Source organism: Pollicipes pollicipes, unplaced genomic scaffold (genome assembly GCF_011947565.3).
Source record: "Pollicipes pollicipes isolate AB1234 unplaced genomic scaffold, Ppol_2.1 Scaffold_2555;HRSCAF=2994_pilon_pilon_pilon, whole genome shotgun sequence".
NCBI lineage: Eukaryota > Metazoa > Arthropoda > Thecostraca > Pollicipedomorpha > Pollicipedidae > Pollicipes > Pollicipes pollicipes.
The window spans coordinates 16,486,835-16,629,334 of record NW_023596136.1 but is presented as its reverse complement, the minus strand read 5'-3'; the positions used below and the strand labels follow the sequence as shown (position 1 = coordinate 16,629,334).

General features: G+C 51.0%; 4 protein-coding genes across 5 annotated transcripts; 2 read left to right on the top strand and 2 right to left on the bottom strand.

Annotated features, from left to right (window-relative positions):
* The first annotated feature begins 4,588 nt into the window (after nucleotides 1–4,588).
* Nucleotides 4,589–41,652, top strand: LOC119107863 (thymidine kinase 2, mitochondrial). Of its 2 annotated transcripts, XM_037231432.1 has the most exons (7): nucleotides 4,589–4,671; nucleotides 5,590–5,675; nucleotides 22,045–22,205; nucleotides 34,818–34,951; nucleotides 37,411–37,529; nucleotides 40,500–40,692; nucleotides 41,422–41,652. In XM_037231432.1, exons 2-7 carry the CDS (start codon nucleotides 5,669–5,671, stop codon nucleotides 41,471–41,473), a joined length of 666 nt encoding a protein of 221 aa, XP_037087327.1. In that variant the 5' UTR covers nucleotides 4,589–4,671; nucleotides 5,590–5,668; the 3' UTR covers nucleotides 41,474–41,652. The 2 variants fall into 2 exon arrangements, with proteins under 2 accessions (XP_037087327.1, XP_037087335.1); XM_037231440.1 differs by lacking the exon at nucleotides 5,590–5,675 and having other exon boundaries at nucleotides 4,605–4,671.
* An 11,697-nt stretch (nucleotides 41,653–53,349) lies between these two features.
* LOC119098573 (zinc transporter 6-A) lies at nucleotides 53,350–69,027 on the bottom strand. Its single transcript, XM_037221542.1, has 9 exons — nucleotides 68,747–69,027; nucleotides 66,578–66,742; nucleotides 66,042–66,267; nucleotides 63,576–63,719; nucleotides 62,815–63,037; nucleotides 62,271–62,387; nucleotides 61,469–61,573; nucleotides 60,847–61,130; nucleotides 53,350–53,524 (listed from the first exon to the last, which is right to left on the bottom strand). Exons 2-9 carry the CDS (start codon nucleotides 66,711–66,713, stop codon nucleotides 53,350–53,352), a joined length of 1,410 nt encoding a protein of 469 aa, XP_037077437.1. The 5' UTR covers nucleotides 66,714–66,742; nucleotides 68,747–69,027.
* Nucleotides 69,028–91,094: 22,067 nt separating this feature from the next.
* Nucleotides 91,095–91,797, bottom strand: LOC119098564 (uncharacterized; the record flags this gene model as incomplete). Its single annotated transcript, XM_037221530.1, has 3 exons — nucleotides 91,095–91,414; nucleotides 91,510–91,676; nucleotides 91,712–91,797. Coding segments are annotated over 3 exons (513 nt in total), but the record flags the coding sequence as incomplete, so codon positions are not given.
* Nucleotides 91,798–97,648: 5,851 nt separating this feature from the next.
* Nucleotides 97,649–139,109, top strand: LOC119098554 (serine/threonine-protein phosphatase 4 regulatory subunit 4). The gene is made up of 17 exons (XM_037221521.1): nucleotides 97,649–97,755; nucleotides 98,322–98,572; nucleotides 99,207–99,280; nucleotides 100,170–100,276; nucleotides 103,281–103,395; nucleotides 103,729–103,843; nucleotides 104,339–104,461; nucleotides 105,302–105,408; nucleotides 105,885–106,082; nucleotides 106,660–106,818; nucleotides 107,245–107,427; nucleotides 107,898–108,003; nucleotides 110,401–110,526; nucleotides 114,932–115,125; nucleotides 116,562–116,753; nucleotides 131,848–132,001; nucleotides 139,033–139,109. Exons 1-17 carry the CDS (start codon nucleotides 97,661–97,663, stop codon nucleotides 139,107–139,109), a joined length of 2,376 nt encoding a protein of 791 aa, XP_037077416.1. The 5' UTR covers nucleotides 97,649–97,660.
* The last annotated feature ends 3,391 nt before the right edge of the window (nucleotides 139,110–142,500 follow it).

Genomic DNA, 142,500 nt, shown 5'->3' with positions numbered 1-142,500 from the left:
GTATTCTAGCGGTAACGGTGGCTACTCTGGTGTAACGGTGGCCACGACGGCGGGTATGGCGGCTACGGCGGTGGATACGGAGGCTACGGCGGTGGATACGGAGGCTACGGCGGTGGACACGGAGGCTACGGCGGCGGATACGGCGGCGGCTGTGATGGTAACAGCAGCAGCTTCGGTGGTTACAGGCGCAGGTTCGGTGGTTACAACCGTGGTTATGGTGATTACAACCGCGGCTATGGCCAATAAAGATGTCCTCCAGTTGGCTACGTCAGATCGTACAACTCACGCAGCAAGGCATACGGATATGCACTACCGATGTAGCCATTACTCCAGCAGCAAGGGACACAATGAGCACGAATCCAGTCACGTTTAATCCCACGTCTGTATGGAGGCTTTTGCGTGATGTGTTTGTTTGTCCGTTAATAATCGAAGGAAATAAAGTATTCCTGGACATTTTTGCGCAACCGCACACATTTTGTGCATACCATTACCATACCAAGCGAAGACCAATAAGGTCTTCGCTTAAAACCCGGTAATCATTGTCCAAATTAGTGACTTAAGTATCCCTTCCTCTGGAAATAGCGACGACCGCACTGTTTCAACAGAGACAAAACTCCAACGACAAAAAGGCGTTTAGGATAGATAACCCTCATTGCCATATCACGCTGGAGGTATGGGATCGAGCCCGAGCCCGAGCCCGGCATGACAGTTTCTACACTGCCCAGGCTCTGCAGCCACAATCTGCAGTCCCTTGACGCTGGTGTCTCTCTGTCAGTGACCTCAACACGTCATACTGCTTTGGAAGACTGCGTGGTTTTCAATCCCGGCAAGAAGTGTACGCTATGAGGTTGCATAAAATGTTGGGCAAGCGTTCCAACGACAGGCCACGATTCAAAAATCGGTAAATGCATTCATGAAATGTAAGATATGGCCCTTATGCCGATACCTATGGCAGAAGGACGAGATTGCTCCTCTACAGGCCATCATGCTTCAACAGAAGGTGTAGGAGAACCCTGAGTAGAAAACAGAGGAAGCTATTGTTGTTGTTGTTATCGTCGGTTTAAGACGCACCCAGCTGCTGATGCTATATGATGTCGCCTGCCTCTGACCATGGCAGGGAGGGCGGGCACTGTGGGGAATCGAACCCCATACCTCTGATCACCCAGACGCGCAGTGGGTAATGTAGATGCATCAACCACTACTCTTCCGGCACCCCACAGAAGACGCTGACAATGCGTCGTCTGCCTCTCACTTAGGCCAAGTTACCACAGCTTTTCCGAACCCGCCGGCTTAGGTAAACAAAGCACAGGAGGGTAACTTTCATTCAAATACCTTTACCTGAATTCTGATCCCGTGGAGCAGAAAGGCTTCAGATGGTTAGATTGCTGACATCTTCATGAGATTCGTCCCGCTAGGGTGGTCTGTCGCAATATAGTCTAGTGTCTTGTAATTGGTTTTCATTTTCACAATCTTGTCACCAATGGCCTCGCAGGTTTTTTTGTCACCAATCATGTCAGGTAAATCACAAGCTGTTTTGCCTTTGGAGGAGCGGCTGAAGAGCCGTTGTCTAGTTAAACACACATGACGCTGTAATTTCTTGATCGTGTTCTGATTAAGCTGTCAACCTCAACGTTACGCACAGTCGTGCCTGCCTGATCCCGTCGCTAATTTGACTAAGCAAAACTTCGTCTAGATTTTCGTTTTCTGTGACACAAAGAACGGTTAACACTGATATTTGTTCCTACGTTTAAAGGTAATGTTTCATACTTGAAGATATTGAGGCGAGCATCAGATATGATGAGACAAGCTCACTTGAAACTTTTGGTATGCTTCTTCAAGGAGAACATACTTCTTCATCTTTTTCATTAGGTATGATGAGACAAGCTCACTTGAAACTATTGGTATATTTTTGAAGAGGAAAAGACTGCTCAAGACACCATAGCTTTCTTTTCAGTAAATACGCTACCCAAGACGTCATGGTTTGATTACGTCATCGTACCTTGCACAACATTGATTGCGAGTCAACTGACGGCCGTTATATCTGGAAATCATGCTCAGAAACGCCAGATATGAACGCCTCGACAACCACATTTTTGCTTGGCATTGATCGCCGGCTGGCTTATGGAATGACAAGATTTGAATGACGTTATTATGACGTCTTGAATGCGAAGGTAACTTTAAAATATACACTATACCCCGATATACCCCAATAGACACACTCCAATATACCTTTGCCCATTTTCGCGAGCGTGTAGCGAAGAATCTGGGGTGGTTTGGGTCCTCAAAAGGGCAGGATTGTGAACAACACTGAAAGGTCTTCGAGATGGCTATTTCAGTTTAAAATAAAAAATAAACAATTCCTTTAAAATTGGCAGATGAAAGAACCTAGTGAAAAGACGGTGAAACGGTGCTGATAAGAGGTTGGTACGCCACTGTTGAGAGAGTGGCACGCGGATGGCACGTGGGAGATTTACCCCTGGTAGGAGAAACTTAGCGGTGGTGCAGAAATAGCTTGTAAAACTATAGAGTGGTCCTGCGAGCTTGGCATTGGTGTGGCAACGGCAGCAGAAGTTTATCTGGAGACTCAGGAGAGACCAATCCCGTGCAGTATCTGGGTGGTAGATGTCTGGTTACATCTGGTAATATGATTGGACAAATCGACCAGCACCCTGTTACCAGCGTGCAGTGGTAATTGCTTTATTCTATTGTATTTCTTGTAGCATTGTTTGTAGTGTCTTCTTGTATCGTTTTCTTGTATTTCTCTTTTCTTATTTTAAGTTTCTTAAAATTAGTGGTAAAAATGTGGTAAAATTTCCTGGTATGTAAATGTGGAACCCGCCTTTCAAAGTGAGTGTTCCACATTTGTATGGGGTTTTGAAATGAAATCACCCTCTTGAAGGTCATTCAGTGCAGTTCACAGCTCTACCCTTCCAAGAACCTAAACTCCTCTAGTTTCTGAGCTACACGCCCGCGATGATCTGCAGCCTTCTTCGGGGAGACTATTTCAAGATAGCCTAAGCATGAATCACACCATCACGTCATTCAAATCCCGCTTTTCCATTCGTCACTGGGTGATTAAGGCCAAGAAAAATATAATTGTGGAATCTTTCATATCCGGCGTTCCGGCGAAATCAATGCACAATGCCTGACATTGGTCTCTCAATCATTGTTGTGCGAGGTAAGAAAGCGTAATGAAGCCACGGCGTATTGAGGGGCATATTTACTCAACAGATGCATTGTGCTGTCTGGAGAAGTTTGTTCCACTTAAAAGTAGACCGACAGTTGTAAATGAGCTTATTTCACCAATTCCGCTGCTGGCCTCAATAGCTTCAAACATTGTACATTCTCTTTAATGGTACTGCAACAGTTGTGCCAGCTGCTGCACTTCCAGATTTATATATTGGCATCATAGAGCGCCTCTCACGTTTTACTACTACGTACATTTCAACAATGAAACATTTCAACATTTCAATACGTGACAACGATCTTCGAAGTGAAAAAAATAACTGACAATCAGGGCTTTCTGTGAAAAATCAAGGCTTTCTGTGAGATATGGTGTCACTAACTTCCAGAGATCACCACAATGAAGCGTGGCCTCATCCCTTGGCAAAATTTTGAACTCGCCCCTATCAAATTTTCGGATCTTTCTACATTTTGCAACACATTGTATAAGCCGTTGCATTGAGACGTATAACCAGAAGTGTACAGTAATAACCTGTAGGTGGTATTGATTTCTATCAGAGTCAGAGTCTCCCGAATTTTGTTTTGGGGGAGAGAAGTGAGCCCGGATTTGATCGCCTTATGGTGCAATCAAATGCCAAATTATCTCCGTATTTGGGCCACTTCGCTTTGCCTCCTCAAAAAGTCATGTACATTTAGGTTCAAATGCCTCCGTATTTTCATTTAAGATCTGGGGGCTGTGCGATATAAAGAAGCCGCATATTGGGAGGCCGCCCCGAGATATAGCTGTTTTTTTCATGCTCCTTCAGCAAATCTGCGGGGATTTGCACGAGGATGGTGTTTTGCTTTGCCGGACCTGTCATCACGAGAGATGTTAGACACCAGAGGGGGAGCAGGGAAGGGGAGGGGCGCTATAAGCAGGTGAGCTCAGGTGCGGTATGATGGAGCCCTGAGAACCCCAGTGGAACACGATCTTATATCATTAGGCTACATACTGATCTTATCACCATCCTTTGTGTGATGTCGAGACTGCTTATCTCAACAAAAAAGCAAGGACAAGTCGACAAAAACGCACACATAATTCTTGGAATGGTTGCGGAAATTTCACCGCTTTATCCATTATTGGTTTGACATTGTATATTTTAGTGACCTCTTCTTTCTTGCGTTAGAACTTCCATGCTGCAAAGCACAGATCCTTGCTGAAAATTAGGTGAAGAGCCACATACAAATATAAATGTATCTGCAATACGAAATGCATCTATTTTTCTTCGCCAACATTTCATAAGAGATGTATTTTTGCCAGAACATTATTAGGTGAACGCTTCGATCGATCCAGACGACGCTATTCCAAACACTGTGGACGGCGGTTGCCAAGGGAACCATGAAAGAAGGCAGTGCGATACGTATCGTACCGTACGCGTCTGCTGGCGGGTAGGCGCAGGTGGTGGCGGCGTCATTGCCGCAGGGAGAAGTGACATCCGGTTTCCTCAGGTAATGACAGACAACAGCCATGTTTGCCTACGGACGTGTCTAGTTTGTTGGTAGGAAGGTGCTGCTGTGAAGCGATGGTGTTGGACAAGGCAAAGTCGCGCAGTTGACGTCTGTGTTCGGTTCCATGACCCATTTTCCTGACATGTTCTGTAATCTCTCATTTGCCTCCCCCTCAGAGCTTAGCGATAATGTTTGCCGGATAGAGCACAGAGAATTTGGAATCTTCCAGAGTTGGGTGTGGCAGGTGAAAAATAACCGGTGGAGAAAAATTAACTGCAACGACCATGCAGCCGGACACCGACGATGCCGTGACGTAATTGAGAGTTTGGCGGCCGGTCGGGTGCCACGTGGCACACAATCCAAACGAGGATGGTGTCATATTTAATAAACATCACCGTGATCTAGAGGACTGACATTTCAAAACTAATTTATGCCATTTTTCCATACATTAGATCCACCAGAACGTGGATGCATAGCTATTTGACGGTGCAGTGTGTATAGCGGTGGCTGCATGTCGACTGGTTTGGAGCGAAGCTATCAGCTTTTTCCGGATTTGGAATACCCACACCCATCCCACCACGAAATTAGAAAGCCCGCACCCGCCCCGCAAGGCAGTTGTCTCCCAAAAAGCTCGCATGGGCCCGCCAAACTTATTTTTTAATTCAAGTTCACATACGCAGCCTTCTGGTATCATTACTGCCAATACAGGAAGCCTTAAGAAACCTGTATACATATTCATTCCTTCTTTTATGACCTACTTCATGACTTACATTAAGGCACCAATTAGTTTCAGGTACGTATACTTAACATGATCGTAAGATGAGGATCACCGCTAGTCTTCAAATATAAAATAAATCATTGTTACACCCGTGTTTTATGAAATAACACTGAGTGATACCTAAATTTTATCCATTTCAGGAATGTTCTGTACAGGAAGGGAAGGAAGAAGATACGTCATTGAGCCCGGAGCCGAGGTCAAGGACCTAGTGCTAGTGATATGACAGGTGACTAGTGAAAACCAGGCCAGTGCAGTCATTGTGCAACCCAGGATGAATAATATGGGGAAGGGTGTGGTGTAGTGAGGAGGTGGTAAATTATCATAGAACCCTTTTGACCACGCTACAGCATGGCGAACGTCGGGAAATAGTAACGAGCATTTCCTCTAAGATCGGACCACCTCCTTAGTGAAGCTCAGTGGCGCTGGCGGTCAACACTAGGGAAGATAAACTTGCGAAGAGTTAGAACCAACGTTTGTAGACGGGTGGGACAGGTTTTTTGATTGTAGAAACCTGTATCAGGGGAATGGGCTCCATTTCTCTAAAAAGGCTGTTGAACCTTTACGAACGTATCCTGCACGGAAATTAGCTTCTGGGAATGGGAGGATTAATATGGGACACCTAGGTAATGAAAATTCAAAATTGCTGAGCAGTGCGCAACACAGTATCAAACTTGGGTGTTTCCATGCAAATACAAGAAGCATTAGAAACAAGTGTGGCGGGCTCCATGCTCACATGCTTAAAGAGAAATTAGACCAGGTAGTTATTGCTAAATGTCGGATCAGTCACCAGCTTTTTGGGGAAAGTTTACATGAATTTCAAGTATCTGGTTATAATGTGTTCGCTTTTCATAGAAAAGCGAAACGAGAGATGGGATATCAGTATATGCAAGGCAGAATATAAAAGGGCAATCGTAGACAACACGAATAATAGCAATAGTGTACAATTCCTCTGGATAGATTTGGTTGTGTTGAAGGGTGACAAAGTACGCATTGAAATTTTCTATACGCCTCCGAACAGTTAGCAGGATCTGGACACAGGAATATGTGAAGATATAGGCTGGTGTGTGAATGGAAATTGTGCACTGCTTTGAGATTTCACTATCTCAGGCCCGAGTGTTAATTTTGTCCACCTGTCGAATAGCCACAAAAATAGTTTTTCCTTTTCAAGAAAATCTTCTTTACCAGGAAGTGTGCAAGCACACTAGGGGAAATGAGGTATTGGACCTTGTTATGACTAATGAAGGGGGGTTGGTAGATGCTTTGAAATTAGTTACTGGTAAAAAGTGACCATAATATTGTAAGCTTTTCATTGTATCTACGTCATTCAGGTAAGGCTAATGACACACTTATCCAAGCTTTGCTAGGGGTAGATTTGAAGAGATTACAGCCTTTCTTGCTAGCATCCAGTGGGAAGATATTTTAATTGGTCTTACTGCACATAACATGCAGGAAGTATTCGAGGATAACTTAGGACAGAAAAGATGCATTCCCTATAAGAAAATACACGAAAATAGTTCTACGAAGCCTCCATCGCTAATACAGCCAGTGCACAATTTGATGGCGGTAAAGAAGGCATATGTTAGCCAAATGTGCATGACACAGAATAGAACAGGATGGTGCATAAAATTACAACAAAAAAGCTAAAGCAGGTCAGGACAGCCAAAACGTTATCAGGGATGCAGCTAGCAGATACTTGCTGTGGTGACGTTAATTTTCATTTTTTAGCTACTACGAATTCAAGTCTAGTGGATCCTCTTCGGCCCCCTTGAGGAATATGGAAAATATTGAGTGGAGTACAGGGACTTTGTAGGTGCTCTTAGTAGGCGGCTTTCCTCAGTCTTTACAAAGGAAACCATGTGTGATCTCCCAGAAAAAGGCAAAATCTGACTAAAGCCAGCCTTCTTGACTTGGTAGTGACTTAGGTTATATGGCAAGGGATAGCTTGAAGGAAATGAAGGCTAACAAGGTAGCCAGACCTGACCCCATATAAATAATATTGTTGAATAAATGCACTGATACTAAGGCTTATCCCCTCACGTAGTATTTTACACACGCCCGTGTGGCCGGTTGGATACCCTTCGCTCGGGTGGGGGTCAATTTGCCCCCCATCTGAGATCTCAGGAACTAAGAGAGGCAGAGGCACGAAATTTACAGGGTGAGTTGACCTGTACGTGAACTCACTTCCGTCAAAGTTTGAGGCTTCTAGGTCGTGCTCTTCGGGTCAAATAAGGTCAAACAAGGTCAAATTACACGTTGGTCTCCGACAAGCCCCTTGAACCCGATAACTGTTCTAAGCAAAATTTAACATACTCGGCTAATGTCGATAATCTTGCTTGACCTTTTGAAGGTCATGGTGACCAAAATTGTACAAGGCCGCTTTAAGTTTGCATTTGGGTACACGAAAAAAATCATGCTAAGCATCATGTTTCTAAAAATAAAATGTTGACCCGGGTCAGTCTAGGTCAGTGACCTATTCTAACCTTAAGAAGTCTATGGAAGGTGTATAATGCGGTTCCTGTTGTCGATAAATTCGAAATGAGAACCAGGAACTACCCCACACAGCAAGCGCTAGAGAAATAAAACAGGTCGTTTTTGACCTTGGCCTGACCTTTATACCTGACCTTAAATCAATGTAATTAATGCATTGAACTGTTGTGTTGCCTGAGAAAGCATCTCAAAGATGTATCGCTTCGTCTAACACTCCGTTCTTGAATCAGATCGAACAATCCCCTAGAAATTACCTTCCCTGAAACCATGGCCCGAATTTGACCTGCCATAGGTCAGCGACCTTACAAGGTATATATTAATTTTTGATGCCAGACGGTCTGCTATTTAATTGTCTACAGTATACAAAGTTTGGACGCGGCTACGCCGCGTCATTTGGAAACCATTTCGGAAAAACCTTCTGGGCGGGTCAAGTTGGCCCCGCCCAAGCGCGTGTCAACAAATCATTGAGTTGCGTTGGTGCTTAGGTTTTTCCTCTTCTAACAAGTACCTAAAGATCACTGACTTTTTCGAAAGAATCCGAGGGCTGGCACAATGCCAATGTAGTACCAGATTTTTGTAAAGAATCGGACCAAAAAAATGCCAGTAACTATAGATCTGTCAGTCTTTCCACACGAGTATATAAAACTTTGAAAAAATCATTTAGGCTAGCATTCAGTCATACTTAGACGGCCATCAGTTGATAAATAGAAGACGGCGTGGTTTTCTTTCTGTTAGGCTCTATTTGACAAGTCTCCTAGAGGTCATGAACCACGTTACTTGTCAGATAAAGACAAAAGTTGCGATGTAAGCTAACTAGATTTAAGCAAGGTATTTGATAAAGTGCCGCACCAACGTCTGCTATATCAGGCCAAATTACATGGCATTGAGGGAACAACTATTTGCTGGGTAAAGACTTGACTGCTAGACAGGAAACTCAGTGGCACAAGATCTTAATGGGAACTATCAGATAGCGGGGTTCTACAGGCATGGGTGTTGGGCCTTTTGCTCTCTGTTATTTTGCTGAATAATATTGAAAAAATTTACGGAGTAAGGTGCTAAAATTTGTTAACGATATTACATTGGCAGGGGTGCCGGATAATACCAATCAGGTGAAGCAAATTCAACTCGATTTAAATGAAGTGGTGAAGTGGGCTTATCTGCGGCAGATGTCATTCAGTTCCGCTAAGTATAAGGTGATACATTTTGGGTAGTTTTGGCAGCAGAGGCACTAGCTGGCATTAGCATGGGAGGCTGAGAGTTAAACAAGACCGAGGAAAAAAGGGCTTAGGGGTTATGATTTCTAGGGATTTGGTGGGTGAAGAACAATGTGCGGCTGCTAGGAACAAGACACTTCGGATGCTGAGACTTATAACAAGAATGTCCATTACAAGAATTGGAATGCTGTCAGAACCTGTACTTAGCTTGTCAGACCACACTTAAAGCATTGTGTACAGACCTGGTCCTCATGCTTCCAAAAATATGTAGATAGACTGGAAAGAGTACAGCGAAAAGCAATGAGAAACTTAGAACATAAGGATAGGCTCAAGGCCTTGGATTTCTATGCAATGAAATATCGTGGGCTTAGAGGGGATCTAGTAGAGGTATTCAAGATCATGAAAGGGCAAGACGAGAGAAATCGACATGGAGCGGTGGAAATTAGACAGACATATGTCTTAAGTAAATTTTGGCAACTCAAGGCCCAAAAATTGTTGGTACTTAAAAGAAACCAAGTTGCTAAATTCACAAAGGAGCACCAACATATACAAAAGAAAATGGATAGCGTCACATCCAATGGCATTTCATTGGAAAAACATCCAAATATCGTTCATGACCACCAGGAACCACAACACCATTTCCAGTTTCATAGCCAGCAATGGGTACCTGGATCTTGGCCAATTTTGCTGACCTGCATCCAGTATCGACGATTAGAGTTGAACCTAAACCTGTTATTTTAATGCTGGAACTATACTCCGAATGCTTTCAATGCTGGTGTAAGCCTAATTCCTTATGTCAACTTGCTCCGGCATCGTCACGCCACGTGGGAAGTAACAGAAAGCATTTGGTGAAAAAGTGCGCCGTAAATGACCCCGATCCAATGCCTTGCTCCTGGACAGCTGATGATCCATTCAAATGTGACCAGCAATTAATGCGAGATCACCTGTGTTGGAAGCCCGTACGCCACGTAAAAGCCATCTGATGCATCCGAGCTCCTTGAGTTGTTGATGACCAGCCTTGCACTCCGATGTCGTCCTGCGATGAGTTTATTTTGAAGCTATGCTATGCTCGTTGGGACGGATTGGTAATCGGTGTTTTTCTGCGGTTTTCTTCGCGCATAAATACAAAATCAGTGGATAAATATAGCCGAAAGCGCTGCTATAAACGGTTACATCATTTGTGGTAAGGTCTGAGCGGCAGATAATTCAGTTAGTTTACTGTTACGATTTTTGCAGGCATGCACTGGACTTTCAATACAGACCACGCTTTCAATTTAATGCAGGCAATTGTTGATATTTGCTGCTGAACGTATACTGAACGCAGTTCAAAAGGGTGTCCCACGTCCCTAGCACCGGTTTGCTCTGTACTACTATTTTGTCTCGAAATCCTTAAGACAAGCTCAGAAATTTGATTTCAGGTAGCCGCTTCGGCAGGGAAATCTCGTTGAGGCCCTCCCTACCAGCATAAAATCAATAATTTATATTTCTCTGGCCCGAAAAAAATTCGGTTGAAGCAGCACATTAATTTAAAGCTGGTTGTAAGATCACGAGTTTGGCTGAATGACTAGACAAACAGAAAGTATAGTGCTATCATGTACTAACTCTTTCTTTCATTTTCTGAGCCAGGAACATGTAATTCAAAAACCTGTGTCGTGCCTTCTACCAACGACACATGCTCCCGCCCAGTTTTTCAACTCTGAGATGAAATTCATCCAAAATTAGGATGAATGTTATGATAGTATCGGTTATTAGGTCAATTGACATTTTATGAGCCTGGAAAGGAGCGATGGCTTCTTCCATAGCAATCTTGATGAGTGCGAATTGTTCAAAATCAATTTGTCAACGTGGTCTGTTCTTTTTCAACTTTGTTTGCGGAATATTGGGTTGGGTGATGCACTGTGTTGGCTGTTTGTGCATTATGTGGAAGTGAGAATACTGACATATACTAGTTAAAAGGATCTTTTCTAAATTGAGACATTTATTGAACATTTCCATGATTAATTGAATTAATTAATTAAATGAATTATAATTTTCATTTGATTGCTTTTCAATCGGCTCATTCACTATGAGCGGACAAATGTGAAAACCCGGTCCGGTCTTAGGCCATCTATTGTGAAAATTTCTGATCCGGTCCAATCCAGCCTACGGATGGATCCAATCCGTGAAGTGCTCTACCACACAGGCCGTGGATCGCCGCGCGGTACTCCCAAAAATAACGCCGCCGCTCCAAAGCCAGAAATGTTGGCAACACGGCTGTGGTGTCAGTCCTGTGTCAAAACACGCGCAATATGTGCCATTTGTGTGCTAAAAATGTGGGCACGATCGCACGACAGACCGGAGAGGCATCCAAAAGAAACGTATGGGGGGGGGGGGGGGGAGGGGGTGTCGTATCGAACAACATAACAGGGCGAGGCTTAAGCTTTACCAATGTCCTTATAAAAATTAAATACAAAGACAACTTTAATCCTGCAAATATAAATTCTGTGCTTCACTAAATTGAGTAGGCAATGTGGGTGACATTCAAGGGCATATCTGAAAACGGAAGGAAAACGAAGCCGCGGCCGATGCAATGTAATGGACCAAGACATTTCGGGTGGAAATATCCGGCGCATCGCAACAAACCGAATTTTCACTGCCGAGGACATGTCCGTGTTTTGTAATGAAAAGTTTGTATCCACGGAGCCATCCAATGCCAAGTCAGCTGACGGTGGCCCACCTCTGACACCTGGACATGTCGGCTTCAACAAAGCTTGGTCTAGTGTTTTCTCTGGCTCGGAACGCCATTTTGAGGACATTCAACCAATCGTAGCAACCATTTTTTTTTTGTATTTTAGATGGTTCTTCAGTTTTCATTTGTAAAAAGTGGTACTTTTTGCATCTACTTTTTGCATGCATCTTTTACTGCATCTAGGAGTGTTGATCAAGGACACGCCATTTAACGAAGTGATCTGTTTTTAAGGGAATATTCCTCAGTTGAAGATATTGAAGCAAACTTCAGATACGACAAAATAAGCTCACTTATAACCGTTGTTGAAGTTTTGAGGGAAAAGGACTGCTCCAGAGAACACAATTTCTTTGTTTAGTAAACATAATCCTCAATACGGCAATGTTCGATTACGTCATCCTACCATCATCGTACCACGGACGCCAGACAGGAACGACTCGTCAACTGTATTTTTCTTAGCCTTGATCACCGCGTGGCTTAGGAAATGGCAGGATTTGAATGACGTTGTTATGGCGTCATGGACGCCTAGGTGACTTAAAATAATCTTCCCGAAATAGTCTGTATTTCATCATATCTGATGCTTGCTTTGTTATCTTCAAATGTGAAACATTCTCTTTCCCCTTTGATCCGACCCGATCCTTTCTTATATATAAGAAAGATTCGGGATGTCTTCGATGCCTCGTGTACAATAGGAGACATCGAATCCTCCTGGGAAGGAGCTCCCTCATCACACGCCATCTGTTCCGTCGGAACCTAGGCCATACATAGCATTCGTAATGTGATTTGATACTTCGTTTAAAAAGTCACCATCATCACCTTACCTGCCATCTGTCACATGAGATAGTCCTGGCATCGCGAGACAATCCCACGCTTTGTGACTGGGTTGGCCGACCATCGTAGGATGTACATTTTTGCGGGCGTGTAGCGAAGAAACCAGAGGGGCTTTGGTTTAAAGAATGGCTTGGCCGTGAACCGCACCAAATGAGGTTCAGTATGGCTATTTCAATTCAAATCGCGCACAAATGACTTTCCAAGCACAGACATCTGAAGTACTGAGATGTACAAAAATATACGATACACGTATATAAAGCAAAGCCCGAGTTGTAAAAAGCGTCACTACTTCGATTTAAAAATAAACGAGATGTCTTGTTCTCCATATGCTTGAACCTTACCAGTTTGGAAAAACGTGGGTGGGCATCTCCACGCCGAATTACCCAGCGAGCACCGAATCGGCCCTTCCACGCGCAGGAATTGGCCGCCGTTCCCTCAGCCTCCTACTTCCCCAGCGTCGGATGTTTGGTGCTGTCTGAAGCGGCACGCAACGGCGGGGGAGGGAAAATGCTGATTATCAGCCCGTGCGGGGTGTGACAAATAGCCGCTGGGTGCCCTTTTCAAAGTAATGTCTGAAGAAGCGTGCGACCATTCGAGTTCATTGTGCGTGGCAAAGACCATGATGCGATACTCGGTTATATACTCCATTGGAACCACTCGGTTAAGTGTAGCAGGTTTCTTACTGCTGACCTGATATTAATACTAGTGTAAACTTCGCTCGTGGCAGTCTTTCTCGCAGGGCAGCCAAAAATACATATTTTTCGATTACAAATTTCATTCTTCAGCAGCCCGCACCAAACAACTCACACCACATTGTCCACGTGCACAGGCAAAAGCAGCCTTGCGTCTTCGAGTCCAGTCCTCGGGTATGAGCCTACATGGTCACAAACGGTGCGCCTTATATAACGCGGGCATCGGAAACGAGTCACGGTCACATGTTACGGAAGTGATGTGATAATTAATCAACGAGAGATGAGCGCGACATCCTACGATGGTCGGCCAACCCAGTCACAAAGCGTGTGATTGCCTCGCGATGCCAGGACTATCTCATGTGACAGATGGCAGGTAAGGTGATGATGGTGACTTTTTAAACGAAGTATCAAATCACATTACGAATGCTATGTATGGCCTAGGTTCCGACGGAACAGATGGCGTGTGATGAGAGAGCTCCTTCCCAGGAGGATTCGATGTCTCCTATTGTGCACGAGGCATCGAAGACATCCCGAATCTTTCTCATATATAAGAAAGGATCGGGTCGGATCAAAGGGGAAAGAGAATGTTTCACATTTGAAGGTAACAAAGCAAGCATCAGATATGATGAAACAAGCTCACTTATAACTACCGGTATGCTTACAAGTGGAAAAGACTGATCCAGACAGCACGATTTTATGTTAAGTAAATATGCTCCTCAGCGCGTTATGGTTTGATTACGTTATCGTACCATGTGCAACATCGATTGAGAACCAGCTAACGGTCGCTATAGCTGGACCGCGTTAGCGAACGCCTGATATGAACGTCTCGACAATCATATTTCGTTGGCCTTGATTGCCGCATGGCTTATGAAATGGCAGGATTTGGGTGACGTTATTATGACGTCATGAATGTCGAGATGATTTTGAAATGCTCTCCCCGATATACCTCTCCCCATTTTCGCGGGCGCGTAGTTTAGAAACTAGAGGGGCTTAGGTCTTAAGGAAGGCCAATGTGACCAGCTCCGAAAGGTCTTCAAAATGTATTTTTTACGGCTCAAAACCCTTCATGAATATGAGACACTACCTTTAGTACATACTAAGTATCAATGCACAGCCTCAACCACAGAATTGTGTCCTGGCGCACGCGTTCTACTGACGACGGCCCAGCCGGCTTCACTCAGTGCGTGGCGGACCGGCGAGGAATGCGGGGGCGGTGCGGTGCAGTAGCCGGGTGCTGATTGGGCATCTGTGCTTGCAGTGGCGGCCGCTACGACCTCTCCATTCGGGTCAGTGGACGCGCACTTGAACAGCTGGCTGAAATTTCAACGTCTGGGCAGTTGAGATGATATTGAGAGCAGCACGCCCACTGGCTGCCTGGTACGGGTTACCTGAGACGGTCGGTGATAAAATCACGGCAGAGGCCCGTCTCCACTCGCTCGGGCCGACGGCAGCCAGAGTCGACTCTGTTACCGTGGCCGCAGCGTGTCAGTCTTCGACTCAGGTGGTGACTCGTTGATCCGCATGAAACTGCGTGATACATATGGTACTGCGTGCTCCTGTGATACTAATAGATCCGCCGGCCTGGGTGAGCCTTGTTCCAATCTCGCCGGATGTGTTGTTGATGATGAGGCCTGAGTTCGTTGGGGCTCGAACACGTAGGTCTGGCCTGTATCCTGGGTAGGGCCGACTCTGGCGAGCTGTACCTAGTAGCCCGATGACGTGAAAGGGCCTAGTGATGATGTGACCAAAGGTGAGCAGGCACTGCCTCAATCAAAGGACGACGTTCGAACCATGATACCAGAGCACGGTCAGCGGTCCCACAGCGGGTGAGCTGTCTTCGTGCGGTTCGCCATGAGCTGGCTCACTGGCTGATTTCGGAATTTCTGAGCGAGGTGGAGCGTTCGGGTTCCAATAGGATGTCGGCAGCATTTGGTTTATGCACCTCGGCCAGATGTTGGGGCGACGAGGAGCACTATCAAATGGTTGCTACGCTAGTGGGCACTGCAGGCAGCGTGTGAACAGGAACGGGTGGTGTGTTCGTGGGGTACTTCCACGGTCGTGGGGTTCGTTCACTGAACGTTTATTGTCCGGCAGTGACAGAAGTACTTGCGTCATCTGCCTTAGCGAGGTGCCGTGTCGTTTAAGTTACGTTAGTACATGAGGTGCCAGGGATCAATGGAAGCTAACTGGGCGGAAACCCGCGCCCGTACCCGTATTTAAACTCATACACATTCTTGCGCGAGACTTTGTCAAAGGCTTCGCAGGGAATTATGGAGACGTCAGCGCCCGTACCTTCAATATAACATGTTTTGCCATTGCAAAGGCATATCCAGGACATCAGTGTTTGTTTTTTTTTAAGGATTTGTGCAATTTTGATTAAGGAACCATTTTGACTTAGGCTCTCCTTCTGCTCCGCTCCAAGAACGGAGGACAGATTTAGTTTCCCCGGACGGGTATTTTGGAAGCTAAAGCATTGGAGGTTGTTTGGAGTACGACAATGTCGTTGAGTGTGGCCTATTTCTGTACAGATATCACATATGGGGCGACCATCGCTTGCCCATTGATAGCGTGAACGCGCATGATAAGGCTTATTTTCCAGCGAGTTTGGAGGATGACGCGGAGACTGAAACGAAGGTGGACCAACACTGGAAATATCGTTGTTGGAAGCTGCTATTGCCCGGCCGTTCAGACGGCTGAGACTGATGTGATAGTGCAGAAGGTTATGGATGTCTCTGCGACGGTTCATTTCGAGGCATATATCCTCGACTTTGTGGAAGACTTTGACCCTGTGGTAGGTAGCTGATACCTATTTCGAGACTCTGTGCAACCTTGATCCTGAGTGGCTCCGCTAAGTTTAAACTTTTCATAAGCAGATACGTTACGGACTATGTCATGGGTTTGTCAGTGAGGCCTATCGTTCCTCCACACATTTCAACAGCGTGGTCAGTTTGTTGTTCGCAAAAACAGCATTGGCAGATTCCTGAAGCGTATAAAGCTTGTTTATGGATGATGCCACGAGCCAACCTACCGTCAGTTACTCCTTTTTGGAACACTTCCACTAGAAAACGCTGAACTTCGGGGCTAGACACATCATCAAAAGCCTCGGATGCTATCGCCTAAAGCTTCTAACAAATTTTTGCACGTCTTCCTAAAAGCTCTTCGCGTTCCCAGTTCCCACGAGTTCTGTAAAATTATGGTTAACTTGACGCAACTTCATGTCAGCGCAATAAGGATCCCATACCTAACTATCGGTGACGAAGTCTGTTGCGGATATCTTTTCAGCAAATTTGGGGATTTTCATTAAAAACCCCACGTACATATTTTCCTACAGGTCCACGCAGAGTAAGAGTTGGCAAAAGTCGCAAGCCTTTAGTCTGTTGTGCAAAAGATGATGTCCGTATCCCATGCCCAAGAATGGGATTTTGACCAACGATCTCCTTTGAACGTTCTAAAGTGTTTTGTGAGCCTTTCAGTCCTAATTTTGTTTGACATTTCCTGCATGGTTTGTGCAATAAGCTGTCCCTCCGCAGGTGTATGTGTACGTGCAGTCATCTTTGTCAGGAAGTCGTAACGCACACAAATACGAGGAACACTGTCACACGTTTAGATACTGACCCAAGCGTTCAAGGATAGCTGAAGGATGAGTTGGTTCGCGATTTCGAAAAAGCTTGAAGACTGACGAGTTGGAAACGGGTGTTTGCAACTCCGAGTAACTTGATGTCAAGTTGTAGCAAATTTTTTACTACTTGCGGGATAGACAAGTGTAGACCTCCCTCGTGTCCGTCTTTCTGACAAGTCAGCCAAAGAACGTTGTGTCCGACCAAAGGTTCTATTGCCCTGTGACTCACACCCAACAACACTCACACTATACTGTCCACGTGTACGGCCAACAGCAGCCTTGCGCGTCCGAGTCCGGTCTTCGAGTATACGTCTACATGCTAGAAAATCATGTGCCTTATATACTGCGTCCATCGCGGACGAATCCTGGTCACATCTTATGGAAATTATGTGGTAATTAACCAATGAGAATCGAGTACGGATATCGTATGATGTTCGGGTAAGCTTATCACAGAGCATGGGATTGCTGTGGTAAGCCAGAACTGTTTCATGCAATAGATGGCTAGCCGGGCGCTGAGAGCGACTTTTTAAAGGAAGTATCAAATCACATTAGGGATGTTATATATAGTTAAGGTTCCGGCGGAATAGATGACATGCGATGGGTGACCTCCTGAAGGCTGACAGCGAGTGTTCCACATTTCTATGAGAGGTTGAATTGAAATAGCCATCTTGGAAACCTCTCGGGGTTGTTCACAGTCCTGCGCTTTTTAAGACCCAAGCCCCTTTTTTCTAAACCACGCGCCCACGAAAATGTGGAAAAGTATATCGGAGAACGTTTTAAAATCACCTTGGATTCATGACGTCATAATAACATCATTCTAATTTTGCTATTCTATAAACCATGCGGTGATCTACGCCAAACATATAATTGTCGAGGCGTTAACATCTGGTGATGGTGAGCGCGATTTCCAGACATAACGGTTGTTAATTGGCTCTCAATCAATTTCGTGCAAGGTACGGTGACGTAATCAAACCATGATGCATTGAGCAGCATATTTACTTAACAGCAAATTAAGCCATCTGGAGCAGTCTTTTCTACTTCACAAGCTTACCAATAATTATAAGTGAGCTTGTTTCCTCATCTCTGATGCTTGCTTCAATGTCTTCAAAGGTGAAGAAACATTCACTTTGAATGTCCTTGGTACTTTTTGTCCTAGAAACTGTTTAGGATTCCAGAGACTTGATGTATCTAGGTATCTGGAGGTTTTTAGAAATCTGGAGACCTTTAGTGTCGTGTGGTATAACTTTGTTACCTTTAGCAGCGCCAAGAAGCTTTGAATGAGTGGTCAGAGTTAGATGCTCCTTTGGCAACCCAGGCGATTAGCATAAAAGAAAATTCACACGTAAACTGTGCCAGAGCAGTTGAGAACCAGTGGCGTGCTGTCCTAGTACAAATATCAGTCGTCAGTGAAAGTTTGATGAAAGCGATATGCCCACATCACCAGCAAGACCAATTGGTGCAATATCAGGAAGAAAAAAATATTGCCATAGCTGTGAACACGCACGCCAATGTGCTAGTTAAACAGCATCAAAGAGAAAGCAACCACGTAACCGGCGACTACCAGCCGTGTTAATCCAGAAAGACAGTCTGCACGGCTTCTTGAAAGTTAACACGCGCCCGGGTGGCCGGCTAGATACCCTTCGCTCGGGTGGGGGAGGGGTCAATTTCCCCCTCCCCCCTGAGATCTCGGGAACTAAGAAAGCTAGAGACACAAAATTTGCAGGGTGTCTTGACCTGTACGTGAAATCATTTAGGTCAAATTTCGAGTTTCCTAGGTCATGACATTCAGGTCACATAGGGTCAAACAAGGTCAAATTCCAGGTTGGTCTCCAATGTGCCCCCAGAACTTAGGCAGCTTTTTCTAAGCAAAAGCTCACAAGCGCATTTGAGGTCAATGACCTTTTTTGACCATTTGAAGGTCGTGGTAACCAAAATGATACAAGACTGGTCGGAGTTTTGTATTTGAATAAACGACAAAGATTACGCTATGCAGTATGTTCCCAAAACAAAATGTAGAAATCTGGCGTCAATGACCTGTTCTGACATCTAAGAAATCAATCGAAGATGTATAATGCGGCTCCTGCTATCAATAAATTGGGAAGGAGCGCCAAAAGCTATCCAATATAGCAAGCCCTGGGTAATAAATCAGGTTGGTTTTGACCTTGGTCTCACCTTCATATTCGACCTGAGGTCAACGTAATTTGCTTTTTCAATATTTTTGGTGCCTGAGAAAACATCTTAGAGATGAATGACTTAGTCAAACACTCCGTTGTTGTATCAGATTGAACGATTCCCTAGAAATTGCCTTCGCTGAAACCATGGCCTGACTCTAACCTGCAATAGGTCAGCGACCTTACAAGGTACATCAAATTTTGTGTATGTCAAACGATCTGCTATTCCATTGTCTACAACTATACAAAATTTGGCGCGGCTACGCCGCGCTGTTCGGAAACCATTCCGGAAAAACCTTCGAGGGGTCAATTTGACCCCCCACCCGAGCGCGTGCTAAGGAAGCCCAATGCACGTATGGCAGGAAGTGAGCTAATGCGGAGTTTCCCCCATCAAAGTAGTCCGCAATGATGCCACCAAATTTTAACCAGCTGTGGACCCGGTCATACCAAGCAGCGCGCACTTGGCGAAAGGAGAGCATCGGAAGGCATTTTAGCGCCCTGGTGCTCACACCCGGCAGCACCAGCACCTTTTTACCATGCGCATGGTCATGTCTCCTCTCATTCGAAAAAAGCCCGGAGACGGCGATATCGGGAAGATGATCAGACTGAGCAGTTCGCTAACGTGGCACCTTTGAAGAGAAATCGGTGAATAAGCAAAAGTCAATCTTTTGGTGAGGACGGCCGGCGGTGTGGAAGAGTTGGTTTTATCACTTGTCCGACAAGGGTGAGATTTAAAGTAGTATAAATACCAAATTTCATTAAAATTAAACGACATATAGGTCTGGAAAGTTTTTAAAGACACCGTTCGCGTAAGTTTAGCGTTTCACTGACACAGTCGGAGAGGTGTGCCTCATCCCCAATCCAAATACTGAAGGACTACAAAATTAACATGGCCAAAAAATTAGAAAAATAATTCGAATGGAACCTCCGCCAGCCACCGGCGGCCTCCAACGGCCTCTTACTTCGGCATAAACCCTGAAATGAGAGATTGTAAACAGATTGACACGAACAAGGCTGAGTTCCGGCCGTAAAAACTATATCAGAGCTGATAAAAAACTAACCCAACAATTCCCTTCTGTAACAACCGCATACTTTGACCATATCACCATTTCACAAATAGGTAATAGAAAAGGAGCACAGGGTACAACACTTAAATGGCCTCCAGCACTTTCAGCACGAATCCAGGGCTCGACACTCCTTTACGAACGGCAAAAGAGGCCGAACAAATAAGCGGTGGAAAGGGTGTTTCCGCAAGTCGAAAGGGTGTTTATGAATAAGATCCCGCGTGCTATAAGGAAGGAAAAATAAGGGGATGCAAACAGCTTTTCCAGAAAGGTGATGCCAGCAGATGGACGCCTTATATGAAGGACTGTACCAACCTTCCCGATACAGGCCGCATAAGAAGGCGCACCAGGGACGCATACGTTTGGAAACCTGGTGATAAAGCACGTGTACAAGGGTGACATTGTCGGTCCCCTCGAATTAAAGGGGGTGTTTCACTCCCTTTAATTGAAGAGTAATGGAGAGAGCCCCACGTCTGTATGCGGTTTTGAACTGAATTGGACATCTTAAAGATAATTTGGTGCAGTTGACAGCCCAGCCCTTCTCAATCTCTCCTCTTGCAGTTTCTGAGCTTTAGGCCCGCGAGGACGTGCAGACGTTTTCGTGCACATGATGCCAAGGTCATCCAGGCATCGATGATGCCACAAGAACGTCATTTAAATCCCATCATCCCATTGGTCATGCTGTAACCGAGGCCAAGAAAAATATAGTTGTCGAGCCGTTCACATTTGGCGTTTGTGAGCACCATTTCTAGATACAACGGCCGTCAATTGGCTCTGAATGACTGTTGTGCAAGGTACGATGACGCCATCGAACAATGACGCATTCTAGATCATTTATCATAAACTGAACAATTTGTTGTCTGGAGCAGCCTGTTTCACTTTACAAGATGCCAATGCTTATAAGTAAGCTTATTTCATCATAAATGATTGCTTCAATATCTTAAACGTGAAACATCCCCTTTAAACGCTTCCTTGCTAGAAACACCAACACGACCGTGACCTGACATCAAACTGCCGTGACTCGCCCAAATTTAAACCTGAGCGATACAAACCCTGAATGGCATATATCACAATAAATTATATAAAATCTGGCGCAGTCTACCTAGCGATATCCTTCAGTTTGGAGATGTATCATTAGGTCTCGCTAGCACCGGCTACTGTGAATTTGGTTAAAAGTAAAACTGGTGTTTGCTTAACGAACGCCACCTGTTTTGTTTCCTTATTGAAAAGGATAGTGATAAAGCTGAGATCGAGACATAGACATTCAGGCAAAAATATTAATTTTGCTTACGAGCAGTCCATGACCTTTCTTTGAATTGAAGGTCACAACTTCACGTGACCAAATCTTCAATAGTGCGATTCCGAGATAGCCAACGTGTGTCTAGTTCATTGTGAATTTAATGATGAGAGTTTAACGTAATCAGAATGGCAATTGATTATGACAGACTGCCAAAGAAAAAAAACGGTGTCGCCTATTGAACCTGCCTGGGGCTTAACATACATACATACATACATATATATATATATATATATATATATATATATATATATATATATCCCTCTCTCTCCTCTCTCTCGAAAGTCATTTTTCGGATTTTTGTGTTCGTTGCCATAGCCAGGTTTCGTGGCCGTGACAACGTTATAGATGGATTTTAGGGCACTTATATCATGATTTTATTTACCAACTTTTTGGTTTTCTTATGGTCGAATGCCCCAACCGCTCCTGCTTCCCGTTAACCGTTGTCATATATGCGAACCCTAGTTCGGAGGTTTGTGATGATGTGACCGGCAGGGATGAGTCCGTCAGGCGACACCAGGATCACCATCTGTGTTGAGGGTAACCTCGCCAGCGGCAAGACCACACTTCTGGGACACATCAGGAGCCGCTCTGGTGTCGAAGTCATTGAAGAGCCGGTGGGCACGTGGAGAAACGTAGCCAATGCTAATCTGTATGTAAGTGCGTCAACTCAGTCGGAGTGGGTCCGAGACTAAGGTCTGCTTGTGCTGGTGATGTCTGCTCTATGTCATAGCGTCACTGCGCTTCGTTTCACGCAAATATTACCCGGACCACATCAAGTCAATGGATTCCTGCCTTGATCTCCGAGGCGGTGTCCTGCGAAATCTGGGCATCGTCCTGCAAGGATCCACTTTGCGCAAGACAGAAGCCCTGTTTGCATACGCATTTATGTTGTTGCCAAATAGAAACAAATGTTCCCAACATGGAAACCACCAAGACGTCAGAAAAGAACTGTCTGCAGGCCATCGTGCCAGAAATATCAGGTGATAACAATTAATGTGGGTTCAAAGGACCATCCTGGAACACACTTGAGTAGTTTTAGAAGCTTTCCACATTTTTTTTTAAAGGATTTTTTCACTCCTTTTCCCCATCTTTTATGTGACTTTTTCACTCCTGCGACAGCTATGGCTATGTCCTGCCTCACCAACATCTGAATCATGTGTGCGCCAAATGTACGGTTTTCACGCTTCCCCTATTTTTTTGGTCTCACCGCCACACCACGGAAGCAGAGCCTGGTGCAAACACCAACAAGGCCTGGTAGATAATTTTACTCCACGTACTTATTTGTTCCCGAGGAAACTTGACCACTAAATGCATCACTCCCGAAATGCATGAGTGAAAAGTTCAAGAAATGTCTTTTAAATTATGCTTACAAGATGAATATCACCATTTGAGCACTTATATTAACAGATTTGAAGTCAAATCAGCTGATCACAAAAATTGCGAGAAAAGCACCAGTCTTTATATTTATTTAACTACTTTTGTTTTTCTTCATGTCATACCGGTGTGATACCATTTTATTCTTCCCTCCTTTTCGATTGCATTTTGACGTACCATCTGCTGCTTAAAATGTTGACCAATTTCTCTGTAAAATGCTCCAACTGCAAGCTTGTACGTATTTCATATATAAATTGGATAAATTCGCCAGCCGCCCAAACATGTTTGATACGCACCGAAGCGTGAACAATTCACAGGGAATGAAGGAAACAATGTGAAGCACGGAACTTATTTTTACCGCCATTTTTGCCCTATTAAACCTTCGGTTAACTGTTTTTTTGTTTGTTCATGGTGGTGCTCAATAAGGATAAATCCAAGCTTTTCGAGTGTCTGACTTGCCAGGCTACCTGGCAAGGCTTAAAATAACATTGCCTCTGCCCCTGTGTGGCAGCCTTAAAACATACTGTCATATGGAGCCTTGGGACAGACCTGACGCAGCTAATACAGAAGTGTTTGAAGGCGAAATTCTGCCTTGTGAAGATGTTTGTCATGCGCACCTCTTACTTGTTTCGCACTTTTATCTCGAAGGTTGGTGGGCATGATTGATATCTATTTTTGGGGGTTACTCGGATGACTCTGTCTGCCTGCAGACCATGCACAAGGTACTGAATTTTTGTTTTTGGGGGGGCAGGAAGAAGCCGGTAAGTCTCATGTGGACCAAGTAATTGCTTACCTTACCTGCTTTCAACACATGATTGGTAACCAGAGTTAGCCATTTTCTGCTTTAATGCATCGAGTTTTACCATAAGACAAGTTATGATGCCACAAGCCATGCAATGGGCTTATTTTGTTCCATATTCTTGGTTATCTGCCCCAAATTTCTTGGAGTGGCCCCTCATGGCTGCCACCAGCCTCATAACCAGATGTTTTCTATAGTTGTCATGGTTTGCTGACTGGCAAATGGCTGTACTGTATATATGCACTATATTTTTTAACACAGGGATATTCTAAGCTGCATAGCAATTATAATATGAGTTAAATATTGCTATGTAACAAATAGTCAGACCACCCCATTTAAAAGATGAAGCCAACATCTCAAACTTTGTCATCAAATATGAATAAACAAGCCTAAAGGGATGCATTTGCTGCAGCTGAAAAGGCAAGCAGCAATACGGGCATGGTCATCTAAAAGCTGTTATTTTTGGAGAAGAGAGATTGTTTTGTGGAGCATACCCATCGTTGCCCTTGACATAGGCTAACCATGACAATCCAAATAATTTGTTCAAAGTGATTTAAAGTGCTTTGATTTGTGTGTAGTCGACTTTGTCTGATGTCAACAAGCATGCACAAATGAACTGAATAAAAATGCAAGTTGAAACCAGCAAAAAACTAGCTTTAAATATCATGTTTTTATCACAAGTGCTGCTGTCAACAGACAGGTGAGTTGATATGATGTTTATCATATGGGCTGCTCTAAGTTAGGTTAAGTTGGTCAAGTGCATGACAAGTGGCAATAGCAATTGTGCAAGAATCAGTAACTCACAACTGTTGCTGTAATACAAACAGGTTATACAGGATGAGATGATGTAAGGCCTCTTTAGGTTAGGCATAGGCTACTTTCATGGAAATAATCCTTGGTATTTTGTAAGAAGCAGTGACAAAATGTTTGTTTTCCCTGACCCCACCTTAACAGAAGCCAGAAGTATGTCTATTGTGTTTGACTTGGTGATGGGCTGATGTGTAGGAGTCCAATGTTTTTTTGGTTTGAGTGTTTTATGCTTGTTGAATTTTCTGTTGTTATATTGTTATCAACTTCCTTTGCTTTGTTTTGTTCGAAAAGTGCTGTGAAAGGGAATTGAAAAGTGCAGCATCAAATTATTGGTGTTAGCAATTTGTTATGCTCATAGTACTGTCATGAAATTACTATGCTTTAACACGCACCCGGTTGGCCGGCTAGATACCCTTCGCCCGGGTGTGGGGGGTCAATTTGAACCCCCTCTGAGATCCCGGGAACTAAGAAAGCTAGGGACACCAAATTTACAGGGTGTCTTGACCTGTACGTGAACTCACTTGGGTTACGGTTCAGCTCCCTAGGCCATGACCTTCAGGTCGAATAAGATCGAACAAGGTCAAATTCCAGGTCGGTCTCCAAAGCACCCCCAGAACCTAGGCAACTGTCTCTAAGCAAAAGGTCACAAGCCCATTTGAGGTCATTGGCCCTGTTTGACCCTTTGAAGGTCACGGTGACCAAAGTGATACGAGACTGCTCTGCGTTTTCATTTGAATAAGAGACAAAGATTACGCTAGGTAGTATGTTCCCAAAACAAAACGTTCGACCTGGGTCGTCTTAGGTCAGTGGCCTGTTCTGACCTCTAATAAGTCAATTGAAAATGTATTATGCGTTTCCTGCTGTCAATCAATTCTAAGTGAGCACCAGCCATTATCCCATACAGCAACCCTTAGAGTAAAAAATCAGATTGGTTTTGACCTTGGTCTAACCATCATACTTGACCTTAGATCAACGTAATTTGCGCATTCAATATTTGTGGTGCCTAAGAAAGCATCTCAGATATGTATGTCTTCGTCAAACACTCCGTTGTTGTGTCAGATTGAACGATTCCCTAGAAATTGCCTTCGCTGAAACCATGGGCTGACTTTGATCTGTCATAGGTCAGCGATCTTACAAGGTACATCTAAAATTTGTATGTCAAACGATCCGCTATGCAATCTTCTACAGCCACGCAAAAAATATGGTGCGGCTACGCCGCGCCGTTCAAAAACCATTCGGGAAAAGCCCTTGGGGGGGGGGGGCAGGGTCAGTTGCCCCCCCCCCCCCCACCCACCCGAGCGCGTGTCAATGTATTCTGTTTCACTTTAATGGCCTAAGATGTTAAAAAACGAAATGGTTTTGTCAGTTTTCTGATATTACGTCCATGCCAACTTGAAATGAATGTCCTTGTTTGCTGAAGCATCAGTAACGAGCTCATAAGTTCCGTCTTTTGTGAATTGATTTTTTCACTCCCGCACGGTCTTTCTGCGATTAAATTTTTCACTCCCACCCTAGTTCAAAAGCGATTCTAGCTCCCTGCATATTTTTCCCTGCTGGAGGGTTCCTTTTATAGGCACGTTCCGTTCCAGATATGGCTGCTTAGCCGTCCTGGCAAAGACGGCCAATCTACCATATGTGGGCATTCACTGGCGCTCCTGAACGTAGCCCGCCTCACGCTCTCATTGTGTAGCGTCTTTCACGCGTCTTTTCAAGTACTCTCGAAGTACCCAGGTGCGTGCGGGCGACCTTCGAACCTTCGACTGCGTCTGTCCTGATCGTTCGGTCTCTGTGGCCCTCTATCTCGCTTCATCACGGATCCTCGCGACACCCCGCTTGTCCGGGGCAGGCTGCATGCGCCAGCTACGAGTGGGCTGAGAGCCCCGTGGGAAGGGGGAACCCGAGCGGGTACCCAGCGCTCATGCGAGGGTTGAAGCCCGTTGGTTTGCCCCCCAGGCGCATGCAAGGCTGCCCCACAGTTAACCACTTTCCTTCATCCCATAGCCCTGAAATGGTCAGTTGCTGTCGAAAGGGCTCTAATAGAAAACCTTATCGTTGCACCCACACACAACGGGCAAGCGAGATACCGTTTTCTGCCGTCCAACGAGTTCGTGCTTTTGCTAAGCCCTCCAGATGCCGGTGAAGGAGGCCGGGAAGAGCGTCGCACTTGCCATTTGATGAGGCCATGAGAATCTTGAAGAGGCCCGTTTTCGCATCAATCTGGAAACATAAATTTAGCGTGAAAACAGGGCTAGTAACCACCGATCTTATCTTCAAGGGCGAGCAACTTTTCAGGGGCTCATCAAATGGCGTGAGCCCCTTCTGACTCAAGCGCACCCTACCACCAGCAAAACCGATACCAACGAGTGAGACCCAAAAACGAAAATATTGGGGGCAACAGTGAATGTTTGTGAGTGCGTGAGCGTGGACAGTCATGGCAAGGGGAGAGGCGCGCCGAAGTTGACGAAGGACCTCCAACAAAAAGCCCTCACCTACAACGCCTGCCAAAAAAAAGTTTGCCAAAATTGTTTCACCTTATTTCGAGCTTCTTTTTTCTTTGTTTTCTTACCTACCTTCATCCCGAAACAAAGGAGCTAGAGGCATCTAACCCAGGTGTCGATTTGTACTTTTCTGAGGGCCATGGCCCCCAACGTTGAAATGCCATTTCCTCAATGCTGAGCTGCTCCCCCTCCCAATAATTTTGACTGCATTTACTACAAAAGCAGAGGAAAAGGTTGGCTATCAAGAAGACTATCAGCCAAAGGCTATCCGCTATCCGTTTTGATCCTTCCTCCTAGCGTTCCTTAAATCGAGGGTAGCTTAGGCATCGGGGTAAACCATCTATTTTTTTTAATCGCTGAACTTAACACCAGTCGCTTTTCCCCGCAACCCATTTATGATCTGGATACGGATCCGCCGGTCTTGTAAAGGTCCAGCATATCATGCGGCATTTTGCCTACCACTCATGGCGTAGTAGGCAGCCATGCGTCTTCTGCTTGGCAGCCTGACTTCTTTTGTTCGAACTTGAGACCCCGAATTGTTATCTTGTAAGGTCTCTTCAGAACACCAAGTCGGGAGTATTTCCTTTTTTGGCGCGGCATTGTTAGTCGAGATTTTGGATGCAGTTCAGCTTTAAAATGACAAACAATACCGAAAGCGAAGAATTTAATGGGGCAGATTTTTAATTCCATTCCGTGCTGAGCATAATTAATTTCTAGCACTGTGAACCCACCATGCAATTATTGTAATGAATGTACAACGAATACATTTTGCCTGGGCCGTTATCCAAGTAGCACGAAAGCACCTTTATCGTGTTATGCGAGCACACGACTGCCGGCCGCCTGGCAACCAGGTTGACACCATCAAGCCACCGGCTTGCGAGCCATACACGAACATTTATTCTGAAAGGCGAGCCACCACCGCGCGTCTCGCCTGATCACGCATATAATCTGCCTAAATGCAAAAACATTCGGGTCAGCTTACGAAGTAATCCTCAAAGCAAGTCTTCCAAGAAAACAAGTCACCTGATCTATTGAAATCAGTTTGTATTTCGTGAGAACGGAAGTACTCACATGTCATTCCTTTTCTCCAAGACTTACTGTTTTTCAGTGAGGCTTTTGAAAACGAATGTGTGATAGGTTTGCGATTAAATTTGAAAAAGTATTTGATATTCTGAATGTAAACTTTCATCAACGTAATCGTCATGGATGTGGTGCTCGGCGAAAATCTCACGAACTCCTTTCTTATTTGTCTGGCATAACTCAAGGTGTCAAAATCAGGAATTTGTTATCATCATTCAAAAGCGGATCAATCATTGTTCTCAAGGATCAGCTCTGGGCATAATTCTTTTCATTATGCACATAAATGGCTTGCCTAAATAAAGCAGTAGCATGATTCACCTCTCTTATGCTGATTGCACCGCGATTATTTTCAAGAAAAAAGTATTGTGGGGCTCTAAAACAATGTCAGCGTACCTTTGCTCCCAACGACTTGCTGGTTTCGTGCCAACTCCTGTAACGCAACGTATCAAAAACGTTTACACAGCATTGTGCTACCTTTTCTTGTCATTTCCAGCTATATGTACTACTGAACAATCGACAATTTATAATCTACTCAACAATCTTATTGAAGAGAAATAATCAAACACTTAACTGTGCTCATTGACAAATCTCGTGGATTTAAGCCTTACCTTAATCACGTTGCAAGTATTTTAAGTAAAAATATTGGAATAAGTCGTAGGATTAGGTACTGCATTGATAAACCGTCACATTTGTTCCATAACACTCAGCCCTAAACAAGATGTGTAACGTCTTGCCTTGGCCCTGAGCTGTACAGCAATATTGTGGTTTTCTGTTTCCCGCGAATAATAGCTGATATCTTTTGATTAAAAACCACCGTTGAGCACATCAGCTGCATGCATTTCGTCAGTACATATTAGCGTAACCAACATGCTTGAACCTATTGCGATGATTGATTATTTGGACTTATAGGCATGTAACTGGCCCCATACTTAACCCCTCTTCATGTGCCATGATCGCGTTCTAATTTTCCGTGTTCATACACTTCTGGCCAAATTCATGGCGCTGGCTCCGGGAGCTCCCTCAGCAACAAGCTCCGGTCAGCTGGGTGAACTCCGCTGGAGATCCAGCCCAAGACTCTGTGTGAAAATGACCAGGTAATTGCCCAAAACTCGTGTAACTGATAACCTTTCCTTACTCCGTGAATGAGCGCTAGAAGCTTATTGAGTGGTTCTAATGGACTGTCATTGGCTGACTTGGGCTGTGACTACTTTAAGCCTTCTCTTAGCTAGGAGTGCCACGACTTGAGTTCATTGTCCTAGAAGGACCGACTTTGGGTGTAAAGCAACACCCTATGAGGGAAATTTTTCTCACTCCTTTTCCCCATCTTTCATGTGAATTTTGCACTCCTGCCTGACATCCAAATCCGAGCTCACCTGAAACCACCAGGCATAAACAAGGCTCTACAGAACTTGGACACCTATGGCTATGTCCTGCCTCACCTACATCTAAATCATGTCTATGTATGCAAAGAGCAAGGGCGCCAGGTACCTTCAAGCCCAAGAACCCCCAGCGACTCCAGCCGCTCGCACGCATCAAGTTTGGTTTGTTTACAGAAAGCATCACAATCGGCAGCTGTGTGCCAAAGACAAGATTTTCACGCATCCCCAATTTTTTTGGTCTCACCACCACACCACGAAAGCAGAGCTTGGTGCAAACACCAGCAAGGTCTGGTAAGGAATTTTGTTCTACGCATTTCCTTTACCCGAAGAAACTTAACCACTAAATCGCATCACTCCCGAAATGCAGGAGTGAAAAATTCAAGAAATGGCTTCTAAATAAAATTTACAGGGTGAATATCACAATTTGAGCACCCATTTTAACATATTTGAAGGTCAAGTCAGCTGATTTCAAAAAGTTTCCAAAAAGTAGCAGTCTTTATGTTTATTAGTCTTTATTATAAGTCTTTATATTTATCCAGCTACTTTTGTTTTTCGTGGTATCGTACGAGTGTGATACCACTTTATTCTTCCTTACTTTTCCATTACTTTTAGAGGTACCATCTGCTGTTTAAAATGTTGAACAATTTCTCTGCGAGATGCTTCAATTACAAACTTGCACGTATTTTATACATAAATTTTATTAATTCGCCAGCCGCCCAAACATGTTTGATATGCACCCAAGAGTAAACAATTCATAGGGAATGAACAAGACAATTTGAAGCACAAAACTTATTTTTACCGCCATTTGTGCCCTGTTAAACCCTCAGTTGGCCATTTTTTGGGTGCATGGCGGTGTTCGATAATTATAGATCTAAGCCTTTCGAGTGTCTAATGCACCAGGCTACCCGACAAGGCTATCCTTATGCTGCCATATAGAGCTTTGGGGCAGACCTGACGCAGCTAATACAGAAGTGTCTGTGGGCGAAAATCTGCCCTCCGGAAATGTTTATCATGCACACCTCTTACTTGTCTCGAATTTTGATCCCGTAGGTTGGTGGACGTGATTGCTATTTATATTTGGTGGGTGAGTAGGATGACTTTGTCAGCAAACTGTGTAACCTGTGGTACTGACTTTTTGTTTTGGGGGACCAGTAAGAAGTGTGCCCTGAAAAAGCCAGTAAGTCTGCTGTGGACCAAGTAATTGCTTACCTTACCTGCTTTCGACACATGATTTGTAACCAGAGTTGACCATTTTCTGTTTTAATCCATCGAGTTTTGCCTAAGATAAATTATGATGCCACAAGGAATGCAATGGGCCTATTTTGTTCCATTTTGTTTATTATTTGTCCCAGATTTCTTGAAGTGGTCCCTCATGGTTGCTTTAACCCGATGTTTTCCATAGTTGTCGTGGTTTGCCGACTGGCAGATGACTTTACTATATACATGTATATATATATATATATATATATATATATATATATATATATATATATATATATATATACCTCACATTTTTAGCAGTGGGATACTCCAAGCTGCATAGCAATTGTAATATGAGGCAAATATCAGCATTAAGTAAATAGTCAGACGATTTCATTTAAAATGTGAAACCAACATCTCAAACTATGTCATTAAACATGAATTAACAAGCCTAAGTAGATGCCTTTGCTGCAGCTGAAAAGACAAGCAGCAAAACTGGCATTGTCATCTAAAAGTTATGTTACTTTTGAAGAACAGCGATTGTTTTGTGGAGCATACCCATTATTGCTACTGACAGAGGTTAACCATGACAATCAGAATAAGTTGTTCGAAGTGATTTAAAATGTTTTCATTTGTGTGTTGTCAACTGTGTACGATGTCAACAAGCACACACAAATGAGCTGAATAAAAATGCAAGTTGAAACCAGCCAAAAAATGAGCTTTATCATGTTTTTATCATGAGTGCTGCTGTCAACAGATAGGTGAGTTGAGATGATGTCCAACATATGGGCTGCTCTAAGTTAGGATCAGTCGTTAAAGTGCATGGCAAGTGACAATAGGAAATGCGCAAGACTCAGTAACTCACAACTACTGCAGTGATATCAACAGTTCAGACAGGATGAGATGAAGTAAGGCCTCTTTAGGTTAGGCATAGTTAGGCTACTTCCATGGAAATAAGCATTGGTATTTTGTAAGAAACAGTGACAAAATGCTTGTTTTCCCTGACCATATCTTAACAGAAGCCAGGGGTATTCGTATTGTGCTTGACTTGGTTATGAGCGGATGCGTAGGAGTCCTGTTTTTTTAAGCGCTTTGTCCCTGTTGAATTTTCTGTTGTTATTTTGTTGTTGAATTCCTTTGCTTTTCTTTGTGTTAAAAATGCTGTGGAAGGGAAGTGCAAAGTGCAGCATCAAATTATTGGTTAAACTGAATTTGTATGTTCATCACACTGTCACGAAGCTGCTATGCTTTGATGCATTCTGTTTCTATTTAATGGCCTAAGATGTTAAGAAACAACACAGTTTTGTCAGGCTTATAATATTACGTCCATGCCACCTTGAAATAGATGCCTGTTTGCTGAAGCATCATTCTCTAGCTCATAAGTGCCATCTTTTGTAGATTGAATTTTTCACTCCCGGACGATCTTTTTGCGATGGAATTTTTCACTCCCACCCTAGTTCAAAAGCAATTGTAGCTCACTGCTTGAGTTTACGTTATCTGGTGCTACCGTACGGTTTATTGCGTCGCTAGGATAGAATGAGGGCACTTCTGGTTATCTGTTCTTCGGTTAAGGTATGGATAAGACCGACCGATAAGACTGAAGCCCGACTTCAGCTCCACTGGGGTCGGGCTTCCGCCACAATTGTTGTGTTTGCGCTACAACATGCGTTCGTTTTGTGGGGATTTTATGCATTGCAACTAACGAATTTGTAGAAAGGCGATGTCTGTAAACCGGAGCTATGACAGAAAGCCAAAAGTTAGAACTTCAAAAGGCAGAAGTCAGCTAGCAATAATTCAAAATGACAAAAGCAAAGCGCAAAACGTCAGTTCAAATTAAAAAACAATATGTGTCGAATGAATGAAGAAGGAAAGACGCAAAATTTACACCGACAACAAATCGGAGAGATTTCAGTCAGAAGTACACAAATCAACAGCAAAATGTAAAATACACAAACCAAAAAGAATAGCCAAAAAGATAACAGCAGAACAAGCTATAAAAAACTGCATGACCGTTCCTATCACTTATCACAAATGAAGGCTGCTTAAACAAGCAGCCTCCAAAATACAAGATACGGCAGCATGGCAGACTTTATTCTAGAACCCAAAACAAAGTGTTTCCGGATAGGGTAAGCACGTTTGGCATGGTCATTGCGTCCAACTCAAGCAAATCTGGTCACTCGAGATAATCTTGCAAATAGCAGTGCTTGTCAAATGCGACCAATCACTGCTACAGGTCATGCCAAAGATGGATCGATTACGAGCTTTTTTACGAATGAGGGCGCCTCACAATCCGACAAAGACCTCACCGATAAATGACATTCTGATCCGCACAATATCTTTCTGATGTGGAAGTGGGCTTCCTGTTTCGGAACAAGGAGCTGCTGATGTTCCGATAGATGTAATATAGAAAAGGGTCACATGATTTACGAATGGGGCGTACTGGGCCAGCAAAAGGGCCGTCTTAAGACAGTATAGTTTTTCTGATCTAAAGTCGAGACCATCCGATTCACGAGGGAACTAATGATAACCGAAAATGCATGCAGCAGTATAAGGGGAAATTAGGACCTGTTTGCTCAGTTATGGAAAGGGAGGATTCTAGGTCCACATGGGGATAGCATATGTATGACCATAAGCTTCCAGTTTGAATAAATGGGACGTCCCGAAAATGATATTATGAACAAGCTCTCGCCTTCTTGCCCGTCAGTAGGGTTGGGGCTGTGGTAGGGTTGTGTAACTGTTGTCTTGCTCCCTCCCTTTTGCGCTGTCCCTGACTCCATCTACAGTAGAAGGGCCCCCTGTAGATCTACAAAGGGGCGATGCCGACATATAAACGAGTTCCAGCGTAAAAGTAAGAATGACGCATGCGGCTTGGCTGTGCGGAGACCGCAGCGTGCCCCACGTTTGGCTGTGCGGAGGCCGCAGAGTGCCCCACGTTTGATCTGGAAATGCCACCACGCCGTGAACAAGGGGATTCCTGTTACAGGGCTCCAGGGACTTCTTCCACTTTGACTCGCATTTCTTTGACCGTCTCTTTCCATTTTGTCTTCATTGTGATTTTCGTTGTCATTCACTTGATCCTTATCCCTTTTTCCTTTTGCCCATTGACATTTTACAATCGACCCTTACCTTTTGACTTTTCACCACTTTGACCTTTGCTGCTTGGCCTGCTGTTCTTTTGACTTTTTGCCATTTAACTTGTTGTCATTTTAACTTGCTGCACTTAAAGTTTTATCTACTTGAGTTTTATCAATTCAGGTTCGTCGTCATTTGACTTTTCGTCCTTTGACTCCCTGGGGCTTCACTTTTTTGTCATGCGACGGAAGCCTGTTGACCTGTAGCATTGCATGCATACAACTATTATTCACATACCGCCGTTCAGCCGTTTTGACCCTAAGTAAAGATGTGGCCAGGCCTCCATTTTGCTATGCTGTAACTGGGGTCAGTCGCCGATTGGTTTGGTTTTCGCTCAAGTGTTGTGATCAGCCGTGATTGGTTAGGCGTTGTCAGGGTGAAGGGAAGTCCAAACTAAAGACGCATGAACATGGAATGGATATGATCGCAACGCGCGTTTGCATAGCGGGCTACATTGCCTAGATTCAAACACCCGATGAGCGCAAACAGAAAATTTAGGGGGAGGCACGGGGTAATCTGTCGCCACCCAGGGACGGGGGGGGGGGGGCGGTCGCCCCGCACCCCGCGAGAATGCTTGCCAAACAACGAGTCTATACGTAAGAGGTCCCCTCATGGTCAAAAGTAAGCAATTTTGCTGCTTGGCAACCCCGAGGTGCGGATCTGTCCCACCGTAAATATTTTTCCGACTTAGTTGCCGTGTGCTTTCTCAAGCCATCTGCAACAAATGCTAGGTAAACAGGGGTTTAATGAAGCTTACAGCAAACAGACTTCCGCATACTACGAAAACTACACGCTGGGAAATGGATCCACATTGTTAAATCCCGTTTACTCTTAACACTCAAGGCAGGCGTAAGCAGCAGGGGCTCAAACTCCAATCGTCGCCATTGTGCTAGAACTGGCTTGATTTGTGTTCGACTTTGTTGAGGTTGACATGCACTTTCTTTTGAGATGGACCTGTACAGCGACAAAAGCACGGTATGTTCCTGGCGGCAGGCTCTTCTCGTCGAGGACCGGGACCGCTGGGGCTTCATGTTCCAGAGTTACGCCCAGCTGACCATGGCTGACATCCACGCACGACCGTCCTCCGCTGCCGTCAAAGTCATGGAGCGGTCAATCTACAGCGGCCGGTACGCCTTGGCTGGCCATTTGGCAAACATTTTTCGGTATAGAGTTGTGTCGGCGAGCAGTAGCCCTTTCTAAAGTGTGATGAATATAACAGCGTGGTTACTCCACAGCAGGATTTGCCGGCTGACCGACCAGTTGGCAAAACGTTGTGGTTAGTAGTTACATCAAGAACATTATCCTTATCTGAGTGTGACCAATATAACAGGGCGGTCGTTCCACAACAGATCGGCCAACATAAATAGAAAGAACAAATTCATCTCAAATTTTTAGCTTAGCTATTCATTCTGGTTATCGGGTGTTCAGACTTTATTACATTTCGCATTGCGATAAAAAAATAAGCTTTTGAGATCAGGTCCCCACACCTCCCTTTAGTCGGAAAGTAGTTATTTTTAACGTCCCGTATGTTTCATAAACCGTGGCACCAATATTCCACTGTCACATTATTTAAAGGCTCGTGATATGAAGCTTATGACGTATAAGTGGGGCTTAGGGGGCATTTGATTTCCATGCATGCGTTGATGGGAGAGTTGCGTATGTGGTTTCAAGTTGCGATTCAAGGTGAACCTAATCTCTTGGCTAATTGGCGCTGCTCGAAAACATGTTATTAACGAGTTGCTCGCGATTTTCAAGTTCGCAGTGCGTGTTGGACCAGCTGAAGAAACATGTTACGGCACGTCGCACACACGGGCCGATGACGGCTGTGCGGTGACTCACTGGGCATTTGCTAGGCACGCTGACATTGAACAGCTTTGGTAGGTTTGCTTAGGTCATAAAAGATCCGTATTTGCATCCACATCGGTGCTAAGAAATGATATACGGTTGTGGGCTCTCAGGTCAATTGTGAATCGTAACATCATTTCCCGCTGGAACGCAGCCTTCAGTCGGTGAAGGTAGGCCTTGTCTCTGACATCAACTAGTATGTCATCGGCGCATCAGTGATGGCTATGTGAGGCTCGTGTTGAACCTAAACCTGGACCCCAAACCACGCATTTATTGGCGATATATTGAGCAACCAATACAGGCTTTGAATTGAATTGCCGGCTTCACAATGGGACTTATATTGGAACGGTTACGACATCCCTACCACGACGCATGACAATGCACCTGCAGAAGGTGGCGACAGATCAGCATATGCGCAAATTCCAACATAAAAATTCTTGCTCTCTGACCTAACTGAAGACATACTGGTTGTACGATAAGTCCAAATTAACGCTATTTACAAGTTTTCGAAGCCAGCCTCATTCGAGAAAGAATGCCTGGCAAAAACAAGCAGCTGAGGTCGTACATTACTTTGGACCTATTCAGTCAGCCATTGGCAGCTGTGTAACTCAAATTATTGGACTTGCATTGGTGTCAAACTGGCTGTAAAAGTGTTTTGCATGTGTTTGTGTGTGCTTTGTAACTTGACCTGGTACTCGGATGTACAACCCGTTACCTGATCGTACATCTTTGATTATATGACGTGGAACATGTCTCGTGTTTAGCAATACGAAGTTTTTTCCTCCCCGACTGACCTACCTTCTTTTGAGAATGGGGAACAAATTTCCTTGCAACGCTAGCCAGCTTAAGAGGTGTCCCATATTTGGGACATATTTAAAAACCATACTTGACGAACGTACAAACATGCATAGGTGAAACCTAAGGACCATTTACGAAGAGTGATGGCACTGGGTAGTGCCACGGTAGCACCATCAATATATGATAAGGATATGAATTGCAATTATTTCCTAGTCCAAATTACGCTGTCAACGCTTTGTAACAGCGCTATACTTCTTCCGTTGTTGGTAGCCCCAGAGTGTATCGTAAGTTCGCGACAGCTGCACTTGTCGCGACCCCCATCGTCATAACGACGGCAGAATGTGCTGAGGGTAGTTGCCAGCTGTTACGGGTAAGAGGTACTTTTGAGCTTGTATGTGCCTGCGAGCTTCAAAGTGGTTCCTCTTCTGATATTGTTTCGCTGGTGCAAATGAACGTTTGTGATTGTCACAGCGAGCGACAAAGGCCAGTTAGCGAGAAGCGCGTTGGTTGAAGTTTGAACCAGTACTCCGGGATGAACCCGGAGGACCCAAGCAGTCGTTTTGGTCACGGACTCTGGCAGTGCTTCTCCCGGTGATTGTCTTCAGCGGACCACGCAATGGATGGAGAAACTATTCTCACACGGTTCTCACCAAGTTTTGAGAAGCATTTTAATACGGCTCCCCAGTCTGACATGACGCATTTTTCTTCTTTTGCCTATGCGGATTTTACGGTCAGTGAATTAATTCAAAGTGCTCAGGGAGATAATTTATTCTCTGTGCGTGAGATAAGACTGCTCCAAACCTAACAAAGCAGAATGAGTCGTGAGCGTATCTGAATGTATGTGAGTGTATGCCTTATCTCTTAACTCTGTCCAGACATCCAGGTACGTGAACATCTGAACCCCCTGTCTGTCTGTCTGACACTCCTCGCGGCTCTATGGCAGACACGTGTTTGTGGAGAATCTGTACCGGACGGGAAGGATGACCGACGTCGAGTACACCGTCCTGGACCAGTGGTACAGTTGGCTAACTACATGCCTGGACATCAACCCTCAACTGATCGGTGAGGCTGCTCCACGTCTCATCTCGTATTCGATAGCGCCAGCTAATCCCGGTGTGCATCCGAAGGTGGTCTGCGGTGGGCACTAGCTCACTTATCCGTTAATGCTTATTAGTGTGTCTCGTGCGCCTCGCTGACTGTGGTCACGGTACCGTCAGCAACCTGGCGGTCACTGCCATTGTGACAAAATCCATTTCAGTTCCGACTGTTCAGGGAGTGGACAACGCAACCTTCATCTCGGGGTCATTTAATCCTTATGTTCAAGATGCACGAATTTTCAGAAGCGGTATAAAGCGCCACAAGCATTAATTAACGAGCGGTGCAAAATTCCAGGGGCATCGCGATGGCCTGGTTTCCCACAGACGAAATACTGAATCAGCCCCTTTGGCGAATGGACACCAAAGCCTACATTTTGGGAGCCTATAATGCTAAGTTTTAAGAGGCTCCAAATTTCGAGGGGAAAATTTGTTTTTGTTTCCTTCAACATGACAGCCTGTGGTTCCTCACGAATGCTTTTGGCATTGCCATTTATTGGAGTAATCTGTTCTCCCTCCAGACAATAACAATGATGTACTCACGCTAATAAGTTGCGTTTGTTGACAGCGGAGATACATTACAAAACAAGAACAAACCAAAATATAGGAAAGATAGCGAGTGATGTTATCACTCAGGGCAGTACGACACCGGGTGCTCAAAAGTAATGCTCAGTAGGCATCAAACGCACTAAAAGTACACCAGAATTTGGAGAAAGACTAAAGTAATCCAATGCTTTGCCTAGCAGCCATCAAGTCATAATAAAAGTATAGCACAGTCTCAACTGCCTGCAGTTGAGAGCGCTATGGCGGTTGCGTGGAATCTGGCGCAAAATATTTGCTTGAGCTGGTTAATGCTGTCCGGAGCAAGACAAAGGAAAAAATTAAAGAAAACATGCGTTCACATAGTCGTGCACTCCTATGGTGCATAGGTAACCACAGCAGCGTTCGCAGCGCATGGACTGGGCTGCCAAGCAGTGTTCATCACCGCAACAGGGGATCCCTTAACAGAATCGAAACATGGGCCTCGGCTCAGCTGATCACTGGTGACCAGAAAAGACTGTCGAAGTTGTATTCAAACCAAAGGTGGAGACAAAACTCAAACATTTTAATTGAAATTCAACACTCCTTGCTGGTAAGCGTTTGTACCAGTTTTGAGCGTAGAGCTGAGTTTATATTAAAGCTTACAGGGCAGGACTTCGGCCCCCTAAAACATATAGCTAGTATATTACATCTGACCAGTAGCGGGCGCATTGCTGTCTGTGGATGGCCTGTTTTGATCCGCAGAACGGCATTTTTATTCGTATTAGGGCTGCTCTGAATTGAAGAAGGCCCATTATTTAATTGAAGGGCCCATTCTGATCTGTATAGGGCCCATTCTGCCTTGTAGGGGGCCCATTATTTGGTCTTGGGGGCCTCTTTGGTATTTTTTAGCTGCCCCCCCCCCTCCAACTTGAACATAGTTTCCGCGCGCCAGCGCCCGTCAGCTAGTCAGTTCGCTAAATCTAAGATGCAGCGAGCGGTGTGTGATGTCTATGCCAGTGACACACGGCCTCCTACTCTAAAGCTGTTGCTCGTCTCGAAAGCGGAAGCCCGTGGGCGAATCCTTGGCACGCATTCACCCAACATCCTACGTGATCCAATATCCTCCGTTGACCTCTGAAGCTACGGTTCGGGTGTCCACAAGCAATGAGCCTCATTGATCAACAAAGCTTTTTAGCGCTATTAACGGAGACGCCCTCCATGGAAGATGTTAAGGAAAGTCGAACAGCATCTTTAAAAAACTGACAATCAGCTAGGTCTCTACAGCCGGTGAGCTTTTCACGACACAAACATAACCGATGGCAGCCTACAGCCTTGCACTGAACTCGACTCACAGTCGCGTAGCGATCATTCGAAGCCAACGGTCCGAGAGGCACGATGATTTAAAACATTGTGTAGCAGACTAATCACGTTCGTCGCAAAGTGCTAAGGCCAGCCACAATTCTTACGACTGGTACTAAGCGAAGTTATTTGGCATTTTATGCTGCTTAGCATGTGAAGTGAGTTTTGGCTGAAAAGCTTTGAAAAGCACTAATCTGAGACTCATTGAGAAAAACAAGCACCGTGAACCACTGATCTTTGACGTCAGCACTGATAAAGTAAAGTTTTTGATGCATTTCTGTCACCAGCTAGAAATATCCCGATCAAAGCTGCTTTACTGGATAACATTTGGAAAACGTTTTACGGCTTCATACAGCGAAACGTTGATGTTTCGGCATGTGCTCCACAACGCTCACGCTGTAAGGGGTGGTGAATGCAGACTTATACCAAGCTTTGAGCTTCGCCGAACTGGGACAGCCTGTCGAATTTGTTTACATTTTCACAATTTTGTAACCAAATAGCTCGCAAAAGTTTCCATTTTTGTCACCAATCGTATCCTGTAAAACGGGGGCTTTTTCACTCCTGCCTGCGGGTCTGAAAAGCAGCATTTTAGCATGGAATTATATGGGCTAGTCTAAAATGTGCGCCGTAGCTGCCATATTTTGTCCGAGACTCTGAACCCCCGTTATTACCAGACGGCATTCCTCCTGCAGGTTTTCGTACTGCTCGTTGCTAAGGCCGTTGGATCATGCGGGTTTGGATGACCACGTCTGTGCTAAATATCTGTTAGAGGCGTATTATGCTACGCGTGAAAAATCCACTTGCCGACGTGATGCATTTGTGTCCACGAACGAATGTGATTTAACAAAAATTTCGTGCTGTCAAATTGTTTGGGACCAGCATGTTATTGCCGATCATCTCCCTTGTCGAATGTATTGTTTTGTTACCGTTACGCCTTTACATAGGCTCCCAAAGCGGAAACCGGGCTTGTCTCGTACGCGATTTCTCCACTTTGATCTCTGATGCTGTCTATTTGAGGAGTTTACTGATGACGACTGCGTGTTCTTTTTCGCTGCAGTGTACCTGCGAAGCTCACCGGAAGTGGTATTCGAGCGCATGCGGCAGCGGTGCCGTGATGAAGAAAGCACCATGTCGCTGTCCCATGTGAGGGACATCCACGCCCTACACGAGGAGTGGCTGCTGGGGGCCACCCGCCACACACCCTCCTGTCCTGTCCTCGTGCTGGACGCCGACAAGGACACAGCTCAGGTGTAAGTTGGCCTGGTGTTAGCCATTTAAGGACTGTGTCCTGCTGATGGCAAGTTGCCGTAAAGGAAGTTGATCATAAGTGGGGATATCACGCTAGTTTTCCATGTGAAGAACACCCAGGGGCAGGGTAATAGACACAGGGTAGAAAGAAGCTCAGCAGAAAAAGCTGCAGTGTTAAGCTAAACAGACATGTGATGTGCGATGTGGGCTGAATTTCTAATTGTTGCTAAACGTTTGGCAGCCGGTAACTGAAGTTGGCATGGCGCATGTCCCGCAATAGTGGTTATATTTAACACATACCTGAATGATATGCCCAGAAATTTTGCAAGAAGTTCTCAAAAAGTTCTACACTTCATTACACTTAGAACATGCATGCACGAAAACTTTAACCCAGTACGCCGTGATAATTTGGCTTCTCTAGACAAGAATGGTGAAGAGATTGGCTCAAGACGATGAAATAATCTTTCTTTTGGTGCCAGGTTCATCGAAATTTGTCTGATCGAATTTGTTCATAGCTCTGCGGAATGCAGGATGTAGGAATGGATCTGCCTGACACTTCAACTCTGTAGGCTGGATGGAAGAGTGCGCTGTAGAACGGTTGTGCTACCAACACAGTTCGGTGAGGGCTGCTCAGACGGACCAAGAAAGACAGGAATAACATGCGAGTTAAGACTTTCGTTCTTTAAAAATGCCTCTGCGACGTATACATCCATGCTTTCCCTTTGTTTTAGAAGACGGGAATTGGACAGCAAGATAGGAACATATCTCCACGACTCCGAATGAAAACGTTCGAGGACGGCCGACGGCAACCTCCAATGTAGTCAGCAACGAAGTGTCTCTGTGATAAGCTTATAACACTCACTGACTCTGTCACTCACACCCCCTCCTTCCGTACGTTTCGACATATTGCATCCTGCGGTCTGACAGCATCGAATTATATTACATCCTAGAATATCTAGGCGAAAGTGTCGTCTACTATATACATATACACATATATATATATATATATATATATATATATATATATATATATCAAAATCCCCTAAACACGGACATAGTTACCTGGAATTAGGAGTGAGCCTCTTGCCGTAGTCGCCATTGTATGACAGATGCGTTAAGCGCCCCAAAAAGTCACCCCATCGTTATCGTTCTCGTTCGCAGCTATAAAATTATATCCTGATATTTTCTGGTAACTTCAGCGCAGTGACTAGTAGTTATGCTCATCCGTTTTTGCGTTTCGTAACCTGCAACCCACGTTGCTAGGACCATCGGAAAAGTTGCCTTCCTCGCGCTTTTAACAGTCACTTCGCCTCAGTTGGTCCAAAAATGACGGCCGAACTGGCGTCGTGCAGCTATGGCGTCCCGCCTCTCCCTTCGAGATCACTCTGCGTAACCATAGCGAGGCTAGGTTTATACCCTGTGATCGTGCCCGAAAACCAAGGCTGTGAGTGACTTCTTTTCATCAAGAGCTGTTGAAATTGATGATGTGCCGCTGCGTGCGCTAACAAATCTTTCGCTGTCATCAGGCCCCACTTGCTTCACCTAGTCAGTACGTCTACCGTCACCCGCGTTCTCCCTGTGCATGGAAGACAGCTTAAGTTTTCCCCTTCACAGGTTTGATATACGGGAGCTGCTAGCAATTTTAGGCCAACATAAATTTTGTCTGTGTCGTTTAAAATATGCAAAAATGTTGTCTGTCAGCAGTTGTCGGCTATCTCGATGTCCAAAGTCTTTTGGCCTGTCCACAATACGCGTGGAGGCCGTGCAACTCAACGGAGAACGCCGTGGTCGACGCGATGGAGTGGGTAGCGCTCACGAACGATCCTGGACTTGTCGCCGTCACCTCCTCAGGCTTAAGTCGAGCTTTCCACAGCGTTGACCACGGCGTCCTCCTTACCAAGCTGAAGTGACAAGGCATTGATCCTCGACGGTTTCAACTTTACCTAAGTGGACGGCGGCAGGTGGGGAGAGGTGGTTCATTATCCCTCCCCACGTCACACGGTGTCCCTCAGGGGTCCCTGGTGGGTCTAATCCCTTTCAGCGTCCTCATGAACGACCTTCCATCTCACTTGCCTCAAGGGCGTCTGGTTTCTTATGCCGGCGAAACCCAACTTCTCGACTCCACCCACCGCGACCTTTTCTCCACCATATAATCCCGACAGCAGAAAACCACCCTTGCCTTCCAATCTGACGTCACTGCCAATTCCCTGAAGATGGACTCCATCAAGACCACCTTCCTCTCGTCGGCTTGCCCCGGGCCACAACTCATTTTTCCATGGCAACATCTCCAGCTTGATATTAATCCCCTCGCCGTCAGTGAAGATAATGACTGAGGCCATCAACCGTACCCTTGTTTGGGGGAGCACATTTCCTGTAAGCGAAAAAGTGCGATCATATCCTGTTTTGTCTATACGAGTTTCGCATCATCTCGCACCCAAAGCCCGCAAGCCCCTTTTCAAGGCTCATGTTTTCCCCCTACCCTGTACTGTCTCTGAGTCTCGGGCGGGGCTGCTGCATGCTAGCGGCTGGATGCGAAAGTCGTGAATTTGGCGGCCAGGATCGTCTCGGGGGCCCGGGATCGGGGTCACACCTAAGAGGTCGTAAGGTCGCTGGGCTGGCGTGGCATGAGTGACCTCGTCACGCGCCCCGACGGTATCGGCGTCTTCAGGGTCCTAAATGACCCCCTGTCCCGATGGTGGTCCGGTCGCTGTTCATCCCTCGGACCTCTGTGAGTGAGCGCATCACGAGGTCGGTGGTGGCTGGCGCTCCGGAGCAGCCCTCTTTACGGGCATGTGCGTCGCGCAGGGCGTTCCATATAGTAGGGCCTCTCCCGGAACCACCTGCCGCCGGCTGATCACCCAGAGCCGTGCTCCACTCATATTTAAACTCGGGCAGTGTGAAAAAGAGGCTTTTGTTTGACGCCGTGAGCCTTTCTCAAGTTTTTGACGTGTTTTCACCATCGCTGCATCTTCGTATTGATCGTGTAACTTGTAACCGATTGACGCGAATCGAACATTAAGCCATACATATGGAACGATTCATAGTAAATACACGGCATGCATATACCGCCTGGGTGTTCAAAGAGACCCCTTCATAGTTTGGTCAATCACTGCCAAACAGCGCCAACTGTGTCTACATATTTTTCAGCACTTAACAGCAGCCGATTTCACATGCTCTGAAGGAAGATGCTTGTTGGCGAGAGGTTGGGTTACTGAGTTGTGGAATCATAAGTGGATGCTTGGATATTTTGTCGCTGTGCGTGTTGTGCTGTGGCGCACAGCCCGGGTGCCGGGTGACCAGGCTCGCCCGCTGCCCGGCTGCTGTGGCGCACAGCCCAGGTGCCGGGTGACCAGGCTCGCCCGCTGCCCGGCTGCTGTACACACGACCGGGGAGCTTATAGCCTTGGAATACCGTGTCAACGTCCGGTGACCACTCGACCAAATACACTGTCTGGTGTACCGGAGCGCTGCGTCCATGACGTTGGTGACGAGGATTCGAGCCACGTATGGTTCCGCGGTGCGTTGGCATGCGTTAGGAAGGTGCCGGAGTTCGGCGCCAACGTACAGCCGGTTGGAACTTAGGCCATGAGGTTGGCACAGTCTTTTGCCGCCTACGTCATCATTGGAGACGATGAACAGGTCAAGAGAAGAGCTGTTTTTTCTCAGTATTGTGGGAGCCAGGACCCTTGGTCTGCTGAACTATTTAGTGGCAGCGGCAGCGGCTGCGGTAAGTGAGTGCCGTTACAGATACCTGGTAGACGTGCTTGGGGTACATTTTGAACCCCCAGATGTCTGTAATCATAGCGAAATTCCGCTTCCATTCGTGCTGCCGAGGTTAGCATGATGTGGTGAGCGTATTTCTGGCGAGATTAAGGAAGAAGGTCAAACCCTATCAGTCAGTCTGCGCCAAGTGTCCTCGATGAAATGCTGCGTGACCGGCTAGTATGCGGCACCAGCGCCGCGGAGCTCAGCAGCCGTGAAGTTGATGTCCACTCCCACCCGGCCGCGCATAATGTGGGTCGGACGGATCGCAACGGCAGTGTATCCGTCGCGTGGATAGGCCGGCTGCGGCCGGCTGCTAATTTTTCACGTCGGTCCCACGGTAAAAAAAATCCGAGTTCGAGAAGGTTGTCCAGTGGAGTGTTCTTGATGTCTAAGGGATCACCATCCAGTATCCTGTCTCTTCCGTACCAAACAGCTTTTTGGTTGTGACAAACGCGACCACATCAGGGAAACTAGTGAGTGGTAGAATCATCAGCACATACGCCAGTTTTCAGGCGATGACTCGCCGCCGCCGGCGGTGACGGCGGCGGTGGAGGCTGGCGCGACTACTGCGGCGTCGAGCCACCGCGCAGGAAAGTGGGATATCCCAAGAGATGAAGTGCATGGCGAGGCGCATGCCATGCTCCATGTGCAGCAAGATGTGTCCGCGTGGGACCGAGGCCGCACTTTCGGTATGGTCTGACGCGGTTTTCCGACCGTTCTGGCCGAGTGGCGGGCCTGACTCGGAGCCGTGCTCTGTGAGACTAAAAACCTACAGTGGTGAGCAGTTATCCGTGTGTGGACAAGCAACGGTGCGTGCCAAATGCGCATTGAAACATCGAAGTTCATAGCGTCCTATGATCAAAACGTCCAGAATCGCAGCATCCAGCGTTCATATCATCCTAGGATCGTTCAATGTCCCTAATGCCAAAGCAGAGTTGCAACATCCAAGCTCGCAGCATCCAAAACTGCAACATCCCAAGTCCATAACATCCATCGTTCATGATATCCGAAGATTGAGATACTGTGCCCTTTTCTGGCAAACACCAAGGTATTGGTTTGGAGATTATCCAAAAGAGAGGTACCGTACCCAGATTCGCCTCCATATCGGCGAGTGATACCATGAGGCGCAGTGCTACCCAACTAGACCACTGTGCAGGAACAGGGACAGCACGCACAGTGTTTAGCAGATAGGCTTAAATATTCATGGAGCTTATTATGCAAAGGGCAATCTTGGCATGCTGATTGAGTTTCTGGCAATGTACGTGTGTTGATGGCGAAATGTCACTCTGTTGTACTAGCTGAATTTTCATGATCTGATATGCGTAGTTTTACGCCAACATACGTCAAATGAAAAAAAGGATGGAAGCCATCAAGTTTAACCCTTACCCTGATTTGCCGATTTTCGTACCAAGGACTGATAAAGGTGGGAGGAGGGAAGCACGTCCTGGCCCGATAGGTATAACGAATACGTAGTGTGGGAATGCCCAAGCCGTAGCCGACAGAGAGCAACCTCCTGAAATATTCCATTTCTATCAGGCAATTCTCACTCGCCAATCAGGGGTTTAATGGTGTTGTATGCGTGATTTATGTCGTCAGGCTCATTTTACCGCCTGTCACGGATATCCCCGGTATGTACCGACTTCAGGTCATCCAGCGGCAGGTTGATGGGATGATCTCGACATGCGGCTGACCTCGCCGCGGCGTCCTCCCTTTCGTTCCCTACAATTTCCACGTGGCTAGGAAACCACATGAAGCATACTTTAACGTTTGGTGGTGTGATTTTAAGGACGCCACTGAGCGGGCCAGTTTGAATCAGAAAGTCACGTTCCGTACAGCGTGGAATGTATTGCATTTGGTCGGTATATCGCATATTGCTCACCACCGTCACGTCCATTCTCAAACAAACCCTCCAGGATGTCCTCCTCACAGACATCATGGAAATCGTGACAGGTGATAACACTATTTGAGTAGTTCTTAATAGGGTGTGGACGCAACGAAACAGGCGTCTTCACCACACCCTGCCCACACACTGTAGGTTATCTCAATCATGTTGAGCACGCGTTTTATGCGGTAATGGCCTGTAAAATGTAGCTCAGTGGCTCCGTCCGGATATGATAATGTATCTTTGGCCTTCCCTATCTTCGAGAAAGCTTGCTGCCGTTCGACTTGGTTTAGTGGGAGGGGGATCGTTTTTTGCCTCATCGTCCAACTTTTGGATTGTGTCACCAGAAACTGGGGCAATGACTCCGGTCCATTTCCATCGTTATCCGTTGAGGGAGGGACTCACCAAACTCCCTGGCTACGACGGTTGGGGTTTGGGGGGCTGGTTGGAGTGTTTGAATCCATATATGTCCGTTTTCGTTCCGTGCGCTGGCTCCCCGCCCAGCATGGAGCCAAGCGCGGCGACGGTCCACGGCCATGCGTGGAGCCGCCAGGGCTACCAGCGCACTATACGTGGGTCAGCCGTGTGCTAAAAGAGTAGCTGCGGGAGCCGTCGGGTATGAATCTGCATGCAGCCACGTCTGTGCTCGCAGGGGCTAACTAGGCGCCCCGAAGACAAGCAAAGGCACGGCCCCTACAAGGTGAACGCGGGCGGAGACCGCACCCTGCAGCTCTACCTTCAACGTCCATCACATGGCCCACCTGGCTCCCAACCAGTGCCACAGAAACGCGGCGCCTAACTGGCCGGCATCCTCACGCGGCGTCCTCACGAGGCATCCTCAAGCTCACAAAGCCCAACCAGAGACACGTGTTGGAAGGCTGCCTCGACTGACCCGCAGGGCAACCCCATCAATGGCCAGGACCTCAGCATCGCTGCGTGCGCATACAACGGGGTACGGCAAGACCCAGATAAAACTGGAAAGCTGGAGCCGAGGGATTGCTTGTCCCTACTCTGACCGAAACCAGAGCCCTTGTGGGAGGCAGGTTTGGTTTGGGTCCATAGATAGCAGCATGACCAGGTCAACTTCGGCTGGCAATGGAAGCCAACGAGCTCGCCGTCAGAGATCGCCTGCATGACAGGACGACTGATCAACTTAGCGGTGGCATTAGCTCGGCGCATCTGCAGCACGATGACGTGGAATCAAAGATTGACAACCCCCGCAGTCTCTCTGCCCTATGAATCATGTGCCTCCCCCACACGACACCGGCGCCATTCAGGCCACCAGCGCCGGTCCGCGCTCCGATCAGAGCTGCCACTTTTGAGCCCACAGGCCCACAAAGCACGGTTACAAATAGCCCGCGGAATTTGAGGTACATTGCATCCAATATGCATCCATTGCATCTTTTATAATAAAATTCGCGAATTATTTTTTTCGGTCCCGGTTTCGGTTTCGGAAGAGTATGGTTGTTCTTAAAGGTGCGAAAGAAATTTTGCCGAAATAAAGTAGCTCGTGTACATGAGTGAGCAAATGAGCATGGCAGCATAGCACGTTGTCTACATTTCAGCAACAACGAAGAAATAATTGCCACTTTTAGGATCTCTTCATGAAGTTCATGTCTTCCACGAGAACCATAGGGGAACAAAGGCAGTGAAAAAACCATCAGGGACAACAGACCAAAAATCATTGAGTAAATGATGAAACACATGATGCCTGAGCTTACAATGGAGACCAAACTATACGCATTTTCATTGAACATGCTGAGGCAGAGATTTTGATTTAAACAAAAGGCAAAGTTACCTGATTGTAGATAGACAAATGTTTTTTTAGGCAGAAAATGACAACTTTTACGATAATTCAGTCTGTGCCGACCCCCGACCCATGATGCATCTGTGCCTCACACAGATGCATCATGCACACTTTCCTGGCTTTCAGTTGCAACCTTCGAGCGCCGCTCTTCTTGCTATTTCTTCACCATACTTAAATCTTTTCTCTATCCAATTTTCACGATAAATTTGGACTGAATAGTTTGTTGACAGTCAAAGTCGCCTCTGGTATGCTTACTAATTGGCATCGACCTCACAGTCATTTCCAAAAGTCGATAAGAGACAAGGCACACAATGATTTATCTGATCTCGCAGCGACTCGTGCAAAGAGTAAGGTGCGTACTGGTTTTTGCTGATATGGTGCACCTGAACACTTGCAAAATAAAAACGAAACGCTGCAGGGGAGCGATAAGTTGCAGTTATTAGATGATATAGGTCGTAATCTCAGTCAGCAGCCCGCAGTCATTTTAGGCAGCAAAACTCACTCCTTGCCTAGGTCGGCACGTACATTATGTCACAGGGGTCCATGGTGACCCACACTCCGAGGTGTAATTTCGAATTTCGGCAATGATCGGCCTCCCTCATACATGTTTATGGTATGCATGTAAGTGTGACTGCGTCTCAGCGGAGATAGGCTTAACTTATCCAAAATATCATCACCGGCCTGAAAGTTAAGTTTGCGGGGCTTTCATATCAAAAAGTTGCAGCTCTAACGCTGACAGCCGGCGGCCGCTCCGTGACGCGGTCCACGGCCACTGACGCAGTCACCGAGGGACGCAGCGCCGTACCTGCATACTCGGAGTCCTCGGGCGACATGCGGCCGTCGCCAGCCACCCTCCGCCTGCTGCTGGCGCTGGCCGCGCTGCAGCCCGTCTCCACCAGCTCTGTGGCACCGCAGCCCGGCCGAGGACAGCATCCGGCAGCCGCGCGGCTGCCGGACGACCCGCTCTGCCTGCAGCACGGGCAGTTGTGCAAGGCGACGGTGGCGGCCACGTCGCTTGCGCTGGACCGGCTGCGGAGGCTGCTGGGGCCCCAACTGCAGCTGGACGAAAGTGAAATGCGTCGGGCCGGTCTGCGGCTGCTGGTGCGGCGGGGCCCAGGCCGGTCGCCGCCCCCCGCTGCTCGGCTTGCCGGCCAGCTGGTGACGCTCGTGGTGCCGGCGCTGCGGCCGCTCTCTGCCGCCGCCGCTGCCGCCGCCTCGGCCGGCAGGCTCGCCAGCATGGCCGCCGTCATCACGGCCGCCACCAACGACTGCTACAGCGTCAGCGGCGGCCAGCTGCAACCCGCCTGGCAAGCCTTCGTTAACGTGGTGGGCAGTGGCGACGTCCAGCACGTGGAGAGGATGCTGCAGGACTTCGAGGTGTGGCTGCAGAGGTTTGCGGTCATGGAGTCGTCACGCAGACCAACTTTCTCACTTATGCACTGGATAGCCATGCTGAAGGCCCTTCCTGAGCTGAAGAGCTTGCCTCAGTGTGGCATCCCGCTGGATGGTCATGGTAAGAATGGCAGTGGCGGCATCAGTTAATGAGGACAATAAGCAATGATAATAAATGAGAGGTGCACCCCGATGAGCATTTTAATACGGCATGCACGAGGAAAAAGCTGCTGGGTTCCTATACTGGAGTATTTTGGAAGCAGGTTTTCAGTGTTCCAAATTCCGTTCTTGATGGGGTGTGCGGTTTTTAAAAAGTTTTAAAAAGTGTCGATAGCTGATATCAGAACGGGAATAAAAACACCGACTTCACGTTTGAAATTATTGATGTAGACATAACACATGGAGACGTCCAGTAACGTCCCTTTTTTCGTTGAGCGTCTTGTAAAGATGCATATATTTCCATATTACCATCCGTCCAGGTAACGTCGCATGAGATTCTTCCGCTGACACTGACGGAATCCTGATCCTGAATCCTGACAATCCGTAAAGTAGTGTTTATGATGCACCATTTGCATAAATAATGTCCTGAAACCCTTGCCCTGTGTTTCTGCCAGGCGATAACGTTCCTCTCTCCCTACTCGCCAACGTCCTTTATAACCTGGGTTCTGGTGAAAAACCAGCAAGTAATTGATTAATGCTACGACTCAATTATCAGACACCAAAGCCCAAGATCACGTTTTAGTGCTTGACTTAAATCGGGGAGTGCTTGATAATCAGCATATGGCCAATATAGAGTCCTTTCTTCGAGGAAAAATGCCTTACGTAAATTGAAGACATGCTGAATAATGGATATTCCCTCCACATATTTTCTCCAAACGAGGATTTAAATGCACGTTAATGTCAAATCCCAACCCACAACTACATGATAAATACGCTACTGTCTTTTGTCATGTACATCGGCCACAGCCATGAATATCTTAAAATTTGGGCTGTGCCCTGTAGAAAAACCATTATAATTGGCTTTGCGCGACCGTTGAAGTTTCCTGCAATTTACCAAGTGGAGGCCGCCAGAACGAGTTACATCTGCTTTCTACTAGAGACCCCTTTGTCAGGTCAAAGCCACGCCACCGAAGGAAAAATAGCAATATATACCAATCTGACTATCCTATCGGACAAAACCCGTTGGTCTACCGCCGCCAGCAGCTGGCCCAAGAGGTCCAAGTTATAGCTTCTGAGATCGGACGGACGAGCTCAGAAAACAAACGTATGGATGAAAACTAGCAACAAAAAACACGTCCCACAGACAACACCCGTTTTTGCGCTGCACTTCTGCACTTTTCACATTTTTGCTAGGAGATGGATGGCGCTTCCACCACGGCAGTCGCTATTCGCGAATGTCTTAGTGTAACACATGTCGGGCAGATGCTTGGCGCTGTTCCTGGCAGACAGCCAGCCATCGGCGCTTGGCATAGTTCAGGCTCCAACAAGGGCGATGGCCTTGAATTTCTCAGCGCCCAGGGGCTACGAACGTTAAGCTAGCCCACTTAGTTGACGATTAACGAGAGCATTATTCAACAAACTTGCTGGAATTGTCCTGTGCCACTACACGTGGTTGAAATACACTAAATGGAATAAATCGAAACGCAAGGCGCTAGGGACATGCTCAAAATTTCACAGGTGAGAGGCAGGGGGAGGGGGCTTAACGTAAAAAAGCACTAAACCCGAGCGCAATGCGTTCCAGATGCACGCAAGCTCTTCCGTATTTTAAAGAAAAGCACTGCGTATCCCCTATCCTGCTAGTTTTGCCTATTAATATTTTTTACTGTTGACTGTTTTAACTGTTAAATGTTTTAATTGCTGTTTGTCTCGCTACTGTGGAGATAATACACAAAGTTTTGTTCTATTGCCATGCAGTTGCTCCTGAACATGAGTTAATAGGGTTTGCACAGTATTGTTTACTTCACTTTAAAGTACAGTAAGATACTGCGTGTTTGTTGTATGTTGTGACCTGCATCCAGCAAATTAACTAACCAGAAATACATTACATCTCCTTGGAGATAAACCCCTTGCAAAATTACTATATGACAACATGACAAATTCGCGTATCACGTTCAGCCTGGTCACCAATTGGAATGAGAGTTCGCTCACTACCAATTGGCTAATACCACCATTTACGAAGTTATAGGTTACCAAGTGTGACCTAAAAAAATAACGGAGCTATAAAAGGTCAAAATCCAATGCCGTTCAAGACTAATTCTCAGTGGACATTCGTGGCCTCCACACCTTTCGGCCAAATTTGGTTTGTTGATAGAACAAAGCATCCCAAATAAGAAAATCACACATTCTTGCTGTGACATTCGAAATTACGCCCGTAAAGAACCGCAGAGGATCAAGGTCACTCAAAATCGGACTCCCTTAATTGTGTTGAAATTGGACACGAACATCCGTCTTGTATGGCTCCACCTAGCCACCAAATATGACACTGACATTCAAACCTTCTTTTTCCTGACACATTCAAACATTGGAGATGACAACGTCGCACGTGTTAACATGTAGACATTGCATGCCAGGTAAAAAACAAAGAGACTCCTTCGGATATATAATCTAGCCATAATGCGGCACGTAGGGTCGTAATAAAGGCATACAGACATAAGGACATCTGGCCAACAACAAGCCACAAGAGCCCATCGAGGTTGAACTACCTCAGGTTTCGTACACTCCCTCGAAACTTATATTACCACCTGACCTGCGTAGCTTTAGCAATAAATGCGATCTTAAGACGGATAGCACTTGTCTAAACGGATTGTAACTGTTGCTCGAGAGGGACGCTGTGCAACTTCGTTTGTCAGCTCATTCCAGCGATTTGCTTTTTTGACGAAATGAAATCTGCCTGTTTTGACCATATGCAACCTGCCTTTTTGACCAGATCAAATCTGCCCCCAATTCTGCTCCTACCTCTCGTTAAATAAGGCTAGTTTCCTGTATGTCTCGGGTATAATTCCAGTGCTCCATGTAAATCTAGCTTGCCTGTTCCTTTCCAAATCTTGAATGTCTCTATCAGATTCCCTGTAAGTTGACGATATTTCATTAAAAAAGATCCAAGGACTATCCCTACACTCTATGTTACCAATCCCATCTATCATCGTAGTTGCTTTTCGCTGTACTCTTTCCAGTCTATCTACATCTTTTGGAGGCGTGAGGACCGAGCTTGTGCAATATATTCTAGGCGTAGCCTCACGTAAACTAAGCGCAACTTTTCGACAACATTCATACTGTTGTAATGAGCATTCTCCTTATAAGTTAAAGCATCCAAAGTGCCTTGCCCCTAGCAACCCCACATTGTTTTACACCCCATAAGTCCCTAGAATTATAACCCCTAAGTCTTTTACTCTCTCGATATGGTTCCACTCCCGGCTTCGCACCTTAAAATTAATGCCCGTATTGCCAAAACTATCCAAATGGATCATTCTACACTTATATATGTATATATATATATATATATATATATATATATATATATATATATATATGTGTGTGTGTGTGTGTGTGTGTGTGTGTGTGTGTGTGTGCGTGTGTGCGTGCGTGCGTGCGTGCGTGCGTGCGTGCGGCGTGCGTGCGTGCGTGCGTGCGTGCGTGCGTGTGTGTGTGTGTGGGCGCGCGCGAGTATGTGGGGGGGGGGGGTGCCCATTGTATAATAACGTTCGAGTCAATTTAGATCAACAGTAGCCGGTTATCTTACACATCAGTTCCCATGAAAGTTGTTCCGGGCGGCGTATCACGTTGCAGGCACGCAGACCATGCAGGGCGTGATACGCTAGGAGCTTTGCAGCATCGCATGGCTAACGTAGTTAAGACTGTAGTAGGTAAGCTGCGTGATCCGCACCTTGTGCACTGTAACACATAATTTGCGCGAGATCCGCTGGTGATACACCATGATCACCAGCTTTTCCTCTGGCTGTGGGCGCTTCCCCTTGAAGCCGCCCAGAATCCTGTTGATACGCTTTTCAGTTCATGCCGTTTGTGATACGCCGGAACCTTTGAGGCTTTAGAAAGATGACCATAGTTGAGCGTGTGACACTAAGTGCCGTAAGTCACTCGTGATGCATGGAGTCATACAGAGATCGAGATCATTCTGATACTTGTACCGTGGCATATGTTACACAGCAAGGCCGTGATAGTTATCCATTAGTGCATGATATGACATCCATGATAGTTATCCATGAGTGCAGGCGTAGAGACATGTGTTGCTGTTCCTCGGGTGATGTCACGTTTTAATTCTGGTTTCCATCACGTTTGTCGCGGTGCCACACTTCGAGGCCTCCCCGTTAACATTCTAGTACAATGCCCGCGTGGCGTTCATGTCAGCGAAGTCGATAGTGGCTGCGATACACCGGTACCGACCCCATCATCTTGTCTCAGGCTGACAAGTAAAATAATAATACCATGAGCCAGTAATATGGCATGTGCCGAAATAAGGTAGTAAAAATAACCTTATTTCCCGGAGAAAGCCAGGAGAATGGCGATATAGATGCGTTGATATTCCTGCATTAAGCCTTTATCGAAGCGTATAGCAGAAGGCGTACAAAAGAAATGCATCACTATTTGTAACTGGTGCTTGCATTTAGAATCACCTCGTCCTATGGAACGCCCAGCCACCGTTAATCTAAAAATCAGGGAAAGTGTGCGGGCAGACGAAATCCGTAGCATTGACTCCCCTGTTAATCGCTATGGAAAAATAAAACATCAGGTGAACCCTGTTATGTTATGAACCCTGCCAATTAATTTGAACCCTGTTCTTACATCACTGTATCTTCGAAACCAAAAATGCAATAAAAAAAGCCCCGATTCGAAATGAGCTTGTCAAGTCGAGCCGTTTGAGGTGCAACACGACCATATTCGATGAGACGCTACTTTGGGTGAGATATCTCACCTTAAGTTTTTGGATGAGAGCCTGGTTTACCCGGATTAATGTTCGTGGGAAGCGATGCGTCAGATTATTATTATTATTATTATTATTACTATTATTATTATTATCACGAACCCCGGCGAAACCCAGCGAGTGGTTATTCTAACGCCGGCCAGTACATACTAAATAGATAAACACAAAACACGCAACACATGCAAATGAGACGCAGCACCAGCGATACACATACGATGATATGAAACATGAGCGACTCATGATACAATCAGCACCTGCACGTCATGGCCAGTTAGTCAATTTAGGTAAATTCTCCGATGAAATGCATTGATGTCCGGCTTCAGTTAACCTGATCATCAAGAAAATGGTTAAGGCCGGCGCAGTTTGTCCCATTGATACCCATGCTGATCCCTAGGGAAAATAAAGGTTGAGATGGAAAACGGATTTTACATTACTGTTACTCAGCGACCAGAGATTCGCATCGAAGACAAAGCCAAGATCCGTCATCAGTTTGTCATGCCGAGTTGTTTGAGGTGCCTGTGTTAAATTATAACAAGAATTTCTGCCCGGCCCCGACCACCTCCGACGCCACGATGGACGACAGCAGACGCAAAAAACAGGGAGTTACACTGCGCGCCCGAGCAGCGTCTCACGGATGCCCTCTCATGACTCACACACGCAACACCAACCGCGGGCGACCGGCTGGCGCCACCCTGCGGCCTCTGCGTGCTCTGCGTGCCTACGTGCCCATCCCTGCGTGCTCTGCGTGCCTACGACGTGACGCATGGCCCCGGGCCATGAGTCTTCACCTCAGCCTGCATTGTGAAGCACCGCCTCAGGGCATGACCCATCACCACAGTGCCACACGACCATATTCGGTAAGACCTGATTTTAAGCGAGATATTTCACCTCCAGTTGATTGGTGAGAACCTGTTTCCCTCGCCTAACTTTCATCGGAACTGATGTGTAAGATGTCCGGATATCGAAATTGATTCGAACGTTATTATACACTGGGCACGCAGACGCACACACACACACACACACACACACACACACACACGCGCGCACGCGCACGCACACGCACACGCACACACACACACACACACACACACACACACACACACACACACACACACATTATATACACCATGGGAAACAGCATTAGGTGGCAGACTGAGTTTACACTACTTTAGCTCCAGAAAGAGAAATGCAAAGAAACAACAAAGCCCGGCTTTCAAATCAGCTTGTCATGCCGAGTTGGTTTAGGCGTCACACGACCATATGCGGTGAAGTGTTAGTTTTAGTGAGATATCTCGCCTCTAGTTTGTGGGCGAGAGCCTGTTTTCCCGGCCTAATTTTCAACGGAAGTGATGCGTCAAATGTACAGTTACAGTTAGCCTGAGAATCAGTAAAATCGAAGGGGCCAACGAAATGAGTCCCATGGACTCGCGTGTTGATATCTTTGGGAAATAATGCACTAGGTGAGAAATTGATTTTACATCACTGTAACTTAGAAACCAAAAATGCATATAGAAAACAAAGCAAATATTTGGGATGAGCTTGTCATGCCGAGTTGCTTGAGGTGCCAAACTACCATACTCGACACGATTTGATTTTTGGTGAGATATGCCAGGAAACATACGTGTGACATGGTCAGTGAAGATCTATCTGAAAATTACCTCCCCGTATTGGCTGACCGTAGGCTCAGCGTGGGTAGAGGTGTAACTGGGGTGAAAGCTAACTTTGCTTGAATTTTGCTGAAGTTCCGCCATTTAAAAAAATGTCGCACTGTTGACTAAATGGGACAGAGACACTCGTTTTAAATCTATGAGGCGCTTGATTTGGCGAGCATTGACTGATGGGCTGATTGGAAGTGAGTTGTGTAAAACTAGCTGTAGGAACTGAAATTCTGTGTTCCCCACGCATCGAAGCGTATCGATGTGTTCACCTCATACAGACCGTTAAATATCACATTTTGAACATTTTTGAAGGGGCCGCTTGAATGGGCCGACCGTGGGCCGACCGTGGGCTGTCCGTGGGCTGTCCGTAGGCTGTCTTGACACACATGCGTAGCAGGCCGTGCTAGCGAAGTTGGTCGACTTTTCAAGATTTCGGGCGCTGCGACTACATTGTCATATGACGACCCCTTAGTGTTGATCCACAATTCTGGTTTCAGCGCCGCTCATGGAAGAAAATCGCGGCTTTTCAAGCCGTATTCCTTAAGTCAGACATTTCCAACCATTTATGTGTGCCACTCACCAACAATGTTGCCCTGGAATCAATTCAGCAAAGAATCATACAAATGCAGCTTGCTGGGGCTTTCATAGCATGATGTGTCATAGTGTTTAGTGGGATGGCTGCTTGCTGGGGCTTTCATAACATCGCGTATCATAGTGTTTAGTGGGATGGCCATCCCTCTATGACGACCTTGCTGTATTCAGGGCCCTTCATCACTGGCGGGCTCTGGTGGCGATCCGGTCCCTGTTCACCCAAGGTACTGCCCTGTGTCAGCGTGCCACCCGGGCGGCAGCGGCGGGCGCCCTCGATCAGCCAGCTTCTCGCCCGTCACTTGCACACCGGGTTTTTTCGTATGGCGCGGCCTCACCCTGGAGCCGCTACCGCAGACCATGACCGCCTCTCGCACCCGCAAAGGGCTTCGCACCAGACCGGACGATATAGACGACCCCGTTGTGTAATCATTGCTTGCTTGCCGTTGTTTTACATGTGTCAACGATTTGACGATTTGAATTTTGATGAGACTTTGTTTTCGACGGGGCTGTAGAAACGGCGGGATGGTTGATAAGGAGCGAACGTGGTAGCGTGGTTGGCATGTTTTAATATGGCACTCATACTACTATTGTAATTGTATGGAATCAAACAATAAGACACTTGTTGGAATGATTCGTGAATAAGTCGGCCAAAATGAGTGACGCCTAGCCTCGCCCCAGCCACGCCGGCCGCCCGGCCCCTCAGGTGGGACGGGCCGGCAGTGATTCCCGCGGCCCGCGCCCGGCGTGGCTGGTCCCTTGTGTTTGTCGACGCTGGACGACACATATCGTATCCAGACAGCTGTGGATACCGCATATGATTTACCGAAGTGAACGACCCACGCTCAGTTCGAATCGCCTGCTCACCGCGCTGTTGTGGCCGGTCTTGACAGCGGAGCCGACCGATCCTAGCCCCACTGCATGCGCGTCATTATCCCCAACCACGGCCAGCGAGCTGTCAGGCTGCGTGACGCGCAGCCGTGCGGTCTGAGATCTGTCGTCCTCATACACGATATCACCTTCGCTAAGTTAAGCGAATGGCCTATGTCGATCACATTATTATCTTTACTATCTTTACATATATGCATTATCACTATTGATTATGATCACATCGACTCTTTATCATTACATCTTACGATTCTTGTGAAAATTGTGATTACATCGATTTATATTGATTTTTGCCGATTACATATATGCATAGTAATCAAGCCTGATTTCAACATGCTATTTGGAAGCCTCTTGTTTTTCCCTGCTTTTTTGCGTTTTGTTTCTTGTGGCGCTACTGATACCAAATAACTTGCCATATTGTCTCCTTTTTCCGTTACAGCGACCAGAACTTTCCAGACTGTATCACCTCTTATAAAGAGAATGTTGCTCATGCTGGATGCCGTGTTAAGCCTAAGGGGATATGCCAATTGTCCATAAGGACGATTCTATTCCGTACACGATTCTATAGACGACTCCGTGATCCTCTCCTGTCCGTGAACTCCAGGCACTGACCGCACAACGAAACAACACGCATATACAGTGAACGATAACCGCACGCCAGTTAAAAGACGAATGATGACTTCAAGACATGAGTGCGTTAAACTTCTGCCTGAGACAATACGCGCGTTCTAACCAAGATATTTAATATTTTTTGCCCTGCTTCTAGATGAACATGGGTCCGCGCGCACGCGTTGTTTTATTCCAAGCAACTTGCGCTGCCGCAAAAGGTAGTTTTCACTCCATCATACTGCACATCCTTGCCGTTGTCCAGAAGATCTGATCGACTGCGAAAGAAAGCGAAGGGACGATGCCGCGTCAATGCCCCACGTTTAATGGCAACGGAAGCAGGCGTTCTGATAAATGCGCAGATCCCTTCATCATATTATTACAAACCCATCAGTTCGGCACTCACATTTCAAACACCACACACAGACCGAGCCAGGAAAGTGAGGCAATCCAATGCCACGCGGCCGCCCTGACGACTTGATCACCACGCTTTGGACGGGCTGAGGCCGCTGACTGGCTCAGCAGTGCTTGAAGCGGACGGAGGCAGCTGCCCGGCTCACCAGCACTTGAAACGGAGAGGCCGCTGCCAGCCGTCAGCTCACCACGCGTCGCCCAGCTGCAGTCGTCCCCAGCCGCCGAGCCCACAGAGCGCGGAGATGGCAAGCGTGACGCAGCCCGTCCCCAGCCGTCCCGTCGCCATTCCCGCCACCACTACCGGCAGCTATCCGTTCACTGCACCGAAGAGACCCGTCTAAAGCAAACGAACAACCATCGAGCAGGCGACGGTCGACATCAACACGGTGTCGGTCTGACCAGATTTCGCACGGTGTTCCTGATGCAAATCAATGGAACCACCCTTCGCACGAAAAACAAGTTATTTTCCACAACAGACAGCGTTTAACAATGGATACCAAACCATGCTGACGGCTCATCACGTGCCCCGAGCCTTGACTAGCACCTTCACCAGTGCTTACCAGCACTTTCGCGCGTTGGGCGTTGGCTCCTGTCAATTCGGCGTCTAGGCATTTTGATTAACAATAACTATAACTATAAAGCCAAAGCTCGACGTCATTTTAAGCCCATGAAACGAGGCCATCACACTGAAACGACATCAGAGTTGTGACCCGCGGCGCGCTGCCACCAGCACACAGGACCCCTCTGTCGTCAGCTGCTGGCACAGGTAGCTGCGTGTATGACACCGCAGGCACGGCCGGTCTCACGACGCACACTGGCAGTACGTGGACACAGAGTGATCAAACAGGACCGGTCTTTCGACGCCCGCTGACAGTACATGGTTATGTAGTGATCAAAAATTGAGACGGGCCGCGGCCGCAGCAACCTCGGGGCCTCTTGGTGGTTAGCTAGGCTGAGTGTCACTTCATAATGGGAGCTGCCGAGCCGTCCTCACGAGGAGCACCGGAAGCACAGGCCGCGCGTGCAAACCGAGTGAAAAGTTATAGAGCGGTGGAAGCCAGTCGGCAAGTCGCGCAGGAAATCGCCCACGCATGCACCTCCCCTGCTGATGTTGTGCATCAGCCGTATCACCTTACCAGCATACGTGGGGAGTCGGCAAAATATCCTTGTATAGATAAAAACAGCACCATTCGCCGTATTCCTCATTGAAATTTGGAGAGAGATAAACGCACGGATAAGTCGGCGACAAACCTTTGTGGAAACAATAGTGAGCAGCAATAATTAGAGCTGGATTAGAACTATGGTCTACTACAAATGAGCTGCTCAAAAATGCTTCGATAAAGGCTTGCAGTCAAAAGACCAATACATTCCTTTCCCCCACTTATTTGTCGTCGAGGAATACGGCCAATAGTACTAGCTCTTATGCATACATGCATATGTAGGTGAACGCGTTTCTCGCATCTGCCCTGAACAGCCTACCCTTGTACAGATTTGCCGGAGCAAGGTGACCTACAGATAAGATCGAGGCGGTCAAAATATAATAATTTGGCTGGAAGACAATTTGCGACAGCTTCTGACAGATTCGGAGAAGGGCCCCACAAATGTAAGTAATAGCACAAACGGATAATAGGCAAGCTGGTATGGTTCGGCGACGGACTTCAACACTCTCGTGCATGACATGGAGATAAGCCATGCCCTTCGGCACCCACACGAAGACAACGCGTGTCTCCGACCCATAAATACATATGACCGTTGCAAACACAACACCGACAGCAATTCCACTAAATGAGCATGGGAGCTCGACAACACAGTTTAACAATTACCACTTCACTGGAAAGGCGTTCGTGTCTCATTCAGCATGCCCCTCACTGGCCCCCAAAATAACCGCGCCGGGCCTGAATCACAAACCAGATAGCCGCGCCGCTGCGGCACACTGTTTTGGTGGCTGGCTGGCGATGGGCTGCTGCGGGCGTCAGCAGAGAGCATGCTGCCACAAGTCCGCTGCGCCCGTCGGCGTGCACGCCCCGGGACGATCGGGCTGCTCTCAGGCGGAGAGAGTGAGAGGCCGGGCCTGGCCACCTGCCACCCTCACCGATAGCCGGCCGGCAGCGGGGGCCGCGCCGGCACCATCGGCGGCCACTGCGGGTCCGCCGCCGCCGACGGCCACTGCTGCCGGCCGGGCCCGCCAACGTGGTGCGCCAGACGTCCGACCGCCGGCGTCGGCGGCGGCGGCGGGTGCTCATCCAAGGCGCTGAGGTACACCCGCTGCGAGTCGCCGGCGCCGCGCGAGGTCCGCGCCGGCGCGCCGTTGGCGGCACCCACAACTGTGGCGCCCGGCTTGGGCGCCGCCTCCACAGGCGAAAAGCTCAAGTGGGAGAAATCGTTGTTGAGCCGTGGCGAGGCGTAACTGGGCGAGGCGTACTGGGCCTCGCCCAGCGTCAGCGCCGAGGACGTCAGCAGCTGCAGCGTCGCCTGGCTGCGCGTCCAGTCGTCCTTGAACACCTGCCGCCGACACTACAGTTGAAATGCATTGAATTTACGGCTCCAGCGCGGCTCCGGTCTACAAATGTATGTGTAGCACTTTAAGTACTTTGAACTGTATAGGAGCGTGGCAAACGAAACGCACGTTGGGGAACACTTGGGGCAAGGTGTGATCATTGCAGACGGAACATTTTCAGACCATCGCGCCCCTCTGATCTGCTGGTACGCACGCAATGATTCGCAAAACTAGCTCTCCAGCCTTCGTCGGATGTTAAGTCTGACATTGACAGGGCCACACGCTGCAAGTCTGACAAGTATGACGGCGTGTAGCTGCCGTGTGCTGACCGGGCTATACGTACCTGTACAGTCAGGATGTGCACGAGACTAGTGAACCTGGCGGACACCTGTGACAACACCTCCTGCTCGTTGGCGTCGCGCCGCACGCGTACGTGCAAAGACCCCGCCTGCAAATCAGGGAACCTGTCGTTCACGGACGTGCATTTCCAGCCTACAAGACTGAGCGGAAGCGTATCGCTGGTAGCAACCTTGCTTTTGTAATGTACAACACGTCACAAGCAGCAACATAAATGTGTGTACTTCAGGTGACCAGTAGAAGCCTTCCCTCACTCTTCAAATGTGTGTACTTCAGGTGACCAGTAAAAGCCTTCCCTCACTCTTCAAATGTGTGTACTTCAGGTGACCAGTAGAAGCCTTCCCTCACTCTTCAAATGTGTGTACTTCAGGTGACCAGTAAAAGCCTTCCCTCACTCTTCAAATGTGTGTACTTCAGGTGACCAGTAGAAGCCTTCCCTCACTCTTCAAATGTGTGTACTTCACGTGACCAGTAGAAGCCTTCCCTCACTCTTCAAATGTGTATACTTCAGGTGACCAGTAGAAGCCTTCCCTCACTCTTCAAATATGTGTACTTCAGGTGACCAGTAAAAGCCCTCCCTCACTCTTCAAATGCTTACACAGGGCACTTCCACGTTAAACAAAAAATGACAGCATCTATACTAAATACAAACATTGAAAAAATATCGCACGGGGACCACTGCTTTGAATAACCGTAGCAGCCGGGTTCAAGCCACACGGCGTGCAGTTGTAGGCAGGGACCGACATCGCACAGGCGACCCATGCGGCGGGCCCCCGACAGTGACTCACCAGCACCCCAGTGGAGAGCGTCCAGAAATGCTCGTGACGAAACTCCAGCACACCGTCCAGAGTCAGCGCCTCCCGCAAACACTTATCCAGCTGTGAGACCACGTGGGACGGCGTGGTCTGCCAGCACAAGCGCCAAATATGGACGAAAAACACAAGCGCAAGATACGTTATAGAGGCCGAACACAAAACCTGGGTTTATATCCAACAAAACAAGCAATTGCTCACAATCAGGAAGGACAGATCAAATATCTATCTGTATTTGCGATTGGTATGTTTCTTTCTCACATTTTCATAAAACAATGCGGACAATTTATCGTGGGAGAAAAAAAATAGAACTTTGACAACATCCTCATCAGCTGGGCGTTTCGACGTTTTAAGCTGTGATCATGGTCACGGGTCTCCATGAGGAAAAATCCCTAGAACTATCTATTGCAGTTACTAATGCGTAAGCTATAAAGCAGATCTGACGACTTTCAGCACAAGCCCGGCCGGAGCGGCGGCTGCCAGGCACACTGGCCGGGCGGCCTCGCTGACCGCGGCGCACCTGCAGCAGCGACTTGGCGACGTTGACGCAAAGTGGCAGCATGGTGCCGCACACGCAGGCCGAGAGGCAGAGGCCGGCCACCGGGTCCAGCAGGTGGTAGCGGCGCGTCTCGATGATCAGGTCAGTCAGGCAGACCAGCGCGCCGCCGGCGGTCGACAGCAGCAGCAGCGCGTGCACCCGTGGCACCATCAGCCGGCCCAGGCCGGGCACAAGCGAGCATAGGCTGTCAACGGCGAATCAGAGGAGAGGCATGTCACCAGGGCAACGGCTGGTCAGAGGCAGGACATGTCACCAGAGGCCGACGGCTGGTCAAAAACAGGACATGTCACCAGGGCAACGGCTGGTCAGAGGCGGGACATGTCACCAGGGCAACGACTGGTCAGAGGCGGGACATGTCACCAGAGGCCGACGGCTGGTCAAAGACAGGACATGTCACCAAAGCCCGACGGCTGGTCAAAGGCGGGACATGTCACCAGAGGCCGACGGCCGGTCAGAGGTAGGGCATGTCACCAGAGGCCGACGGCCGGTCAGAGGTAGGACATGTCACCAGAGGCCGACGGCTGGTCAAAGGCAGGACATGTCACCAGAGGCCGACGGCCGGTCAGAGGCAGGACATGTCACCAGAGGCCGACGGCCGGTCGGAGGCAGGACATGTCACCAGAGGCCGACGGCCGGTCAGAGGCAGGACACGTCACCAGATGCCAACGACCGGCCGGGGGGGGGGGGGGGGGGAGGGGGCAGTCTGGGAAGTCTCGACGCACCTGTGGCAGACATCGGCGAACTGCTCTTGCAGCCAGCTGGAGGGCGACACCTGGATCACGTGCTCCAGCGTGCGGTTCCGGCCGGCGTACACCAGCAGCACGTGTGAGAACAGGCCGGTGGCGGCGCCCAGCACCAGTCGGCCCCTGGCACATAGGACAGAGAGTGAGGTGAGGGCTGTACACCAGTCGGCCCCTGACACACGGGACAGAGAGTGAGGAGAGGGCTGTACACCAGTCGGCCCCTGGCACATAGGACAGAGAGTGAGGAGAGGGCTGTACACCAGTCAGCCCCTGACACACAGGACAGAGAATGAGGAGAGGGCTGTACACCAGTCGGCCCCTGGCACATAGGACAGAGAGTGAGGAGAGGGCTGTACACCAGTCAGCCCCTGACACACGGGACAGAGAGTGAGGAGAGGACTGTAAACCAGTCGGCCCCTGGCACATAGGACAGAGAGTGAGGAGAGGGCTGTGCACCAGTCAGCCCCTGACACATGGGACAGAGAGTGAGGAGAGGGCTGTACACCAGTCAGCCCCTGACACATGGGACAGAGAGTGAGGAGAGGGCTGTGCACCAGTCAGCCCCTGACACATGGGACAGAGAGTGAGGAGAGGGCTGTACACCAGTCGGCCCCTGACACACGGGACAGAGAGTGAGGAGAGGGCTGTACACCAGTCAGCCCCTGGCACATAGGACAGAGAGTGAGGAGAGGGCTGTACACCAGTCGGCCCCTGACACACGGGACAGAGAGTGAGGAGAGGGCTGTACACCAGTCAGCCCCTGGCACATAGGACAGAGAGTGAGGAGAGGGCTGTACACCAGTCAGCCCCTGACACATGGGACAGAGAGTGAGGAGAGGGCTGTACACCAGTCGGCCCCTGACACACGGGACAGAGAGTGAGGAGAGGGCTGTACACCAGTCGGCCCCTGACACACAGGGCAGAGAATGAGGGGAGGACTGTACACCAGTTGGCCCCTGACACATGGGACAGAGAGTGAGGAGAGGGCTGTACACCAGTCAGCCCCTGACACATGGGACAGAGAGTGAGGAGAGGGCTGTACACCAGTCGGCCCCTGACACACCTCACACAGTGTGAGGGTGAGGACTGTAGACCAGTCGGTCCTGACACACCGCGCGGAGTGTAAGGAGGGGGGGGGGGGGAAGCTGTACATCAGTCGGTCATGACACACCCCACAGAGCGTGTGTGGGGGGGGGGGAGGGGCGGGGGGGCTGCACAACAGTCGGTCCTGACACAATGGAAAACGACGCCGCACACTATGACAGAGTAAAAGTTCGTATCAAATTTGTTCACAACGAATGTACGTACTCAAGCCTTCATATCCTATTCATTCGAACAGCATTTCTCCACACAACAATTTCCCTGGATTTCTTCAAGCACATTTGTATGGGTCGTTCTTCGTGTTGCATTTCTTCGTTCGCCCAAGCGCCACGCCACCATGCTTTGTATGTGCAATTTCACATAATTCTTTTTTTGCGGTGCTTTCCCAGCATTTTTTTTTTTTTGGCATACGCGTCTCCTGTGAAGTGAATGGTATCGAACTGCGCCAGTTACCCAGAGCAGGAAATGCACATAACTGGCGAGTACCATCTCCCAGATGAAACCTATTAATCAATATAATTACGTAAATACATGACTTTGGCGTACAAAATGGTTTTGTCGCTTTCGACGTTAAGATTTGCTCACACGGGCGTTCTCTCGTGCGTCGGATGCGCGTCAAAAGCATGTTAGACCACGTGGAAAGGTGTGAAACCATGTGAAGTCGAAGAGGGTATGCGCAGACACCCGAGAATGTTTAAATTCAGACCCAAGATGGCTCGCTTGTGTAATTGTAGCACGTGACTGGGTTACCAAAGTGTGCGAAACCTACCATTTCCATCAGACATACAGGAAAGCTGTGACTGATAAAAAAAAAAATAATCGATAAATGTATAAACGTTATGTTGCGCGAAACATTTCAGCACGGAACCAAAACTCCTACAGCGATGATACCCGTCGAAAAAATACCACCGACTGACGTAACGGCACCGTTGGATGACGTTACGACACCATGGGATGACGTGGAGACACCATGGATATCATGGTGTCTCCATGGACTGACGTGACGACAGTGACGCATAAACATGGGAACTATCGCATTGCGTGGGAGGTCCTGAGGCTCCAGCCCCCCCCCCCCCCTTCCACACACACCAAAATTTGGTAGAATTTGGTGCCTAGCTTATTCTGCTCCATGAGGATTTGCACAACCGAATGGGGATGAAATTCAGGGGGATGGATTTTTAGAAAGCCCTTACATCCAATCCTGAATAAACTCTCCCGCCCACAGGACCAGGGACCCACGCAGCGACACCAGGGATTCGTGTGACAACAGTGGGGACTGATATGGTGGTGTCAGGGGCCCACATGACGACACCGGGGACTGCCGTGCTGGCGCCGGGGACTCACGTGACAACATCTGGCGGGTAGAAGAGCCGCTCGGCGCAGCTCATGGCGACGAAGAGGGCGGCCAGTTGCGTCAGCACGGTGCTGCTGAACACGGCCAGCGCCTCGCAGCGCTCGTAGCCGAACGACATACGCAGCTCCGGCCGCCGGCTGCCCACCCAGATGCTGAGCAGTGTGGTGAGCAGCGACAGCAGGTGGAAGTAGCTGAGCGACGTATAGGCCAGCAGCACTGTCGGCGGCCGTCTGGGGTCAGACCACGGCCGGAAACGGCACCGGTAATGGCTGCCGTCCCGGTCGCGGCCGTGGATCGCTGGGCGCGGGACCCACCGGCCGAAGCACACCCGATGGGCGGTGGCTTCGAACGACCAGGTCAGAGCCAGTGGGGCAACACAACATCTGCCATGACAGCGTGCTAGGACCTTGAAATAGCACTACAGACGAATCCTGCAGACCATTAAGTAATGCTGTTGTATCATTTCTTTAGTAACACTGTTGCCAATAACTGCAAGTCACAGACATATGTTCTCATGTCCACATACCCATGCTGTTAGAAGTACGACACCAGTGCAGAAGAAGTGTGAGGCAGACAGTGTTGCTGACAAGGAGCAGCATCACCGCAGGAAACCGGCGATCCCGCGTCACAGGCGAAGACAGCAGCTTCTTCATCACATCCATGCTGAGCCAGGTGGAATTTTCTGCAGGTGCTGCTGTGCAGAAATTATACAGGCTCACTGTTGATAGCTCTGATATCACTTCAAACATACCATCAGGGAGAGCTTACACGGCCATCTCATTCCACAGTCATAGTATGTATGCTTTGAACTGGAGGACGAACCAACTGCCTTCACAAATCTGTATAAATCTGATATTTACAAATTCATCCATAGCAGGTAGTGTTCCAAGGCTACCAGTTCCCAATTTTCCAAAGGCAACTGACTGGATGTAAGTAGGTATGCTATTACTTTTCTACATTGCCTACTATTGACTGGTATGCTATATTGAGGGAGGGACATAATTGGTTCATTTCACTTTACTTTAAGCTAAATCTGCAAACAAAGGCTATAAAATACTAAATCAAATAAAATACCAAATAAAAAAGGCAATAAAAGGCTATCAAATAAGGCTATAAAAAAGGCTTTAATATGACTCCGCATCCGACAGCGCCGAAGAGTGTCTCCAGATGCAGGTGCCACCTAACACCACAGATCCTGTTGACAGTTCCTTTGCCCCAACAGAATGGACATGAGCCTTTCATGCACTCTGGACTCCATTCTCATTCCAGTGTGGATGCCACCAATCCAAACACTCCATCACTGAAAGTATTCTGATTGCAGCCATGGTGATTAAGCAGTGTCCTCAAGTTGCTGACACTGGGTGCAGAATAACACCCTATGAGCAATAATTTTCACCCCTTTTCCACTATTTCATGTGAATTTTTTACTACCATTTGATCCTGATGATGACAATTTGGCCTTAGGGCACACCAACTACAATGGTCATGTACTCCCCATTACCACCTGATAATGTGCACTACACAGACCAAACAAATACTTTCCTTTCAGATTATCCTATGCCATCCAAATCCCACCTCACTTAAGCCACCAAACATAATCCACCAAACGTTACAAGTCAGATATATTAAGACAATAGTTTAGATGTTGTTTGTCTATATCTTAGTAAGGTGCTTGATAAGGCACCACACCAGAGCCTGCTATATCAATCAAAATTGCATGGCATTGAGGAAAAGCCCTTGGCTGGATAAAGGGTTGACTGCTAGACAGGAAACAAAGAGTACAGTTCAATGACACAAAATCTCATTGAAAGGTAGTAGATAGTGGGTTTTGACAGGGTTTGGTGCCAAGCCCTTTCCTTTCTGTTATTCCTATTGATAATATTGAGATAGGATTAGACTGAAAGGTGCCCAAATTTGTTAATGATATAAGAGGCCAGGATCTATGGCAGATCAAGTGAGAAAAGGACTTAGGGGTCATAATTTACAGGGATTTTAAAGGCTGAGAAGCAATGAATGGCTGCTATAAGCAAAGCACTTCAGATGCTGGGACTTATGAAGGTTGTCCATTACAAGAGCAGAAATGATGTCAAGAAGTTGCACCTAGCTTACATCAGACCACACCTAGGGTATTGCACACAGGCTTAATCCCAATTCTTCCAAAACATATCCCTATATAACATAATGATAACATAATGATAACATAACAGGAAGGGATTACATTCAAATTATCAGTGGTTAAGGCTGCTAAGAGCACATTTGCTACAACAAAAAAAAAAGAAGAAACTCTGGCACATACAGTTCTATTCAAGGCCACCTCAGGTTTGTATAGCATGGACAGAGCATGGTAAAAGGCAACTATGATTATAAATGAAATTGTGAACTTAGACTATAAGAGGCCTAGGGCCTGGGGCATGTACTCATTGAATGATAGTAGACTTAGAGGGGATCTGATGGAGACATTCAAGATGATGAACAGGATATATGAAGTGATCTAAAACTGTTTGGACTAGTTATATTGGTTCAAAGATCTCATTTAAAGCTAAATATGGGCTGGTTGGGTAGCAAGAATAGTTTTGAGGATGTGTGCAGAACCTGAGGTAGGACAACCTCAATGGGCCCTTGTGGCTCTTACTGGTCAGATGTCACCATGTCTTTCAGGCTCCACAGAACCTGGACGCCTACAGCTACATCCTACCTCACCTATTTCTGCATCATGTGTGAATCTTCATGGTTGAGTCACCAATTCAACATCCAGACTTTGAGCCTCTGTAACTTATCCGACCACAATCCAGATCTCAACAATCGCGTCAGCTAAATCCAGCAAGCAAACCATACAATAATGGTATCAGTACATGCACCAGACATTTCAAAAATTCTCTACCACCATCATAACGCTCTTGGTCCAATAAAATGTTAACAAGTGTCGTATTCACGACATCTGTCCCTCACCAAGCCTCCATTAACCCTGCGTATGAACAGGCGCCGCGGCTGTCAGCTGAGAACGCGGCCCATAGAAATGCCGTGCATCAGCTTTACTTCTTGTCAGGTTTTCCACCGCTCCGTATGAGGTAGGTACGTCACTGATGCCAAGACTTCGATGCGGCGCGTCCGCTAGCCGTGGAACGCAACGCTGTGGAGCAGCCGGAACATCGGACATTTTCGTGCGATGAATAAAATTTTACTGGCAGGTGCATACTGCCCATGATCCGATTACGTATAATAATATGACACAAATAATGGTGTGCTTTTCAAGCGTATACAGCAAACCATTTCAATGAAATATGTGTGGAAATAGGAAACGCTTGCGGGAGTACTGCCGCAGACGGCCAGGACATGGGACTACCATCGCATCGATGATGAAGAAATTGTTGAGATTAAGTGCATGTGAAGTATTATGATTTGTTAATCACAAGTTTATACGCAGATGGGTTGAAATGCAGTCGGTGTGAGGAGCGAGAGCGCGCAGGCGCGGACTGTTAGAGATAGGCGTTGGGCAACAACGTTGCCCCGGCCAAAAGAACGGAATCACATATACATATCACACTTTGCACCCACGCTTGGTTATCTATAATTCTATCCGCATGTCACTTTGGCGTTAAACATACCGACACACATAAACGTCCCCAGAATGCAGCATACGTTGTTCGACACTCACGGTAACTATGTAGACAGGTAGGGACCCAGTACTATCGGCCCACGCACAGGTACAGACTACGGACCGGGCATGGCCGGCCTCAAAGACAATTACAAACCGAGAACACCGTAATGTAGGCAGGTACGAACCGAGCACGGCCGGCGCCGTAAACAGGTACAGACCTAACACACTGGAGTGTAGAGAGGCGCGGACCGAGCGCGACGCATCTGACGCACCCAACGCAAGGAACGAACTGCAGCAGACAACAGACCCACCACGCTCGCCACTCATTGGCGCCACCAGTGGAGCCACGACCACGTGGTGCGTGGCGGTATAAGGTCGAAGTGCATTGTAATGGCTTACCGCTTCAGATTGTCACGCACCTCATCATAATCTTCATTAAGTCTCCGCAATCTGCTGGCTGGTCACATGCATCCGCACCGTACAGTCTGCTCGTGATGGGTATAAAGACAGCTCGACGTTCCTTCTATCGTACTGCGAATAAGTCTCCTGTGTATGTCTTCACTTTTCATGCATTTACATTGTATGGCTTGCCGCCTAGGCTTGCAAAGCAGATCATCATATTTGCCATAAAATTGCACCTGATCAGCCCGCTGGTCACATGCACTTTCTAGCAACAGTATTTAAACATATGGGCAGTCACGCCGATGTATATGCCGTAGGAACGTCCCAAAAAGCGTGTGGGGGGAGGCTCAGGGTATACTTCAGGATTTTTTTTTCTTCTGAGAACCATGCCCAGTGACCGGAGGAGGGAGGAAATTAGATATGGTGTTTATTGTCCGCTCTTAGTTCACCTAGCATATTTTGGAAATAACTACATGACACGGCTGCTTACACGCTACATGTACATATATAAACGTTTCTCATCGATGCACAATCTTGCCTATCAGTCTCATCTACACCATTCGCCAAAGAAGGCTATCCAGTTTCCCAAGGCTATTCGTCAACTTCAATATTTTTTCCCAGGGAAGGGCGAATTCCCACGAGTGAGCGGGAATTCGTCCTTAAAAAAAAAAAAACAGATGCCCCCGGTCAGTGAGGGGGCATCTACCTCCACAAGGTAGATGTCAGAATGTAACTTGGAAATGGGCTGGTGAGAATTTTGAATGCATATCGATGGCTCACAATACACCAAGGTTGTCATGCGCTTAGATTTCGGCGGCTGCATTTTAAGGGAAAAGATCTGTCGCGACCTTTTAGGCAGAAGCAGATTCGAATGCTTCATATACCGACTGCTAAAAGCATAAGGTGACAAAAACCAGCAAACTGGACTTTTTGTGGTAAAAATCAAGCCACAGAATGAGGGCCGTTTTGTAATATACCCCTTATCTGAGTCCTGCTCCCGTCTACCGTCGGCGCCCACTGCTCTGGCTCGGCTGTATCCCGCATGACTAACTGATCTGCCAAATGGTCGTATGGCTGCTTTGCTGCATAGTTACGGACTAGCGTTACTATTTGATGGCATGAATGACTTGTACTGGACTCCTGCAATAGCATCTTTTTCCGAATTATTTTCCATTACGTCACACCACAGAAGAAAATAGGCTTTTAAGATGCCCGCTTCAGAAACCAGTCCAACGAACATTCAGTTGCCTCTCATTCAACGTACCGACTTGATCTGCTTTTGTGGGGAGGAGAATAGTCAGAACCTTGCCAGAGGAAGGGGGCATAAGGTTGACAAAATTTCCCTGCTGGTGACCCCACCCAAAAATCGCCGGATACAGCTTACTTGTTAGGAAGGAACAGATTTTCTTCGTTTTAACCATACCCTTACCTTGCAACCAGAGCAGAAACAGAGGCCGGAAGCTACTGCCAGATCAATTCTGTTTGCATTTTGAAGTGAATAAACTGTAGAAATCGGCACTGAAGACCCGCCTTAAATGAATCACCTGCACTCTTATTTTTCAATGGTTCAACTGACTCATTCTAAACCGAAAAAAGGTCAGGGCTTGGCCAAATTTTGATCTGGGTTTGAAAGGCACATTAAGGACCACTTGAAGGCATATTGCAGATAGAAATGGGCCAACAATGTGTATTAACATGTCCAAGCCATGTTTTTCTGGAAATGTTCAACATTCAGTCTGAATCGACTAGTGATGCAAATAACGTAACGTAGTTTTGAACATATGCGCTGGCAAATCTTAGCAACAAATAACCTCGGTACCTGGCGTTGCAGTCTCCATAGGCCGTGCAGCGTTTGTGCAGTGGCTTACACCGAGCCGTGACCAACTGGTGTACGAAAATGGTGACGCTTCTGGATGAAGTATCTTTGAACGCTTGATAATATCATATCTTACACTTAGAAGGATGTTTGGACGCATATCACACCTGTGCGACTTCTAGATAGATTAGAGTGGATTGGGCCTGCCAGCACCGCAAAGCATGGACGTAGGAACAGGGGAAGGGACGGGGGGCAGGGGGCCATAGCCCCCACTTTTAAGGGTGGGGGGGGGGGGCAGCAATGTTAACTGTCCTCCAACCCACTTCTCACATTAAGGCTGCATTTGGCTTACTTTTGTATTGCATTTAACATGCATCCCGATTTACATAGTTCACTAGCCATCTCCCCTAAGATGCGTCATCTTTTTCGTTTGCTCATTGGCCATCACTTAGTGTTACAGCCGCAAGGCCGACGCCGCACGGCCTGGAGACTGCAACGTCGGGCGTTGAGGCTGTTATTGCTATGACTTGCGGGCACGCATGTTTGACACCATATTACGTGGTTTTCTTATCAGTAATCAGCTCTGGAAGGATCTTGAACATTATAAGATGAACATGGGCTAGCCATGTTAATACAAATTATGAACCCCATTTCATCTGCAAGTTACAGTCAGGGAGAACTCAATATATCTGAAGAACACAGAAAAGCACGGAACTGGAGTCTGTGTGAAAACTACCAGACTGCCTGCGGTGTTCAGGGATATTGTTGCGCCACTGAGGGTCCCTGTGCTGATCCGGGGCTAGCTGGGCGGATCACAAGGCCTCTCGTGTCAGGGATGGGAACAATATGATATGATGTATCCTTCTAATGACCTCCGGATCGACCAGGAGATCCCGCCCCGTGCCACCAGAATGATAGCCAGAAGACACTTCGCAATGGGACGGAATGGCCACTCAGCCCTTGACCGGAAACGGTAATGTACCCCTGGTGCTCTACTCAAGAGGCCCCTTGCCCGGAAGGGGGTAATGGGACTCATTATTGTTGAGTAGAATGGGGCTCTCATTATTGTTTAATAGCGCGGGTCGAAAATAATTAAAAAGCGAGCAAGGTCATGCCATGGTTGCCTGAGAACGCTCAATTATTTCAGAATGTATTATTGAAACAAATTATATCAAAAGACTTCAACATGCCTGCCCGAAACCTCGAGAGCAAAGACAAGGATGGTCTGGGTTACAACTTCCGTAGAACCGATAAGTTCCGGCCACTGCAAGTGCCACCAGACGGCGGGCGCCGTGTTAATCTGTCTTCTGGACAGATAGATAGCTGTGGAAACACGAAAAATAGTGGTTTTTCCTCCACTCTTCCAGCTCAACCACCAGATTCCAGCCCCACTTCGCGGTACTTTAGGGGTCAATCCGTTCTTTTCATCAATCTAAAAATTGCACACTTGAAATATGCCCTCAGACCGCCATTTAAATACAAGATTTGATGTCATGAAGCGTCCAAGGATACTTTCTAGGAAGCGTCTTCATTTTCGTTCACCCGTTGGCCACAACTTAATATTCGCTGCTAAACCGACGCTGCGCGGCCTACGGAGACTGCAACGCCTGGAGTCGAGGCTTGCGTTTCTAAAATTTTCGAGCGCGCATGCTCAAAATTAAGCCACATAACTTGTGTAACTAGCCGATTAGTGCGTTTAAAGGTAATCAGTTCGCAAGTGTCATCATTTTCGTTCACCGGTGAGCCACGGCTGAATGCTACTACTGGACTAACGCTCCGCGGACTACCAGTACTGCAACGCCTGGTGTCGAGGTTTTTGCTGCTAAAATTTGCGAGCGAGCATGTTGAAAACACGCTACATGAATTGCATCACTAATGGATTCTGAATGAATGGTAAACGTTTTCAGGCAAACATGGCTTGGCCATGTTAATGCACATTGTTGACCACTCTATACACAATCAAACTTTCGTCTTCAAATTTGGATCAAACATATCGATCTACGATCTACCTTCGCGATGTCCCCAATGTCTGCAGAACCCAGATAAGAAATTGACAAAGCTTCTGAATTCTATCGGTTTAGAAAGAGTCAGCTAACCATTGTAAATTAAGAGCACCGTTGATTTCTTCCATGCAGTCGTTCAACGCATGATTTCTGCAGCTTATTGACCTCAAAATGCAAACAGAATTGAGCTCACGGTAGCTCCTGTTTTTTTCTGGTTACAAGGCAAAAATAACAATAAAACGGAAAAAACAGTGTCACTTGTTAACAAGTAAGCCATATCAGGGGGTTTGGGGGGGGGGGTCACCAAAACATGGGATTTTGTCAACCCTGTGTTCCCCATTGGCAAGGCTCTGGCTACGCCCCCGCCTACACACAAAAGCAGATCGCGTCGCGTACGTTGCATGATGGGCAATGAAGTGTCCGTTGGGCCAATCCATACCTAGGGCAGGCAGCTTCCCGGATGCTATTTTCCTGCGATGGAGTGGTATAAGGGAAGATAGTTCGGGAAACATGCCGTTGCAGGCGTCCAACACATGTTTCATACTCCATGTAGAAGCAACGCTGGTCCAAAAGTATGCAACAAAATAGCCGCACGATCATCTGGCAGTCAGTCATGCGGGAGACATCCTGGCCAGGGCAGTGGCCACCGACGGCGAACAGGAGCAGGGCAGATAAGGAACCTGTGACAGATGGGCCTTATTATGTGGTTTGATTCTTGAACGAAAATCTCTGGTTTTATGGATTTTGTCACCGAGACTTGTAAAACTTCGGTGTGGCCGATGGGTCAATGTCCAGACTGACCGTTTGCGTGCAGGCGCCTCCGTCGTCCTGGAGCAGCGCACTGTATTGCTGCTGCAGGTCGGTCAGCGGCGATGCCATGCTGAAGATGCTTTCCCATGGTAGCCGCGGCTGTGCAAGCCAGTCCCGACCGAGGAGTGGAGCGCCTTCTGCGTAGACCACGAGCAGGGTCAGCGGGGTCTGCTGCACGCCACACTTCACGCGCGCTGTCAGCCGGCCGCGCACCAGCACCGCATCTCCCGTGTATGTGGTCAGTGACCCCTGGCCCGACTCCAGCGGAACACTCTCCAACTCCGTCCGCCACATGACCTCGCTGATGATCGTCCGACTTGCCCCTGGGTCGACTTCAAACACCAGCGGCTTCGGACTGGGACTGACCGCTGCTGGAGCCGCCGCATATCAGCAGCTGCTTCAACATCGTCCCGTTCCTCAGGCCGCTCACAAATCTGTCCCGAAACTGCTCCTCCAGGAGATCACCGTACGAACAGTCCCTTGCGATCCGCCGCAGTTCCGCCAAAAACACTGAGGCTGTCTGTCCAGCCTGCTGCACTGTCCGGTTAGACTTTTACCGCAAGACGATCACTGTCGGCCTCGGCGCAAAATGCCTCTGGGCTGCCTCCGCCAGCTCCCCGTAGGTTTTCGAGGCGGGTAGCTCCGGAGCAGAGATACTTCGCAGGACAGAGTACGCGCGTGAGCCTCAGACGCTCAGAGGTGCTGGCCGGTTCCTCGACGCAGACGTGATGGCGTTAGCAGCCAGAAACTGTTCAAATCGCTCCACACACACTCCAAAGTCCGAATCGCTGTCACTACTCACCTATATTCCCAATCGGTGATAAAACCATCGTGTGGCCACCACTTAAACAAAGTTCACAATCCCATCCTTGTCGCCAGTTGATCTACCCGTGGATGATCAATGAAACAATTCGCTCGGCGCAACAGCCGCCTGCGGCACTGTATTCCAGACTCCCGAACAACCCACAGATCCGAACTGAGTACCCGACCCCGGTTGTGATCAAGCACTCCGTCGCGTAAGTGGCGACACCTCTTGGTTGCGACTGCTAACAATCAACCTTTATACATATCAGATTCTGCAAAACATGAACGTTCTCAGGCAAGCACAGAATGGCCTTGTTCATTTTTGAACTCATTTCGACCCACCATATTCAACAATAATTGCACATCTTATTTCCTTCCGAGCCTTTTCCTTCTTTCCTTATTTCCTTCCTTTGAAAGGACACTAGAGGTACTTAGCTGTTCCCGGTCAAGGGCTGAACGGCCATTCCGTCCCATCCCGGGGTGTCCTCCAGCTGCTTTTCTGGCAACATGGGCGGGATCCTCTGGGCGGTCCAGAGGCCTGTGGTGGGATATATCAAATCAAATTGTTCCCTCCCATGGCGCGGGAAGCCTTCTGACCCGCGTAATGTTGGCCTCAGATCAACACAGGAATCCGCATCGGCACAACGACATCGTAGGCCGCCGCAGGTGGTTCAGCAATTGTCACATAGACTTCAGTTCCAGGCCTTTTTCTGTGTTCTCCAGATATATTGGGAACCCGCTGGAGTAGATTGTAGATCGAAATGGAGTCCCATATTTGCATCGACATGTCTAACCTATGAGCGCCCTGATATGTTCGACAACAAGTCATAATGAATGACTGAGAACAATTATCTAACATGATTTTGAGCTTGCGCGCCCGCAAATCTTAGCAACAGCAGCCCCGGCATCCCGCGCTGCAGTCTCCACAGGCCGTGCAGCGTTGGCCGCGTGGCTGTGGCACTAAGCGATGGCCAATTGGCAAAGGAAAAAAAATAACACATCTCGGTGAGGGTGGCTGGTGAACTACGTAAATTGGCATGCATGATTAAGGTAGCATAAAAGTAAGTTAAACGTAGCTTAAACCTGAAAAGTTGGGGCAGTTCTGCCCCCACCTTGAAACGTGTGGGGGGGGGGGGGGGGGGGAAATGGCCCACCTGGCGCACCCTATTCGTACACGGATGTGTCAATGTCCCGGTTGTCCCACAACATGGCCTCGTCTAGCGGTCCGCCACTCATTGAAGTCTTGGCTTCAGTGACGTCCGCGAACCGTAAGCGATGGTGAAACGAGAGAATCACCGGACGGCTTTTCCTCTCTTAAACGGCCTCGGACCATGACGTTTGTGGCTCTGAGCAGTGCGGGAGTGCAGCGGGTTGAGAGAGGTCGCGAGTAATGCAGTTGGCCTGGTTGATTGAAGACTATCGGTTGAAACCCGGGTTAGTACTCACTTTACTGTTTGATGTACACATGGTAGACCCAAACTGTAACAAAGCGCTGCAAATTGTGGAAAAGTTTGAACTGAGAGTTGGCATATCTGTTGTGTCTATAATGTCAAGTGTTTGTTAGACTGGACCTCTCAGTTGCATCATTGACCTGCTACTGCTGGTTTTGAATAACACCTCAACAAGTGAGTCAGATGCACTGGGGGTGCATATATGCAGACACATCATCTGAAAGTAGATATACTTATGCTGAACAGTCTACATTTGTATGCATGCATTTACACAGGCTTGAAATATGTACCAAAATATACATGGCTAACTATGCATATATCTTGGTTCAGCTGTGATGGGCTTACCATGATATGGGTTGGTGCAACCTGTTAATGACCACTATGGCTTTAAGCATGCATGCTGTATGTGTTCACATGAACATGAACAGCACCATGTTTACATGATAATACTTTGTGTTTGTAAAATAAATTTTCTGACCATTATCTTGAAAGACATTGGAAATTACTGAGTTTCTAAGAGAGAGTACAACATAGCTCAATTTGCTGTTGTACTCAACTGCAAACAAGGTGCCATCTTTCTGTTAGCATTTCTTGGTCTTGGCAACATGGAAAGGTTGGACCTGGGAAGCCCTGCTTTGGGACCTAGTCAAACAACTACTTGGGAACAGAATGGATATGCCTTTGTAGGTAGTAAAGGGCATTGATCAAATGATCAGATGATGATGGCTGCTAGCTGCTAGGTCACATAGCATTGTAATGTTCTATCAGATGATTAGCTTGAAATTAAGATCAAACTGTGGTGGTTTACCTAGTGATGATTTTACTGAAGGTAGGTAAGCATAACTTACATATCTGGCTGCATAGTTAATGTTTACAGCCATAGTTAATTGCTTGTGATTGAGACTATTGATGCTGGTTTTCAACATAATATATGCAGTTTTGAATGCTTAGATTTCCAGTGGTAGAAATGGATGGCCATATTGTGGCAAGTCTTCCTCTGATGTACTGATTGAAGGATGAAGTCTGTGAGCTCTTTATATTGCCATCTGCATGAAAATCAATTCTGAGTACTGAAACTTCATTCTTTTTGTACTGTTCATGTGACAGACTCTGAATTGTAATCAAAGCAGGATTAGTCTGAGCATGGCACCATTTTAATGTTAATCAAAGCTCCGATATTTGGGGAAACCTGCTCTTATGTAGCAAAGCTAGATGTCACATGGCTGTAGGATATGTGTGTTCTGTTCTCAAATCATTTAGAGGTGGCTGTCAGCTGCATATGAAGCACATCTTTATTTGACAGCTTTAAGAGATTGTGTATAATTTTGTTCAAGTGTTATGATCATTGTTGATGAAGGATTTTGAATTGATCTGCTCTTAGATCTGGAATATGAGGTGGATTGTATTTACCCCTAAACTTGCACATGCACTGTTTTTTGTTGTCTTGCATAACCCAGGTGTTGGATGAGATATAATCTGTTGTACATCTCAAGGGCAAGAAGTAGCCATCTGGGATACATTTTAGGTTGTAAGGGAGCTGTGCATGTGGACTGTTCTGTATCATTAGGTATGTGTACATGTCAGTAGTGCCACTAAGTTGCTGTCCATAGTGATAAATATGTAACCAACATTATTCATGAAATGGAGTTATTGGTAGTGTGAGATTTGTGTCAATGAGCTAACATGTTTTGACCAGATGATAGATGTGTCATATAATTGAAAAAGAATTAAAAGGATATAAGTTTGGTAGATCCATGTATCAGTGTTACCCGTAACATTTTCCAAAGACAGAAACCAGTGACTCATTTCATATCAGTGATAACAAGCTTGAAGTAATCATGGGCTTTGTCATCTCTGTACCAAAAGTACATATATATGAAGTGAAGTTCTGAAGCACATGAAGTTACATATTTTGCCATCAAAAATCATTAAAAATTGACCAGCTACATGTTTCTGTCATTGAAAAAATGTTCTGCCCACTCAATTTGTTTGCAAATCAACTTAAACATATGTAACTTCACAATGGATGTGCCACAGTCTCTCTGTATGTAGTCTCTGAAAAGAGCTTTGAAATAAGGGTTGCTTGTTGGTGATGTGCTGAATTTGAACTTTTTGAATGCACAAATTTCTGGAATTAGGGACCACACTAAGCAATGCCTGGTGTGCCAGATCTGACTTCTAGCGCCCCACCATCCAATCATGTAATTGCAGGTCATTGGCAGAATCTCACTGGAAGCTCAATGTGCCACAGTTCTCAGCCTGATCCATCATGCCCTTCCACGTCAACTTTTGTCGCAGGCGCTACCGTTCCAGTCAAGGGCAAATGGCAAATGCCCAAAGTGATTACATCTGGGCCGCTGCGAGTAAATGGATCACAAGGCAGATGCCGACCAGCCGAACTATCACGTTGGCACGCGCGAACGTTTTAAAAAGATATGCTGGTTCTTAGCGACCATTCACCCAATCACTGAAACCTACACTATGCTACTCAGCAGCTAAATTCAGACTGGAGTAGCAATATGGTGACTTAATCTAGATCCAAACGCCTTAAAAACGCAAAGAGAAAATTTCACGTGCAAGAGCAGACGACCTACATGAGAACCTACTGCTCTAGTTTGCGCCAAATCTTCACCATTCGATACAACATTTAGGGCCAAATATTAGAGCCAGGTCGGGTCAAAGATGGTCAGTTTTCACGGATTCACTTTTTGCGTGCGGACAGCTTGGTCTTTCTTCGGATCCCACTTCTTGGATTGGCGCCAAACTTTTCCATTTGATGCACCATGCCTGATTCCCTCTCATGGTTGCGAGTACCTGGACCAAAGACCAGGCAAAAGCTGTCATTTTGACAAATTTCAAATTTCTTGCTTGCAAACAACTCAGTTCTCATAACCTACTGCTTTTATCGAGGCGAAGCCCTCTCCATGTGATACACCATTTTGATGAGGCAGTATTGATGGCCGTATTCCTCGTAGAATAAACAGAATAATGGGGAATTGGGTGTGATGTTTCGGCTACATGGCTTCGTCAAATGGGTATCAGTAGTGCATTCAAAATCGTCTGCCGACCCCTCGATCTCTGTTTTTTTTTTAAACAGCGAGGCACAGTTTGTACCGGTCACCAACATTTAGAGGATTAAACAAGGAGCAATTGCTAGCCATTGCTAGTGGCCGGTAAAAATGGCGCGGTTTAAAAAAAGACAACTCTGAACAATTGAGTAGGATCGGCAGGCAATTCTGAAGTTAGTACTGTTATTTGTGTCGATAAATGCATGCATCCGAAATATCACATCTATCTTTCCATTCTCTTGTTTATTCTGCGAGGAATATGACTATTGATACTGCCATATTTATGCTATCAATACCAACATTGTCTCTCTGTCTGTCTGTCTTTCCGTCTCTGTCTGTCTGTCTCTCCGTCTGTCTGTCTCTCTGTCTCTCTGTCCCTCCGTCTCTCTGTCTCTGTGTCTCTCTGTCTGTCTCGCTGTGCCGCTAAGAGAAGGAGCATGATGCCGCTATTAGTCTCCGCTCTGCCCAGCCAGTCTGAAATGGGCGGAAACAGACGCAACACTTGGGAATAGGAAATAATTATTTCCAGGCGAATCGGCCTCGCGAAATCCGTCCGAGTGACTCATTGAAAAGGGCGAATTTCAGTGGAGGCTATGACCTCGCTGCTTTGCTCCAAAAGGGCATTGAGGTCTCGAGTTAACAGTGGCGGGCCCGGCCTCACCTGAAATAATATAAAGTGAAGCATCTCTGCCAAAGCTGTGTTACGTTGTTCCAAGTTGCTCCATTTGGGACATAATTAATTCATCTAAACATCACTCTCAGCTTTCAGCGGCAGTCTGCAGATTTGCGTCATGTTTTGGACAAGGTGAGATGGCATTCCTTTTTCCACAGGATTCCCAGCTACCCATCCTGGAGCATCCTTTCAGCGTTCGTTCTTCACACCAGCTCAAGTATCATTGGATGGATTTCCACCACAGCCTGTTGGACCTGGATGAATATGAATTCGAGAGAGCTCCTGGAAACATTGCTCGGGTGGTCAGTAGCTGATGATGGCCAACAACACATGCCGAAACAAGTGAAGCACATTTTTTTTAAAGTGTGATGCAAAGCGCCGTATTGTTGTTTTTTTGCTAGCTTGGAGTCAAACCGTATCTGCTACCATATTACAAACATCGCCGGTCCTGGGGTCACTGTAATGGTTTACCTTGTGTTTCAGCGCTCTTCTCACTATCCATCAATGTGGAGAGAGAAGTAGCCGTTACGTTGCCCTGGCGTTATATGCAAGAGTTATGCATCGATGTCTTGTTTTTACACCTAACCTCGTTATTCCGTTTTGATTCCCCACCACTTAAGGTCAGTAGGGTATGACTGTGACTATGCTAGATTCAACTTGGCCCTCGCTTGCCACCTTCCACAACGAAGGGCAGGCGACCACCTTGCCGGCTGTGTATCGATGTGCTAGGGGCAGACTTTTTGAGCAGTAAGCGCTTTGCCCGACTTGCCCGTGGCTTAGCACGACCCTTGCACTACGCTTAACACATCTAAGACATGTGCTGATTAAAATGAGGACAGTTCTCAGGGTAAAATTCACGCCATTTTAGATTTAGTCCGGATGGGGCATTTCACCACGATTTGGCTCGGTCTTAACACCCTCGCGCCTCAGATTTAGTTGTTATCTATTCTATGGGAGAATCCGGTGCTGTGAACCTGTCTAAGAAAGCTTAGGTCGATCCGACGCACGGTATGTAAGATATGAGGCTCGCAATTTTGCAATGCGTGCGATACAGGAGTATTTTTAGCGGTCTTATTCGTCAAAAAATGTGCGATTATGCGAATGCTAAACACCTTTCGAAGTTAAGAAAAATGATGTAGGAAAGATAGAAAAATGATAGGAAAATGAATGAGGTCTGTCTGTTGGGGTACAAAATATTGGGGTACACATAATTTTCAATGCGTTTTACATCTCTGCGTGTCATCCACGCAGCGCTCTTATTTTCTTGCGTTGCTAAAACTTCCTTCAAAGCGCGTGTTTTTGACGTGGATGACATCGAAGATCATTTCCCGTCTCCTGTTGTCCACATTTCCAAGCCCATGCATTTACTGATTACCTTCCTCTCAAAGTTGTAGACTGAAACATTGCACATTGGTTAGTTGACTCACACACACCTCCATATCAGAGTACGAGCAAAACGCTGGTACAATCAATTTCAGGCATTGAATGAACGAATTGTACGCATGGCCTCAGCCGAAGACACAACAAACAAGGCAGCAACAGTGAGATTGTTACCGGATGTGCCCGACGACGCTCTGGCCTATTCTTCCAAACAGTTTTGCGGCTTTCGTTGTCGTCACACTTCTGGAGGGAAGCACGTGCACACCGACAGTGCGCCGACGGCCGCCGCTTCGGAGGAGCTTCCTTTGAGACATTTAGTTCCGGCACCTGGCTCGTCTTCGCTGATGATCAAGAAATAAGTCGATGGCACGCGCAGCGCTCTGCCTGCCGGCTGCACAGTAGCAACGGTATTTGCACGCGCTTCTGGGGTCAGACCCGCGCTAACAAGCCTGTACAACATGAAATTGGCAGGACTGAATAGCCCGGCCGTGTGTTAATATTATTTTGATCCGGGACCATTAAGATCAGTCTGGAACGTAATGCGTGACATCCAAGTCCGCTATTGGGTCCCAGATGCAGCAGAAGCGTGGGTGGTCAGTTACCTTCGGTACCCCTTCGTGAGACAATGTGCCACAATGGACGGACACTAGCCCTTGTTTATCAGGAGCGTTTAGAAGGCATGAATTGACATTTTATAATTGCTTCTCCCGGATGCGTGCTCCTCTCTATGCTGTGTGTTATACATATGTTGTATATATACACATTAATATATATATATATATATATATAACATGTACATATATACACAAATACATATAATTATATATATATATATATATATATATAAAGTTTGTCCTTATGCATGTTTCCTGCAACTTAACCAAACTACCTTTCGGCGAAGCATGGCTTACACACATGGTACAACAACAAAAACTGAACGACATTTTTAGAGTGATGACAGATTTTATGCTGTCCTTACATCTTGATGGACCATAGATAACATTTGGAATTTTCACTGAGGGACTAATCGTCCGGACTATTATAGCCTTCGTTTGGTGTCCGAGTATGTATGAGCTGTATGTGGTATGTACGTTTCGACCAGGTAGTTCTCGGGGGCTCGTCAGGCTGAGTGCGGAGAGGGACCGGAGTCCTGGATGGTGTTTGACCTTCGACCATGCGTGCGTCACAACCGGAGTGGTCTCGGTGAAATTACTTGGGTTCTAAGCGGGGTTTTTTGCTTGTTTGTGAGGGACAGTTGGCAAGGGCATTTGGACGGTCAATAGTATATTACTGGACGAAAGCGCCGCACCGGTAGTCAGAAGACCCCAGTTTGAATCTCGACCAATCAAAAGAGACAATTTGAACTGCGGCGCTTACATACCTGGTAGCCAAACACCATCCGGTCCTTCACAGGACTCAACAGCACCTGACGACGGCCAGCGACTGAGCTGGTCTAAATCTGGTAGTGCATGCCAACGTGCCAAAGGAGGACTTCCGTCCTGAACTCTATTCTATCCGTGATACGCTTATGGCTCGTTTCAATAATTCCATACAGTTGTGTTAGTCAATTTCGGCGACCCGCACCACCAAACATATATTTCACCGCGGTCACAAGGCTGGTTACGGTATTTAGGGTCACGGGGTCACGAGGTCGATTTTTATTCAAAAGCTTAAAGAATAAAAAACATCACAATCTTCAAATCATGAGCTGCGAATCGCCTGTAGGATTTGTGCATCACACTTGTTTAATAAAACATACAGGCCGCCAAATATTACATACATCGTTGACTTTAAAAAGCGTTAGGACCATCTCAAAAACAGACTTGAAATCGAGTTTAAAATCTCAAAAATGATTTCAGGGCACCAAGTGATGTCACGGAAAAGCTAATATCAAAATCTGAGATGTAAATGTGATTTTTGCATTTGGTGTTCCATTTGTGATGGAATGCTTATGTATGTATGTGCGTATTCATGTGGATAAAGATGTACGCATGCATGTGCACATGCATGCATACATATCTACATTATGTGTGTATAGATGTACGCATGTATATATTGGTGTACGCATACATGTATGTACGCATGCATGCATGCATTTATTAGATGAAGTGCCATTCATTTGTGTGGCTTTTCATGAGCACAGGTCAGTCGATATTAGACGGCAGACATCCATGAGAACATCATGCCAACAGCACATTGAGCTGGCATACATTTTTTCGTTTCTGTGATGACTGCAAACCAACCAAGGGGTCCCCAGAAAATTTCAAGGACTTTGCGCACAGTTACCGACCGTGAGTGAAATGCAGTGGTGGCTCCGTATGTCAATGCCCTGACGGCTCTGGTGGCATTTACCCAGAACGATTCTACCAAACGTCTCAAACAATTATGGCACGCATCATACGCTACATTTGGATGTTCAGAACTACCTTACAACAAGATGTGGAGCACACAGCCAAGCTGGCCTCACCAAGCGCAGACTTCCCTCTTCCTGGCCCCAAGCCTTTGAGAGCATCACGTTTGGGGACCTGGCTGGTTGATAGCTTTAAGGTTGTAATTCTATTGTACAGCAAAGCAACACTCTAATAGGCAGGGCTATATTAGCTCGCTCAGCATCCGCGAGGTGCATAGAAAAAAGAACAGAATGGGCTGCAACCAACAAGTTTTGTCTTCGTAGGGAGTAAGCTTACGTTTCCTTAGGTTTCAGAGAAGCTAATTTACATAGCTGCTTGCTGGTTGCCAGCACTTGTTGGGACCAAAGTTGATCCAAAACACTAAGGGCTACTAAATGATCAAACCTGGCCAGTGCTGCCACATAATCTTGAAGTCCGTAATCGCACTGGCTCTGGGGATGACTGGCGCAAATTTGAGCGCAGCTGATACGGCGAACTAGTTATGCTGACACATTATTCGGTTTGGACTGTTCCTGTATATGTGAAAGACAACTGTCAAATACACAAAATGAATTGGTATGTTGATTCCAGTCTGGTGAAGGCTGCCCGGGCCGAGAATATGTTCGGCTCTCTGCGAGTCTTCATTGCGACAATTAAGCACAGCCTGCCCTGAACTTATCAATGGAACAGGTGTGAATAGTTGTAGATATTGATAGTCGTTCTACTTTGCTCTTATCCGGCAGGCTGAGCGCGGTCAGAGGCCTTTGCTGGATGAATCGCTGAGCGGCACATCTCTGGTGGTGCACATGCTGAGGTAGGTGGCATACTGGGCTGTCCTGCTGAGGTAGAAGGTGCACTGGGCTGAGATGCTGGGGTAGGTGGTGTACTGGGCTGAGATGCTGGGTAGGTGGTGTACTGGGCTGAGATGCTGGGGTAGGTGGTACTGGGCTGAGATGCTGGGGTAGGTGGTGTACTGGGCTGAGATGCTGGGGTAGGTGGTGTACTGGGCTGAGATGCTGGGGTAGGTGGTGTACTGGGCTGATCTGCTGGGGTAGGTGGTGGTGTACTGGGCTGATGCTGGGGTAGGTGGTGTACTGGGCTGAGATGCTGGGGTAGGTGGTGTACTGGGCTGAGATGCTGGGGTAGGTGGTGTACTGGGCTGAGATGCTGGGGTAGGTGGTGTACTGGGCTGAGATGCTGGGGTAGGTGGTGTACTGGGCTGAGCTGGGGTAGGTGGTGTACTGGGCTGAGCTGCTGGGGTAGGTGGTGTACTGGGCTGAGGTGCTGGGGTAGGTAGTGTACTGGACTGAGCTGCTGAGGTAGGTGGTGTACTAGGCTAAGCTGCTGAGGTAGATGGTTGACTAGGCTGAGCTGCCGAGGCAGGTGGTGTACTGGACTGAGCTGCTGAGGTAGTAGGTGCACTGGACTTAGCTGCTGAGGTAGTTGGTATACTGGGCTGAGCTGCTCAGGTAGAGGCTGTACTGGCTGAGCTGCTAGCTGAGCTGCTGAGGTAGATGGTCTATTAGGCTGAGCTGCTGATGCAGTTGGTGCACTGGGATAAGTTGCTGGGTTAGTTGGTGTAAAAGGCTGAGCTGCTGAGGTAAATGATGTGCTGGGCGAAGCTGTGCAGAGCTCCTGTTGCTGAGCTTGGAGACGTGCATTCCATTATGATGGATTCGGCAGGTTACTGCTCAACCCGTTCAGTCGTGTTGAACTGGCTGATTTAGTCTTTCTCTGGGCATGTTTGTCGCATTTCAGACTGGGGTCCTATTTTATGGCTTGTAAGCTTCAATGGGTGCACGTGTCATATTGTGGAAAAAGTTATGACGGAAACTAAGAATAGGTTTCAGAGCGATTGCGTAGTTTTCAAACTGTCTGCCGCTGTGAAAGGTTGTCATTTTTTATTTGTGTTGAAATGAACCGGCCAGGTGCAGATTTAAGCATGCATCGCATTACGGTGGAATGGGATTTGCGAAAGGTCGTATTAGTTTGGGCTTTCCAAGCGGGTCAAAACGGATTGTAAAACGTTGGTGTGTTTGGAAAGTGTGAATTTAGTCGAGACATTCCACGACAAATCGACAGGTCGAACGGTCAGTTTACACCCTCGTTTCTCAAGTTTTCATGAAACAGGGTCAGGGGGGTGGTCAGCGGCGCTGAGGACGCCGGTGACATTTTCGGGTCTCCATTAAGCGGTTTGGGAGGTGCAGCCTCCGGCATTTTCGTGTTGTTTGGTTGGAGTGCTACATTCGACGGCGGTTTTTCCGCTACGATGGAAGAAAAAAGTATACACTTGTATGTCAAAATGATGCAAAAACCTCACAGACTACGTGTATATCGGGGCTGGAAGCATCTTGCAAAAAAGATACTAATTGTGACATGAATATTTGCAGTTCACTCAAAATCATTGATGCGATTTTGAACCTTTCTCATTTTTACATGAATGACCACAAATTGAACCACTCTCCGAATTTAAAGAAGGTGGTTATCGGCTTGAAAAAGTTAGGAAACAATGTCACGATAAGGGACTACGCGTTATTCGCGCCATCGTCGGCTACCGGCGCAGTATCTCTCATGTGGCTCTCCGCACAGGCGGCGGAAAATAGCCGCATTGTGAGAAAACACTAAGCTTAACAACACGATGGCTTGTATGCGCGTGGAAGTCGACTTATTGCGCTAGTGACTCAGTCTAACTCACTCATCAAAACCCTTTAAATCAAGCGACCGGTCGTTCCCTCCCATCGCCTGAATCTAACGCAAGGACAATGACAGTCTGAACACTCAATGGGGTCACTCTGTGAACCTTCAGCGTCTTTTTGACAGTCTCGGCCGTAGCGAAGCTGATGCTAAGCTCATCCTCTGAGCAAAGCATTTCTCCTTTTGGTATGGAGAAACATACCGTTTGCACATTAACGTCCCCTGCTAGAACTGGTGTAACTTCTGAGCAGAGCGAATATGATCCGAATGGAGGCACCACAGGCTGGCACTGGCAGCAACACTTTCCAAGGTCTCTCCACTCCATCGCAAGAGTTCTTCCCTTGAGGTATGGTGACGTAATGTCAATCGCACTTCACGAAAAAGTCCTCCTCATGAAAGCAAATGTTCCAGTAATTGAACCTGTTCGTGTACTGCGCAGCTGATGTATCTGATAAGTAATACACTTTTCCGTATTTGAAGCGGCGCTTTTCACTTCCGGTGAATGGCTCTGTAAGAGTGTATCTCCCGTGAAAGTGTTATGTTTCATCGCGTTTGACAGTGCGCAATAACTTTTATGTGTAATCTGTCCAGGTTGGTGGCAATATGCCACAAAAGGGTGCTGTGCGCATGGTGGTGCATTCCAATGAAACGGCTGGATTTCGTCTTGAACGACGAAAGCGTGCATTTCTGAAAGGTAGAATTATCAAAGCGTCGTCCTCGGGCAGTCGTTTTAAAGAGCATCGAGAAATTTACCGTGGCGTTGGGCCGTTGAGTGATGTCTGGTAACTACAACTGTGGCTTTTGACAGTTTGGTCAAAAAGTCATCTTTTGGCAAAACAAGGCCAGCTAAAGTACAGCATGCAGTGTTACCCACTGGCTGAATCCAATTTTATTGACCGAATCCGAAATGTTCTCTGTTTGCGCATTGGTAGCGTTCATCAAAAATGATCGCACCCGATCCTCAGCGCGGACAATTCTCACACTTCCGTATCATGCGGGTCTCTTTGTGAGCATCACACATGTGACTCAGAAGGAGAAGGCCCTATTAAATGACATCTCGCAGGCCAATAGATCCAATCATCAGCTTCGCGTTCCGGTGACAGACACTGGTGGGCAGCACACGCAAACAGCGTGAGTGCCGCTGCTGCCCATGAGGAAGCACCGGATAATAGCCTCATGTTAGCATAGGTTTTTCTTCAAACAGTATTTCACTTTCGTAGCATTTATGACGCAATCATTTAACACGTAAGTGTGTTGCAAACATTACAAAACACGCCCGTTGAAAAAGTAAGGGGCATGAAAGATATTACTTTCATACTAGTGAGCAGGGAGTCCAACGAGATTTGCCCCGCAGGAGTGGCTTCTTCCAATCTTATCCCTAGCCAGTCAGAATGATTTCGGGAAAACTGACATTTCCGATCAAATCGGGCGTGTCTGATCTGAGTAAATGAGTCCAAAAGGGGTTATGCTCCCTTTAAACCTCGCCGTGCACCCGTTTTGTGCCTTCCAAATTGATCGGTGCAGCAGGGTTGTTTGGGCGTTTCATTGTTGCAAGATACTATCAATACAACTACGCGCTCCACCCGCACTACAGACACTGCTTCTGAGTCGCCCGATATGAACAAGAGACCCGACCACCTTCACGGTACTCACTCACCTTCCCCCTGCTCTAATTACCCTAGCCTCGACAGTACACATGAAGGGGGAGGGGGGCGGGGGGGGGGGGGGGGCAGCCGGCTGCGGCGGTGCGCCGCGTGCCCAGTCTTCGTGCACCACGCATGATTCATCTGTGCGTGGACCATGCCTTTCTTAGCGGATTACCACCTTTTTTATTTTAGAAATGTTGGGGCATACACTACGCCGTTGAGAACATGCTGATGAGAAAATATCAATATCGCATAGGAACTTTGTTCTTCGTGCCTATGCCTATCAAAAGGTCATAATGCGCAGCCTATTATTAATTGTGTGACGATTTTAAGAGTGGCATAGAGATATTCGGGACAGTTTTCTGATCATTTCAACATAAAGGTTTGTCCAATTATTCCTCCAGCAAGTCAAAAAATTGCCAGCGAGGGGAGCTCCGCAACCACGCAACTCGAAATTGCTGAAGGCCATTCTTTGGAAACGGTGCAACTGAGAGATTGCCACCAGCGCCTTCAGCGCTGATGACGACTTTTATGACCCAATTTAACTGAAATCCGAGGGATGAAGGTGTAGGGCACTGTCGATTTGTCGTGGAGTACCCCAGCTAGACCTCTCATGATGGGCAAGAGGACCCGGAGATCCAAGATGTCGGGGAGACCATCGTCCGACTAGGGAAACCGGTGTAGGTGAAGGTACCGGTGAAACCGGTGTAGGTGTAGGTATCGGTGAAACTAGTGTATGTATAGGTATTGGTGAAACTGGCGTATGTATAGGTATTGGTGAAACCGGTGTAGGTCTAGGGAACGGTGAAACCGGTGTAAGTGTAGGTATCGATGAAGCTGGTGTATGTGTATGTATCGGTGAAACCGGTGTAGGCTAAGGTGCCTCTAAATTACTGATGATAGAGACAGACCATTGCGAGCAAGGGCGCGGGAACGGCCACCAAAGCTCATTGCCATCAAGCTGCAATGATAGTTTAAGATGAGACATAGCAACAGCCCTCCGGCAATATCTTGTTGACAAAAGTTGCTTCCATAGTGAACTGATGCCGTACTGTGGCGTTCGGATGTATCCCTGGTATAGGAGTTGTGGGGGAGGAGGGGATAGCCAGATCTGCGGCGGTCGGCACAATGCCGGGCCGGGCTGGCGTGTCAGGGCGGACGAGTGTGTGTTGCTGCGGGTCTGCTGCTGTGAGAGTGTGTCGACATCGTGGACACAGCGGACATGCCAACGGCATCCGAGTCAACACTTGCGTGGTGGGGCAGATGCGGCGGCCTGGCCGCCGTGCACGCGGTGGCAGACGGCCGTCGCGCACGACACCGGTCACGGGGTCCGCCGGTCAGCTGGCGGCGCCTCCCGTGTTCGGGCGGAGCAGGGCAGCCCGGAGAGAGCGCGCTCAGCGCCGGCCCGTCACCGGCCGCTGCGTCCGCGTCATCCGGCCGGGCCGTCATCGATCGGAGCTGAGTCAGCCGAGCCGATCCACCCACAGACGAGGCGCCTGCTGGCTGTGACGTCTCGACGGAGGTCAGTCGGCGGGGATGAGACCCGCGGAGCCGCCCGGTCACGTGCTGTCGGCGTGCGGCTGCCGCCCGTCGGGCTGGACTGCCGCCGGTCGGTGAGACGCGTTGCCCGCCGACGCCGCCGGGTCGCCAGCGGTCAATTCTGGCCCAGCCCGGCCGCTGATTCAGTCGGCCGCCGATGATGCCGCTGACGGGTCTGAGTCACTGGTGTAGATGCCGCTCGGCGGAGCACCATCGACATGCGAGCCAGCCACCTTGTACAATATGGACGCCTCCCGGCCGACCACTGTTCGGTGTTGGGCCGGCTGCTGTCCGCTGTCGGGCCGGCTGCTGTCCGGTGCTGGGCCAGCTGCTGTCCGGCGCGGGCCGGTTTCTGTCCGTTGGCTAGCCGGCTGCTCTCCGGTGTCGGTCCGGCTGCCCTCCGCTGTCGGGCCGGCTGCTGTCCAGTGTGGGGCCGGCTGCCGTCCCGTGTCAGGCCAGCTGCTGTCAGGTTTGGGGTCGGCTGCCGTCCCGTATCGGGCCAGCTGCAGTTCGGTGTCGGGCTGGCTGCAGTTTGGTGTCGGGCCAGCTGCTGTGCGCTGTGGTGCCATACCGGCCGGTCCAGCGCTGGCTCGGCCATCGGACGCGCCTTCGGCGCGGGAGACGCCGAGGGCCACGCGCCCGTACGACGCCCGGCCACACTTAATCGCGTCGCCGTGCAAAGCGGCGCGATAAACGCAAAGCCCAGCTCATCTACCCGCAAAACAACCGCTTAAATTCAAACTCATACCCGACTTACAGTTATGTTCTTCGGTCATTTTGGCCACTGGCGAGAGCCCTCACAAGGCAAAAAAGTACATAACTGCCGAAATTAAGTGGGTACTAGAGCAAATGCGGGTAAGAAGCATTCTCCCTTCAAGATGCCGCCAAACATTGTGTGAGGCTGAACGAAAGTGAGAGACAAAGGCGGTGAGTGGGACAGAGAGGAAAACGGAGACGGAGACTTTATGGCTGGGACTGGGACGGAAGCTGAGACAGATGCGGATGCGATTGCGGTTGCGATTGCGGATACGGATTCAAATGCAGGTGCGGATGCAGATCCGGATGCGGGTACGGACGCGGATGCGGATGCTGTTGCGGTTGCGGTTGCGGTTGCGGTTGCGGATGCGAATGCAGATACGAATGCGGGTGCGGGTGCGGATGCAGATGTGGATGAGTGCGGTTGCGGATGCGGTTGCGGCTGAGGATGCAGATGCGAATGCAGATGTGGATGTGGTTGCGGTTGCGGTTGCGGATGCGAATGCAGATGCGGATGTGGTTGCGGATGCGGATGCGGATGCGGATGCGGATGCGGAGGCAGATGCGTGTGCGGATGCAGATGCGGATGCGGGTGCTGATGCCGTTGCGGTTGTAGTTGCGGATGCGGACGCGAATGCAGATGCGGATGCAGATGCGGATGCGGGTGCGGATGCCGTTGTGGTTGCGGTTGCGGATGCGAATGCAGATGCGGATGCGGTTGCGGTAGCGGTCGCGGATGCGGATGCAGGTGCGGATGCAGATGCGGGTGCGGGCGCGGGTGCGGGTGCGGATGCGGATGCGGATGCGGATGCGGATGCGGATGTGGATGCGGTTGCGGTTGCGGATGCGGATGCGGATGGGAATGCAGATGCAGGTACGATTGCGGTTGCGGATGCGGATGCGGATGCGGATGCGGATGCGGATGCGGATGGGGATGCAGGATGCGAGTGCAGGTGCGGTTGCAGTTGTGGTTGTTGTGGTTGCGGATGTGGTTGCGGTTGCGGTTGCGGTTGTGGTTGTGGTTGTTGTGATTTTGTTATTGTTTCAAGATATGATGCTCTTAAAGGGAGTGTTCCGCATTGAAAGATATGGAGCCAAGCATCAGATATGGTGAGAAAAGCCGACTTGTAACTGTCGGTGTGTTTTTAATTGCACAAGACCGCTCCAGGCAACACAATTTCACTAGTTGGTAAATGTGCCCCTGAATACGTAGTTTCTTGATTGCGTCATTGTGCGTTTGCATGATATGAAAAGCCTAAAACAGCGACTTGCTCATGCATGATACAATATAATTATACCCAGCCATAGTCCGGGCGCAGAATAACCTCTGCTCTTCACGCGCCCCCTAAGCCCAAGTATTAACTTCAGAGTTGCTACCAGACTGGCCGTGCGAGATCACCACCGTAACGGACGGGCTGACTGATCTGTGGTACTTCAACTTGTCGAGAGGAGGCGTGCTTATCAATGCGTGTGGCAGAACCCATATATCGTTATATACGGGTGCTTTGGCCTTTCTCCGTTGCCTTGTATGTTTTTCCCTGATTTTATATTGCCTACTTGCATTCAAACAGTCGGTGACTGCGCCATTCTTAAGCAATTTGATTCCGGCCTCATTTCTGTCATAATTAGCACCAATGCCCGAGTTCCTGTACCATGTGGCACAGGCCGTGGTTCGGATTCGAAACTTTGCACTGAGCGTTTCACATTTGTTGCGGACCAATCGAACTCTGATGAAATCCGCCAGAAATCGGCCTGACGTGCGCCAGCCTGAAATAATTGAACGAGCCATGTTTTACTTAACCTTCAGCACTGAATGGCCCATTGGTTGGCAGTATTCGCATGACATTTCCATGACGCTATGCATAGCTGGGTGACCTTGAAATAGTGTGCACGAAATGGTCCGCACACATTTGCGGGCGTGAACCTAAAAAACAAGAGGGCATTGGATCTTAAAAAGGGCATAACTGTGAATTGCACCGAATGATCTTCGAAAGGGCTATCACGGTTCAGTCAGAGACAAAGTGTTTCCCATTTGAGGATAGTGAGGCATGCTTTATATAGGATCAAATAAGCCCATCTGAAACTGCTTGCTTTCTTTTGAAACCAATGGAAAAAACTGCTGTTGACAACGAAATTTCCCCTTTTCTATATTATTGTTCATCTATACGTCATCTTGTTCGTCAGGATCCCTGCCAGTCTGGCTTGTCAGAATTGCCACTGTAGTAGAAGGGCTGACTCACTGCTGTTTTCTGGTGCATGTTTGTAGAACCCGAATATCGTGAATCGTTCGTATTTTGACCCTTTCTCGCGGTATTTGTGATATCTGCCAGTGGTTTTATAATTATTGAATTGCGTGTACATACTTGGTTATGGCACTTCACGTATGCTATTAGATTCCCAACCGTATTTCCGTCTTAACTAGTACCACTGCCCAAATTCCTGTGATACTCAGTACAAAACGTGGTTCGTGGTCGAAGCTTGTGCTCATTGCATTGAACTGATCGAAGACCAACTGATGTCCGTTAATGCCACGAATCGTGCTGACGTACGCTAGGCACGAATAATTCAATGGTCGTACTTTTCTAACCTTGAGCACCGCAAGACCAGTGAGGTGGCGATATTTGTGTGATGTTTCTGTTGCGTCACGCATCCCTAGGCGAATCTGAAATAGTTGCACGAAATAGTGTACATAAGTTCGCAGTTGTCAAACTCAGAAACAGCTTGGGTTTTTAAGTCCGAAAATGACATTGCTGCGAGCTGCACTGAGTGGTCTTCAAAGTGTCTGTTCCAGTTCAAAGCGTCGTACAAGTGTGAAACACTGCATTCGATGATTGGGCGTCTGGCGTTGAAGGATTGTTGCTGACTGCACTGGAATGCGTCTGTGTATTAAACGGGTCAATCTAAATGGGTCACTGGGCTTACCTCGCGTTCCTGGGCCCTCTGATTGGTACCCGCCCGAGCTCACGCGGCAAACGCTTCTGCAGGAGGCCGGTCTTTAGAGCATCCGGCTTTTTCCATCCGAGTTTTTGCCCGGGAGCGGTTACGATGGCGTGGCAACGGCTCTCCACCAGCTCCACGCCAGCTCCCCGCCAGCTCCCGCCAGCTCCCGCCAGCTCCCTATCGGCTCCCCGTCACCTTCCTATCGGCTCCGTCACCTTCCTGTCGGCTCCCTGCCAGCTCCCTGCCGGTCCCCCGCCCTGTCGGCTGCCAGCTTGTGATCAGAAGAGGGATGCTGCTGGCCAGACGGCACGGAAGTGACGGCCCTTCATATGCCCGTACCGGAACTCATCGCTGCCGGTGATACCCACCAGATGTGCTCCGTGCCGACCATCGCCGCTGGCGCAGGTGGCCGGCGTGTGGTGGGCGCCGCAGTCGGGGGGAGGGGGATACGCACGACTGACTGCTGATCACGTCCCCGGTTCGTGCCTGTTTCATATGAACGCCCCACACATTCTCCTGTGTTTTGTTCTGACGTTGTAAGTGGAAAGTTTCGGACCGTTGATTCCGGCATTCTCGTTGGAAGGGTTATTCTCGGCACTGTGTCATGGGAATGGAGTCTCCGAGTCACTCCAATTCACACCCTCGCCGTTGCTGGCATAATTGAGAAACCACGCTGTGAGCTTTGTGGTCGGCCGGGCTGTGCTTCGCGTCATGTTTTCTCTTTTCTAAACGGTAATGCGGGAACAGGAGTGTGTGAGTAGGCTGTTGAGTGCTGGACACCGAGAACGATGCTATGCTGAGCTGGGCTGGACTGGGCTGGCCAGACACGGACCTGAGACGACCATACACGGACCTGAGACGCCCAGACGGACCTGGAAGGACCAGACACGGAACTGAGACGACCAGACATGGACCTGGGACGACCGGACACGGACCTGGGACGACTATACACAGACCTGAGACGGCCAGACACGGACCTGGGGACTGTTACATCCGCGCCGGCGAGTGTTTCGGGTTCGACCCACTATCGACCAATGCGATGGATGCTTTGTGTTTCAATCCCCACCCGCGCATGACACGGAGTCTTGACGGCAACTGTATTTCTGTGCTACCACACAAAATAAGCAAAACGACGGGCTGCCAAATCCCTGCATCACTTTCCCTGTATGAAGGGAAGTGATGCAGGGATTTCGCATCCCCACATGGACGACCAGGCACGGACCTGAGACGACCAGACACGAGGCCTGGGACGACTGGAGACGGAATTGGGGTATGTCACCCGGCAGACCTGGTGCAGCTTGACGATGCTGTCTATGGGCTAGAACACTGGAGGCGGACAGTATTTGCGGAGCTAAATGAAATGACCAGGCGGAACACTTTCCCTGCATAACGTTTGCTTTTTCTGCAGGATGGAAACGACGGACTCTTACTGGGCTCTTTTTGTGAAGGTGTGTTGCATCATATCATGGGAGTGTTCGGAAATGCTGTAACTGGGGAATTTTGTGATTGATCATTTTTCATTTCGCCCCTGGTTAATGAACTAGTATCCCCTCTCGTCATAAGTATGCGTGCAACTGGATGCGTGCATGCATAGAGCATGTAAAGGCGCATGTTTAGGATGGAAGGAAAGATGTGATGATCTTTAACTATAGAAGTGGATATCCGTGGAGAAAAGTGCTGGTCACGTTACCAAAAATGCTAAAATATGTCATGTATGCAATTTGTGTCACTCACCATTCACACCCGGCCGCCACCCGGGCAACTGTACGGCACGTGCTTAAGGTGACCACCATTAAGGCAGGTCACCGAGGCCCTCAGGGCTCTTGCAGATTTGACATTTTAGGAAACCCCATAGATAATCATCCAGGGAGTAGGATGCGGTGATTGAGACGGCCACGGGCCGTCCGTCTTTCAACTAATGGTGTACGCTCCCTCAGTGGTGCTCCAGCCAGGTCAGGGTCACTGTTGAAGCGGAGTGAGCCGCTCCAGCATGCTGGAACCATGTGTCCCGTTCGCTGTCAGAGTCTTGTTACCTCAGCTGCCTCCAGAAGCGCTCCAGCATGTCGACGCAGCGCTCTTTGTTGACCGTGGCCTTTGAGCCTTCTGCACATCGGGAGAAGGACGCTGTCGCCTTTGAGCTGTACAGTGAGGTCTCCAACATGGTGTCTGGCAGTTTCGAGGCCCAAAGCCTCCAGTTGTATGTGTATATATATATATATGCATATATATATATATATATATATATATATATATATATCGACAGTATATGAACGGTTTCGTGTGTCCATGCCGTTGATAGCTCATGACTGAGCCCCAGGAAGAAGTTGCGTGGACAGTATTCGTTATCCAATAAAAGTTTTTGCACACGCCTCACAATGCTTTGTCACACTGTCATTTTTTGTTGATTTTTTTGTGCATATCATGCGATATCATTACACTGAACCATTACCATCACATGAGTGCACAGGGCGAGGTGTACGAGTGTCACTTCAAGAGCGCAGCAGCTTCAAAAGGAAGCGAAACATTCATCGCAATCTTCCTTTGAACTGCTTTTATCGGTTTTTTTTGTCCAGCCCGCGGTTGGGCTCCAAAGCGAACAAAGGGCTGGTGCTCGCTGGAACTGGAACTGCAAGAGAGCAGGCGGGCCCGTGGTCCCATCCTTGCAAATGTTCGCCGATTGGCCAACAGTGGCGACCATCAGATGGCGTAATTAATGTATTCTGAGGTTTTGTAAATTGCTCTTACCAAGGGGGCTTTTTAAAAGTGCACTTAAAATGGTGATTTTCACACCGGGATCCCGTGGTTTAAAAATAGGAACTCCGGGAGCGGGACCTTCAATGTGGGGATTTGGAGCGGGAATCAACACCTCTAGTATGATTACGTCGGAGGTGCATGATGCTAGTTAGTAAGCTATTGGCCGATTCAAGATATCAGCGGGCCTTGATCTCGCCCTCAAGACGACGAGAGAGCGTAACCTTTCGCTCTTTCTCCTTACTGTTTGCTTTGGTGTTCGCAACTTCTCCACCTCCCGACGTTTATTTCGCCTGGAGCTTAGTGTGTGATTCTTTGTGCCTGCAGTGACGGTTAGTGTAAGATTAGTATTATGTGATGTTCTGAGTTTAACAGAACAATTGTAACTTTGCTGGAGCTGTGGTAGACGTAAATATAAGTGGTGATTAATGACCGAGGCATGCGGAGCAGAACGGACGTAACGTTAGCCTGACGTGACCTGCAGCTTGTAGGTGATGCCACATCACATATGCGGCCGGCTGACATCGACGGGCTGAGACCAATACACTAATTACGACCAAGATAACTTAATCACAACACTGCAGATGATCATTGTCCGGCAGGTTACGCAATGCTGACCTGTTATTCCTGTAACACTTGTCTAAAATCCGAAGTCCAGCCCACTCACGACTTGTAACCAGAATTTTCGGCACTCCGAAATAATTACACAGCCTAGACTGTGATTCCTCCCACTCCAGTGGCGTTGAAGTGGTTGGTATCAGCACGTGGCATGCGCCGCACTGTTCTGCTAGCGTTCGTCAACACGCTTCTGGCCGGTTGCAGGCCGTCGCCTCGGCGCCGGCTCGAGCTGCCGCCGCCCTGTAGGGGTCGCTAGTGCCGCGCTGCCAGATGCCACTGCCGCTGCCACTGCGGGTGGGTCTGGACGGCGCGCCGTCGCGGCCGGCGGCCGAGGGCGGCGAGGCCCTCTGCGATGTGGCCGACAGGTGAGTCCGTCTGCGGGTGGGCCGCCGGCACGGGCCGCGTGCACCGCCCTGCACTGGCTATTGCCGGCCGGCATGGGGCCGCTTGCGGCACTCTCTGCCGCCTACTGCCGGCCGCTAGGCGCCCTGCAGCGAGCTGATACCATAGTCGGTCGGCGAAAGTGCATCGCCTCCGATCACTGCGCAGTCCATATTATGAACAAAGCTTGACCGTACGGGTAAATAAGATGTGAAGTTGGAGGTGCAAACTGCAATACGTCAGCCCCCACGGTCAAATCTGAGGCAGGCCATGTCAGTTGCTTGTCTGTGTCAAGGCCGACCATTCCGATCGCGAGCTGTCCATCGTATCACTATATCAGCGCCTGTCACTGCCTTCCTAGTGTAATAGGATCACCGTGTGGTCGGCGCCAATATGCTAACCGCCAGCGGACTGTGCACCAGTTAGGCGGCCCCATGTCACTGCCAGTGCAGGCGGGCGGGACCGGTGCGCGCGCCGTGGACGATGGGCGGACGGCGCCGGCTGTCCTAGCTGGTGGTTGCCTCAACCGGCTGTGTCCTGACGCCGCCAGCTCGGGGGACGCCGGCCAGCGGCTGTCGGCGGTGGACGCGCTACCGCGCCTGATGGGCGCCGACCCGGCCGGCTGCCTGGCCGAGGTGGTGCCGCGGCTGACGCTGGCGCTGCCCGCCTCGCCGCCCGACTTCCAGCGGGCGGCCGGCGCCAGCTTCCTGGCCGTGCTTCGCCGCGAGCTGCTGCCCCAGTCCACCTTCACGCAGACATTCCTGCAGAGCATCCTCATCTCCGTCGACAGTAAGGACCCAGGTCAGTAGCGCCAGACTGCATTCCGGCTCATCGTGAGTGATATGTCGCCAGCCTGCAGAGGGCCGGGCTGGACCCTGATAAGCTGGATCAATCGGACCGATCTGGGCGCACCACAGGGAATGCACGCCTGTCGGCTAGCGCGAGACAAAATTACAACGTGCCTACATTATGTGACCTTTTTCGCGTGTTGGCTATTTATTTGTATATCTGCTATGTTTTCTTGTGTCATTGGCTGTCGCTACGCTTTTACAGGTGTTGCTTGACTCGAGACAGCTGGCGCACTCATTTCGTCCTCGCCTCGACGCACTGCGGAGGGCCTTCAGAGTGTCATTTTGATGCGGCTTTTCTTAATGGCTGTTGAGTGCTCTGTGACGCGACCAGCGTCCGACACGTCGCTGCTTGCTGCGATCGCCTCGCCGGTTTTTGGTTACTGCGTGTCCGACGCACATTCGGTGAAGACGTCTGAAGTGTCTGACGTGCTTGAGCTGCTCCTGTCGTGGGCGAGACGTCTGACGCGTCTGACGTTTCAGCTGCTCCTGTAGTGGTCGAGACGAGAGACGTCTAACGTGTATCAGCCATGGTCGACACGTCTCCAATGTGTGACGCGTTTCTGTGCCTGTATGCTGTGTTTCAGTGGTGGCTGCCGCCTGGCTAGAGACACTACTGGACGTCATTGACCTTCTACCCAGTGACGTCATTCAGCAGGAGGTGAGGGCGCAGCGATGTGGGTCATTTTTCAGACCGTCTCGGTGCCACTGCCGCGCTGCCCGTGACGCGCAGCCGCCAGCTGCTGCTGCGCTACGCAAACTGCTGTGTCGTGGGCTACTCGGCAAGGCCAGTGATTCGACTGACTGACGGACGGACAGGCAGACTGACGGACAGCCGAATAAACATGACGTTCATCAGCGGTGGACGTGGTGGGTGGACATGTATTTTGTCTATCAGTCGTAAGCAGAGCATATCTGACAGCACTGGATTCAACTAGGATCTAGTGTGACGTTCTGACAACACGTTGCGTGTGTCGTGACAGTCATATGATCCATTGCGAGGGGGCAGATGAAGGCGAAGATGCTGGCTGGTGATGCAACAGATGTGGCTAGCAGTGTTCTTGCGGTGCTTTAGTGTTCACGCGTGATGCGAAGGATGTAGGGGGTAGGATACGGACGACATCCTGTGCTCAGCGGGCCGGGCAGATGGCGCCACGTGCTGGGTTCATGGTAGAGGGGGCGTGATTGGTGGTGCGGCTGGTGCTGGTGACTTCAGTTGGCGTGGCTGACAGATGGCGCAGCGGGCACTGATGACCGCTCAGTTGGTGTGGCTGACAGATGGGTGCTGGTGGCTGTTCAGCTGGTGTGGCTGATGTGCTGTTCAGTTGGTGTCGCTGACGGTTGGGCGCTGGTGACTGTTCGGTTTGTGTGGCTGACAGATAGGCACTGGTCGTTGTTCACTTGGTGTGACTGACAGATGGTGCAGCAGGTGCTGGTGACTGTCCAGTTGGTGTGTCTGATGTATGGTGGACCTGGTCGCCAGTAGGGCGGTCTGGTGGCGCAGCACTGTGCCGACCGTGTGTGACGGCGGGGCGGGGCGCTGCCGGCAGATCCTGGGCGTTGCCGTCGAGAAGAGCCAGCTGAGCCACCCGGCCTGCTCCCGCGTGGCCGGCTGCAAGCTGATCGGTCGCATGGCCTCCAAGTTCGACCCGTACACGTGAGCCGGTTGCGCGGCCGTGGGCCTGCTGACGGCCGACACCAGGGACCGTCTGCTCGGCCGTGTACGGGCTGCAGGGCTGGGATTGACCGTCACCGATCGACCACCAAAAGTCGCAAATAGCAGCGTCACATGGCATGCTTTGATATGAATTCGTTCATACGGCCATCTTCTAGGAATTAGTTCCTAGACCTTTGGCTGGATCGAGCTTATGGTTTTTGCGGTATGTTTCTGACATTTTCCAAAGCTGATGTATGGTCTTAGGGCATTAATATCACCCCAAAATTCATATCAGGTGTAAAGATGCAAAGTGCTTGATGCCATTGAGAGCTTGTTATTTCAATATTGGGACGCATTATTTGTTTTCGATGTCATAAAAATAGCATGTAGGTATCGTGACTTTAAGTTACGTTATCTGCCTTGGCCTGATCACGGTGAAGTTATTGTTTTGGAGGCCATGAAGTAAACCTGAATGCATGGCATTTAAACTATGGAAGTATGCAGTTATGGATCCCCATGATTTTTCGTGTTTATGTCTCGTCAGAACGTTACCTGTGCCCCGAAGGAGGCGCGGGTTGCCCAGGGAACATGTACAGCTTTGGAGCTATTTTGAGCAGGCAAATGAACAGGAATGTCCGATGACTATTTGCGAGGAGTATGCAAAATTGGGGTGATCAGCTTATAAATTATAATATCTGGCATATGTTTCACATCTGTATGTCAGCATCCACGCATCGCAGGGTGCCTTGTTTTACTTTAACTAATTAACTTTAAAACGGCCCTTGAAAACGCACTGAACTGGAGTACGAACGGTTCGTGGATTTGATGTCAGGTCGGCGCTGGCGTGGTTTTATGATAACGCACCAGCATATGGTTAGACTGCCTAGAACGATGTGGCCGGTCGTGAATGGGAAATTTGAAATGCCAGCGAGTACCTTGGCAATACCGTTAAACAGGGATCATTGAAATGCAGGAAGGACTCGCGTTACCGGCTGGATCCCCTCGGTGACTCGGGTCGCCTGCTGCGTCTCCCTCCGTGACTCGCGTTACCGGCTGGAGTTCCTCCGTGACTAGGGTTGCCGGCTGGGTCCTCTTCGTGACTCGGGTTGCCGGTTGGGTTCCCTTCGTGACTCGCGTTGCCGGCCTTGTCCCCCTCCGTGACTCGCGTTGCCGGCTGGGCCCCCTCCGTGACTCGCGTTACCGACTGGAGTTCCTCCGTGACTCGGGTTGCCGGCTGGGTCCACTCTGCAGAGGACAGCATACTGCAGAAGACGGCTGCTCACGGGGTGCCGCCTCGCCGCTGCTCTGGACAGGCGGCTGTGTTCAGTGTTTAGCCACGGGATGGGGTACGGCGGTTCGTACTGGCGTCTCGCAAGTTCTGACGGGCCGCGGCGTCGGAGTTACTATGCGGCACAAAGCATACACATGGCCTATCGCTGTGTTGGTTTCATCGGGCTTCATCGCAAGAGGGAGCTATCCGCCGGTTAATGAGGACGTCTTTATGTGCCCAACTTGTGGATGGTCAGTGACAAAATCATTGGAAGCCTGTCTCAGAGACTTGCAAGAGGTGTGGCAGAAGAGATAAACATGTCACGTGAGTCGCCTCATGTATCCTCCGGTTCCAGTTGGCCTGAGCCCAGGCCAGGGAAGCGGGAGATTGATGCTACCTTTAATTAAGAGGCCCTGGAGGGCTCTGGCCGAAACGTTAATGCCTTCAAGTGCGTAAAAATGCCAGAAAGTATACTTTTAGTGGCGACCATCACCGTCTTACCAGTGCTCCTTAGGTGCTCTAGTGTTGAAATGCTTGAGGTGGGACGAACCATCCAATGCTCTTCCAATGTTCGTCAAATATGCGCCTACCAATGCCAGTGTACAATGGATTAAAGCACTACGTCCTTCGAGGGGGAGGGGGGGGGGGGGGGAGGGATATGCAGTAGGTGCACGGTGCTGGATACTTGTCGGTCCGTTTCCAACACAGGGTATTGCAAAAGCCTTCTTCAGTGCGACTTCCTTCGGAAGCTATTTGAGCGAAAATAATAACCTCACTTCGTTCAGACATGAGGCCAACACCCTCGGCAAACTTGCGTACCAAATGATTTGTAGTATTGTGACAAGACGTGGTGATTATATATATATATATATATATATATATATATATATATATATATATATATATATATCTGTCACCCGCGCCCCTCATCAGAGGGATGTTTTCGTGCAACGAATTGCGGCACCAGTGATGTTAAGCCCGCTCGTCCAGCAGGCGTTCTGACACTGGCACGACCACGAGGGCGGCGGGCCGTTATTGCCCCATGGGGTAGTGAATGTTGGTTATTCTCAGCATAAGAATTCACCACTGGCGTGAAAAATAGCTGTTATTAACGGCATTCCTTAACTTATAATATTTCCAATCTTTCGCACTCAGTACAACATTTTCATCTGCAGGCGTTTTGATATCAAACAATTTGCCCAAAAACGTTAATCCTAGGCCATATCCTTAGCCCGAAACGAGGCCATCCTCCAACTTGTTTTCATTGACAGCCTTGGTTGGCAGCCTGCGGCCCAATTTCTCATTACAAAGCGGGGAGCGTGAGATGTCGCACTCTCCCCGGCGCACATTCCAGTGCGCTGGCTGACGTTATCTTCGGTGTCGAGCTAACACGCAGACTGGAGACGGCCCGGTGGCCTGTCCTGCGGTAGCCGACCGGCTGGGCGCGCACCGGCGGCCGTGCTGAGAGCGCCGGCGGCCGGGCTGAGAGCGCCGGCGGCCGGGCTGAGAGCGCCGGCGGCCGTGCTGAGAGCGCCGGCGGCCGGGCTGAGAGCGCCGGCGGCCGTGCGAAGAGCGCCGGCGGCCGGGCTGAGCTCGCCGGCGGCCGTGCTGAGAGCGCCGGCGGCCGGGCTGAGAGCGCCGGCGGCCGTGCTGAGAGCGCCGGCGGCCGGGCTGAGCTCGCCGGCGGCCGGGCTGAGCTGTCGTGCCTAGTGTGGACCGTCCTCTCTGCTGCAGGATCCAGACGGAGCTACTGGCCAGTGTCCAGTCGCTGTGTCAGGACGTGGACTGCGATGTGCGCGCCGCCATGTGCAGCCAGCTGGGCGCCGTGGCGCACGGCTTGGGGCCCCAGGTGAGGACGGCAGGCGACGGCCTTCCCCCCTTCCCCCCCTCCCCACTGCCGCTTCCAGTGTGATGGGCGGAGTTATCAACGTGATTGTCAGTAAAGCTGTGCGATTACCAGCAGACTGTGCATTACTAACAGGCAGGCTGTGTGATTACAAACAGGTAGGATGTATGATTACCAACAGACTGTGTAATGACCAACAGACAGGCTGTGTGGTGACCAACAGAGACAGTGTATGTGAGCTATGTAGCACGGCACCGTCATGTGTTACATTGCCGCTTCGTCCGGCACCATCAGTGTAGTGATGCATGGTGATAAACTGTTGACCTGGGATTTCAGGAGACGCGCGCGGCCATCATTCCGGAGCTGGTGGAGCTGGCCAGTGACGAGGAGGTGACGGTGCGTCTCGCCGCGTTCCGCACCCTGGTGGACATGCTGGACATCTTGGACGCCGGTGAGGCTCGCCGGGGGATGCTGAGCCCGCTTCGGTGCGAAGGTGTGCGCCGGCGGGTGTTGCTACCAGGCACCGGCTGTTGGAGGAACTTGGCAGGCTCAGACGGTTGCTTCCCAGCATTCTATCCCATTTGCCTAAAGGTTATGCACCACTGTTAGTTGTTTCAACATTGACTTACCGCACCCGCCGTTGTTCTTGCCTCCAGAAGATGAGGAGAATGGCGTCCTTGTGAAGTTTGCTTTCTATATCATTATCTATAGGTAGGTTGCGGGGCTCGGTTGTTGACATTTGTTTCACCACGTGACCGCACCCAGTTCGTCAGACTTCCATACATCGCCACCAGCGACGTCAGCTGGGTGTCATGAAGCGCGTGAGCAGGTGCGGGTGCCAGTGACGCTTGGACTGACGTCTGTGGGTGTTGTGTGTGCGGGGGATTGGCCGGTGTCTGGAGCCTGTGCGCAGCTGCTGGCCTGACGCCGCCGGCGCCGTCCGCAGAGACGTGCACGCAGACTATCATCCCACTGGCGACCAAGGTGTGCGAGTCAAGCTACGAGACGCGTGACACCTCACTGCCCGTCATCGCCCGGCTGCTCGGCAAGCTTTGCAGCGGCCTCAACGGTGGGTCCCCGCAACGCCGCTTGTCACGCTCCCCCGCGTCACACTCCCCCCTGGCGTCACGCGCCGGTGTCGCTGTTAGAGCCGCCGTCACGCTCCCCTTCGGCTCCCCTCCGGCTCCCCTCCTCCGAACGTCAGCACTGGTGGGCCGCAGATCCTACTGACGTCTTTTGTCACTTTGTTGTGATCTGCGGCGAATGCCCCGGTGTTTTAGCGTGGTGGTGTTGTCTTCGGTATTGCTTCCGTCTTATCCCAGCGTTGCTTTTGGCCTCTAGGCACAAGGAGCAGCAAGGAGCAACTGGCTACAGTAGGAAAATTATGGCGCAGTCTGCGAAACGTCTCATGTAGCGTGGCGTTTGAGCTTCAATTTTTTTAAAAAATACCGAATCATTCAGAATATTTGCATGCTTTGCTGTGTGCACGTGCGCAGAATATGTTGCCATGACTGCGTGCGATCGGGGCGGTGAACCTTCATATGCGTATAGTCCTGCTCCACTACTCTCCATCCCCATCGATCGCCCGCAAATGACCACTTTGCTGACGAGTGGGCTGTAGTGCGAACGCAAAGCAAGTGAAGTGGCAAGTTCCCAATAAGCAAGTTGCCCCCTGTAGACTCGGAATGATTAGCAGGTACCTGCAGGGGGAGCTCAACTTCAGGGGTTTGTACATCAAGCCCTGTTGACATTTGCACAGCCTCTGTCTGCATGAAAGTTTGCATAACCTGTCAGAGTTACCAAGTTAAGCCCCTGGTGCCGCTCTGCCGATGTATGCTACGGCGCGTCACGCGTCAAAGCCCTGGCTGAACAACGGGAACTGACATGAACACGCTTCTCGCATCGACAGGCTACCTCAGCTCCGAGCAGAAACAGACATTCCTGGACTTCTACAGCAACGTGGCGCGCCTGAAAAACCTGCACAAGGCAGCAGCAGCGCGCAACGAACTGAACCCGGTACGGCTCTGGAGAAGAGGCAGGGGTGGGACGATGGCATGGTACGGGGGTGCGGCTGCTCTGAAGCCGCTCCGTCACCAGGTGTCGGACCTAGTACGCCTGCCGTATCGCTCTGCTGCCGTCACCAGATGATAACATAGTGTGGACGCTGTATCATTCTGCTCCCGTCACTATGCATCGGCCCTAGCGTGGCAGCTGTATCACCCTGCTCCCTCACCAGGTGCCGAACCTAGTGTGGGCACTATCATCTTGCAGCTACACCAGATGTCGGGCCTAGTGTGGACGCTGTGTCACCCTGCAGCTATACCAGAAACCAGATCTGCTGCTACACCTGATGTCGGACTTAGTGTGGACGCTGTGTCACCCTGCGGCTTCACCAGGTGTTGGACGCAACATCACAGGTCTGCTTGCCTCATCTCTGTTACCAGACGTCGGACCCAACTCAACAGCTGTACCAACCCGTCGTCTGTCTCCAGATGCCAGACCTGGTGCCTCAGCTGGACCCGAGCGAGCGGTACATGGAGTGCTGCGAGGCCTGCGCCTACAACTTCCCGGCCATGCTGCTGCTGGCCGGCGGCGACCTGAGCCGCTCCAACCTGCACGCCACCTTTACCGACCTCGTGTTTGACCCGCACGGACCCGTGCGCCGCGTGGTCGCCGCCGGATTCCACGAGGTGAGTGGTGCACATGTGACTGGTGTTGGCGTGCCTATGTGTCGGGTGCGGCGGCTGAGATAGAGGGCTCGTGAGGCGTCAGCGGGCCTGGCGGACCGCGCGGTGGCAGAACAAGGCTGCCGGCGGCGGCTGCCGCCAATAGCGGGAGGTGGCCAAGGCGGCCAATAGGCCAGGGAGGTGGCCAATAAGAAGACCGCCCAACAGTGAGTAGCGTGCGCTGTGCTGCGAGGAGGATGCGCTGCGGGTGACAGCGTTTATATCCCATGGGCAAGTGTTTTAGGGCTTATATATATATATATATATATATATATATATATATATATATATATCTAATGCACAACTGGCGGGCGCTGCGTGGGACGGAGCTGTGGTGGCCAACTAACGCCACCGCAGCCCCATCCCATGCAGCGCCGTTGGCACACCACCGCAGCCCCGTCCCACGCGGCGCCCATTAGCTCACCACCGCAGCCCCGTCCCGCACGGCGCCCGTTAGCTCGCCACTGCGACCCCATCGCCCATCATCGTTAAGTGAAACAGGGTCGCTGGCTGCCAGGCTGTCGACACGTCGCTCCGCCAGGTATGTCGTCTGCTGGGTCCCAGCGTGCACCAGGTGCACTCGGAACTGGTTCACCTGCTGAAGGACGACAGCGTGGAGGTGCTGGCGGCGCTGGTGGAGCGGCTGCCGCTCACGCTCGCCGCGTTCGTGCGTCACGGCGTGCTGGGGCCAGCCGCCAAGGTGAGAGCAGAATGTGCCCGCCCGTCGGCGGGCCGGCGGGCGCCGGCCGGTGGTGTGTCAGGGGGTGGCCGCTGGCGTGTCTGGCGCCGTCTCGGGTGGTGTTGCGCAGACACTCTTCATGGCTGCTGGCAGACCTCAGCCCGCTTCTACTAACTACACATAAGAAGCCTTGTGGCATTGCTCTCTACTGTTTTTTCGAGCCACTTGTACGGGTGAATCGTGCTTCGTTATGCGTTGCCGTCACGCTGCATTTGCTATCGTTGTGGCATGTCTGCGGTCACTGAGTCCCACTTTTACAAATGTATTGGCAGGCGAGCATTTGTACGTGGTGCGCCAGTGGCGCTTGTCCCGAACTGCACGAATAAATCCTGGTGGTGGAGTGAGCGTACCTGTGCGACAGCTTACGTGTGGGCATCCCGCTCTCAGCCGGAGCTGGTTGCTGAGCTGACTGCGGCGCTGATGACTTCCGAGTGCGTGATCGCCAACACCACCCGGTGGCGCCTGCATGCTGGCCTGCTGCAGCGGCTCAGCAGTCTGGCCGAGTGCTTCCCGGCCGACCACCTGTACCATTGCTGGGTACCCACCATCTTCCAGAAGCTGCACACCGTGGTGAGACGCCACCGCGGCGCGCTGCTGCGCCAATCAGCCGGCCCGGCTGCGCGCGTCCAACCTCTGGCGTCGTCTCGACGCAGCCGGCTCTTGCCGCTTGCTGATGGGGTCTTCTCAATAGTTATGCGTTGTTTTAACGGTTTGTCGTTGTTACACTATCTTGTATGGCCAGCGTTTGTTGTGGGACTCTCGGAGATACCTTGAGCTTTTGCTGGGCTCTGTCTGGATTGGTTTGACTCTTGGTATTTTTATTGGCTTGTGGGTAAGGGTAGTTCCACGTAGGTTTGAGCGCCTATGAACACGTGATGCTGCGACGATTGCTCTAATTTTTGTTTCATTACGTGACCTGGTGTGGGCCGGCCCCCGATGCCGCGTGTTGCACGGACGCCACTGTGACCTGGTGTGGGCCGGCCCCCGATGCCGCGTGTTGCACGGACGCCACTGTGACCGGGTGTGGGCCGGCCGGGCAGCGGCCGATCCCCTGCCGGCAGGCGGCAGCGCGGACGCTGCTTGTCTTCCTGCAGAACGTGCGCCAGATCGAGCACCGTCAGGTCATCTGCGCACGCATCGGCGAAGGTAGGGGCCAGGGCGGGAGCTGCGCCGAAGCGCTGCCTTGCCCACCAAAACCCTGCCTATGCCGCGCACCGGGCGACACTCCCCTTATGCCCTGTACCCACCCGGGCCCTCCGTTTGCCGCGCACCCACCAACACTCCCCCTATGCACTGTATCCATGCCGTACTGCCCCGATGCCCGCAACCACCTGGACCCCCCCCCCCCCGTGCCCTGCACGCATCCGAACTGGCAAAGGGGGGAGGGACTGTGCCACTCCCACCGACACTCTCCCTGTGCACGGTGCCTGCTGGCATTCCTCCCGCGCCCTGCACCCGTGTGGCGTATGAAAAAGTGGCATGCATGCCACGTTCCCCCTTAGTATCAACCTTTGTCCCGTGTGTGTAAAAAACTACAGGCAGTTAAAAATGTCGAGGCAGACAAATGCTATTAAGAATTGAAACCAGCGTACCATCGTTTCATACGCCACGCAAGGAGATCTACTCGTTTGCGGCGCGCTTAAAGAAGCATTTGTTTTTTTCTGGTCTCCCCCCAGTGCGAAGATTCGTTCTCTGCCGGTACCCACCGACATTCCTCCCGCGCTCTAGTCAACCACTCCTCCGGCCTGCCGCGGCCTGCACAACTGACACTGCTACCGCCACCTGCACACACCGACACCCCTGCCGCGGCCCACATGCACCGACACCCCTGCTGCGGCCCACATGCACCGACACCCCTGCCACGACCTGCACACACCGACACCCCTGCCGCGGCCTGCACACACCGACACGCCTGCCGCGGCCCACATGCACCGACACCCCTGCCGCGGCCTGCACACGACACCCCTGCCGCGGCCTACATGTACCGACACCCTTGCCGCGTCCTGCACACGCCGACACCCCTGCCGTGGCCCACATGCACGGACACCCTTGCCGCGGCCTGCACACACCGACACCCCTGCCGCGGCCTACATGTACCGACACCCTTGCCGCGTCCTGCACACACCGACACCCCTGCCGCGGCCCACATGCACGGACACCCCTGCCGCGGCCCACATGCACGGACACCCCTGCCACGACTTGCACACGCCGACACCCCTGCCGCGGCCTGCACACACCGACACCCCTGCCGCGGCCTACACACAACGATGCCCCAGCCGCGGCCTACATGTGCCGACACCCTTGCCGCGGCCTGCACAACACGCCGACACCTCTGCCGCGGCCTGCACACGCCGACACCCCTGCCGCGGCCTGCACACACGATACCCCTGCCGCGGCCAACATGTACTGACACCCTTGCCGCGGCCTGCACAACACACCGAGACCCCTGCCGCGGCCCACATGCACGGACACCCCTGCCGCGGCCTGCACACACCGACACCCATGCCGCAGCCCACATGCACCGACACCCCTGCCGCGGCCTGCACACACCGACACCCCTGCCGCGGCCTACATGTGCCAACACCCCTGCCGCGGTCTACATGTGCCGACACCCGTGCTGCGGTCTACATGTACCGACACCCCTGCCGCGGCCTTCATGTACCAACACCCCTGCCGCGGTCTACATGTACCGACACGCCTGCCGCGGTCTACATGTACCGACACCCGTGCTGCGGTCTACATGTACCGACACCCCTGCCGCGGCCTACATGTACCAACACCCCTGCCGCGGTCTACATGTGCCGACACCCCTGCCGCGGTCTACATGTACCGACACCCCTGCCGCGGCCTACATGTACCAACACCCCTGCCGCGGCCTACATGTACCGACACCCCTGTCGCGGTGTACATGTACCAACACCCCTGCCGCGGTCTACATGTACCAACACCCCTGCCGCGGCCGCTACCCTGGCTGATGTGCTACATGCGCTCTGCAGTGGAGCTGCCACTAGACGCCTCCACGCTACCACCACGTTCACAGCCAGCCAGACCCGGCGCTCGCTATTTCCCCAGTGACAGATCAGCGTGGTGGCCAATCTCGTGTGGTATTTGGACGCGTTCGATGCTGAAGCGAGCGTCGCTTTTAAGTTGGAAGTTCCGTCCAAAAGTTGCTGCTAGTTTTCGAAGCTTGTTTGCGCCATTGCGTTTACATGACAGGGTGGGGAAGGTTACCGTTTGTGGGGCTTGGGATAGTTGGGGTAGGAGCCAGGCGGAACGAGCGGGAGAGCTGTGAGAAAGGGCCTGTATAAAGCTAGAGATACGGACAGAGCTGGGGATGGGCGCGACGCGTACATGCAGCCAGCCGAACGCCGCCGCGCTCTGAGACAGGTGCTGAACATGTTGCCGAACAGGTCCCCAGGTCCCCATACGGGTCCCCACGGCCGGGACCTGATCTGTGTCGCTGGTCAGCGGGGACGGCCGGGACCTGATGTGTCGTCGGTCAGTGGGGACGGCCGAGGACCTGATCTGTGTCGCCGCCCGTAGAACTCGGCCAGAACGACAGCTGCCACATGCGCAAACTGTACCTTGACATCTGTGGCATGGTGCTCGACATCTTCTCCAAGAGTTTCTTCAAGCAGTACTTCTTCATGACGACGCTGGCGCTCGTGGGTACGTCATGAGGCAGGCAGCGTGCCGGGTGGATTCGCGCTTGGGCTGTTTTAAGTTTCAAAGACTAACATTCGGCCTGAGGCGTTTTTGGTTTCCGCTGGCGTATCACGTGGTCTTCACTGCATTTGTTTCCTTTGTTTGTAAATGCGCCATGCAGCTGCCACATTTATTGATACATGCTCACGATTGTTGTCTCCGTTGTCGTGTCCTGCGTTTCTTTGTGGTGCATTAATGTCATTTGCAAGGCGGACTTGTGTCGCTCTTTGTACGTTAATATGGAAATTAACACGCTGACCTGGGTCATCATTCACAAACCACAAACGAAATTATGCCATGCAAGCCCCGCGGTCGACGACCAATGAGGGCCAGCCCGTTGTGGGCTGTTGGCGGATTTGGTTAGCGCCCCGGGCGGCACGCTCGCCTTGCCGAAACCCTGGGACGCTCAATGTGGCTGGGCGACTGAGAAAAGCGTATGGTGTGTCGCCCTCAGTCTGTTCTGCCTCACTGGCGTGTGTCGCCCTCAGTCTGTTCTGCCTCACTGGCGTGTGTCGCCCTCGGTCTGCTCTGCCTCACTGGCGTGTGTCGCCCTCAGTCTGTTCTGCCTCACTGGGGTGTGTCGCCCTCAGTCTACTCTGCCTCACTGGCGTGTGTCGCCCTCAGTCTGTTCTGCCTCACTGGCGTGTGTCAGTCTCAGTCTACTCTGCCTCACTGGCGTGTGTCGCCCTCAGTCTGTTCTGCCTCACTGGCGTGTGTCGCCCTCGGTCTGCTCTGCCTCACTGGCGTGTGTCGCCCGCAGTCTGTTCTGCCTCACTGGCGTGTGTCGCCCTCGGTCTGTTCACACATAAAGACAAATACATCTGGCCAACAAAGAGCCTCAAGGGCCGTCGAGGCTGGCCTACTTCAGGTTCCTTGCACATCCTCGAAACTAATCTTACCACCTGACCTACATAAATTTAGCTATGAAGGATGTCTTTAAACCGATAGAACTCGCGCGAACGATTTTTAAATGTTGCCACAGAGGGACTTCCCACAATTTCGTTTGGCGGAACTTTTCAATGACGCACTTCTCTTCGACAAAATGACATCTGCCTCTTAATAGTCCTTTTCCTACCCTTTGCCAAACATAACTGGCTTTCTTTATGTCTCGACCTGATTTCCAGCGCTCCATGTAGAATTGTCTTGTCTATCCCTTTTCATAATCTTGAATGCCTCTATCAGACCCCCTCTAAATCTACCATATGTCAGTGGATACAAATAGAAGGCTCTAAGCCTGTCCTTATATTCTAGATCGCCAGCCCCATTTATTTTCTTAGTTGCTTTTTGCTGTACTATTTCCCGCCTATCTATGTATTTTTGGAAGCATGGGGACCAAGCCTGCACACAGTACTCGAGGTGTGGTCCGACAATCTAAGTATAACTTTTTTACAACATTCCTGCTCTTGTAATGAACATTTCTGTTAGCAAGTCCTAGCATCTGAAGTGAGTTGCTCCCAGCGGTCGTACATTGATCTTCAGCCTTTCGATGCCTGGTAATCATAGCTCGTAAATCCGCTTCTTCACCTATCTAGTCTAGCTCCCGGCCACTCATTTTATGGCTAACGTTCTCACTGCCAAAAGTACCCAAATGCATCACACTACACTTATCATAATTGAATGACATCTGCCACAGAGAAGCCCAGTTAATTAGTTTCTCTAAGTCGAGGTGATTTTGGCTCACCAGGGCGGTATTTTTTGACTCCCCTACCTATTAAGTATTGTCAGCGAATTTTAGCACCTTACCCTCTAATCCTATTTCAATATTACTCATAAAAGTAAGAAAGAATAAAGGGCTCAGCACCGACCCCTGTGGGATTTTCCACCATCCTCCACGAGCTCCCACTGATATTTTGCACCATTAAACGCTACTCATTGTTCCCTGTCTACCAGCCAAGCCCTTACCCAGCCCAGAATTATTCCGTCCATGCCATGCAATTTTAAGCGATATAGCAGATGCTGGTGTGGCAAACGCCTTACTAAAATCTAGATAGACATCCAAATGATCTGAGTAGTGGCATGCTCCATGAAATGCAGACAATTTGTCAAACAACCAGAAGGAAAACCATGCTGACCTCTTTTTAGCAACTGATGTGTATCTAAGTGGGACTGAATGCTAGCCTACACACGCGCTAAGGTGGGGGTGGGAGGGGGGGGTCATTCTGCCCCCCGCAAGGTTTTTCCGGGACGGTTTCCGAACGGCGCGGCGTAGCCGCGCTAAATTGTGCATAGCTGTATAAAATTAAATAGCGGATCGTTTGGTATCCAAAATTAGATGTACCTTGCAAGGTTGGCTGACCTACGGCAGGTCAATGTCAATGTGTCTAGCAGTCAAATTCTAGGGAATCTTTCAATCTTTGCAACAACTGGGTGTTAGACGAAACCATTCATCTCTGATATACTCTGTTATGCAACACCACAATCGAATGAACAAATTCCATTGACCTAGGGTCAGGTATGAAGGTCATTCCAGGGTCGAAACCAACCTGTTTATTACTTTAGGGCTTGTGACCAAGGAACCTCAAACTCGCCAGTCCTCGGGAAGCTCCGAGGAATTCAATGGCCTATGAAATGTTTGCATAAGAGAATAGGCTTAAGCGCTAGCGCATGGATTCATGACTGCCATATATCTGGTCAGGTCCGGCCGCTTTATGTGATTTCTCTCAAGCCATCCCGCGCCATACTCTCAGTCACCGTCAAATCTACAAGACTGCCTGCAGTCAGTTTTAGCCCATTACCAGGGAGATCACGCAAAGTCTCCTTCGTAAAAATTGAATAAAGCTGCCTGTTAAGAGCATCTACAATATCCCTATCCTCTTCTAATGATTCCATTTTCCTCGAAAGCGCCGACATAGAACCCCTTAGGTTTGAATTGGTAGTAGCAAAAATATTTTTAACGTCACCAGAGTGTCTGCTACCCACAATTCGGATACTCTGGGCGCCCCTGATTTCCCTCTTAAGCCTTTTTTCAGTAGTTCTACACACTGCCTTGGTACTTTCCGTGCCGTGCACTTTTTGGCAATTATAGGCTACATTCTTCACCGCCATCAGATTGCTCATTCGAAGTGTCAACAATGGGGACTTCCTAGAACCATTTTCTCGCATTTTCCTGAACGGAATGCATCTCAGCTGACATATTCGAATATTAAAAAAAGACTAAAGGTTCGAGAGTTATTCAGTTAGGGTGTACGTAAGCATGGTTTTTGGCAGTGGATTTCAGTTGACTCTCATCCGATGATCACCAGTGGATTTCAGTTGACTCTCAACCGATGTTATACATTAAGTGCGATTTTCGAGCACGATGTGGTATTGGAGCCCTTTCGACCAGTCATAATCATTTCAGTGCTTTGATTAAAGGAGAGCGGATAACGGTGGCGCAGGATTACATGCACCTGGGGGGCCAGCTACCGATGCTTAGCCCGCATAGGGACTTCTCTGTGGGGTGTGTGCCATGCTTTCGCACGGGGTTCCACGAGAGGCCTCCTGGCTCCTCTCGAGGCTGACGCATACATCCTGCCATGGACAAGTGGCGAGCCGTGAGGAGGCCGGATTAAGCAAGGGAGAGGATAGCAGGGCGGATAATTCGAACACGAACCATGTAATGTGCTGCGTCATACACGATATTGGACAGTGGCAAGAGTTATTGCGGGAATAATATTTGTCATCGAATACGTTAAGGATGGCACAATAACCGAGCCGAGTATGTGGATGAAAATGCATTATATGAAATCACGTATAAAAAGGAAAGAGCACCACGAGAAAGAGCCAAAACACGCGCACACAATGATATTTGAGTTCTGGAAATACTGCAACCATTAGCACGACTCATCTCGAGAAGTTAGATTACTTTAAGTGAGTTAGTCTGTCCGTTATGGTGGCAAATTCACACGGCCAATTTGGTAGCTCCCCTGAGACGCCATGCAAACGTTCCATGACGCAAGCAAGCGATGATGTTTTGAGGAGCATGGTTACTGAAAGTGGAATCTTGTTGTGTGGGCAGTCTTGCGCTTGTAAGCATGCCGATAATTACAAGTGAGCGCATTTCATCACATCTGGTGCTTGCCTCAATATCTCCAAATGTGGGACATTCCCTTTAAAACTCGGTGTGCAGACCATGCTGCAGACCAACATGCTGCAGACCTGACGTGCATCACCATAATGTAGTGCCGTTCATGATTCGCTCGTGTGTACCATGTTGCTGTGATTTGTGTTGATGTGTACCGTGCTGCTGTGATTTACTGATGATGTGCGTCGGACTACTGTGATTCACTGATCATGTGTATCGTGTTGCCATGCTCTGCTGATGACGTGTACCGCGTTGCTGTGGTTTCCTGATCGGCCGTGATGTGTGACGGCCTATGCGGACCGGCAGATGACCCGGTGCCCAACATCCGCCGCGGCCTGTGCCTGCTGCTGTCGCGGATGAAGGCCACGCTGCGGTTGCCGGCCGACAAGCGGCGTCTGCAGGAGCTGGAGGCGGTGGTGCGCCAGCTGCTGGTCACCGAGCAGGACCGTGACGCCGCCGCCGCTGTCAGGCTCGCCATCATACAGCTCGACAAGATCGAGGTACCACCTCAGGCAACTTCATACCATCCAGCTGCCCTATCGGCCTGTCAAGGTCTAGGTGCCGCTTCGGACAAACATTTACGAATCGAAGTTCAGACTGGCTTGGCGAAGTGAGGCTCAGATTGGCTTGGCGAATTGAGGTTCGGACTGGCTTGGCGAAGTGAGGTTCAGACTGGCTTGGCGAAGTGAGGTCCAGACTTGCCTGGCGAATTGGGGTTCAGATTGGCTTGGCGAAGTGAGACTCAGTTTGGCTTGGCGAATTGAGGTTCAGACTGGCTTGGCGAAGTGAGGTTCAGACTTGCCTGACGAATTGGGGTTCAGAGCGGTTCGACCACTTTGGGTTTAGGCTGACTTGACCAAGCGGGCGTAAGAATGGTTTAAGGTACATAGGTGCGGAGCCCTACGGTTTCACAAAACTGACATCTGGTATTATACTGGCGGGCAAAATCTATACGCATTACAATACAGGTCGACAAAATCCAGGTGCGGTATCGAAAGCCTCAACAGGATATCGTCATAGGGATCGGTAAAACTGCGTCCTCTCAACTTTAAGCTCATTGTATATAAACAGACGGTCCCATTAAGCAGTGAAACCAGGTGGCATGCCACTGTGGAGCGCCCATTCTGACCAGCGCCGTGACACCGTCTTTGAAGGGTCCGTCCATTTGTCTGTCCACGTCGTTGGAATGTTGTTGCGCGAGGTGCTGAGGAACGTTGGATGGTACCGCTCATTTAAACGACGACCACAAAGCGGCGGGGCAGGGGGACTCGCTTTCGTAATGCGTTGCAAGATTTATAGAAGTAACTCTCATTGTTCCTCGGTCTGCATGTCTTGAGTGTCGAAGACTGCAGCGGAAGCCGATCACTCACTCGGGCTGGGGTTTAGAGCCATGAAGACTGCAGCGGAAGCCGATCACTCACTCGGGCTGGGGTTTAGAGCCATGAAGACTGCAGCGGAAGCCGATCACTCACTCGGGCTGGGGTTTAGAGCCATGAAGACTGCAGCGGAAGCCGATCACTCACTCGGGCTGGGGTTTAGAGCCGTGAAGACTGCAGCGGAAGCCGATCACTCGGGCTGGGGTTTAGAGCCATGCTTTTTAAGAGCGGTCGCCCCAATTCCCCGACTGTTGTGACGAACATCAGCGGTTAAGTGGTGCGTGTGGACCTGTGGTGCGCGCGGTATGCATGCCAGCCGTGATTGCTCAGTCCGTCATCGGCGGTCCAATGACACTGTCATCATCAGTGTGACGTCAGTGTTCGTTTTGTCCCTCGTGATAAACACCTCATGCTGAGCATGAATTGCAACAATGATGGATCCCTGCGCAACTTGCCTATGATAGGTCACCCCCGATGGGTGGCGGGTGGTGCTGTCCCCGGTGCCGGTTGCCACTGCGGCGTGCGCCGGGCCCTGCGACGGACATCCTGCTGCCCTGCAGGTGGCGATGGAGACGCCGGGCCGGCCGGCGCTGCTGCTGGAGGTGGACGCTGAGGACGGCCGCCGCCAGCGGCAGGAGCAGCAGCAGCTGGCGCCGCCGGGCCGGCCGGCCGACCAGCGTCGGCTGTCGCGCGGTAGGATCCCAGTGCGGACCAGCGCCGCCAGTCCGACCACGCCGACCGGTCGCGATAAGGTGAGACGAGTCGCGGCCCGGACCCAGTCAGCCAGCCGGTCGGTGTGGGGAGACGGTCGCCGCCGTCCACACCCCTCAGCCGTCGGGTGTCTCCCGCCAGCCGCCGTCCACACCCCTCAGCCGTCGGGTGTCTCCCGCCAGCCGCCGTCCACACCCCTCAGCCGTCGGGTGTCCCCCGCCAGCCGCCGTCCACACCCCTCAGCCGTCGGATGTCTCCCGCCGGCCGCTAACAGTGGCAGCGTTTCAAGTATCTTATTTCGGGTGATGTTGTCTTCAGCCAAACACACCCTGCTGGTTGGCATCCGTTGTGAGCGCATCATGCGGGCGACAGGTGAGGGTTACGAGACTCCCATGATTGCGTGAGACATGCAGATGGCTCCCGTGATTTCTTCCTGGGAGCTGGATGCTGGCAGTATCTTTTATTTCAGGCGTCGGCCCAATGGTCAATAAGTGCCCAATGGTAACACCTGCTGGCGTTTACAAATGAGCCAGCGCGAATGAGAAATCAGAATCTGATATTTTGAGGTTAAACCAATGCAAACCAGGGACCCGGGTCGGGTGGATGTCAAAAAAGTGATATTGGAAACCAGGAGGCAATGTCTGGCGATGCTAAAGAGCCAGTGAAAACCAGGAACCATTGTCCGGGATTTGCAAAAGAACCACTGGGATCCAGGCATCGGGGTGTGGGGCCAGGAAGGAACCAATGGGAGGCGGTGTCCAGGGTCCCTTTTGACAGGGTGTGGCTTTCCCGGCCGTTCGTCCCCCTCCTCCTTCCCGCCCATACCAACCGCCGGGAGTTCGCCAGTTCGCCAGTTGTGAAGATTACAACTCTCTCCAGGTAGGCATCCTTAATGGACTCTCCGATGGCAAATGGGTGCTGCGTTATGTTGGTCCGCGGTAAGCACCTGGCCAACACATCGTACCTGCAACCAGCAAAGACCAAGCTTCCAGTGCGTTGGGGAACCATGCATTGCTTGTTCTAGAAAGCCGCCAGCCACTTCTGTGACCAATCGGCTGGGCTGACGGGCGTGGCGTGTGGGCGTAGGCGGGTGACGCACAGGGCCGGCACAGCTGAGCTAGCCTAATGCACCGCCTCCTCGGGCCTGTTTGGGCTTATGGTTGTTATGACCATTAATCATGATAATGGTGTACGATGGAGCGGCCGGTCGGCGCGGTGCCTTGGCCAGCCTGTTGCGCCGAGCCCGGCTCGGCCCGGCCCGGTCCTGCTAGCGCTGCTATCAACGCCGTGTTGGGACCATTGAGCCGATCCTGCGGCTTTGGGCTTTGGCAGTGTTGTCGCGCTCCGTTCGATATCAGACGCCGGGGTCGGCCCTAAAGTAACCGCGAACCGCAGCAAGGCGAGCAACATCGCTCTCCGGACTTATTGCTTATTTAGGCTGGAGCGATGCCATTAACGTGACCTTTCCATCGAAGGCATTGCAACGCGGGCTGTCCGGATTTGAGCTGAGTTCGGCGCTTTGGCATGCAAATTGTGTTGTAACGTGTGAACTTTCCGCTCGTGTTTTATGAGCACAGGAGCTTGGGAACCTAGGCGGGTCGGGACCATCCATTGTTTGTGAAAGTTAGATGCGAAGAAAGAAAGATAGATGCGTTTTAGATGTATCTGGACAATTCGCTTTGACAATAGACTTGCCTCAGTCACTGATGGGGAGGTTTCTACACCCATGTGTAGCTGCATAGCATGCGAAAATACTGAACAAAGCAACGTGGACGTCCGCTTCATTTGAATGCAATGTGGAATGTAAATGGCCCCCACGTTGCTGATGGATTGCTCGCCATCCGCGTGCAGTTTACGTTGTGAGTGTGTTGTGCAATGTTGGTAACGAGGCCGTGTCTGGGCGGTGGGACATCTGGTGTTGGGTGGCGAGGTCGGGCCGGGTCGGGCTGGGCCGGGGCGGTGGGGCGTCGGGTGTTGGGTAGCGGTGCCGGGCCGGGTCGGACTGGAGAGAAGGCAGATGTTGGGTAGCAAGGGCTGGCTGGGTTGGGCCGATGAGATGTCAGATGTTGGGTAGCATGGCTTGGTCGGGCCGATGAGACGTCAGATGTTGGGTGGCAGGGCTTGGTCGGGCCGATGAGACGTCAGATGTTGGGTAGCAGGGCTGGGTCGGGCCGATGAGACGTCAGATGTTGGGTAGCGGAGCCGGGCCGGGCCGATGGGACGTCAGATGTTGGGTAGCGGAGCCGGGCGGGCCGATGGGACGTCAGATGTTGGGTAGCAGGGTTTGGTCGGGCCGATGAGACGTCAGATGTGGGGTAGCGGAGCCGGGCCGGGCCGATGAGACGTCAGATGTTGGGTAGCAGGGCTTGGTCGGGCCGATGAGACGTCAGATGTTGTGTAGCAGGGCTGGGTCGGGCCGATGAGACGTCAGATGTTGGGTAGCAAGGCTGGGTCGGGCCGATGAGACGTCAGATGTTGGGTAGCATGGCTGGGTCGGGCCGATGAGACGTCAGATGTTGGGTAGCAGGGCTTAGTCGGGCCGATGAGACGTCAGATGTTGGGTAGCGGAGCCGGGCCGGGCCGATGAGACGTCAGATGTTGGGTAGCAGGGCTTGGTCGGGCCGATGAGACGTCAGATGTTGGGTAGTGGAGCCGGGCCGGGCCGATGAGACGTCAGATGTTGGGTAGCAGGGCTGGGTCGGGCCGATGAGACGTCAGATGTTGGGTAGCAGGGCTTGGTCGGGCCGATGAGACGTCAGATGTTGGGTAGTGGAGCCGGGCCGGGCCGATGAGACGTCAGATGTGGGGTAGTGGAGCCGGGCCGGGCCGATGAGACGTCAGATGTTGGGTAGCAAGGCTGGGTCGGGCCGATGAGACGTCAGATGTTGGGTAGTGGAGCCGGGCCGGGCCGATGGGACGTCAGATGTTGGGTAGCGGAGCCGGGCCGGGCCGATGGGACGTCAGATGTTGGGTAGCGGAGCCGGGCCGGGCCGATGAGACGTCAGATGTTGGGTAGCAGGTCTTGGTCGGGCCGATGAGACGTCAGATGTTGGGTAGCAAGGCTGGGTCGGGCCGATGAGACGTCAGATGTTGGGTAGCAGGGCTTGGTCGGGCCGATGAGACGTCAGATGTTGGGTAGTGGAGCCGGGCCGGGCCGATGAGACGTCAGATGTTGGGTAGCAGGGCTTGGTCGGGCCGATGAGACGTCAGATGTGGGGTAGCGGAGCCGGGCCGGGCCGATGGGACGTCAGATGTTGGGTAGCAGGGCTGGGTCGGGCCGATGAGACGTCAGATGTTGGGTAGTGGAGCCGGGCCGGGCCGATGGGACGTCAGATGTTGGGTAGCAGGGCTTGGTCGGGCCGATGAGACGTCAGATGTGGGGTAGCGGAGCCGGGCCGGGCCGATGGGACGTCAGATGTTGGGTAGCAGGGCTTGGTCGGGCCGATGAGACGTCAGATGTGGGGTAGCAAGGCTGGGTCGGGCCGATGAGACGTCAGATGTTGGGTAGCAGGGCTTGGTCGGGCCGATGAGACGTCAGATGTGGGGTAGCGGAGCCGGGCCGGGCCGATGGGACGTCAGATGTTGGGTAGCAGGGCTTGGTCGGGCCGATGAGACGTCAGATGTGGGGTAGCGGAGCCGGGCCGGGCCGATGGGACGTCAGATGTTGGGTAGCAGGGCGTGGTCGGGCCGATGAGACGTCAGATGTTGGGTAGTGGAGCCGGGCCGGGCCGATGAGACGTCAGATGTGGGTAGTGGAGCCGGGCCGGGCCGATGAGACGTCAGATGTTGGGTAGTTGAGCCGGGCCGGGCCGATGAGACGTCAGATGTTGGGTAGCAGGGCTTGGTCGGGCCGATGAGACGTCAGATGTTGGGTAGTGGAGCCGGGTCGGGCCGATGAGACGTCAGATGTTGGGTAGTGGAGCCGGGCCGGGCCGATGAGACGTCAGATGTTGGGTAGTGGAGCCGGGCCGGGCCGATGAGACGTCAGATGTTGGGTAGTGGAGCCGGGCCGGGCCGATGAGACGTCAGATGTTGGGTAGTGGAGCCGGGCCGGGCCGATGAGACGTCAGATGTTGGGAAGCAGGGCTTGGTCGGGCCGATGAGACGTCAGATGTTGGGTAGTGGAGCCGGGCCGGGCCGATGAGACGTCAGATGTTGGGTAGTGGAGCCGGGCCGGGCCGATGAGACGTCAGATGTTGGGTAGCAGGGCTTGGTCGGGCCGATGAGACGTCAGATGTTGGGTAGTGGAGCCGGGCCGGGCCGATGAGACGTCAGATGTGGGGTAGTGGAGCCGGGCCGGGCCGATGAGACGTCAGATGTTGGGTAGCAAGGCTTGGTCGGGCCGATGAGACGTCAGATGTTGGGTAGTGGAGCCGGGTCGGGCCGATGAGACGTCAGATGTTGGGTAGCAGGGCTTGGTCGGGCCGATGAGACGTCAGATGTTGGGTAGCAGGGCTGGGTCGGGCCGATGAGACGTCAGATGTTGGGTAGTGGAGCCGGGCCGGGCCGGGCCCGAGGAACGTCGGTGTAGTCGCTGAGAGATCTCAGCTGCTGATATTGCCGCCCGGGGTCGTGCAGGTTCGCGGGCAGGACGGACCATGGTGGTCGGTGCCGTGCTGTGCCAGCGGCGTCTGCCCGTGCCGTCTGTGGCCGGCTGGCCTCGCCGTTCCGCCCACCACCACATCCATTCCTATGCTCGCCGCGAGGGCAGACAGACCGCTCCTGGCTGCGACACTTCTTCCCTATCTGCATAAATAAACCGACGGAGTTCCCAGCCTTGCGAAAATAGTACCGCGCCGTTCTCACCAAAACTGCTATTGTGTGGCATCCGATGCAGGTGGTGACGTCTGGTGCGGTTTGCAACCTCTGGTGCGGATGGTGACGTCTGGTGCGGTTGGCAAAGTCTGGTGCGGGTGGTGACGTTTGGTGCGGGTGATAACGTCTGGCGCGGGTGGTGACAACTGGTGCGGTTGTTGACGTCTCTTAGGGTGGCGACGTCTGATGCCGATTGGTGACGCCTGGTGCGGGTGGTGACGTCTGATGCGGGTGACGACCTCTCGTGCGGGTGGTGGCGTCTCGTGCGGTGGGCAACCTCTGGTGCGGGTGGTGACGTCTGGTGCGGCCGGAGTTTGGTGCGGGTGGTGGCGTCTGGCGAGAATGGTGACGTCTGATGTGGGGGTGGTGGCGTCTGTTCTGCACTCCCATTCCTGCAGCTCTGAGCACGAGGGCGTCCCACTTTTGTGCCTCTGACCTAAGGGGCCGGGTGCCGGCGGCGGCGCGTTATGCTGATACATGGCGACGCTGAGACATGGCAGGCCGTGCGGCGGCGGATGAGGGCGGCCGCCAGACGGCCCTGGCGCCGCCTCGGCCGTAATTACGATTGGCTTATGCGGAGAGGGAGGGCACTCGGCAGCCGGCTGTCTGCCGCCGGCCAGCCGCACGGTGCCACTGCTGAATATGTAAACAACATCCGACCCGGGGCTAGTTGCCTAAGGCGAAAACACAAAATTACGCACGTACGTGTCTTATCAGGAGATCTCTGCTATCTCTGCTGCTATTATCTCTGCTTCTTATGAGCTTAGCCTGAACCGAACCAATTTTTCATGATCTCTTATTCTGAACTTATTAATGCATAAAGAATTTCAGCAAATTGCTTCTGGTCTTTGAGCTAATATGGTGCAAATCAACGTACTGTCATCTCATGAAACTGGACGAGGCCAGCACGTTGGCTCAAAGAGCCCAACACCATACTGACGGCCAGGGTCAGCCCCCATCCCCTCCCCTTGGACCCGAGCGAGGACGTGCCGATGTCCAGGACTGCAGCGTGCTGCCGCGGCGCTGCTGTGGTCGGTGCTGTTTTGCTGGCAACGTGGGCTGGGTCTGACTGGTGCACTGCAGTGTTTCCACGAATCAATTTTTAGTCAGTGTCAAACGCGCAGAGTGAGAGGCCGCTCATCCATAATTACGTCTGTTACATGTTTGATTACTTCAGGATTGCGTGGAACGCTGAAGCCGAGTTTGCTTTATTTGGGTCATTTACCGAAGTCTTCCAACATTTTTGGACATGGTGGAACTCGAACTGCATTTTGTATGAAAGCAACAACATTTTAGGGTGAATGCGGTTGGGCAGCGTTATGGCAGGCTCTCGACACACGGTTGCAGTTTGCCAGTGTCGCGCTGGCGCCTGCCGCTGCACGTTGTCTGCCGTGTCGGCCCGGCTGATGCCGCGTGTCTCCTTTGTCTGGGCGGGAGGGCTGCTGTGGTGCTGCTCCGCTCCCCAGCCTATGCAGAGGCTGCTGGGGAGCTCGCTGGCTGATGGCGACCACCAGACACACAAGACGCGCACACACGGTCAGGGGTGAGAGGGAGGTGGGTGAGTCGGAGGGGGGGGGGGGGGGGGGGGGGGGGGCTGGGCCGGCACGCGGCGTTGGCCGGCCATTACACTGATGACGACCGTTATCGCGTGGCACGGCCGCCGATTACGGGGCCGCTGGACAGCGTCGCGTGCCGCCTCCATCAATCGGACACCGTGGGTGTGCCGCCCCCCTCCCCCCCCACGTAAGGTGGAAGGGGGGGGGGGGGTCGATGATCCTCACCCTCCCTAGCGGTGTGTGCATCTGGTCCGACTCTCTCGTGTTTGTGCATCGGGCTTGATCTGTGGTCACGAAGCCTTTCGTGCGTGTGTTGTCCGGTCACATACGACCGGTTTCTGTCCTGGTCCCACCTTGTGGGTATGTGGTGCGTGTGTACACGCTCGTACTCCCTAATGTATGTGGGCTGTCATAGGTATGCTTCTTTTTGACATATGGATTTTGCTACTGTCTTATCTACATCCACTTTCATTGAAAGTATTCAGCGCAAGAGAGGTGTACTTGTAGATCGTGATGTGCAGAATCTGTGCACCAATAAGGCAGGCCATTGGATGCCGATCCTGGTTGGCATCGAAAATGTAAGCCAGCATCACAGATGACGTCTGAAGTGCTGTCAAGCGCGCGGTTCGGCCAGCATCCCGATACCCGGGCTTTGACCTGGGCGTGCTACTGTACAGACCGCATCCTTCTCCTTAGCGCACGGTTCGGCCAGCATCCCGATACCCGGGCTTTGACCTGGGCGTGCTCCTGTACACACCGCATCCTTCTCCTTAGCGCACGGTTCGGCCAGCATCCCGATACCCGGGCTTTGACCCGGGCGTGCTCCTGTACACACCGCATCCTTCTCCTTAGCGCACGGTTCGGCCAGCATCCCGATACCCGGGCTTGACCCGGGCGTGCTCCTGTACACACCGCATCCTTCTCCTTAGCGCACGGTTCGGCCAGCATCCCGATACCCGGGCTTCGACCTGGGCGTGTTACTGTACACACCGCATCCTTCTCCTTAGCGCACGGTTCGGCCAGCATCCCGATACCCGGGCTTCGACCTGGGCGTGTTACTGTACACACCGCATCCTTCTCCTTAGCGCACGGTTCGGCCAGCATCCCGATACCCGGGCTTTGACCTGGGCGTGCTCCTGTACACACCGCATCCTTCTCCTTAGCGCACGGTTCGGCCAGCATCCCGATACCCGGGCTTCGACCTGGGCGTGTTACTGTACACACCGCATCCTTCTCCTTAGCGCACGGTTCGGCCAGCATCCCGATACCCGGGCTTCGACCTGGGCGTGTTACTGTACACACCGCATCCTTCTCCTTAGCGCACGGTTCGGCCAGCATCCCGATACCCGGGCTTTAACCTGGGCGTGCTCCTGTACACACCGCATCCTTCTCCTTAGCGCGCGGTTCGGCCAGCATCCCGATACCCGGGCTTCGACCTGGGCGTGTTACTGTACACACCGCATCCTTCTCCTTAGCGCACGGTTCGGCCAGCATCCCGATACCCGGGCTTCGACCTGGGCATGTTACTGTACACACCGCATCCTTCTCCTTAGCGCACGGTTCGGCCAGCATCCCGATACCCGGGCTTTGACCTGGGCGTGCTCCTGTACACACCGCATCCTTCTCCTTAGAATGTCTATTCAGCCGGTAGGTGAACGTTCCCACACCAGCTTGGGTGTTGCATTGCTTGCGTAGTGGATGAATATCTTCAGGCTATGTTGCTTTCCCCGCGTGTAACATTCTGTGGCAGAATGTCACGGACTATTATGGTTTGTTTCTTGTGTCAAGCCACTTTGGTGCGTACGGAAAATGTCTGTGTTGTTTTGTAAGGTTATGTGTTCGTCGCTAAGCATGTTGTGCAGTTTTGGCCTGAGTTCCTGGTAGACTTCAGTGTTGTAGACTGGAGAAGCCGTTGGTTAATTTGACAAACTCCTTTTTGACGAGTTCACAGTACAATGACTCCCGTACAGAGCAGCTCCGGATGGCGAGTTTTGCATCCACATTAACTGCTCCTGTCTTATACCTGGCGGTGTCACAGGATCGGCGCTCATGCATTGCCATTCGTCCGTGGGTTTCCTGAAGGCAAAAGAACGACAGGAGTTTGTATTAGCATGATGGATTTAAAGAAAAGAGGCGTTTTGTCCATGCAAAGCCCACAACTGTTCTTTGAACGCCTAAGTTCTCTGATTTACATTGAGTGTTGGCAGAGTGTCCAGGTGTTCCTGATAGGCCGTTGATTCGGGGACGGCCAGGTGACCGTGGCGTCCCGACGGGCCGCTGACTCGGGCGGCGGGCAGGGGACCCTGGCACTCGGGCGGCGGCCAGGGGACCCTGGCGTCCCGACGGGCCGCTGACTCGGGCGGCGGCCAGGGGACCCTGGCGTCCCGACGGGCCGCTGACACGGGCGGCGGCCAGGTGACCGTGGCGTCCCGACGGGCCACTGACTCGGGCGGCGGTCAGGTGACTGTGGCGTCCCGACGGGCCGCTGGCTCCGGCGGCGCGCCGCTGCGCCGTATTGACCGCACCGTGTCGGAACCGGCGGGGTGCGAGGACGTGTTTGTATTTGGACCGGACGTGGGGGGGGGGGCGGGGGGGGGGGGGGGCGGCGGTGGGCAGTGACGCGCTCAGTGGCCACCTCCGGCTCAGGAGTCGGTCACGCCAGCCGCCGGCACGCACAGACGGCCCCAGGCCACGCTGCAGAGGTCAGCCGGCCCGAGGCCACGCTGCAGAGGTCAGCTGGCCCCAGGCCACGCTGCAGAGGTCAGCTGGCCCCAGGCCACGCTGCAGAGATCGGCCGGCCCCAGGCCACGCTGCAGAGGTCAGACGGCCCGAGACCACGCTGCAGAGGTCAGCCGGCTCGAGGCCACGCTGCAGAGGTCAGCCGGCTCGAGGCCACGCTGCAGAGGTCAGCCGGCCCCAGGCCACGCTACAGAGGTCAGCCGGCCCCAGGCCATGATGCAGCCCCAGGTCACGATGCAGGGGTCAGCCGGCCCGTCGCCTCCTGGCGCTCTCCGCACTGACGTTGTCTTCCAGTCCTGCCTGCATATCAGTTGCCACTAGAGGACCGGATGTAGTTGACGTTGTTGACGTCGCTCCAAAGATGACCTGGCTGACTACGCTGGCTGACCATATGTTGACGTCGCTCCAAAGATGACCTGGCTGACTACGCTGGCTGACCATGACCACATGAATTGTAACCGCTGCCGGAGGCTAAAGCGTGGTGCGGCTGGGGTCTTGGGCGTCCAGTAAAGTGGTATTAGTGGTAAAGTGGAGTGGTATATTCGATGCGTTCGGAAGCCGGGTGATCGGCCGTTGTTTTCACAATGTTGCATACTGCCAACGCGTTGGTGGAGTTTTCGCAGTATCGTGTTACAAAACAACTTTGGGGCTAAGCAGGGAAAACAGGGCAACCAGCCCCAGAATACATGAAGCACGGGGTTTGCGTCGAATGAGACACACCTTCCTATCACATGTGGGGTGGGTGGGGTCTCCGACTGTATATGAAAGTACACCATTGGCGTAGCGTTCACTAAAAAGCGACGTCAATTCTGCTGCGATGCCGCCTATAAGGCTCAAGTGGTAAACGACAAAACTAATGGTTCAAAAAACATACCCTTTACTGTGGTCCTACTACCAGAACTACAGCATTTACTCGCACGCCATACTTATGGAGAAAAAAAAGCGTGACGTGAAGAAAGAGCATTTGGTTTCGGCACCACAAACATTTGCGGTATTCCACTGTGGGCGTTCCCTCATAGCCTGCAAAATGTTCCATTCGCGCATGTCTAAGGTAAAGGCTGTCTAAGTTTTTCAGTAGAGTAATTACGTGTATAAGTTTTTTTGAGGCATAACTTTTCTCGTGTAGCGCCTGTGTCGTCTTTGAGTATATGAGTATGTGAGTAGGAGTAATGCCCAGTTGTGATAGTACTCCAGGCGGTAGGAGTTTTTGCACTAATGGTGCAAGACCATTGCAAAAAAAAAATGTTTGCACCACTAGGACTAGGCTCGTTCAGAAAGGGTCTGAAAGGGACTACGAACGCTCTGGAAGTGATAACACCATGGACAAGGCTTATGGCCGACGACATGCGGCTGGAGGGTGCCGCTCGGCGGCTCAATCGGCTGTTATGCGCAGGGCCGGCGGACGGCACCCGTCTCGCCGTCTCTGGCCATGCGGCCCGCCTGCCCGCTTGCCCACCTGCTCGCCTGCCTGCCTGCCTCCCCGCCTCCCTACCTCCCGCCTCCCGCCTCCCGCGTCTCGCATCCCGCCTCCCCGCCTCCCGCCCGGCTGCCAGCGCCGGCATGGGGCGGCCGTCGCCCTCCCGCGGGATGACACTCGGAAAATGCGGTTAGCTTGCCGGCGGCCGCCGCTTCCTGGTCCGCGGTGGACTCCGCGGGCCTCGCGCGCTTTTTTCTTCTGACGTGTAAACCATTAGTGATACCAAGTAAGGCACTGACAACCTGAGATCGGTCATTGTCGAATGGAAAGATGCCGTCCCTTCCAACCGTGGGATAGTGTGCTGCAGGTCAACAACATTCCTGCTGTGTTTCTGTCAACATTGTACTTGCGTACCCAACCTTTTCGGGTGTATTCGCAGCGCATCAATTATGTTTCTTTGCGCGTGGCGTCACGTATAATCTGTCGGAGGCGTTCACTATGTGAAACGTCTTCTGTTTCCGTTTTCTGAATTTCCATGACAGTTACTGCGTTCGCGAGGCACTGTTTTTTTTTTTGTCCGCACTTACCATGTGTGCGGCTTATAATGAAAACTGCAAATTATGTTGCTTGTAACGCATTACGCATGTTTGTGAAACTTCTCTTCGGTCGTGGACGCGGAACTGACCTGTGAGCAAATGTTTGCAAATGAACCCGTTGCGCCATTTCCGTCTCAGTTCTATCAAGCAACGTGAATACATCCTGCGCGTCCCGCATAGTTTCTCCGTAACGCCACATAGGATCTCTTTGTGGGGCTCCCTGCGAAAACCGAGACGCGTAAAATCTTCTCATAAATGACATCGAAGGCATATGTTCCGTGTTGCTGTGAATATGTCCTCAGCCTCACCGCTGCTTTCTCGCCGTTATCTCGCTCTCGCTTTCCTCTCTCTCGCTTTCTCGATTGTCACCTTTTTTTTGTTTTGCATAACTGGTCGCCGAAAACAAAACTTATTTTGATATTCCGTGCCGTATTCCGACAAAATGCGATAGATGAAACGGAAAACTAGCGCCGCCATTTCTCGGATTTGGATGGAGTTGTGCTAATTGTGTTGCGTGGGGCTCTGAATGCCAGCTGTGCCTTTGCCCAAAATTGTGACTTGAAGTATTATTTTCCCTGTGCTAGAGGATAGCACAGCTGGGGGAGTGTTATCCACATTCGCTAGTTTCGAGCCCCAGGAGCGCTCTGTTTAGTCCCACCATGAACACGACGGGCATCTGCTGACTGACCCGAGAGTATGACTGTGCATTGGGCGGGCGTTTGGTAGTAGTCCATGACACAGTAGGAACTTTTGTGTGATCCTGTCTGCTGAAAATATCCGGCGCGGAGCGTGCATCTGAGTGACACTTCCCGGCCGGTGGGTCCAGGGCGCCAACGTGCATATTTGCAATGTTCTCTGCCAATATGGCCGTCGCTTTGTGCTTTTTACGTTCGAAAAGGCTCTTTCTAATGCCACGGTTTTTAATAGAATTGTTGGAAAAGCGTAGACATTTTCCTGATAAGCAAATTACACAAGGTCGCCCCCTATCCCCCGCCCCCTCCCCCCGTCCTCCCTCAGATGGTTGCGGGTACTAAAGTGCGCCAGGAGGCAGGGGGTGCCGGATCAGGACGGTGCGACAGGATCGTATAGTGACTGGCGTGGCCGGTACCCGCGGGGTATGCGCGTCAGGGCTGTGGTTTCCTTTCCAATCGAGGGGGAGGGGGGAGCTGTAGCTCTCAACTCCCCTACTGGCGCTCTAGCCCCCCCCCCCCCAGCTTTTAGAAGAAATTGGACTAAATCAAGGGAACTCATTTGATGGCGTATTTTAGGGAAAGGTTGCGTTATTTTCCGCTGTTCAGCCACCTCCCAAGTCATTTTGTGAAACTCCGGCCCTATCTGGCGTGCCGCAGTTCTCGTGCCGTCCCCGCCCTCCGACGTGTTGACTGGGGCAGATCGGAAATTTGTTTTCGCGTTTTCTTCATGAAAGCACCAGGGGTTTGAAAAATAACAAACACTAACTTCATAATCGATAATCACTGCCACATGGCCACTCGGCAGCTGTGAGATGGATCAGACTGCCAGACTGACTGGCAGGGTCAGACTGCCGGCAGGCGTTCTTGATGAACTCATTCTGGTGTCGCGGTCTTCAGACCCGTTTGCAGCTGCTTTTTTGCGGGCATTAGAAAACAGCAGGCGTCGGCCTCGGGCATAACGATGCTGTCTCGCTCCCGCCGCGGTACGTGATGTGCGTGTTGATTAATGCTGTTGCTCCCCGTCTGAAGCGCGGATGCGGCATTGGTTGTTGTCATATGCTGGAGACGCAGACGAATATGTGAATCATTATATACTAAGCACGGATCATGATATGACCCACGTACTCTACCCAAATTGAGTACATGTACCATGGCCACCGCACATCTCCGGTGGAGGGGATGTTGGGGTCATCGGTGTCGCCCCTTATCCTATTTGAGCCTGTGTTAATGTAGGGAGTAAGTCCACTACTTTCCAATGGCAAAGTTTCGTGTCTGAACTTCTTCAGTGTCCGGAAATAGCGGATGAATCCGCGGGTGAGATTTAGGACTGTCGTCAGCTTGACAGGGGCGGATCTCAAACATCCCTATCTCATTATGGTAGTGAACAATTCTTTGTATGACGCTGTGGACACGAAATGTTGTCCAGGCATTTCCAGATGGCTATATACTTCATTTCGTGAGACCACAGCCAAAGTAGCATGGACGTATTTTCCGACCTCAAGGGCATATGCAAGATTATGCAGTGGGGGTTCAACTGAAAATGTCTGACGCAAAACCCATTGTAGGCGCCGCAGGCACTCACAGGAGGACGAATGGTATGGTGTTTAGGCTGCCAGTGGGGGAAACCAGGGGTGCAGGTTCGATTCCCTGCGGTGTCCGCCCTTCCTGCCAGGTTGAGAGGCAGGCGACGCCATGTAACCTCAGTAGCTGAACGCGTCGAAAAGTCACAGGACACACACGGACGCACGCACGCACGCCAGGATCCCGGAGAGGAGGCGGCTGCGGCGTTTGTAATCGCAGCCTGGATGACAAATATTCTGTACCGTGCCCGTTACTGAGTCTATACCCAGTGGACATTGGAAGGTGACATGGCGAGCGTGGAGCGAAGTGTCCGATGTGACTCCCTACTGTCTGTCGTCTTCCGCTGTTGCACAAAAAGCAAAAGAGAGTGTACCAGTAAGCGCAGCACGAACGCTTTCACGAAGCTGGCGGTCTGTTGCCATGGTGACGGCGATCGGCTTCTTCCCCAGATGCCTCTCTCGAGTCTGTTTGTCCGTTATTATGTGTAGAACACGGCCGGAAGTGTTACATTGCCACTTGTCAGGCTGACTACGGCACTGCCACACCCCGCCGTCAGTTACGTTGGACTCTTGTATGTAATGGCAGCCGATGGGGCGTCGCGCGCCGCGTGTACGCACCATTGGGTGTGACTGTGCTTGCATTGTTCAGAGGACATGCTATCTTGGTACGGGGGCAGACTTCTAAGCAACCCTTTAATGGTTGAACAAGCATCGTGCATGATTATGATGAAATAGACATCTTCTTTGATCTTCTAGCACTTGGTCTTTCAGAACTGGAACTCCCACGTATGCAAAATAAAGACTGGCACCGCAGCATTGCGGCTTGATTTTTGGTTGCTCGTACCGCTGTTGCATGGCCCAGTGGACGTCTTCTGGAAACTGACGTCATTGTTCACCGCCGTCGAGACAAGTCTGCCGTCTTGGAAACAACGGCAATCGCTTCTGCCCTGTCCGTAATGTCCCGTTGTCGCTGTCCCGTTTGACGCGGTCAGAATGCGGATCGAGACTCAGCATGCGCGATTGTTTATTTTACCTGGTCGCAGTACGTTAAGTGACATCGTGAAAATGGTTTTCAAGAGGTAATGCTCCAAATGACGTCGCGATTCGAATAATCGCTGGGTGCGGTTAGCAAATGCGTGTGTGTTGTTGACGTTGTGCGAAACCACGTACGTACGTCAGTTCCGAAACCACGCGCATGTTGTTCGCTCCCCTTGCGAACTTTTAAAAGAAAAGACCCAAATCTATGCACCCCAGTGTGCATGCTCTTCCGGATCTGCGGCCCAGTGCAGTGGGGGCTGACTTGTGGTGGTGGTGTTGACCCGGCCTTCGAAAGTGCTGTGGACGGGGGCGGTACTCTGCTGACGGTCTCTGTAGCGTGACCCGCCGTTCCGTCCCGTCAGCGAACCCACCAGCCGTTGTGACCTCCACCTGTTGCGGGGGGGGGGGACTTGTTGATCTTGACCTGCTGGTGCCTCGCACCGCTTTCAGCGTGGCTTGTCCGCGCAGTATGCCCGGCCGTTTGAGGGGCCGATGTAGGCGGCTGTCCTGACGTAGTTCGGAGCACTGTCGATGGTCGTGTGTATGAGCTGACGTGTCCAGTTCTCAGCAGCGGTGACTGGTGTGTTGTGTGACGGGCTGATGCCGCTGCTGACCCGGGCCGCCGTTCTGTCCGCCGGTGACTGGTGTGTTGTGTGACGGGCTGGTACCGCCGCTGACCCGGGGGCGCCGTTCTGTCCACAGTCGGGCGTCGGTGCGGCCACTGCGACGGGCCGAGCGCGGCCTGCCGGCGCCGCCGCCGCCGCCGCTGCCGCCGGCCGTCGCCACTCGCTGGTCGAGCCGTCCGAGTGTCGTATTCCGAGCCTGGCGCGGCTGCGGATGCGAGACACACTCTCTGGTGAGTGCGCACCCGCCAGCCGGTCAGCTCTCACCAGCGCAGGACGCGGGACCCGACGTGTGTGGTGGCTCATTTGTCATCTCGCTCTGTGCCTCTTCATTATCCACTTAACTCCACGCGTCTACAGGGATTCGAAAATAACAACCTCTCCTCCGTGCACAAAAGTGCGTCCGCTTCGGAAACAGACATTTTGAACAGGCTAATTTGTCGTGATCAAGACGGATTTGTGGCTTGCTGCTCGTGCAAACTCGCCTTCAGATGTCTGGCGTCAGTATTCTTCTTCATTAGACAGCGATGGCATGACACCTACAACTGCCGGAAGCCATTTGTGGTGGAAAGCCTCTGCCGATATAAGTGGTGACTTTGCCCACGGGGGTGCACGTTTTGGGACGGCGACCGGAAGAGCCGTGCTCCGCTTCTGATGACACCCCAGCGCAGCACAGAATGCGGGTGGTGTGGAAGGATGCGCTCTGACCCGACGCACCGACATGAGGCGACGCCGGGGTGGGGAAAGGGGGGGGGGGTACTCCGCTGTTGTGCCGCGGGGGCGGCTGTCAAGCTGTTGGACCCGGCGTGACGCCGCCTCCGTCAGCATCGGGTGTGGGTGAGCCAGCCAGCCGGGCCAGTCCACTATCGATCGGGCCGGACCGCCGGCGCCTGGGCGTCGGACGGCCGTCACGGGGCCGTGCCGCGAGGCGCTTCCCGGCCGGCCGGTCGCCAGTAATGGCCGCGTCCTGTCGGCCGGCCGCCGGCGCGTCTCCGGAGAGCGGCCGGTGACGACAGTAGAGTGAGCGGCCCGGACGGTCAGCCTTGCCGGCCCGCCCGTCTACTGGCCCGGCTCTGAGACCCTGATGGCGGCCTCTAGGCTTCTCTTGGGGCAGAGGCCGACTCCGAGCCCACTGTAGGCCAGCTTAACACTCGCCATGTGCAATTATAAATTTCGTTTCAAAATTCTTCGAGGGTTTTTGCCTTGAACCGTTCTTTGTATCATTTTAGGACGTGAGTGAAGTACTAGTCTTTGCTGGAATGGCGTTTAAAATTTCATTGTCGCGTTGTATATCTTGCAACGGCTGAGATTCCATACGCCATTACCCTGGCAAAGCGTGGCGCTGGCCCGAAGGTAACAACTGAATTCTAGTCACATCCGTCGCTTGTCTTCCGTAAGGTTCAACATGAATTCCCACCTCTAATATATTAGGTTGTAACGACCTATCGATACAGAAAAGCCGCCCGTACCCCGCTGAATCCGAGAGCCGCGCGATTCTTCCAATAGCAGCCGAATAACAAGCCTTAACACGCGCTTGGGGGGAGGGGGGAGTGGGGCCGGAGCACACTACCTCCCCCTTCCCAAGATTTCAAGATTTCTTTCCCATATTGATTTCGGAACGGTGCGCCATAGCCGCGCCAAACTTTGCGTACCTGCGGAGAACTGCACAGCAGTTCGTGTGATTTGAATTAGATGTACCATGTAAGTTCGCTAACCTACGACAGGTCAAAGTCAGACCATGGCTGTCAGGGAAGGGGATTTGTAGAGATCGTTCAATGTGATGCAACAATGAAGTGTTAGGCGAAGCCATACATTTCTGAGATAGTTCGTAGGAAATAAACCAATCGAATTAAACATTACAACTGATGACATTGACCTAGGCTCATGTATGAAAGTCAGAACAAGATCAAAACTAACCTGCTTTTTTACTCGAGAACTTCGTGTTATGGGGTAGTTTCTGGTGCTCATTTAGAATGAGTTAATTACAGGGACCGCGGCAGACATGTTCCATGAAGTTTTTGAAGGTCAGAGTAGTTCACTGGCCTAAAATGACCCAGGTCAACGTTTTGCTTTGAGGAACATACCGCCTAGCGTAATTCTTGATGCTTGTAGGAATGACGAGTAGGCGCAGTCTTTTGGTATTTGGTACGAGGTCACTTACCTCGCTGACCTTTTGCCTAGAACAGGAATCTACCTTCACGGTGGTTACATGAGGTGGTCTGAGGGCACTTGAGACACTAGTATTGAGTTTGACCTTGTTTGACCTTATCTGACCCAAACGTCATGACCGAGCAGCCTCAAATGTTGACAAAAGTGACTTCATCTACAGGTCAATGTATCCTGTGAATTTGGTTGCCTTTAGTTGCCTTCGTTTGTGATATCTCAGGGGGTTAAATTGGCCCCCACCCGAGCGAAGGATATTCAAACGGCCGCCCGGGCGCGTGTTAAACGATACAAAATCCCCCGATCAGCGGGTAGTTACTTGGTAAACTGCGACGAACACAAGTGGAAGTAAGTCATTATGGAAACATTTTGCGATTACAAACATCTTGCAGCCTTCTATATGTGACAATACTAAACGCTCAAGTAGATTTCAGTCGTTCGCAATTGATCATTAAGCAGTGCTCGAAGAAATGTGTAGTTTTTGGGGCGGGGAAATCACTATCCCTTGTCCTCGGATAGGGCGTCACAGCGGAGTACTTCAATAGCAGCTGTTTAACTAGAAGCTGACTGGAGGAGACCAGCAACAGCTGTGATTAAAGTCCAGTTCCTGCACCACTACCGGCAAAGCAATGTATTTTCCGGTGGCAGACGATGTCGCCTAGGACAGGGACAGGGTAATTTAAAATCAGAGAATATTTGAAGCCTGGCAAACGGAACGGGCTAGAAATTAACAACAACGCACAACGCTTTGTATTTACAAAAAAATGCCGTCCACAGATTCTGCGGCAACAGTTCTGGACATTAGAATGTGCTCGGCCTCGGGATAATAATGTGCTCGGCCTCTGGATGATGGGATGATGCGCTTCACGCGTATCGTAGTCCCGATGGCCGCATCATCTGATGCCGCTGGCCTGTCGAGCCGGTGGTCAGCGGTGGCCTGTTGAGGCGGGGATCGGCGGTGGCCTGTTGAGCCGGGGATCGGCGGTGGCCTGTTGAGCCGGGGATCGGCGGTGGCCTGTCGAGCCGGTGGTCAGCGGTGGCCTGTTGGGCCGGGGATCGGCGGTGGCCTGTTGAGCCGGGGATCGGCGGTGGCCTGTTGAGCCGGTGGTCAGCGGTGTCCTGCTGAGCCGGGTTCGGTGGTGGCCTGTCGAGCCGGTGGTCAGCGGTGACCTGTTGAGGCGGGGATCGGCGGTGGCCTGATGAGCGGGTTCGGCAGTGGCCTGTTGAACCGGTGGTCAGCGGTGGCCTGTCGAGCCGGTGGTCAGCGGTGGCCTGTTGGGCCGGTGGTCAGCGGTGGCCTGTTGAGCCGGGGATCGGCGGTGGCCTGCTGAGCCGGGTTCGGCGGTGGCCTGTCGAGCCGGTGGTCAGCGGTGGCCTGTTGGGCCGGTGGTCAGCGGTGGTCTGTCGAGCCGGTGGTCACCGGTGGCCTGCTGAGCCAGGTTCGGCGGTGGCCTGTCGAGCCGGTGGTCAGCGGTGGCCTGTCGAGCCGGTGGTCACCGGTGGCCTGCTGAGCCAGGTTCGGCGGTGGCCTGTCGAGCCGGTGGTCAGCGGTGGCCTGTTGAGCCGGTGGTCAGCGGTGGCCTGCTGAGCCCGGCTCGGCGCGTCTGTCGCTCGCGCTCCGGCCGTCGTGCCATCTGACGGCTAGATCTGCCGGCCGCGGCCCGAGCCGCGCCACACCATCCGTCCCGCATCCGGCGCGGCTGCACCCGGCCCTGATTGCCTAGACGAATGAGGACACGGGGTCGGATCCCTGCGGACGTAACCGCCGACGTGACGTCACCGGCTGACGCATGACGTCACGGGGTGACCTGTGACGCACTGCGGTGTGACTCACTCCGCCTACCTGTGTTTTTAGCCAGACTGACGACCGCGACGGTGCGTGATGCTGAACACGGAGTTGAGAGTTGTCGTTATTTGTGGAGCGAGCTTGCACGCATCGAGCATATCTGACGAAGTGGGACCACGTGCTCAGATTTACTGCACGAGCGCCGGCAATCTACTTAGCTGACGAGTGCCCTGTGTGGGCCGTATGTCGTGAGAGCGGCGGGGCGGCGCCGGCCGTCCATCAGGCTTCTGAGAAGCGGCGGCCGGCTGGCGCCAGCGCGACATGGGCCGACGGCCGGCTGCCTCCTGACAGCGTGGTCGCTGTGGTCACGCTCGTCCCCCGTTCCGCCCCGGACCGGCCGCCTTCGGACAGCGTGGTCGCTGTGGTCACGCTCTTCCCCCGCTCTGCCCCGGACCGGCCGCCTCCGGACAGCGCGGCCGCCTGAGTCACGCTCGTCCTCCGTTCCGCCCCGGACCGGCCGCCTTCGGACAGCGCGGCCGCCTGAGTCACGCTCGTCCTCCGTTCCCGCCCCGGACCGGCCGCCTCCTGACAGAGCGGCCGCCTGGGTCACGCTCTTCCCCCGCGCTCCCCGGACCGGTCGCCGCCGGGCAGCGTGACCGCCCGGGCCACGCTCGTTCTCCGTTCCGCCCCGGACCGGCCGCCTCCATACAGCGCGGCCGCCTGGGTCACGCTCGTCCTCCGCTCCGTCCCGGACCGCACCTCGCTGATGGGCCACTTTCGTGCTCGGTTCGGAGCTTGGCGGCCAATCAGTCGTCACGAGAGTGTACAGTTTGTCTGGGGACGGCTCCTCTGTGTGTTCGCTCTGATAGAGTTGTCCGCCGAGCAATCTGGGGCTGATTGTGAGCCGCCACCTCGCTGGCGGGCTCGGCTGTGGGCTGACTGATTGGCGCTCTCTGTCCCGATCGCGAGGCTGCAGGATGATGGCTCGCTACAATCCGGTCTGATCATCTCACAATCAAATCAGTCGCTGCATTGGTGTGCGCTTCGAACTATGACAAAAAACGAACAGAAATATTCATGGCTTGGCGGCTACCGCGGTGCTGTAAAGCCCGATTTATCCATTACCTTGCGGTCGGTGCCATGGCAACGCACCTCGTAAAAGTTGTAGCTGCACGCTTGGCCGCCTGTTTTGTCGGGTGCGTAACTGTGCTTTTACCACCTCCTGGTCGGTGCCATGGCGACGCACCCTTGTAAAAGTCGTAGCTGCACGCTTGCCCGTCTGTTTTGTCGGGTGGGTAGCTGTGCTTTTACCACTGGAACGCGACGTATATTGTGCTGCATAGCGGGGCTGGCACAGGGTCAACTCATGACTCAAGGTCGGTGTTGTAATAACTGGTACCGTAGTAACCGTGCCGAATATGACTATTTGCCAGATACGGCTGACTTAGTCGCTTGGAGTCCTCCCATCCTGCCAGGGCGAGAAGCAGGCGTCGCTATGTAGCCTCAGCTGCTGAGTGTGCCGTAAAGCCCAATGACATGACACTTTTCGCTCTGGTCTAGCCGTGCGCACTGTAAAGATCTATAACACAAGTTTAGATGCGCAAAGACTCAACCCAGGGACCGGCCGCACCGTTCAAATGGCCGGGAGTCGCGAGTGGACACGCAGTTTATTCGTGGCGTATGTGCGAGCCCTTGTCCTTGTCCTTGCCCTTGAGGCGGTGCTGCCCTGGCTCTGATGGTGGCGCGGCCTGTGGCGGGTGTCGCAATCTCTACCGCGGGACCGGCTCCCACACAACCTGACCGGTGTGGCACTAGCTCATCCAGTAGCAGGCCAGTGCAGACTGCATTGGGAACAGCTTCACCTGCACCTGACTGGCACTGTCTCGCTCCTTAGTGACTGCTGCAGCTTCGCCGGCACCTGCCTGGCACTGTCTCGCTCCTTAGTGACTGCTGCAGCTTCGTCGGCACCTGACTGGTACTGGCTCGCTCCTCAGTGGCTGTTTGCTGCAGCTTCGCCGGCTGGTGCTGACTCGCTCCTTAGTGACTGCTGCAGCTTCGCCGGCTGGTACTGGCTCGCCCGGCTGCACTCCTTGGTGACTGCTTCACTCCAAGTTGGCTCGGCTCTTACATTTACGGCCAAAGTTTTGCCGGTAATGGCTGTTTCAAAGAAATCTGCACAGACTTTGCCGTCGTTCAGGGCCGCGCTATGGTGCTTTACCTTTACTTGCCGTACTAAATCCTCGCGTGGCACCTTATTCTAGCAGCCATAGACGCTTAACGAGTCCCGGTACGCTCCGTATCGTGTAATTTTGAACAGCCATCCGTCAGGTCAGCGGGGACCCATTCATCCTCTGTCTGCACATGTTCTGCACGAGCTGCCATCAACCATGCATGTGTGGCGCGCGGCGTGTTTTGGATCGGCTCGCTGCACCCGTCATCCGTCAGGGCGCTGTCCCGCGGCGGGCGGCCAGGGCGGCCTCGGCCAGCCGCCGCCAGGCTGGCATGGTCGGTCGGCATGTGTGAGGTATCTGAGTGTGACTAAAGAAGTATGGCTATCGACGCTCGCACAATCATAGACGCGTATAAATTAGGCGGATCGCTAAAACGTTGAAACCGTCGTGTCACGAGTGGTGTACGTTTGCATATAAACGCATTTACCTTCGACGGTGTTTGTATATGGATGCAGCCGTGTAGCAAGGCCAAGCGAGCAAACACTCCAATTAAGCACAGTTTCATCTTCACGTGTTCCAAGCTGGCTATGTCCGTGCCGTTCCGGGGCAGCGGCCGGGAGTGTGGTAAGCTAGGGTGCCCGAGCTGGTCCAGCGGCGGTGGCCGGGACCGTGGTCGGCTGGGGTGCCGGGGCTGGTCCGGCGGCGGTGGCCGGGACTGTGCCCGGCTGCGGTGCCGGGGAGCTGGCCCACCTACGGTGGCGGGGGAGTGACCGGGACCCTGGTCGGCTGGGGTGCCCGGGGGGCTGGTCCAGCGGCGTCGGGCGCCGTGTTCCGGCGTCAGACCGGTGCGTGCAGCCGGCGGAATGCAGGGGGGTGCGCCCCCAGCGCTCTGAGGGCCGCTGGCGCGGGCGTCACCTGTCGCCCTGGCCTGTGCCATGTATCACGCCGACCGGCGAGAAAACAGTCTGCGGCGTTTACCTGTCGCCAGTGTCTGAGGCCGCCACCCGTCGGCGGTGTCTGGGGTTACTGTGTCTGAGGCTGTCACCCGTCGGCGGTGTCTTGAGGCTGTCACCCGTCGGCTGTATCTGAGGCTGTCACCCTTCGGCGGTGTCTGTGGCCCCGGTGTGACGCTGTGTTTTTGCAGAGCCCGAGCTGCCGCAGCCGCCGTCCGCCACTCGCGGCCAGAACCAGCGGCGTCGGCTGGGTCACGCTGCCAGGTAACGCACGATGCCACACGAAGAGCTCACAACTGACACGCATGCATGCACGCACGCACGCACACACGCACGCACGCACGCACGCACGCACGCACGCATGCACGCACGCACGCACGTACGTACGCTGCCGATAGGTGATGCCCTCCGTAATGCCAGCGTTTTGGGCCAACCTACCAAAAGCAGTAGATTGTTCATTTGTTAGCAACTCCGGGGTGTTTTCTGTTATCAGCGACTTTTTCAATTTCACTTGTGCCGTGGAAGTAGTTCATAAAGTGTGATAATGCATGTTGCCAAAGGGTTTTGCCTGTTCACCATCGGATATCCCACACCCCATTCTCAGCGCGGCAACGCACAGTCTGGACTTTTGTGCATGAAATACGTCCTTTTCTAATGGGTACGGTTGATTGGTGCATACGTCGTCGTCGATGGTGATGATCCCTGGGAGGATTGCCTGAGTTGGATGTTACTGGCGTAACAGGTCTCGAAGTTAAGGGAACCCAAATGAGTGACATGGTCAGCTGTACAGTTGGGGGCCAATTCAAAGTCAAGAAAATTGAGCTTAGTTCTGCAAAATCGCCCGACGTGCCGCGGGTAGGCATGTGATTGAAGCAATGTCATAGCGGTGGGCATGTGATTGAGGTTATGCCATAGCCGCACTGTAAGATCGCTAGTGCAGCGCCATCACCGTGAAGACCATGCCAGCTTATGGCGTGACGTGGGCGGGCTGATGGCCTGGGGATAGGTGGAGGGGGGGGGGGAGGGGAGGAGGGCAACCCAGAGGAGCGGGGCTCGATTCTCCGCCACACCCGCCTTCCCTGTCAGGGTGAGCGACAGGTGACGTCACATAGCCTCAGCAGCTTAGTGCGTCGTAAAGCCCCAGTCACACGAGATGGGGCGACGTCACACCCTGGAAGGATTATGCGTACGTAAAGACTACGCAAATATAAGAATGTTGGGTTACTCAGTCCATTCCGTCATGACACGTAACTTGTGGCCTAAACTAAACTGATTTAAGTGCAAAGTCTTGCAAAGGATTCGGCTTCTGAAATGTCGTTGTAGAACATGGACTATTGAATCAGCATAGGATCTAATCAACACGCTCCTGCCACGCTGGCGTAATGGAGAAACCCGCCGGAGCTGGCGGCCACTAGAAGAAACCAGCTCGTTTGCGCAGCACGTACCATACCGCAGGTAATTACGTAAAGCCAAAGACAGGACTGCCCGTGTCGTACACTGGCAGGTGTGGTACGGCCCTCCCATTGCTGGCGCAACATGAGGCCGAAAACAACGGCGGGAATGAGGTAATATCAGTTAGTTGGCACCGTCGGCCGTGGTGAAAGAGCCGCTGCGCTGGCGGGGCCGTTAGGGTCGGGGGCGGCGGCTGGCCCACCGACGAACAGCCCGCGAACTGAGGTGGCGGCCGCTCCGCTGTCGAACGGTCCGCGACGAGGGCGGAGGCCGTTCCGCTGACGAACGGCCCGCGAACGGAGAGCGGCGGCCGGCTCCGCTGTCGAACTGCCCGCGAACGGAGGGCGGAGGCCGCTCCGCTGTCGAACGGCCCGCGAACGGAGGGCAGCGGCCGGCCACGTGGTCAGTCCACGCGCGCCTGCCGCTCACGACCGCACATATTGCTAGCGCGCCGCTGTCAGGACGGCTGCGTAACAGCGTCCCGGCCCGCCTCTGGCTGTCAGGACGGCTGCTCGAGAGTTCCGACCCGCTTCTAGCTGTCAGGACGGCTGCGTAACAGCGTCCCGGCCCGCCTCTGGCTGTCAGGACGGCTGCTCGAGAGCGTCCCGACCCGCTTCTAGCTGTCAGGACGGCTGCGTAATAGCGTCCCGGCCCGCCTCTGGCTGTCAGGACGGCTGCTCGAGAGCGTCCCGACCCGCTTCTAGCTGTCAGGACGGCTGCGTAACAGCGTCCCGGCCCGCCTCTGGCTGTCAGGACGGCTGCTCGAGAGCGTCCCGCCCGCCTCTAGCTGTCAGGAGGACGGCTTCGCGAGAGCGTCCCGGGCCGCCTCTGGCTGTCAGGCCCCAGTGGGCTCGGAGATTAGGATGGACGGCTCACGCCCGCACGGCCGACCTCTGCCGGCGTTCAGCGTATCACCGTCGGACGCTGATGGCCGGCAATGAGCGGCCGCCGGTCAACCAGTAAGAGGCCCGGCCAGGCTGGCTCACCCGATGGCCGACTACCATGAGCATAGCCGCCTGGCCCGGCCATGCCCGCGTTCGGCCGGTAGCCGCTTCGCCCAGCCTCGAGTCATGGCGGCTGTCCGGTCAGGCACGCCTGACTACCTGTATCGCGGCCACACGCCGCCCGTAGAGTGCTGTTCGTGGAGGTGGCGGGCTGAGAAAGTCAGGCCGGCACCGATTGGGCAGCCCCGATGCTGGCAATTTCGTTCTATGCTCGGGCTATGGCCTGCTTCGCGCATCTCGGTGCGCAGCTGCCGGCAGGCGGCTTGCAGCCAGCAGGCCCTGCTTGGAGACTCATTCGGCCGACTGGCAGCTGTTGCCTCTTGCCGGCCGAGTCCTGTCCCATGTCGGCCGCTCAGGCTGGATCGGTGGGACACTTCCGATCGGGACGGTCGGCGGACGCTGCCGGACACGACGGCGCCCTAGCTAGGCGACTTAAGGCAGCCCGCTGAGGCCACCAGCTGGCTCGGCTCGCTGCCGGGACTGGCTTCGCTGGGCCGGACCAGGTGCATGCGGGGTGAAGGCAGGGTGGCTGTGCTGATCTTGTCGGCTGGGCTGGCGGTAACGCGGCGTCTTCTGTCTGCTTCTGGTGGCTTTTGTCCAGCATCCTACCGCTGATGCATGGGGTGGTACTGTTCATCGCTGCGCTAATGCACATCGGGCGTTGGTGCGTGTTTCTGTAATAACACGTCTGCACCTCTGCCACGACCACGCTGCGTTGTGGGTGATGGGGTGGATGTGATATGGTGTATGGCACTAACCGCTCTGGTGTCGGCCTGTCGTATGGGAAGGCAGCCATGTTTACAAACGCCTGCCGCCCTTCGGGACGCTTGTGGTACTAACCTGCCGGCCTGTGCCGTTCGCCGCCTTCCGCCTGTCCACTAACGGTGCCGGGGCGCGGGCGCCTGTTGCAGGGAGCCGGCCGAGGCCGAACTGGCGTCGGCCGAGCGGCCAGAGCACGCGCACGCCGACGACGAGCCGTGGTGGCGGCTGCCGCAGCCGCTGTGGCAGCTGCTGGGTCGCTGCCGGCCGTCGCAGCCCGTGCCGGAGGCGGTGGGCCGCCGTGTGGCGTCCGGCGTCGGTCGCTTCTTGGAGCGCCAGACGAGCCGCGTGTTGTCGTGTGCCGGTGGTCTGGGCACGGCTACCTGGCCGCCGCTGTCGTCCCGTCTGCCGCAGCGGCGGCGGCAGGCGACGGCGGCAGACAGC

Coding starts and splice junctions, on each gene's coding strand:
- LOC119107863 (XM_037231432.1), top strand. Junction 34,952..37,410: donor CGGTCAATCTACAGCGGCCG/GTACGCCTTGGC, acceptor GCTCTATGGCAG/ACACGTGTTTGTGGAGAATC. Junction 40,693..41,421: donor GACAAGGACACAGCTCAGGT/GTAAGTTGGCCT, acceptor CCTTTGTTTTAG/AAGACGGGAATTGGACAGCA.
- LOC119098573 (XM_037221542.1), bottom strand. CDS start 66,713: ATGGATGTGATGAAGAAGCTGCTGTCTTCGCCTGTGACGCGGGATCGC. Junction 63,720..66,041: donor TACCCGCCAGATGTTGTCAC/GTGAGTCCCCGG, acceptor CCTATGTGCCAG/GGGCCGACTGGTGCTGGGCG. Junction 61,574..62,270: donor CGCTCTCCACTGGGGTGCTG/GTGAGTCACTGT, acceptor CCTGATTTGCAG/GCGGGGTCTTTGCACGTACG.
- LOC119098554 (XM_037221521.1), top strand. CDS start 97,661: ATGCCACTGCCGCTGCCACTGCGGGTGGGTCTGGACGGCGCGCCGTCG. Junction 106,819..107,244: donor TGCTGGGGCCAGCCGCCAAG/GTGAGAGCAGAA, acceptor TCCCGCTCTCAG/CCGGAGCTGGTTGCTGAGCT. Junction 107,428..107,897: donor TCCAGAAGCTGCACACCGTG/GTGAGACGCCAC, acceptor CCGGCCGGGCAG/CGGCCGATCCCCTGCCGGCA.